This window comes from Phyllobates terribilis, unplaced genomic scaffold, assembly GCF_046119375.1.
Source record: "Phyllobates terribilis strain yellow unplaced genomic scaffold, ASM4611937v1 Scaffold_17__1_contigs__length_24005725, whole genome shotgun sequence".
In the NCBI taxonomy this organism is placed as follows: Eukaryota; Metazoa; Chordata; class Amphibia; order Anura; family Dendrobatidae; genus Phyllobates; species Phyllobates terribilis.
In genome coordinates, this window is record NW_027362777.1 from 15,476,775 (window position 1) to 15,620,953 (window position 144,179).

General features: G+C 46.9%; 1 pseudogene; it reads right to left on the minus strand.

Annotated features, from left to right (window-relative positions):
* Positions 1–20,234: 20,234 nt before the first annotated feature.
* Positions 20,235–75,757, minus strand: LOC141176199 (uncharacterized; annotated as a pseudogene).
* Between the last annotated feature and the right edge of the window lie 68,422 nt (positions 75,758–144,179).

A 144,179-nucleotide genomic window follows, 5' to 3' on the forward strand; every position in this document is an offset into this window, starting at 1 on the left:
GGTGTAGCAGAGACAGCCTGCAGTGTCAGGGAAAGGAAAAAAATGGCTGCTGCGTACTCAGCAGTATCCTTCCGCCAAGTTTATACTGGGTCACTCAGCCCCCACTTACGTCCACCTCTCCGGTCCCGGACTCAGATCTCCCACTCCACGGCCCGCTGAGCTCCCTCCTCTCACCGGTGATCTGGGGTAGAGCTGGACATCAAATTGCTGAGGGAAGGAAGGCTGGATGACGAGCTGCCGCCGCGTCTAGATCCCTCCGCCGAGCCTCCACATGTGCGCCTGGCACCCACCGGGGAGTCTCTGGTCTCGCCCAACTCACCGGTCCTCGTCAGGCTTCAGATGCCCCCTTGCTCCGGGCCCTCTTCTGAATCCCGAGGTGAGTCGATCGGGGAAGTCTGATGAGGACTTGGAAGCAGGCCGGAGCTAGAGGGAGAGGGAGGGAGAAAAAAAGTCCGCAGCTCCTGTCAGCTCTGGATCTCAGGCCTTCCTCAGGGAATAAAAAGATTTCTCCAGCCTCTGGGCAGTTGGATCTTCCGGGGGAGCGATCAATACGATCTGAGGGGCTTGGGTTTGGCAGATGGGGTATTTTTCTGTGGCAATGAGCACCTACACCTAAAGCCTTAGAAGTAAGGCTATTTCCCAGGAGCTTGTGAGACGTGCGTCCTTTCAGCTCAGGGATCAGGCCATGCCCCCCTAAACACCTCATTGAACGTGCTATCAACAACACGAAAAATAGTGACCAAGAAACCATAATTAATAAAAACATGGAGAATAATTAGAGTGCCAATTTTGAATTTCATTTTATCACCACCTTTAATAACCATCATAAAAACAATGGTGAAATCATCCAAAATCACTGGCACATTTTGCTGAACAACCCAATACTGGGAAAATCATTGCTTAGAAATCCAGCATTTCAGAAACTTTTTATCATCCAAAAAATTAAAGAACAGAGTAAAGATCAATTAAAGAACCATGTTGTCCCAACAGAATCACAAATGTAATGTGAGAAATTGTGTTGCCAGACGATTTGCCATGGTCTCTACTCATTTACCCTCAACCCCACAGGAGAAATATTCCCTATTAAAAGCCCCATGTCATGTTCCACTAGTTTATTTATGTAATCATATGCTCATGTCATAAATTATATGTGGGTAGGATGAACCAACCTCTACACAAAAGACTCAACTCAAACCAATCCAATATCCAAAAAGGTTTTCTTAAACATGGGCTATCACGTCACTGCACCTTTCAACATAATAAAGAATTTAAACATTTTCGGATCTTTCCCATAGAGCAAATTCCTCCATATATTCAAAACTGCATTGAACAATTAAATTGGAAAGAAATGTTTTGGATCTACAAACTTAACACCTTCACCCCTAATGGTCTTAATGAAATCACAGATGTGTTCCTTTAATAATTTTTATTCCGACTTAACAGTTAACTAATTCATCGAGATTTTAACATGATTAATAATATTCCAGGATCAACGAATGACAGATTCTCTTTTAATCAATTATCTAATTTTCATAATTCATATATACAAAAAGCTCATATTCGATTGGCTGCATATTCAACACAATGTTTTGGTATAATTGTATATATTTTAAATATAGATTAAAGATTAGCACATAGCCCTTCACTTAGTATAGTTTGTCGCAAACATGTGACCATAATCTATTACTAACATCTCAGCACACATGAAATGCTTTCCAATACACATTGTAAGCGTTTGATCCATTCTCCTTAGTTTAATGCATCTTATTATATGATGCCGCTCACCCATTTTCCCTTCATCTCTTCTTGTTTTCTCACATCCACCATCCTGTTTTACCTGACAACCTTCTTTGTACTGCTGCTTGCCTCTGACCTGGAGCGCTTGTCGACCGGAATCCTCTGGTGCGGCTTGGGAGATCAGCCGACGTTCCTGTGTGTTATACTATTCATCTTATTTAAACCGAAGTGTGTATCAACTTACTTTAGAGTCCACCTTCTCCCCCTCACTCATCTAATCATCAGGCGTATCTGACATTTCCTTTTGTCAGATATGCCATTCAGCTCCCACACTAGAAGCTCTCCTTTGGTAATGATCACAAGCTCTATTTGGAGCACCAGAAAAGCCACACTCGAAAACCACTAAGCACACACTGATTATTTCTCCCCACCTACTGGTTAACTGTAACGGGTCTGGGAGGCGGAACCTCTGAGCTACTATACAAGGGGGCGGTCCTTGTAAGGGAGCGGGTGGCGACCAGGGAAGACGGGCAGGCAGTCACAGCAGGTGACCGGGACAGTCTCTGAATGAACGGGCAGGAGGTCACGGCAAGTGACCGGGGCAGTCTCTGGGTGAACGGGCAGATGGTCACGGCAAATGACCGGGGCAGTCTCTGGGTAAAGGGTTGGTACGACTTGTGGCGGCTGATGGTAGACGTGAGCTCCCAGGTGAGCAGGCGAGAGTCTCTGGATAAACGGGTGGTCACAGCATGTGACGGCGGAGCCTCCAGGAAGACCAACAGACAGGCGGCAGATGAGCGCTCCCAGGTGAGCGGGCAGAAGTCTCTGGACAGGCGGGTGGTCACAGCACGTGACGGCAGAGCCTCCAGGTAGGCTAGCAGGCAGGTAGCAGATGTGCGCTCCCAGGTGAGCGGGCAAGCTGGTCCATAGACAGACTGACAAGAGTTGGAAGGCAGACCGTCGGACCTCAGGCAGTCAGGCAGGTAGTTGATGTGCGCTCCCAGGTGAGCGGGCAAGCTGGTCCTTAGACAGACTGACAGGAGTAGTAAGGCAGACCGTCGGACCTCAGGCTAACAGGCAGGTAGCAGGAAAATCAGGCAGGAAACAGACAGCAAACTGGCAGGACTCTGGCAGGAATCAGGCAGGTAACTGGCAACGGGACCTGAGGGCTGAAGCAGAGTAGAACAGTGCAACAACATTGCTCGGGCACCTCCATTTTGGAGGAGGTGCCTTTTATATGGGAGGTCCTCCGGCAATTGGCCGGGGACTCCTTAGGACGGCGCGCGCGGTCCCTTTAAGAGAGGGGGAGCGCGCGCGCGCCCTAAGCACACTGCCGGGGAAGGAGCGCGTGCCGTAAGCAGCGGGGAGAGCCGCGCTGGAGGACGCCGCGCCAGGAGCAGGGAGGTGAGAGGGACGGCGTCTCTGCCTAGAACGGGGCAGAGACGCCGATGCTACAGTACCCCCCCCCTTTAGGCCCCCTCTTTTTTTGGCCAGAAAGAAATTTCTCAAGGAGAAGCGGGGCGTTGATGTTCTCCCTGGGTTCCCAAGTTCTCTCCTCAGGACCAAACCCCCTCCAATCTACCAGAAAAAAGGTCTTTCCTCTTACCCTCTTGGAGGCCAGAATACTCTCTACCTCAAAGACGTCATCAGCGGAAACCGGAGCAGGAGGGGCACCTGGATTATTGGAAAAAGAGTTAAAGACAACTGGTTTGAGGAGAGACACATGGAAGGAGTTAGGAATCCGTAAGGTGGCCGGGAGTTTCAGTTTGTAGGCCACCGGATTTATTTGCCTGAGGATTTCGAATGGGCCGATGAAGCGAGGACCTAACTTGTAGGAGGGTATCTTGAGCCGCACATGTTTGGAGGAGAGCCAAACCTTGTCTCCCGGACGGAATTGAGGCGGATCCAGACGTCTCTTATCAGCATATCTCTTCATCCGCTCGGAGGACAGAAGAAGTGCGGATCTAGTACTTTCCCAAATGGTAGAAAACTCGCTGACAAGAGACTGCGCGGCAGGGTTGTCCACAGAGGCGGAGACGGGAAACGGAATCCGGGGGTGCTGGCCAAAGACAACAAAGAACGGGGGTTTGGAAGAGGACTCGCTCTCGTGGTTATTGTAAGAGAACTCGGCCCAAGGGAGGAGGTCCACCCAATCAGAATGGTGGGCATTAACAAAGTGCCGGAGATAGCTGGTAAGGATCTGATTGATCCGCTCCACTTGACCATTGGACTGAGGGTTGTAAGCGGAGGAGAAGTCCAGGGTGACGTCCAGCAGTTTACATGTGGCTCTCCAGAAGCGCGAGGTGAACTGAACTCCTCGATCCGACACGATGTGGAGGGGTAGGCCATGAAGACGGAAGATATGGCGGATAAAGTCCTTAGCCAGCTCAGGTGCAGATGGAAGACCAGGCAGGGGAATGAAGTGGGCCATTTTAGAAAAGCGGTCAGCGACCACCCAAATGACAGTACACCCGGCAGAGACAGGAAGATCGGTAATGAAGTCCATAGCGATGTGTTGCCACGGGGCAACAGGTATGGGAAGCGGCAGGAGATGACCAGCTGGTAAGTGTCTGGGAACCTTGTTGCGGCCACAAGATGAACATGCAGAGACGAAGTCTACCACATCCTTACGCAGGGTAGACCACCAGTAATGCCGGGAAATGAGTAAGAAGGTCTTTTTTTGGCCGGCATGGCCAGCAAGTTTAGAAGAATGACCCCAGTGAAGAACCTTCTCACGGTCAGGAGGCGCCACGAACGTCTTGCCGGGTGGAAGACGAGTCAAATCCAGGGGGGCCACATTCATCACCTTGGAGGGGTCGATAATGTGCATAGGCTCCTCCTCTTGGTCGGAGGACAGGAAGGATCGGGACAAGGCATCAGCTTTGACATTCTTGTCCGCCGGGCGGAAATGAAGGATGAAATCGAAGCGGGCAAAAAACAAAGACCACCGGGCCTGACGTGGATTAAGTCTCTGGGCATTTTGGAGATATGCCAGGTTTTTGTGATCCGTGTAGATGATCACCGGGTATAGAGCCCCTTCAAGCAGGTAACACCACTCCTCCAGCGCCAATTTAACGGCTAATAGTTCTCGGTCTCCAATGGAGTAATTGCGCTCAGAGGAGGAGAAGATTTTAGAGAAGAAGCCGCAGGTTACCATTCTCCCGGAAGAAGACTTTTGGGTGAGCACCGCTCCGGCTCCAGAGGAGGAAGCATCAACTTCCAGGTAGAACTGTTTGTTGCAGTCCGGACGGTGCAGCACAGGGGCAGAGGAGAAGGCTTGCTTCAGGGAAAGGAAGGCTTCCTCAGCTTCGGGTGGCCATACCTTGGGATTTGCTCCCTTACGGGTGAGCGCAGATATGGGCGCAGTCCGAGACGAGAAGTGAGGAATGAAGAGACTATAGTAATTAGCGAAGCCCAGGAATCGCTGTATCGCCTTCAAGCCCTCCGGCCGGGGCCACTTTAGGACAGCAGAGAGCTTCTCGGGATCCATTCGCAAACCCGTCTGGGAGATAACGTAGCCCAGAAATGGAAGAGAGGTCTGCTCAAAAAGGCACTTCTCGTATTTAGCATAGAGGTGGTTCTGCCTGAGCCTCAGCAGGACCTGACGAACATCCCTCCGGTGTGAGGGAAGATCCGGAGAGAAGACCAAGATATCGTCCAGGTATACCACCACGCAGGAGTAAAGAAGGTCACGGAAGATGTCGTTGACCAGTTCTTGGAAGACGGCGGGAGCATTGCAGAGACCGAAGGGCATCACACGGTACTCATAGTGTCCGTCACGGGTATTAAATGCCGTTTTCCACTCGTCTCCCTGACGGATACGGACCAGGTTATACGCTCCACGTAGATCCAGCTTGGAAAAGATCCTGGCGCCTTTAAGGCGATCAAATAACTTGGAGATGAGCGGAAGGGGGTATTTATTTTTAACCGTGATCTGATTGAGTCCTCTATAGTCAATACAGGGGCGTAGCGAGCCATCTTTTTTTTTGACAAAGAAGAATCCTGCTCCAGCCGGAGAAGTAGACTTCCGGATGAATCCCCTGGCCAGATTCTCCTCTATGTACTCAGACATGGCCCGGGTTTCGGCCGCAGACAACGGATAAATACGCCCACGGGGTGGAGTGGCGCCAGGAACCAGGTCAATCGGGCAATCATATGGCCTATGAGGTGGCAATGTCTCTGCTTCCTTCTTACCAAAGACGTCAGCATAGGTCCAGTAAGGAGCCGGAAGACCGGGTAAGTTAGCTGGGGTAGGTGGAGGACGAACCGGACGAACCGGAACCAGGCAGGTCTTATGGCAGTCCGGCCCCCACCGGAGTACTTCACCGGAATGCCAGTTCAACACGGGTTCGTGTGTTTGGAGCCAAGGTAGACCTAACAATAGGGAGTGGGAGAGTCCGGGCAACACATGGAAGGAGATTACCTCAGAGTGCAGCATTCCCACCTGCAGGGTTATGGGTTCCGTGGCGAGCAGGATGGTCACCGGAAGGAGTCTTCCATCCACTGAGGCGACCGACAAGGGTTCAGCCAGAGACTTGGTGGGAATACGGTATTTCTCAACCAGGGACTGGGAGATGAGGTTTCCAGCGGATCCAGAATCCATGTGGGCGAGTTCAAAGTGACGGGTCTCTCCCCAGGAGATAGATACAGACAAAGTCAGGGTTGGAGAGGATTTATTTTTGTCTAGGGCGACCTCTCCGAGCGGTCCTAGACACTGGAGTTTCCCGGCCTCTCCGGGCAGGAACGAATCAAGTGCTCCTTACTGCCACAATAGAAGCAGCTCCCCTCGGCTCGGCGAGACTCCTGGCGAGATTTGACCATCTTGGTCTGGTCGACCTGCATGGGCTCGGGTGAGTATGCCCGGGGAGTGACAGAAGAGGAGACTGGTCTCTGGAAAGTAGGAGCTAGGCGGGGAAACCTTCTCTCTCGGGTGGTCTCTTTGGTGCGTTCTTGAAACCGGATGTCAATCCGGGTAGCCAACGACACCAGGTCATCCAGGGTGGTAGGAATATCCCGACCGGCGAGTTCATCTTTAATCCGACCGGAAAGGCCCTCCCAGAAGACGGACACCAGGGCCTCATTATCCCAGGCAAGCTCAGAAGCGAGGGTGCGGAACCGTATGGCATATTGGCCCACGGTGAGACTCCCTTGACGGAGACGTAGCAAAGAGGAGGCAGATGAGGTTTTTCGTCCCGGTTCATCGAAGACTCTCCGGAAAGCAATGAGGAAAGACGACAGGTCGGACACCAGGGGATCCCCTCTCTCCCACAGGGGGTTAAGCCATGCCAGTGCCTCCCCAGTGAGATGGGACATGATGAATGCCACTTTGGCCCGGTCGGAGATAAACTGGTGAGTCAAGAGTTCGAAGTGCAGGGTGCACTGGTTTATGAACCCCCTAGCTTGAGCGGGGTCCCCTCCGAAGCGAGGAGGTGCAGACAGCCGGGGTCCGAGACAGGATGCCATGATATTGGTGGGCAACGGTGCTGCCGGGGTGCGAGTCGTGACACTAGCGGTGGTTGCTGGTGGAGCAGACAGTGTGTCCAGGCGGGAGTTGACATTCCGCAGGTGGTTCAGGATGGACTCCTGCTGGGATCTCTGACGGGAGAGTTCATGGTATAGGTCAGAGAGCGAGGGAGCTTGGGTGCCACCGGGTTCCATGGCCCGAGCAAACTGTAACGGGTCTGGGAGGCGGAACCTCTGAGCTACTATACAAGGGGGCGGTCCTTGTAAGGGAGCGGGTGGCGACCAAGGAAGACAGGCAGGCAGGCAGGCAGTCACAGCAGGTGACCGGGACAGTCTCTGAATGAACGGGCAGGAGGTCACGGCAAGTGACCGGGGCAGTCTCTGGGTGAACGGGCAGATGGTCACGGCAAATGACCGGGGCAGTCTCTGGGTAAAGGGTTGGTACGACCTGTGGCGGCTGATGGTAGACGTGAGCTCCCAGGTGAGCAGGCGAGAGTCTCTGGATAAACGGGTGGTCACAGCATGTGACGGCGGAGCCTCCAGGAAGACCAACAGACAGGCGGCAGATGAGCGCTCCCAGGTGAGCGGGCAGAAGTCTCTGGACAGGCGGGTGGTCACAGCACGTGACGGCAGAGCCTCCAGGTAGGCTAGCAGACAGGCAGCAGATGAGCGCTCCCAGGTGAGCGGGCAGGAGTCACTGGACAGGCAGGTGGTCACAGCACGTGACGGCAGAGCCTCCAGGTAGGCTAGCAGGCAGGTAGCAGATGTGCGCTCCCAGGTGAGCGGGCAAGCTGGTCCATAGACAGACTGACAAGAGTTGGAAGGCAGACCGTCGGACCTCAGGCAGTCAGGCAGGTAGTTGATGTGCGCTCCCAGGTGAGCGGGCAAGCTGGTCCTTAGACAGACTGACAGGAGTAGTAAGGCAGACCGTCGGACCTCAGGCTAGCAGGCAGGTAGCAGGAAAATCAGGCAGGAAACAGACAGCAAACTGGCAGGACTCTGGCAGGAATCAGGCAGGTAACTGGCAACGGGACCTGAGGGCTGAAGCAGAGTAGAACAGTGCAACAACATTGCTCGGGCACCTCCATTTTGGAGGAGGTGCCTTTTATATGGGAGGTCCTCCGGCAATTGGCCGGGGACTCCTTAGGACGGCGCGCGCGGTCCCTTTAAGAGAGGGGGAGCGCGCGCGCGCGCGCCCTAAGCATACTGCCGGGGAAGGAGCGCGTGCCGGAAGCAGCGGGGAGAGCAGCGCTGGAGGACGCCGCGCCAGGAGCGGGGAGGTGAGAGGGACGGCGTCTCTGCCTAGAACGGCCGATGCTACATTAACATTATATTCTCTTTTTTAAGAATTATTTTTCTAATGTCATATAGAATAATTGTGCCAGATATTGTTAGAGACTAAGTACAAACCATTGGGATATCATTCCCCTTTTTCCCCCTTTCATAATGAACCAATTTTGCAGCTCTATGCTGATCATTGAAACTCTTGGGTGGCCTTCAGCACTGTTAAACCACATTCATACTCCAATAAATCAATTGAGCACCAGTTCCCACCCCATTTATGAATACACTCATAACAATTTTTTTTTTTTTACACTAATGGTATGAAATAAATTTTTTAGTTGTTTTTATTAATACACGATATTATGTTTTAATGCAATTAATATATTCAATATTTTTCTGTCTTTAATACTTCAACCAACCTCTTTTTCATGGACTTACATATGAAATTGACACATCATGTGTCCCTGTTTGGTGTTTTTTTTTCTCCAAAAAGACCGCATATAAAACTGCTCAAGTTACACATGGTACCTATTAAGTTATGTCCTGAGGAAGTTGTGTTTGACTTTGAAAAGCGTTGACTTTTAACTAGTGATGAGCGAACGCGTTCGCCACTACTCGGTACTCACCCGAGCATCATGGTGCTCGACAAGCTCGGCTCAGGCGGGAACTCGAGGCCTCTCCCTGCATGTTTGGCGCTCTTTAGAGAGCCAATGAACATGCAGGGATTGCCTGCCATGCACTGTAATGCCGTAGCCATGTTGGTTGTGGGCATTACAGTGATTGGCTGGCCGCACAGCGTCATCAGGTGTATATCAGACCTGGCGCCGCCATCATAGTCACTCCGGATCAGACAGTGTAGGGAGCTGCTACTGTGTCAGGGAGAGATTTGCTTGTGTATTAGGTAGTGTAGGGATAAACAACGTACATTACACATATCCATCTCAACAAACAGTCCTCCTGAGGACTAATCCATCTGCAGAGATATCAGGCAGGCAGTGTATATAGGCAGGCAGGCAGTGTATATAGCAGACTGCAGTGCATATAGCACAAGAGGCTCCATTCCAATTCTGCCTTCTGCTGCTGTTAGATTTTTCTATACAGAGGCCCAGGTCTCAGGGGCCAGGAATAATTTTTTTTGCATCCTAATCCTCATTATTTGCTTAAAAACCAATCCAGAGAACATGTTTTTTCTGCGCCATTTGCTTGTTGGCACTGCAGAATACAGCCAGGTCCTTTCCAAATTACAGCGCTAAAAATCCATCTATTTAAAACTGTGTTTTCTCCGTCACACGGATCACATATACGTTGTCAGAAAATACTGCCATTTCTGGCCTCCATTAAAAAAAAATTTCAGTGTGTCAGTGAAGCAATTGACACCAGATTTCTGTTTAAAATAGTTACCGTATTTTTCAGACTATAAGACGCACCGGACCATAAGACGCACCTAGGTTTTAGAGGAGGAAAAAAAAAAAATGTAAGCAAAAATGTGGTCATGATGCACTTTTAAGGGGGAGGGGGTCTTCTGCTGACACTGGTATAGGGGTAATGTCCCTAAATTCTGACAATATCCCCCATCCTGGTATATATGCCCCCCCCTTCCTTTAATACGTGGTCCCCATCCCCATCCTGGTATGCCTGGCACCCCTCCATCCTGGTATGCATTGCACCCCTTATCCCCAATCCTGGTATGCATGGCACCCCTCATCCCCAATCCTGGTATGCATGGCTCCCTCATCCTTATCCTGGTATGCATGGCACCCCTCATCCCAAATCCTGGTATGCATGGCACAGTAATCCCCATCCTGGTATGCATGGCACCCCTCATCCCTGTCCTGGTATGCATGGCACCCCTCATCCCCAATCCTGGTATGCATGGCACCCCTCATCCCTATCCTGGTATGCATGGCACCCCTCATCCCTGTCCTGGTATGCATGGCACCCCTCATCCCTGTCCTGGTATGCATGGCACCCCTCATCCCTGTCCTGGTATGCATGGTCCCCTCATCTTTATCATGTTATGCATGGCACCCCTCATCCCTGTCCTGATATGCATGGTACCCCTCATCCCTATCCTGGTATACATGGCACCCTCATCCCTGTCCTGGTGTGCATGGCCCCTCAGCTTTATCCTAGTATGCATGGTCCCCCTAATCCCCATGAAGCTGCACATAAAAAAACACTCATACTTACCTTTCCTCTCTCCTCCAGCACTGCGTCCTGTCTGCCTGCACTGATCTCTCCATGTGAGTAGCGCATGATGTCACTGCCATGGGCGGCTCACAAGGAGAGATCAGCTGCCGAAAGTCAGTGCTCCCCACACCGGGACTGTGTGCGCGGGGAGCAGTGACTTCATGCTGCTTAATAGCCGGCACACAGCGGAGTGCAGCGCGGCTCCTGCTGCCGGGCGAACGCGTGTGCCCGCTTATTAAAGGGCATGAATATTCACCCCTCTCCACTCCCATGGGCGTGGAGAGAGGTTGAATATTCATGCCCTTTAACAGCGGGCACAGGCGATTCCGGCAGCAGCAGGAGCCGCAGCGCGGCTACACTGTGTGCCGCTATTAAAGAGCATGAATATTCACTGCTCCCCACGCCCATTGGGTGAATATTCATTTTCTTAAGCAGCGGGGACAGTGTAGGCTGCAGCGGGTAGCTGCTGCCTCCTGTGCCCCGCTCCTCCACCGATACCGCTCACCCCACACCCCGTATATATATACACCACCCCAAGATTCGGACTATAAGACGCACCCCCCATTTTCCTCCAAAATTTTGGAGAAAAAGTGCGTCTTATAGTCCGAAAAATACGGTACCTACAGGCCAGGTATTTAAATCTGTGTTTTCTCCGTCACACGGCTCACATATACCTTGTCAGAAAATACTGCCATTTCTGGCCTCCATTAAAAATTTCCTTTAGTGTGTCATTGAAGCAATTCACCGCAGTTTGCTGTTCAAACTACTTACCTACAGGCCAGGTATTTAAAACTCTGTTTTCTCTATCACACGGATCACATTTAAGTTTGCTCCAAACTCAGTCATATGTAGTGAGCGTGGAAGATACTGTCCTCCATTTAAAATGGGCAAGGCACGTGGCAAGGGACGGGGAACTGGACGTGATGGTAATGGTGCATGCAGAGGCAGAGGACAAGGCCGTGGGCAAGCCGAAATTGTGCCACAACAAACACCCACATCTTCTCGTCTGACCTTCCTGTCCCAATTTCTAGGGGACCGCAGCACACCACTATTGAACCCAGAGACTATTGAACCCAGAGCAGTGTCAAAAGGTTGTTGGTTGGATAGCGGATAATGCTTCCAGTCAATTAGCCACCACCACCACCCTGTCTTCCACACGGTCAAGTCTCAGTAGCCGTGAGCCTGGACGGCATATTCCTCACCCTGATCCTCCTTCCTCCCACCATGCCGAGTACCCAGAGACAACTGATCCCACACTTGGACACTCTGAAGAGCTGTTCACTTTTCCATTTATAGATTTGGGCCTCTCGCCCGATCCACTTGAAGCGGGGCAAGAAGAGATCGCGTGTAGCGATGCCCAAATATTTGAGCAGCCACGGTCACACGAAGGCGACAGTGGGAAACTGTCACAAGAGGTGGACAATGATGAGACACAATTGCCAGAAAGTCAGGAGGACCAGGGTGCGGAAGTGAAAGACGAGGTGGTGGATGATATAGTAACTGACCCAACTTGGCAGGAGGACATGCAGAGCGAGAATAGCAGCACACAGGGGGAGGGAGGCAGAGCACCCCAACAGGCAGGAAGAAGTAGTGTGGTGGCCGCAGACAGAAGGCAGGCAACCGTTCCCCGTAACACCAAAACGAAGGAAGTTGTCAGTACAGCTGTTAGGTCTTCCCGAGTCTGGTTGTTTTTTAAAGACTCTGCCGATAACCCCAAAAAGGCCATTTGCACCACCTCCCAAGCCAGCATCAGCATGGGTGGCAAAACGACCAGCCTGACCTCCACCAGCATGATCAGGCACATGGCAGCAAAGCACCCAACTTTGTGGGCCGAACCCCAGGGTCCAGGAACAGTGTCTGCGGGTGGCACCATTGCTTCTTCCGCTGTTGTGCATGCAAGCCAATCCCCTGTCCGTGGTGCATGCGAAGACGCCTCCTGCCCTGCACCTGTCGTTGCACACTCTCAAGTAGAAGCATCAGGAAACATGTCCATGTCCTTGTCCCAGCGCAGAGTTCAGTTGTCCATACCCCAGTCCTTGGAACGCAAGAGCAAATATGCAGCCAATGCCCCACAGGCCACACTACTAAATTCTCACATTTCACGACTGCTTGCGCTCGAAATGTTGCCTTTTAGGCTGGTGGACACGGAAGCATTCCGCAACCTGATGGCGGCGGCCGTCCCTCGGTACTCGGTCCCCAGCTGCCACCATTTCTCCCGGTGTGCGGTCCCCACATTACACAAGCACGTGTTCCAAAATATTAGCCGTGCTCTCAACAATGCAGTTACCGGTAAAGTCCACCTAACCACGGACACATGGACAAGTGCTTGTGGGCAGGGATGGCATATCTCGCTGACGGCACACTGGGTTAACATAGTGGAAGCCGGGACCCAGTCAGACCTTGTGACGGAACACGTCCTCCCGACGCCAAGGATTGCGGGCCCTAGGTCAATCAGGGTTTCCCCCATGGTCTACAGCTCCTGCACCTCATCCTCCTCCTCCTCTTCAGCCTCCATCTCCGAAATTACCACATCAGTCACAAGCTGGAAACACTGCAGCACTGCCTCGGCCAAGCGGCAACAGGCTGTGCTGAAGATAATATGCTTAGGTGAAAAACCACACAATGCTGAATAGTTGTGGAGAGCTCTGAAAGAGCAGGCAGATCTGGGGCTCACACCGCTGAACCTACAGCCAGGCATGGTCGTTTGTGACAATGGCCGGAACCTGGTGGCGGCTCTGAGGGGAGGCGAGCTCACACACGTACCATGCCTGGCCCATGTGCTTAACCTCGTGGTTCAGCGGTTTCTCAAATCCTACCCGGAGCTGCCGGATCTGCTTGTTAAAGTACGCCGCCTGTGTGCCTATTTTAGAAAGTCAGCTACAGCTTCCGCCGCCCTTGCAGTGTTTCAGCAGCGCTTGCAGCTTCCGGCTCACAGACTGGTGTGTGATGTCCCCACGCGTAGGAACTCTACACTGCAGATGTTGGGAAGGATTTGTGAACAGAAGAGGGCAGTTGTTGAGTACCAGCATCAACAAGGCCATCGGTATTCAGTTCAGACTCTACACATAAGACCTCAGGAGTGGATATGGATGTCATACATATGTACCATCCTCCAAAACTTTGAGGACTCCACCAAGATGGTGAGCGGCGATGACGCCATAATTAGCATCACCATCCCGCTTCTCTGTCTTCTGAAATGCTCTCTGCTCACAATCAAAGAGGATGCATTGCAGGCGGAGCACGATGAGATGGAGCAAGGAACCATACAGGTTGATTACACACAGCCAAGCCTCATCTCATCCCAACGTGGATTGGGTGACAATGAGGAACAGGAGGAGGAGGAGGAAGGACAGGAGCTAGTTTCATGCACTATAGACGCTACTACTTGCACAGCTGTCATACCGTCTGTTCAGCGTGGATGGCCAGAGGACAGAGAGGAGGAGGAGGAGGAGAGCATGGTCAGTCATCCTCTTGGTGAGGACACGGAAGTCTTGCCTGTTAGTAGTCTGGCACATATGGCTGAGTTTATGTTACGCTGCCTTTCCCATGACCCTCACGTTCTCAAAATTTTGGGTGACAGTCATTACTGGTTGGTGACACTTATAGACCCACGCTACAAGGAGAACTTTCTCCTCTCTTATTCCTGAGGCGGACAGGTGTACAAAAATGGGGCACTAACAGAAGGCCCTTGTTGCGGAACTATTAAAAAAATGCCCATCTGAAAACGCTGGCGGCAGAGGGCACACTTAGTTGGACAACCAAGGAGTACAGGCGAGAGAGACACAACTTCAATCCAGCAGAGGCAGGGGAACACTGTCAAAGTTCTGGGCGAGTTTTCTCAGACCCTCCCATTGGACAGCCCCTGAGGCACGGGGTACTCTCACAAGGAGTACAAAGTTTGGGAAGATGGTGAGGGAGTACCTTGCCGACCGTACCAACGTCCTCCGTTATTCCGCTGTGCCTTATAATTATTGGGTATCCAAGCTGGATACGTGGAATGAACTGGCTCTCTAAGCGTAGGAGGTCCTGGCCTGCCCTGCCGCCAGCAATTTATCAGAGCGGGTTTTTAGTGCTGCTGGTGGAATTATAACTGATAAGCGCATCCGCCTGTCAACTGAAAATGCTGACAGGCTGACTCTTATAAAAATGAACAAGGGCTGCATTGGGCCAGACTTCTCAACACCACCGAATGATAGCAGCGTAACATAAACTCAAATCCAGTGTCTTTTCTTGGGAGGTGTATTCCCATGCACCTTTTCACACCCACTCATGGGTATACGCTTCCTGATTTTGGCTATTTACTCTTGTCCTCCTCCTTCTCCTCATCCTCCACCACCATATCACCAGGGTGACCGTGGTCTGTGATGCAACACCCACATAATTTTTTTAAAGGGTGTTTATGATGCCCGTAAATTTTTTTTATATACAGTATGTTCATGTATACCCCCCCCAGGGGTAAATGTTTGTCAGCCCATACACTTAGTGCATGGGCATTACAAGTATAGGAGGCCCGCTCCTTTCTAATGGGAACATTTTTTTATGAGGCCCTCCTCCATGTCTCTTCCAAGGGGCATTGAAGTGCCTCAAAATTTTTGGCAGCCCTTGCATTCACTGCATAGGCCAACACTATAGGAGGCTCTCTCCTTTCTAATGGGAATTAGTCATTACTGTGGCCCTGCTATATGTGTCTTTAAATTCTTAGTGGGGTTTTTCCTGAAATTGGTCAGCCGTTGGACTCACTGCATACCCTATAACTGTATAGCAGACTCTCTCCTTTCTAATGGGAAAATGTCGTACCTTGTTACTGTGGCCCTGCTCTGTGTGTCTTTAAATTCTTAGTGGGGTTTTTCCTAAAATTGGTCAGCCGTTGGACTCACTGCATACCCTATAACTGTATAGCAGACCCTCTCCTTTGTAATGGGAACATGTCGTACCTTGTTACTGTGGCCTTCCTCCATGTGTCTTTAAATTCTTAGTGGGGTTTTTCCTAAAATTGGTCAGCCGTTGGACTCACTGCATACCCTATAACTGTATAGCAGACTCTCTCCTTTCTAATGGGAACATGTCGTACTTGTTACTGTGGCCCTGCTCCTTGTGTCTTTAAATTCTTAGTGGGGTTTTTCCTAAAATTGGTCAGCCGTTGGACTCACTGCATACCCTATAACTGTATAGCAGACTATCTCCTTTCTAATGGGAATTTGTCATCACTGTGGCCCTGCTCCATGTGTCTTTAAATTCTTAGTGGTGTTTTTACTAAAATTGGTCAGACGTTGGACTCACTGCATACCGTATTACTGTATAGCAGACTATCTCCTTTCTAATGGGAATTTGTCATCACTGTGGTCCTGCTCCATGTGTCTTTAAATTCTTAGTGAGGTTTTTCCCAAATTTTGGCAGCCCTTGCAGTCACAGCATGGGCATTACCACTATAGGAGACCCGCTCCTTTATAATGAGAACATTTTTTTTACTGAGACCCTCCTCTATGTCTCTTCAAAGGGGTATTGGGTTGCGTCCAAATTTTTAGCAGCCCTTGCAGTCACTGGATACGCAATAGCAGTATATTAGACCCACTTGTTAATAATGGGAACAACAAAGCATAGCCGGCTGATGTCTCTCTAACAATAGCTAGGGCCGACTGCTGGCCTTTTAAGAATAGTAAGGGCCGTCTGATGTCCCTATAAAAATAGGCTTTATGACTTTCAGAGTCCCTCTATCATAAATAAAACAGGATGTGTCTGATGATGTGTCACACACCACATTGCCAGATAAGGTTGTAAAATGTTAAAATGACATTTCCCGGTGAATGAATTGTCTTAAAAAAAAACGTAAAAAAAACAAAACAATAGGATCTTTCTTTAGTATAAAAAACAGCGTCACCAATTTAACAACAATGTAATCACATTGTTCAGCTCATGCACCTCTTCCTCCATCTCCGAAATGACCACATCCGTCACAAGCTGACAGCACTGCCTTGGCCAAGCGGCAACAAGCTGTGCTGAAGCTAACATGCATAATTGAGAAACTGCCCAGCGCTGCAGAGTTGTTGAAAGCTGTAACACAGCAGCCTGATCTGTGGCTATCACCGCTGAACATACAGCCAGGCATGGTCGTGTGTGACAATGGGCGGAACCTGGTGACGGAGAAATGACAGCCGGGGTAGATACGGTTTCCCTCTATGCTAGTCCTTTCACCGAGCTAAAGAATATGGCTGTGGTGAAATACAACTCCCACTGAGAAGCTGTTTTAGATTGAAAAACATTGTGCCCACCAGAGGATTTGATTCTGAGGGCTAACCTTTCTCCCCCGCTCAAGAGCCCCATAGCAGCTGCAAAGTTAGCGCTATCATGAACTCTCCTGAGGTAGAAGCCAAAGCATACCAGAGGATTCTCTGGTGGGACCGTCCAACCCAGCCAAGAAGCAGTCCTGGCTTAGAAAAGTGTGTGGAAAGGTTCCTGGACACTCTATGGCTGCTTTTTTACTGAGGAGAAAACACACACAAACACGAGGAGAGCATACAAAGTCCTTGCAGATGTTGTCCTTGCTGGGATTTGAACCCATGATCCCAGTGCTGCAAGTCTTCACTGCTAACCACTGATCCAATGTGCTGCCATTCACCCTCTAATATCTAACAGGCTGGAGAAACTTGAACCTACTGCCACTCTATCTTCAGCTCCTTTGTGAGAAAATGTATTTGGGCAGCCACTCAGTCTACCAAATAAAATTCCTGAAAAGGAAATTGGAGATGGCTTCGCTACTGGTACTGGGGGCAGTGCTAATACCACAGTGTCGTACCATAGTTTGCTGGAAATATTCCAGGCTGGTAGGAGGCAAGCAAATTACCACAGAAAAGTACCAGCAGTAATGTTCAGGGACCAGCGCTTGTAGAAGTCGAAGACAACACCGGGAGAAATAGTGACGGCTGGGGACCGAGTATGGACACGAGGCATGTGGTTGTGAAAAGCTTCCGCCTAAAAGGCCACATTTCAAGTGAAAGCAGCTTTACAGGACTTCCTGTGAGAAATGACACGCAGGGTAGATAGGGTTTCCCTCTATGCCAGTCCTTTCACCAAGCTAAATACAACTGTCAGCAAAAAAAGTTGTGGACTGGCTCCGTACCGTCCCTGGCCACATTCACCTGTCCACTTGTTTGTGGTTAGGCGGTCCTTCCTATAAGTGCACTGGGGAGGGCACGGGTAATGTTGTGGGACCCGTGCTAGTGGAAGGCGGAGGCAATACCGGGAAATATAGGGCGGCTGGGGACAGAGTATGGACACCCGGCTGTCGCCAGCATGAGGTTATGAAAAGCTTCCGCCTCCACGAGCCTAAAAGGCCACATTTCAAGTGCCAGCAGCTGTCAAAAATTTGGCAGTATAGTATTGCAGCCTGTGGGTGGGTGGCTGCCTGCATACTTGCACTTGCATTCCAAGGAATGGGGTAGGGACAACTGAACGCTGCAGTGGGACAAGGACGTGGACGGTGATTGTTGCAAGTCCGCAATGACAGGTTCGCATGCGCCAAGGATCACTTATTATGGACACACTTTTAGGCAGTGACCTGGGAGTCAGAGATGCTTCCAGAGATGCTTCCCCATGGTGTTCCCATGTCTTTTCAGCACTGTATGCATGTGTGTGATGATGTGTCACACACCACATGGCCACATAAGGTTGCAAAATGTTAAAATGAAATTTCCTGGTGAATGCATTTGTCTTGGTTGAAAGCAAAAAAGCATCAAAAACGCTACGTGTGAGCATAGCCCAAGGTGTGGAGGAGTATTTTTGTTTTTGGTTATTTATTTTGCCTTCTATACAAGTCATTACCCTGGAAAGGATGTTCCTTAACATATTTCCCAGGAAAATCCATTTTGGTTTTGTTTTTGTATGTTTTATGGTGAGTCCGTAAAAGTGCCTTAATACTCTGACAACGATGTTGACAGCAGTGATCTGGGAGTCAGAAATGCTTCCAGGGGTCTTCCCCATGCTGTCCCCATGTCATTTGAGCACTGTTCCCATCGATTTGGGCAATTTTTAGGCCCTCTGCAGACCGCCGGGGGTAGCAGCCTGAAAAATGCTCGAGTTTCCCATAGACTTACATTGGGCTCATTGCTCGGGAAGAGCACCCGAGTATTCCAATTTGCTCGACCCGAGCAACGAGTACCCGAGCATTTTAGTGCTCGCTCATCACTACCCAACACCCCTGCTTTCCTCACAACGGCCTCTCTTACGTTGAAAAAAATGTATGTGACAGATAATGTCCCTTGGACGCTCAGGATCTGGGCCATGATTGCCTAATGTACGGTGCGCCCTGTCAGTCTTCAGCTCCTTATCAATAGGGTCACCAAGGATATTATTGAATAATGTCTATAGTGTTGGCATAATCACTTGTGCATTGATGCTTTCAGGTATACACCTTATCCGGATATTATTGTGATTTTCTTGGTCATCAACCATATTAATCAGATCGTTTATTTGCTGGCTGTGAAGATCGAGTGTTTGTTTCTGAGCATTTTGATGGCCCACAACTTGCACGACATCATCCTCTAATCTCTGTACCTTGTCAGTAAGCTGTGACAGGCTAGAAGTGAGGGGACGTATTTCAGTTTTTTATGTGGTCTCCAGCGTTTGTATATATTGCTCTATCTATTGTTTAGTAGGGATAGACGCACAATATGAAATAAAAAATCAATTATAGCGTTCTCCATATCAGAATCCCCTGTGGCTCAGGGTGGGGAGTAAATTTCCCTGTGAAGCAAGCACTGCTCAGTATGTGGGCTTTGGTGAGAGTACAGGGAGATTTGTGGAGCTGTTTTCCTGTGAGGCCTACATTAAGAGAGAAGTTGGTGCAGGACTTACAGGCCTGAGCTGTCTGGCATCATGAGGGTTAAGACTGCTTCCTTTTCTAAGCTGAGATGAGGCAGTAATAGCTCCAGAGCAGAATGATAAGACTTTCAATAAGAAACACTGCATACGAGACATGCTGACGGAGGTGGAGGACCTCAGACTAACCTCGGATCTCTTCCTCCTTTCCCATATCGTAAGTCATGTTTGAGGCTGTAAATTGCTTATAATTCCCCCAGGAACACAGTCTGAAGAGAGTGCTCTCAGTGTGTGCATTCTCTCAGTGCTATGTCCATGCCATGGCCTTCCTGTTGATGTTCAATACGTCCAACGGCGGCGTTGATTGGGAGCAGGATTGTGTGATGTAACAACCTTATGTGAGCCCCGGGAACGCGAGTTGTGACACCAATGGAACGGCACCAGAACGGGAGGTGCGTATGAGTGTTTTTATTTTAACAATGCCAAACATGAGGAATGAGAAGGAGTTGTCCTAGTAGTGGAAAACCCCTTAATGAAGATACAATTTTCAGTTAAAAATGAAAAAGGCTTCTCCCCTGTGTGACTTCTCTGAAGTTTATTAAGAGTTGATTTCCATGTAAAACATTTCCCACATTAAGAACATGAAAATGGCTTCTCGTCTGTGTGAGCACTTTGGTGACTAAGAAGTGATGATTTCTTCACAAAACATTTCCCACATTCTGAACAGAAAAAAGACTTCTCCCCTGTGTGAGTTCTCTGGTGCTTAATAAAATCTGAATTATCGTTAAAACATTTCCCACATTCTTAACAGGAAAAAGGCTTCTCCCCTGTGTGAGTTCTCTGGTGCTTAATCAAAGCTGATTTCTGGCTAAAACTTTTCCCACATTCTGAACAGGAAAAAGGCTTCTCCCCTGTGTGAGTTCTCTGGTGCTTAATCAAAGCTGATTTCTGGCTAAAACTTTTCCCACATTCTGAACAGGAAAAAAGTTTCTCCCCTGTGTGAGTTCTCTGGTGCTTATCCAAATCTGATTTCTGGCTAAAACATTTTCCACATTCTGAACAGGAAAAAGGCTTCTTCCCTGTGTGAGTTATATAATGTCTGATAAAACTTGACTTCAATGTGAAATATTTTCCACAATCTGAACAAGAAAATGGCTTCTCTCCTGTGTGAATTGTCTGATGGTTATCAAGATGCACTTTCTGTTTAAAACATTTCCCACATTCTGAACAGGAAAAAGGCTTCTCCTCTGTGTGAGTTCGGTGATGTCTGATTAAACTTGAATTATTTGTAAAACATTTTCCACATTCTGAACAAGTAAATGGCTTCTCCTCTGTGTGACTTCTCTGGTGATTAACAAGATTTGATTTCTGGTTAAAACATTTCCCACACTTAAAACAAAAAAATCTATTCTCTGCTGTGTGAATTCTTTGATGTTTAAGAAAAGACTTTTCAAGGAAAAAACTATTTCCACATTCTGAACATGAAAATGGCTTCTTAGCTTTAGGAGCAGCTGGCTTTTTAATGCTTATTTTGTGACTTTGATTTTCCTTAGTAGTCGGTAATGAATCAGAAGACAGGACCTGTTTCATAGGATCAGATGACAGATCTTTGCTGTGAAGGGATGATGGTATATCTGGAGTAATGGCATTCACTTCAATTGTATCCTGTGGGATCTCAAGATCAACAGATTTAAAAATTTAAGATGTCAGCTGTCCCTCTGATCTCCTGGTACAGTCATCTGCCAAGAATAAAACCAATTATTATTTATGAATAAAATATCCTTAAAATTTATATTGTTGAATATTTCTACTTAAACTCTCCGTAAAAATTTACTTTATGTAAAAGTATCATTATTTACCAAGAAAACATATCACAGAAAAAATCAGCCTTAGGGTATGTGCACACGATGCAGAAATGCTCAGGATTTTTTCCTGAGCATTTCTGCATCTCCCTGGCAGGAAAAAACGCATGCGGATTGTACATGCGGTTTCCTGCCAGGGACATGCGGAAATGAAGCGGTCTTCACTTTCATTTCCGCATGCGGGTTGACAAGCGCTTCCCAAGCGATTTTAGCATCACTTGGAAAGTGCTTGTCAACTTCACACTATATAAATCCATGCAGCCGGCATGGATTTATATAGTGTGTGAATGTCAAAAAATAAAAAATAAATATATACTTTACCCTCTGATGGCCCCCGGTGTGCTGCTTCGCTCGGTCCCGGCTACCGGCAGTGAAGACTGAAGGACCTGCCGACGTCAGCGTCACGTGACCCGTCACATGACTCTGACGTCAGCGAAGGTCCTTCTTCATTCAACCGCGAAGTGCGGGGAACCAAGCAGGAGTGCTGCGCGGGCCGTCAGAAGGTAAGTATATATATATTTTTTATTTTATTCTTTTTTTTTTAATGGTACCTGAGTCTGGATGAGAGTCCTCTCATCCACACCCGGGTACCATCCGCACATTAGACCGCATGAAAAGCACATCAACATATACAGTGATGCGGATTCCATGCGGTCTAATGCAAGTCAATGGCGCCAAAAAAGCAGCTTTTCCGCAAAATTAATTGACATGCTGCGGATTTTTGAGCGCAGCGTTTATGCTGCGGAAAAATCCTCATCATGGGCACAGCACATGCGGATTTCAATTGGGGAACATTGCTGCCCTTCTACTATGCGTTTTTCATGCGTTTCCGCGGCGTTTACGCAACTGCAAAAACGCCGCGGAAACGTATGAAAAACGCATCTTGTGAACTCAGCATCACTTAGCATCACTTGGAAAGTGCTTGTGACAACTAGGTCACACTATATAAATCCATGCAAACTGCATGGATTTATATAGTGTGACCCGAGAGAGTGGTTAAAAATAAAAAAATAAATATATACTTACCCTCCGATGGCCCGCGCTGGCTTGCTTTGCTCGGTGCCGGCAGCGATGGATTGAAAGACCTGCCGACGTCAGCGTCGCGTGACCCGTCACATAACTCTGACGTCAGAGCAGGTCCTTCAATCCACTGCAAAGTGCCGGGAAGCAAGTAGGAGCGCAGCGCGGGCCGCCAGAAGGTAAATATACATTTATTTTTTATTTTACTCTTTTTTTACAGATTTTTTAATGGTACCTGGGTGTGGATGAGACTCTCCTCTCCTCTACACCCGGGTACCATCCGCACATTAGAACGCGCCAATTACGCAAGTACAGATGCAGTCTTGCGGAATTGGCGCGTTCTAATGCAAGTAAATGGCGGCGAAAACGCAGCATTTCCGCAAAATAATTGGTAGTGCTGCGTTTTTTTCCGCAATGATAATCCGCAACGGAAATTTCCGTAGCATGTGTACAGCACATGTGGATTATCATTGGGGAACATTGCTGCCCTTCTACCATGCGTTTTTAATGCGTTTCCGCAGCTGCAAAAACGCTGCAGAAACGCATTAAAAATGCATCGTGGGCACACAGCCTTACTAACACCAAATCAGATAACAAATGCATTAGCATTTTAGTGTTGGTTGGGTGTGCTGGGGTGTCTGTCCATGTGGGGTGCACTTATATAGTGCTGGGCAGCTCTCCTGATCTAATAGTATGAGCATCATCAATAGGCTACGCCAGACACTGTGCATCACACCTACCTGTGTGACTGGCGTCCTAAACAAGCTTCATCTGTGTGCATCTTTAATACTAGGCAACCACACCCTCCATGAATTGGTAGGTTTGTGAGTGGTTGCTCCACCAGTATTTTGCACCAGCGCTGCCCCCCCCCCCTTTATCATGGGGGTCTGCGGCATCCTGTAGCATTTGTTATATGATTTGGTGTTAGTAAGGCTGTATCTTTTTCTGTGATTTTTTTTTTGTCCTATGTTAGCCGTCATTATTCACCAAGACAATAACAGTTCACAGTCTAATAGAAAACCTCATAGGATGAACCAGTGGATCGTAGTGTTCAACTGTTTGTTACTTCTGTCTCCTAAATATGGAATAAAAAGCCACCAAACAATGTTATGTAGGTGAAAATAATATCAATAAAACTTCTACTAATCTCACAAAAAACAAGTCCCCACTCAGGTCCATCATCTGTCAATGGAAAACCAGAGGCTTCCACATTATTAGTGGCTCAAAGGCTCTTGAAAAGCAACATGGCTTCCATAAACCAATCCAGCAATATCCACTCTCCCAAAGTCAGATCTCCCCCTCGCTTCTGAGCCTTGCAGTGCGCCCAAACCACACTCAGCATCCATGTATTTGACATTACTATAGTGAGAAGAACCCACTTAATTGATGGTGTGTGTCTCCTGGAGCACAATCTGGGCACTATGTGTTGGGTAATGAAATTATATATTTGCAATTTTCACTCTCCAACATCCACTGCGTGCTAATTTCCGGAAAGTGCTGTGGAGTCAAAATAGTCCCTACTCCTATAGATTATTTCACTGAGGGTTATAATTTCCAAAATGGAGTCACTTTATGGGGTTTTCTACTGCTCTGGTTTTCTGCAATTTGGTCACATTAGGGCTTCTGCAAATGGTGTGTCCCATCTCCTCTGGGATCTGCTCCTGTGACGTCTGCTTCTCTTGCCAGGAGCCGCCTTATTCATCCTGCAGGCGGCGCTGGTGATGGAGGAGACATAGGAGCCAGAAGCTCTGGGCGGCACAGGCTCTGTCCAGCCACTAAGATTAGGTTGCCTGGGACCTGTAGTACCATCCAGTCTGGCAGTATGGGGGTGTGTGCTGGCCAGCTGGAGTAATCTGCTCCCTACTTCAGCCATTTGGAAAGCACCACACCCTACTAAAGCTGGAAGCATATTGCCGGAAGCTGCCAGATACAGCCTTGTTCTCCTCTGGGTCAGTCCTCTGTGCTCAGCTCCCGGCTTGTGTATTTGTTTCCTGTTGTGACCTCGGCCCGTTTACTGACTACTCTTGTGTCTTCTGATTTTGTATTTTCTCTGCCCTCCTGGTTCTGACCCGGCTACCTGACTATTCTTCTTCCCATCTCACTCCACAGAACACCAGGTAACACCATGTTCCAAGCTTAGGGGGTCTCTGTCTATGTCCAGATCCATGTAGAGGGGTTAAAGAATGATGAGCCAAGAAATCCTTGGGATCTGGAAAATGGAGTACCGTATATTCCGGCGTATAAGACGACCCCCCTACTTTCCTGTTAAAATATAGAGTTTAGGATATATTCACCGTATAAGACTACCCCTTTTCCAACGCATATCAAACACCGGTAAAAATTAAAAAAAAACAGATTTGAATTTAACATGGTCCTTTTTTTAATTTAAATTCTTATGACATGCAGGTATATAGCAGGAAAACTGTCACTCATAAACATATTAAAATAGGGGGGACCCCACGTCATTTTTTGGGGGGATCCCCCATTCTAATAGCTAGTAAAGGCTAGGTATTCAGCTGGGGGCTGATATTAGTAGCCTGGGAAGCTCCGTGGGTATTACCCCCTTCCCAGACTTCAAACATCTGCCCCAGCCGTCTGCTTAACCTCCGCTAGAGACTATAATGATGGTGGATCCCACGCCAATTTTCTTTTTAAAAAATCCTTTATTTTAACACTAAATGACAATTGAGGGGTTAATAAAGATGCAGTCCCTAAATTATTATTAATTTTGTAATTAATTTTTCCCAAAAATGTTGACGTGGGCTTCGCCATATTTTTGTGTCCAGCCAGGTACAGCAGGCAGGAACGGGCTGCCCCCAACCACCAGCTGCCTATTTGTACCTGGCCGGACACAACAATATAGGGAAGCCCTTTTTTTTTTAATTATTTCATGAAATAATTAAAAAAAAAAAGACGTGGGGCTTCGCCCTATTTTTGTGTCCAGCCAGGTACAACTAAGCAGCTGGGGGCTGGAATCTGCAGCGCAGGGAGGCCCAAGCTTTCTGGCCCCCCCCCCCGCTGCAAATTGCAGTCCGCAGCCACCCCGGAAAATGGCGCGTTCATAGAAGCGCCATCTTCTGGCGCTGTACCCAACTCATCCAGGGCCCTGGTGCGGTGGCTCACTGGGTAATAAAGGGGTTAAGGCCAGCTTGGCATTATCAGCTGGCCCTAAGCCCGAAATTCATGGGGTCACGCCAATATTAGACATGACCGCCATGAATTTCTAGTAAAGTAATTAAAAAAAACACAAACACCCAGAATAAAGTCCTTTAATTGAAATAAAGACACAATTTTTTAATGTTCTAAATTAAACCATACTTACCATCACGCCCATTCCAGCTGAAGCCAACGATCTCCTGCAATAAAAGTAAAATAATAAAGCAACCTCATCCTTACTTCTCCATGGTTCCCAGGACCGGTCCAGCTCTGCTACATTCACATGACAGGCTGCACCGCAGCAAAACGCTGCCGTTCAGCTTGCCATGCGGCAGACACTGAGAAGCGCAGGCATGCTTGTGCTCCTCAGTGACTGACTGTGACGGCATCCAGATGAGCCGAGATCATGTCCAATGAACTCGGCTCACCTCATGCACGTCACTGACAGCGTGGGAAAATTCTCCTGCTCCCCGCATGCGCAGTAGAAGTTTCCCACGCTGTCAGTGACGGACGTCCAGGAGGTGAGCTGAGTTCATTGTCGGCTCATCTGGATGCCGTCACAGCCAGACACTGCAGAGCGCAAGCATGCCTGCGCTTCTCAGTGTCTGCGGGATGACAGGCTGGATGGCGGCGTTCTGCTGCGGTCCAGCCTGTCATGTGAATGTAGCAGAGCTGGATCGGTCCTGGGAACCATGGAGAGGTAAGGATGAGGTTGCTTTATTATTTTACTTTTATTGCAGGAGATCGTTTGCTTCAGCTGGAATGGGCGTGATGGTAAGTATGGTTTAATTTAGAACAATAAAGAATTGTGTGTTTATTTCAATTAAAGGACTTTATTCTGGGTGTTTGTGTTTTTTTTAACTTTGACTATGGGGTTAGTAATGGGGGTGTCTTATAGACGCCTCTCCATTACTAACCTGGGCTTGATGTCAGCTGGCATTATAAGCTGACATCAACCCCAGCCCTATTACCCCCTGCCACCGCACCAGGGCAGCGTGGAAGAGCGAGGCTAAGTGCCAGAATTGGCGCATCCTATGGATGCGCCATTTCTGGGGCGGCTGACGGCTGGTGTTTCTAGCCTGGGAGGGGGCCAATATTCATGGCTCCCTTCCTGGGCTATTAATATCAGCCCCCAGCTGTCTGCCTAGCCTTTGCTAGCTATTAAATTAGGGGGGACCCCACGTCATTTTTTTTGGGGGGTCCCCCATTTTAATAGCTAGTAAAGGCTAAGTATTCAGCTGGGGGCTGATATTAGTAGCCTGGGAAGCTCCGTGGGTATTACCCCCTTCCCAGGCTTCAAACATCTGCCCCAGCTGTCTGCTTAACCTCCGCTAGAGACTAAAATTAAGGGGAACCCCACGCCAATTTTTTTTTAAATAAATCCGTTATTTTAACACTAGATGACAAGTACAGTAACCAGCACTGTCACTGTACTTCTTATATATGTGACTGACATGTTTCTATTTATCTAATCTATGTGTGATGCTCTATCTTTCTGTTATAAATTGTCGGGTACAGATGGTGAATTGCCGGCCGGCTTTTTTAAAGAGACGGTGCATGAAAACACTAATATTTGTTTTAATAAATCGTTTACACTAAATAACAAGTACAGTAAGCAATACTGTCACTGTACTTCATATATATGTGACTGACATGTTTCTATCTATCTAATCTATGTGTGATGCTCTATTCTTTCTATTCTAAATTGTCGGGTGCCGGCTTATGCCGCTGCTGAATTGCCGGCTTTTCATATATTGTCACAGAAGCGATGCGAACTTCCCTGCTCCGGACACAGCGCACCGCTTCTGTGACAAGTGAAAACTGTCGGCACAGAAGTCCTGCGCTGTGTCCGGAGCTGGGAATACGCAGCGATGTGTCAGTTTCAGCACAGAAGCGCTGACTGTCTGGACCTACCGCCGCCGTATTTTAACTCCCTCCACCTTATATTAACTCCGACATGGCAGGGATACGGCCACGGCAGCTTATTAACACCCCCAGAGTATCCCCGCATGTCAATTTATGAAAGTTCAAAAGCATTACCGGCGTATAAGACGACCCCAGACTAGACAGAAGATTTTTCAGTCTTCAAAAGTCGTCTTATACGCCGGAATATACGGTAGATAGCTACTAGTGTTGAGCCACCCCCGTAGTGTTCGAGTTCGGTTCGTCGAACACCCGTGTGTTCGCCGAACTGTTCGTCGAACTGTTCGTCGAACACCTTCGAACACCGTTAAAACCAATGGCAGGCAAACAAAAACACATAGAAACACATAGAAAACACCTTCAAAGGTGTCCAAAAGCTGACAAACTGCTCAGAAGACACAACTAACACATGGAAAAGTGACAAGTACATATAGTCATGCGAAAAGAAAAGAGGTGGAGGAGTAAAAGGAGGGGGAGACACAGATATAGGCATGTCATGCCCTTCTAAAATCCAAAAAGTGAGAAGCCGACACGTTCAGTCCGCTCCTGCCCGTGCCACCTCCGTGTCGCCGGGTTTGTGCCAGAGCCGCGGTGAACCCTGACGGCCAGCCCCCCTCTCCCAATACTGGTGCCTGTCCGCTGGTGGGTCGAGCGAGCCCCCCTGTGGTGGAGGCAGCTCTAAGCTTTTTAATTTAAATTGTCTCTCTAATTTGAATAAATACACTTTAAATCCATTTACAAGGATCTATTGGAGGGCAAGTCTCATGCCAGCAGCCGTGTAATTCCAGCTCCAGTAGCGTCCACTAAAGCTGCTGCAGTTAAAAAGCTTTTATAAGGATCGAGCTCGACTGTCCACCGCAAGGCATCCTACTGCCAGTCCGAGCCCCTATGCCTTGGGGTGCCTCCTGATGCTCTTCACTGAGTATCCCGTGGTCCCGAAGCATTTCCTTTGAAAAAATGAAGTGTCCAAACTACAGGTGGTGTAGCTTGCTTAACAGCCTGGATAATCTGCTGACTAGCAGACCCTGCTACTAGGCACAAAGTATTTCCTGGGCTAGATGCAGTTAAAAATTTGTAATTAGATACTCTCGTTGGATGCTGAGAAAGCATTCCATAGAGTCTCCTGGCACGCCATATATGATTCTCTTAAAAAGCTTGGGGTAGGGGTCTAGGGGACCCTTTTATAGCCAAAATCACGGCCCTGTATCGCAATACGTCACCTAGGCTGAAGATAAATGGAACTGTAGCACCCTGAGGGCTCGGTTGCTACAGAGGTATTGCACCTCACCCAGAGGTGTGATATCTCACTCTCAGGTAAGGATGTAGTGTGGATCAGGACCCGACACCTGCATGCATTACACCACATTGCCGTGGGGCAGGGCGACCAATATGCCCCTGAGATGGGCACGACAGTCCCTGTCCCTGGCTGGAGTGGGGGGAGGGAACACCGAGGAAGGGGAACCCTGTAGTGCAGGAGCAGGGAGGAAGCAGTTCCTGGGTGCATTGAGAAGGGAGTATAAAAGGTGGGCACCATCTTAGTTCAGTGCAGAGAAGTCTGAGCAGAAGTGGCAGGGAGCAGGGGCTCTGCATGAGCTCTGCTCCGGAGGCGGGCCTAGTAACAGAGGCCCAGGCCTGGAAGAGGGAGAAGGAAGGAAGAGGAGCGGAGAAGGCTCCAGGAACGAGGAACGAAGGGATCTCAGGGGTGCGGACGGGCGAGTCGCCACCGCACGCCCGAATCCACCTGCGTGGAGGGGTCAGGCCAAAGGGGAAGACCGGTCCCTGAAACTAGTGGAGGCAGGAAACGACCCTCAGCTAGAAACAGGAGGCTGTGACATTTTATGTGGCGCAGCCCCTCGCTACACCCGCTAGGAAGGCACCACATAGGGTCAGGGAAACTGGCGCCAAGTTTACCAAGAGGAGGCCCGAGGCAGCCGGACAGAAGGGTTGGTAAGAAAGGCCAGACAAAGGACACACAAAGGGGGTCCTGTGAAGCACTCCAAAGTTATCTGGGAGTTGTCTGAGCCCCTCACCTGGTGAGCACAGTACGACGTGGGCAGCCGTTACCTGCAGACGTGGTCTGGATAATAAGAACTGTGAGTAAAGGCCCTGGACTGCATCACTGACTCCGTGTCATTACTGCTGCTGCCCTGCATCATCAACCCCATCCTCCGCATACACTGCCCTGAGGCTATACTCCTCCCGTGGGGAGTTATGCTGCGCTCTGCTGCACCCACAACACCAGCCTCAGCGGTCTGCCCTGGAGCGGCGGTTCACTCTGACCGCAATCCACGGGTGGCGTAGTCGGACATTTAAACATCAAAACCACATAAATAGTTCCGCCACTGGTTTGACCGCCCTGAGCCACGGAACCGGGTTGCCGCCACGGAGACTACAACCACCAGCATCCACCAAAAAGGGTCCGGCTCCGGGTGTCCCAAGGCCCAGGGGGCGCGTCAGAACATTTTCATCACCTTTCACAATCACCAATGGGACAAGGCAGGGATGTTCTCTGTCCCCTCTCTTATACATCCTAGTGACGGAGCACCTGCTCTCATCAATTCGCCATAACCCCAATATTAGGTGGATTGAGGTGGGAGGCACCGAGTACAAGTGCTCTCTATTTGCTGATGATGTCCTAGTATATATCACTCAATCACATATATCCATCCATGCTGTTATGGCTGAAATAGATCACTTTGTTACATGGTCAAATTTTAAAATCAATGCAGCGAAGTCTGAGGCCCTCGATGTCTCCCTCCCCAAATCCATATAGGATTCCATCCAGTCCAACTTTCCCTTTGCCTGGCCCTCACAGGGTATCAAATACTTAGGAATTCCTATTCATAGAGACCTCTCCCATCTATGTTATCTTAATTTTGGGCCCTTTATTGAACAACTCCATACAGACCACGGTTGGCAAGTTAGAACTGTAAGATTCACTACGTGAACCACTGGTGTTTTGTGGAAAAGCACATGTACACTGTGTTCCAAATTATTATGCAAAAAGTGTTTAGGAGTGATAAGGGAAGAATTTGTTTGTTTGTCAGTTAAACTCATTGATGGTGATGTGTGTCAGGGCTCTTTATATCACTGTAAGCAATTGCAGACACCTGTGCTAATTAGTTTGGCAGGTGTGTCCAATGAAAGGCAAGACTACTTAAGAAGGCTCTCTCACATTATTAAGCAGCCTACATTTTCTGCCAAAATGGGAAAGAAAAAGGATGTGTCGGCTGCTGAGAAGCAACAAATTGTGGAGTGTTTAGGTCAAGGCATGACTACAATCAACATTGTGCGATGATCAGGATGAAGTGTCTTGGCAATCAAGAAGTATGTAGCTGATTCACAGTACACACGTGTGCGTGCTGATAAGGGCAAATTGAGGACTCTTTCCTACAGGCAATTACGTCAGGCTGAAAGAGCAGCGGCAAAAAAGCCTTGTCATAGCAGCAGACAAGTTTTTGAAGCTGCTTGTGCCTCCAACGTCCCCCGAACAACAAGATGCAGGGTCCTTCAGAGGTTTGCAGCTGTGCATACGCCATCCTGTCGACCTCCTCTATCCACTTCACACAAGCAGAAACGGCTCCAGTGGGCCAAACATTACATGAAGACTGATTTCAAAACTGTTTTGTTCACGGATGAGTGCCGTGCAGCGCTCGATGGTCCAGATGGATGGAGTGGAGGATGGCTGGTTGATGGACACCCCACGCAAACACGGCTACAGCGCCAACAAGGAGGAGGTGGAGTAATGTTTTGGGCTGGAATCATGGGGAGAGAGATTGTCGGCCCCTTTAGGATCCCTGAAGGCGCTAAAGATGAACTCCATAATGTATGTGGATTTTCTCAAACAGCACTTCCTGCCATGGTTCAAGAAGAAGAACCGTGTATTTCACAGCAAGATCATTTTTCTGCATGATAATGCACCATCTCATGCTGCACATAAAACATCTGCATCTCTGGCTGATATGGGCATAAAAGGGGACAAACTTATGGTGTGACCCCCATGCTCCCCTGACCTCTACCCCATTCAGAACCTTTGGAGCATCATTAAAAGGAGTGTCTATGATGGCGGGAGGCAGTTCACATCTAAGCAACAGCTCTGGGAGGGTATTCTGTCCTCATGCAAAACAATTGAAGCAGAAACCATCCAAAACCTGACAAATTCAATGGACGAGAGAGTTCAGAAGCTCCTTTCGAACAAGGGGTCCTATGTGAAAATGTAACATCACCTAGAATAAAGTTTTGAGTTGAAAACTGTTTGATTTCAGTTTCTAACAACCTGCTAATGCTTATAATTTCAAAAATGACCATTTTTTTGGTCTTTATTAAAATGAAAAGGTTGATCGAAAAGTTTGGGGGATCTAAGAGTGTGGCAACCCAGTAGTCATGATTACTTCGAATTCTGACAATATGAGGGTCATGCTGCAGGTAGTGCAGCAAGAAGGCACTTATGTGTCTTGCGCATCTCGGAGCCCCAAAATTATTTTCCGGGCTAGATGCAGCTAAAAATTATTATTAATTTTAAATCTGGTGAAGCTTTAGTATAGATGGCCTAATAGGATCAGTGCTGCACACTGCTACAAAGCCCAAATTATTTTCCAGTCAAGATACAGATAAACATGATTAGTAATTTTAAATCTGGTGGAGCTTATTATAGATGGCCTAATAGAATCAGTGCTGCACACTGCTACAAAGCCCAAATTATTTTCCAGCCAAGATACAGATAAACATGATTAGTAATTTGAAAGCTTAAAACGGTTGGTAGGGTGATTTTAACCAATCATCAAGCTTTTACTCTCCCCAGGATGACACAGGGGTAGAAAAGTCGTTTCGGATCCATGATTTGTTCATCTTTATGAACGTGAGTCTGTCTACATTATCAGTGGAGAGCCGCGTGCGCTTATCTGTCAGCACACCACCAGCAGCGCTGAACACACGTTCAGACAGAACGCTGGCTGCGGGGCATGACAAGATCTCCGAGGCGTAAGTGGCTAGCTCCGGCCATTTATCCAGATTGGAAGCCCAAAAAGAGCAAGGGTCCAGTGACACAGTCATGGCTTCAATGTTTACTTGGAGATACTCCTGTACCATCGTCTCTAGGCGTTGACTATGTGTCAGACTTCTTGTCTCCTGTGGCCTTGCAAAGGATGGGCTAAAAAAGTGGTGAAATTATTCCGCAAAATTGATGTTACCAGCAGATACTGTGGTTCTGTTACGGTTTGAGTGCTGAACACTTGACGGTCCCACGGTTGGCAAGTTGGAACTGTGAGATTCACTACGTGCACCACTGGTATTTTGTGGAAAAGCACATGTAAGATTCTGCAACGGTCTCTGCTGATACTCCTGCATGCGTGCATCCCTTTCTATGGCAGGAATAATTTCTGCAAATTTACTTTTGTACCGGGGATCTAACAGTGTGGCAACCCAGTAGTCAGGATTATTTCTAATTCTCACAATTCGAGGGTCATGTTGCAGGTAGTGCAGCAAGAAGGCACTCATGTGTGTTGCGCATCCAGGAGCACCAAGTCCCTGTTGTGTTGGTGGCGAGGTAACAATCATGCTTCCTTCCTCTGTCCTCTCCCCCCAACCTCGCACAACAGAAATGTGATCAAGGTCTCCCTCATCTGATGAGTCTTCCATCAGTTCGTCCTCCACTTCTTCCTGGGCTCCTGCACCTTCCTCACTAGTTTGGCTGCTACCATGCGCCCTGGTAAAACCATCTCCCCCACCCTCACATGCCTGCCGCCTTGGTGCTGCCGACCGTCTGGACCTTGCAGATGTTAGCCCTTCCGCATACAACTCCTCCTCCTCTACTTCCTCCACCTCCTCTTGTGCCACCACCTGACTCCGAATTCTGTTTAACATGTGCTCCAGCATGTAAATCACCGGAATAGTCATACTGATAATGGCATCGTCAGCACTAAACATCTTCGTCGCCATTTCAAAACTGTGCAGAAGGGTGCATAGGTCTCTGATCTGAGACCACTCCTCCAGCGTGATTTGCCCCACCTCTGGATCTCGTTGGCCCAGGCTATACGTCAGAACGTATTGCACCAGGGCTTGTCGGTGCTGCCACAGTCGCTGCAACATGTGCAGAGTTGAATTCCACCGGGTAGGCACATCGCATTTTAGCCGGTGAAGTGGCAGGCCCAATGACTTCTGTAGAGATGTAAGTCGCTGAGCTGCGGGATGCGAACGGCGGAAGGGAGCACACAGCGACCGTGCCCTCTGCAGAAGGCCATCTAGTCTGGGATAGTGGGCTAAAAATTGCTGGACAACCAGGTTCAACACGTGAGCCATACAAGGCACGTGTGTGACATTGCCCCGGCGAAGGGCCGCACCCAGGTTTGCAGCATTGTCGCACACGGCCTTCCCTGGTTTCAGGTCCAGTGGAGACAGCCATTCATGAAATTGGTTCTCCAGAGCTGACCACAACTCCTCAGCTGTGTGACTCACATTTCCCAGACATTTCAATGTAAAAACCGCCTGATGACGTTGAGCCCTACTGCCAGCATAGTAAGGAGGTGTGCAGGATCCCTTCTGCGCAGTTAGAAAGCTTGTGGCATGACCAGACAGGCTTTGGGTGCAGGTGGAAGACCGAGAGGAGGTTGAGGAGGCAGAAGCAGTGGAGGAACTTTGAGATAAAGAGGATTGACGCACAACTCGTGGGGGCGGCAAGACTTGGACAGCAGCCCCTTGTCCTGCTGTCACCATAGTTACCCAGTGCCCAGTCAGCGACATGTAACGCCCCTGTCCATGCCTACTCGTCCAAGTGTCTGTGGTGAAATGCACCCTGTCACACACAGAGTTTCTCAAAGAAGCGGTGATGTTGTGTGCGACATGCTGGTGGAGCGCAGGCACACCTTTCTTTGAGAAGTAGTGCCGACTGGGCATCTGGTACTGGGGCACTGCGACGGACATAAGGTCTCGAAAATCCTCTGTGTCCACCAGGCGGAAAGGCAGCATTTCTGTAGCCAAGAGCTTGCAGATGGTGAAATTCAACCTCTTAGCTTTCTCATGGCTAGGAGGAAATGGTCTTTTACTTGTCCACATCTGAGGGACCGAGGGCTGGCTATTGTGCTTAGACGGGGTTGATAAGGGTGTCCCCGGCAAACTGCCGGTCTGTGAGGAAGATGCAGGCGGACATGTTAGGTTGCCTTGATCCAAAGGTGGTGCTATCGATGTCGGACAGCGCTCAACACCAGCTGGTGTTACCACCTCCAAAGAAAATGATGACCTGCCAATCACGCTGGCTGTTGCGGGTAAAGAGGTGGCAGGTCTGCGCCCCAAAACAGGTGTGACTGCTGTCCCCCCAGTCACAGAGGATGAAGAGGCCGCGGATGCACAAGATATGGCAGACGGTGGTTGGCCCGGCCGGCTAGGCCGCATTGTAGCACACTGAGCTTCCCACTGCAACTTATGCTTCATGTCCATGTGCCAGTTCATACATGAAGTACTCAAACTATGTATTTTTTGGCCTCTACTTAGCTTTTGCTGACAAATGTTACAGATAACACGAGTTGGGTCATCTTTATCGATCTGAAAAAATGCCCAGGCTATGCAAGGCTTAGCACCCATGCGACCTGAAGAGCCACCACGACTTGTGGTGAGAGGCAGAGTTGTGTTTGAGGATGCAGTTGTTGACGTGCTTCCAGTACTACGTCTCTGTCCAGGAAGGCGCAACCTGACCTCGTCGTCACTAGCATCTTCCTCCACCTCCTCTGCTGACCTCATCTCTTGGCTGACTGTGGGTTGACAGTAAGTGGGATCTCCAACCTCATCATCATCACCCTGTGCGTTATCACACCTGTCGTCCTCAGAGCCAACCTGTTCCTGCCCTGACAAAAAACTAAAGTTGTCGCTCCAATCAGGTATTTGAGTCTTATCATCGTCTTCCTCATTGTCTCCACCAACAGGAGTTACAGTTTGGGAATGAGGGTCTACATTATGGTCAGAACCTTCTGCGTCTGGTCCTGGATCTGACTCATAAAGATTCTGGGCATCAGTGCAGATCATTTCCTCGTCTGGATTCACAGAAGCGCTGGAGTCGACCTCTGATTCCCAGGCTATAGTATGAGTAAACAGCTCTGCAGACTCAACCATCTGTTCTACCTCATACTCAGACGGGCAGCTGGAGATTTGGGAGCTGTGAGGAAGCAAGTGCGATTGGGGTGACACCTTTGAGGACTGGAGTATTTGTGATGTTGAAGTTGATGTGGAGGAGAGCCCACTTAAAGGAGCACTTGATATCCGTTGAAGCACCTGCTGTTTTTGTGCCTCATCTGGAATTTGTAGCGATTGGCGTGGCCGTAAGAAAGGGATCTTATCACATTGTCCGCTAAAAGAAGTAGACATTTTAGTGTGGCTGGAAGATGGTCTTTCTTCTGCAGATGTTACTGTTGCTTTAACACCTACCCCACGGACACAACCTTTTTTCCCCTTCCCAACACGCCTATTCCCCTTTCCACCAGCAGCAGGCCTTTTTCCACTCATTTTGGTGGTTAACTAATTAACAACTCTGGAGTTGTTTGCACAAAAAAACAATGGATGGGAACCGAGCAGAGCTGAGTGGCCAAACTGTGGTATTAGGCCAAAACTATTGGCTGGGTTAGATGCAGAAAAAAATTATATTCAATTTGCAACCTGATGGAGGTCAGTATAGATGGACTAATAGAGAAAGTCCCACACACTGCTAGAAGGCCAAATATTTTTTCAGAGCTAGATGCAGATAAAAATTATTTTTAATTTGCAACCTGATGGAGGTCAGTATAGATGGACTAATAGAGAAAGTCCCACACACTGCTAGAAGGCCAAATATTTTTTCAGAGCTAGATGCAGATAAAAATTATTTTTAATTTGCAACCTGATGGAGGTCAGTATAGATGGACTAATAGAGAAAGTCCCACACACTGCTAGAAGGCCAAATATTTTTTCAGAGGTAGATGCAGAAAAAAATATATTCAGTTTGCAACCTGATGGAGGTCAGTATAGATGGACTAATACAACAAGTCCCACACACAGCTAGAAGCCCAATATTTTTTCAGAGGTAGATGCAGAAAAAAATATATTCAGTTTGCAACCTGATGGAGGTCTGTATAGATGGATTAATAGAACAAGTCCCACACACAGCTAGAAGCCCCATAATTTTTCAGAGGTAGATGCAGAAAAAAATATATTCAGTTTGCAACCTGATGGAGGTCAGTATAGATGGACTAATACAACAAGTCCCACACACAGCTAGAAGCCCAATATTTTTTCAGAGGTAGATGCAGAAAAAAATATATTCAGTTTGCAACCTGATGGAGGTCTGTATAGATGGATTAATAGAACAAGTCCCACACACAGCTAGAAGCCCAATATCTTTTCAGAGGTAGATGCAGAAAAAAATATATTCAGTTTGCAACCTGATGGAGGTCTGTATAGATGGATTAATAGAACAAGTCCCACACACAGCTAGAAGCCCAATATTTTTTCAGAGGTAGATGCAGAAAAAAATATATTCAGTTTGCAACCTGATGGAGGTCTGTATAGATGGATTAATAGAACAAGTCCCACACACAGCTAGAAGCCCAATATTTTTTCAGAGGTAGATGCAGAAAAAAATATATTCAGTTTGCAACCTGATGGAGGTCAGTATAGATGGACTAATACAACAAGTCCCACACACAGCTAGAAGCCCAATATTTTTTCAGAGGTAGATGCAGAAAAAAATATATTCAGTTTGCAACCTGATGGAGGTCTGTATAGATGGACTAATACAACAAGTCCCACACACAGCTAGAAGCCCAATATTTTTTCAGAGGTAGATGCAGAAAAAAATATATTCAGTTTGCAACCTGATGGAGGTCAGTATAGATGGACTAATACAACAAGTCCCACACACAGCTAGAAGCCCAATATTTTTTCAGAGGTAGATGCAGAAAAAAATATATTCAGTTTGCAACCTGATGGAGGTCAGTATAGATGGATTAATACAACAAGTCCCACACACAGCTAGAAGCCCAATATTTTTTCAGAGGTAGATGCAGAAAAAAATATATGCAGTTTGCAACCTGATGGAGGTCAGTATAGATGGACTAATACAACAAGTCCCACACACAGCTAGAAGCCCAATATTTTTTCAGAGCTAGATGCAGAAAAAAATTATATTCAATTTGCAACCTGATGGAGGTCAGTATAGATGGACTAATAGAATGATGCTATGCCCAAAAGATTTTACTTCACTAGGTGCAGTAAAAAAATTGGTATTCTATACACAGGTGGTATATCTTGCAACACAGATAGGCTACTCCACTGACTAACACACTCTGCAATAGGCCAAAAAGGATTAGCTTTGCTAGATTCAGCCAAATGCTGTGAAAAAAACTTGCACAGCACTGGCACAGACCTGCCTGGCAAAAACTGATAGGAACTGATGTAACCTAGTCCTGAAAAGGACTCCAATTACAATTAGTCTTTACTCCCACAATCTATCTATTTAAGAGCACAGACCTGCCTGATAAAAGTCGTAGGAAATGCTGTAACCTAGTCCTTAAAAGGACTGCAATCACAACTATTCCCTACTCCCAAGCTATCTGTAGATTTGTGCGAAAATTGGCTTGAAATTAACAAGGTATAGCGCACACAGCAACAGCGGTGCCGTCTAACACGCAGCTGCAGCAGTGAGAAAATGGTGGCGACGGGGAAAATGGCTTGGTCTTATAGGGCAAGGACATGTGACATACACTGCCAATGACACATGCCCTTGCTTGTGTGAAAAAAAGCACTTCGCTCCGTGTGTGCACTGCTGATAGGCTGACAGACTGCACCTCCCCACTGTAAATTCGGGAAAGAGAAAAAAAAAATGGAGATCTTCATTGTTCCTGCAGAGATCCATCCCCTGCCCCTCCCCCCACCCCGCTGTACACTCAAACTGCGTATTAACTAGAGATGAGCGTTGTTCTACTCGAACTGTTCGCCAATCTCAAATTCGAGCTGTTTTGGGCGGTGTTCGAGCCGTTCGGCGAACACGAACAATTTGAGAAAAATTCGGCTGTTCGAGGTTATGTTCGATAACTGTTCGTGCACCAAAATCATAACTGGATTTTTTCTCAGTAATGATGAAAATTAATGTTAATACGCAGTTTGAGTTTTTTCAGAGGTACAAAAGTAAATTTGCCGAAATTATTCCTGCCATAGAAAGGGATGCACGCATGCAGGAGTATCAGCAGAGACTGTTGCAGAATCTTACATGTGCTTTTCCACAAAACACCAGTGGTGCACGTAGTGAATCTCACAGTTCCAACTTGCCAACCGTGGGACCGTCAAGTGTTCAGCACTCAAACCGTAACAGAACCACAGTATCTGCTGGTAACATCAATTTTGCGGAATCATTTCACCACTTTTTTAGCCCATCCTTTGCAAGGCCACAGGAGACAAGAAGTCTGACACATAGTCAACGCCTAGAGACGATGGTACAGGAGTATCTCCAAGTAAACATTGAAGCCACGACTGTGTCACTGGAGCCTTGCTCTTTTTGGGCTTCCAATCTGGATAAATGGCCGGAGCTAGCCACTTACGCCTTGGAGATCTTATCATGCCCCGCAGCCAGCGTTCTGTCTGAACGTGTGTTCAGCGATGCTGGTGGTGTGCTGTCAGATAAGCGCACGCGGCTCTCCACTGATAATGTAGACAGACTCACGTTCATAAAGATGAACAAATCATGGATCCGAAACGACTTTTCTACCCCTGTGTCATCCTGGGGAGAGTAAAAGCTTGATGATTGGTTAAAATCACCCTACCAACCGTTTTAAGCTTTCAAATTACTAATCATGTTTATCTGTATCTTGACTGGAAAATAATTTGGGCTTTGTAGCAGTGTGCAGCACTGATCCTATTAGGCCATCTATAATAAGCTCCACCAGATTTAAAATTAAAAATAATTTTTAGCTGCATCTAGCCCGGAAAATAATTTTGGGGCTCCGAGATGCGCAAGACACATAAGTGCCTACTTGCTGCACTACCTGCAGCATGACCCTCATATTGTCAGAATTCGAAGTAATCATGACTACTGGGTTGCCACACTCTTAGATCCCCCAAACTTTTCGATCAACCTTTTCATTTTAATAAAGACCAAAAAAATGGTCATTTTTGAAATTATAAGCATTAGCAGGTTGTTAGAAACTGAAATCAAACAGTTTTCAACTCAAAACTTTATTCTAGGTGATGTTACATTTTCACATAGGACCCCTTGTTCGAAAGGAGCTTCTGAACTCTCTCGTCCATTGAATTTGTCAGGTTTTGGATGGTTTCTGCTTCAATTGTTTTGCATGAGGACAGAATACCCTCCCAGAGCTGTTGCTTAGATGTGAACTGCCTCCCGCCATCATAAACACTCCTTTTAATGATGCTCCAAAGGTTCTGAATGGGGTAGAGGTCAGGGGAGCATGGGGGTCACACCATAAGTTTGTCCCCTTTTATGCCCATATCAGCCAGAGATGCAGATGTTTTATGTGCAGCATGAGATGGTGCATTATCATGCAGAAAAATGATCTTGCTGTGAAATACACGGTTCTTCTTCTTGAACCATGGCAGGAAGTGCTGTTTGAGAAAATCCACATACATTATGGAGTTCATCTTTAGCGCCTTCAGGGATCCTAAAGGGGCCGACAATCTCTCTCCCCATGATTCCAGCCCAAAACATTACTCCACCTCCTCCTTGTTGGCGCTGTAGCCGTGTTTGCGTGGGGTGTCCATCAACCAGCCATCCTCCACTCCATCCATCTGGACCATCGAGCGCTGCACGGCACTCATCCATGAACAAAACAGTTTTGAAATCAGTCTTCATGTAATGTTTGGCCCACTGGAGCCGTTTCTGCTTGTGTGAAGTGGATAGAGGAGGTCGACAGGATGGCGTATGCACAGCTGCAAACCTCTGAAGGACCCTGCATCTTGTTGTTCGGGGGACGTTGGAGGCACAAGCAGCTTCAAAAACTTGTCTGCTGCTATGACAAGGCTTTTTTGCCGCTGCTCTTTCAACCTGACGTAATTGCCTGTAGGAAAGAGTCCTCAATTTGCCCTTATCAGCACGCACACGTGTGTACTGTGAATCAGCTACATACTTCTTGATTGCCAAGACACTTCATCCTGATCATCGCACAATGTTGATTGTAGTCATACCTTGACCTAAACACTCCACAATTTGTTGCTTCTCAGCAGCCGACACATCCTTTTTCTTTCCCATTTTGGCAGAAAATGTAGGCTGCTTAATAATGTGAGAGAGCCTTCTTAAGTAGTCTTGCCTTTCATTGGACACACCTGCCAAACTAATTAGCACAGGTGTCTGCAATTGCTTACAGTGATATAAAGAGCCCTGACACACATCACCATCAATGAGTTTAACTGACAAACAAACAAATTCTTCCCTTATCACTCCTAAACACTTTTTGCATAATAATTTGGAACGCAGTGTACATGTGCTTTTCCACAAAACACCAGTGGTTCACGTAGTGAATCTTACAGTTCTAACTTGCCAACCGTGGTCTATATGGAGTTGTTCAATAAAGGGCCCAAAATTAAGATAACATAGATGGGAGAGGTCTCTATGAATAGGAATTCCTAAGTATTTGATACCCTGTGAGGGCCAGGCAAAGGGAAAGTTGGACTGGATGGAATCGAGACATCGAGGGCCTCAGATTACGCTGCATTGATTTTAAAATTTTACCATGTAACAAAGTGATCTATTTCAGCCATAACAGCAGGGATGGATATATGTGACTGAGTGATATATACTAGGACATCATCAGCAAATAGAGAGCACTTGTACTCGGTGCCTCCCACCTCAATCCACCTAATATTGGGGTTATGGCGAATTGATGAGAGCAGGTGCTCCGTCACTAGGATGTATAAGAGAGGGGACAGAGGACATCCCTGCCTTGTCCCATTGGTGATTGTGAAAGGTGATGAAAATGTTCTGACGCGCCCCCTGGGCCTTGGGACACCCGGAGCCGGACCCTTTTTGGTGGATGCTGGTGGTTGTAGTCTTCGTGGCGGCGACCCGGTTCCGTGGCTCAGGGCGGTCAAACCAGTGGCGGAACTATTTATGTGGTTTTGATGTTTAAATGTCCGACTACGCCACCCGTGGATTGCGGTCAGAGTGAACCGCCGCTACAGGGCAGACCGCTGAGGCTGGTGTTGTGGGTGCAGCAGAGCGTAGCATAACTCCCCACGGGAGGAGTATAGCCTCAGGGCAGTGTATGCGGAGGATGGGGGTGATGGTGCAGGGCAGCAGCAGTAACGACACGGAGTCAGTGATGCAGTCCAGGGCCTTTACTCACAGTTCTTATTATCCAGACCACGTCTGCAGGTAACGGCTGCCCACGTCGTACTGTGCTCACCAGGTGAGGGGCTCAGACAACTCCCAAATAACTTTGGAGCACTTCACAGGACCCCCTTTGTGTGTCCTTTGTCTGGCCTTTCTTACCAACCCTTCTGTCCGGCTGCCTCGGGCCTCCTCTTGGTAAACTTGGCGCCAGTTTCCCTGACCCTATGTGGTGCCTTCCTAGCGGGTATAGCGAGGGGCTGCGCCACATAAAATGTCAAAGCCTCCGGTTTCTAGCTGAGGGTCGTTTCCTGCCTCCACTAGTTCGGGGACCGGTCTCCCCCTTTGGCCTGACCCCTCCACGCAGGTGGATTCGGGCGTGCGGTGGCGACTCGCCCGTCCGCACCCCTGGGATCCCTTCATTCCTCGTTCCTGGAGCCTTCTCCGCTCCTCTTCCTTCCTTCTCCCTCTTCCAGGCCTGGGCCTCTGTTACTAGGCCCGCCTCCGGAGCAGAGCTCATGCAGAGCCCCTGCTACCTGCCACTTCTGCTCAGACTTCTCTGCACTGAACTAAGATGGTGACCACCTTTTATACTCCCTTCTCAATGCACCCAGGAACTGCTTCCTCCCTGCTCCTGCACTACAGGGTTCCCCTTCCTCAGTGTTCCCTCCCCCCACTCCAGCCAGGGACAGGGACTGTCGTGCCCATCTCAGGGGCATATTGGTCGCCCTGCCCCACGGCAATGTGGTGTAATGCATGCAGGTGTCGGGTCCTGATCCACACTACATCCTTACCTGAGAGTGAGATATCACACCTCTGGGTGAGGTGCAATACGTCTGTAGCAACCGAGCCCTCAGGGTGCTACAGTTCCATTTATCTTCAGCCTAGGTGACGTATTGCGATACAGGGCCGTGATTTTGGCTATAAAAGGGTCCCCTAGACCCCTACCCCAAGCTTTTTAAGAGAATCATATATGGCGTGCCAGGAGACTCTATGGAATGCTTTCTCAGCATCCAATGAGAGTATCTAATTACAAATTTTTAACTGCATCTAGCCCAGGAAATACTTTGTGCCTAGTAGCAGTGTCTGCTAGTCAGCGGATTATCCCGGCTGTTAAGCAAGCTACACCACCTGTAGTTTAGACACTTCATTTTTTCAAAGGAAATGCTTCGGGACCATGGGATACTTAGTGAAGAGCATCAGGAGGCACCCCAAGGCATAGGGGCTGGGACTGGCAGTAGGATGCCTTGCGGTGGACAGCCGAGCTCGATCCTTATAAAAGCTTTTTAACTGCAGCAGCTTTAGTGGACGCTACTGGAGCTGGAATTACCGCGGCTGCTGGCATGAGACTTGCCCTCCAATAGATCCTTGTAAATGGATTTAAAGTGTATTCATTCAAATTAGAGAGACAATTTAAATTAAAAAGCTTAGAGCTGCCTCCACCACAGGGGGGCTCGCTCGACCCACCAGCGGACAGGCACCAGTATTGGGAGAGGGGGGCTGGCCGTCAGGGTTCACCGCGGCTCTGGCACAAACCCGGCGACACGGAGGTGGCACGGGCAGGAGCGGACTGGCCGTGTCGGCTTCTCACTTTTTGGATTTTAGAAGGGCATGACATGCCTATATCTGTGTCTCCCCCTCCTTTTACTCCTCCACCTCTTTTATTTTCGCATGACTATATGTACTTGTCACTTTTCCATGTGTTAGTTATGTCTTCTGAGCAGTTTGTCAGCTTTTGGACACCTTTGAAGGTGTTTTCTATGTGTTTCTATGTGTTTTTGTTTGCCTGCCATTGGTTTTAACGGTGTTCGAAGGTGTTCGACGAACAGTTCGACGAACAGTTCGGCGAACACACGGGTGTTCGACGAACCGAACCGAACTCGAACACTACGGGGGTGGCTCAACACTAGTATTAACATTAATTTTCATCATTACTGAGAAAAAATCCAGTTATGATTTTGGTGCACGAACAGTTATCGAACATAACCTCGAACAGCCGAATTTTTCTCAAATTGTTCGTGTTCGCCGAACGGCTCGAACACCGCCCAAAGCAGCTCGAATTTGAGATTGGCGAACAGTTCGAGTAGAACAACGCTCATCTCTAATAGCTACCACGAACAGGCTTGGCACTATCTTTTGAGCTGCCAGGTGACCACGAAGAGCGCCCCCAATGCATTGTGTCTGCAAACTATTCTAGCAAGATCTGCATTCAAATATCTAAATGTCGCTCCTTCCCTTCTTAACCTGCCATGTGCCCAGACAGTAGTGTACAACCGTATATAGGGTATTGTCGGATTCAAGAGAAGTTGGAAAATAATTTGTAAGGTCCATTTGTTTCCTATTATCCTTTGTGAAGAATTCCAAAGTTATCGCCACATAAAGTGACACACGTCAGATTTGAAAAATGGGGTCTGGTTTAGGAACAGAAAACTGGCTGCAGGAAGTGGTTAAATTAGAGTATTTTGGGCACTAACTACTATAGTCAAAAACTGTGAGTATAGACAATAACTCATCTACTGAAATGACCAAAGTCGACTGTCTTCATCAGCAAAAAATGAGTAACTAGTGAAGAAAGTTATGCTCTAGCAGCAAAATGCTGATCACACCATTGTGATACGGCTGGACTACCCCACCGATAAAGCAGCCACAGCCGGTGATTGAAAAGAATCTGTGACTTCACTGCATTTAGTGGTTACTACTCACCTGGGTAGTCATATGTAGGAATCTCCTCTTTACACCGCTCATCACCCCTCACATATGTCTCTGTAGTATTAATATGGGTCAGATCTTCACCCTGAAACAAATATTGTACAAGTCACAGACAGATGGAGAAGTCCCATCTATGATCAGCTCTAATCCTGCCATCTCCACCGTTCTCATTACACAAGTATAAAACATATAATACTGGTGGATAAAACAAGACTGAGCACAAGACCTTCACAGACATCTACACATCATAGGGGAGATCTCATGACACCTTCTCTCCATCTACCTGATGATCCTGAGGAACATTGGGATCTTCTTGTTTACAGTCCTGTGGAAAAAGAGGACGGGGACATCTCTCTGGTGTTGTCCTCTTACTGGATAGATCTGGAGGAAACACATACAAGGACTGAATTCATTCTTGACATACAGATAATTATAGGCCGTGTGTATTTAGTCCTGTCTATTATCTGGTGATGTGAGGGGCTGGGGAACCTCCATCATGACGTCCCTGTACAGATCTTTGTGTCCTTCTAAATACTCCCACTCCTCCATGGAGAAATAGACAGTGACATCCTGACACCTTATAGGAACCTGACACATACAATGATATCGTCATCCCCCCGATCCTTTCATAGCGTTACTGTATAATGTTCAAGAATTCCCAGCAGTGTCACCTCTCCAGTCAGCAGCTCAATCATTTTGAAGATGAGTTCTAGGATCTTCTGGTCATTGATGTCCTCATGTATCAGGGGGTGAGGTGGAAGCTCCATGATTGGGCTCAGGGGTCTTCCCCATCCCTCAGACACAGGGTCCTGACAGCACTCTCTAGAGGTCTTCTTCACTACTGTGTAATCCTGGTTATGGAGAGACACATTAATACATCTCACTACAGACATTTCCACTGTCCTCACCTCTCCAGTTCTGTTCATCTGTTATTCCCATAGATATGAACGATGTAATGAGACGTCATCAGAATCTCTCACCTCTCCAGTAAGCCGGAAGAGTATTTCAAGGGTGAGGTGTAATATCCTCTCCGCCATCTTGTCTCTGTCCATATCCATCTTTGATGGGTAAATTTGGGTAAAAATGGGTAAACTTAGAGAATTCGATATTGTAGAGACCTGAATGAGAAGATGAGTCGATGTAACATCATAAAAATCCGGTGTAATAATACAATTACTGGAGATAATTAGGGAAACATATGAGGAGATATATTATTTTACAGTATTTAGTTTTCTACTTTACATCTAGTAATAAAACATATATTTTAGGCCACACACAACAAGCAGTTTCTTCCTTGGAGTCTGTAGCTTAAGACTCTTCTCATAGAGTGCACAGGAGAGTTAATCCGGATTTAGGCTTAAATTTCACTACCGACATATTCACCAAAGTCCTCTTGATGCTAGAAGAAAGATGCAAGTGTATCAGTAGTAAAACTCTAATAGAATTTGGTTTTCCAGCACTATTTCGACCATCCTTTGATGTTATGGACAAAGATATTCTGCGAAACAAAAGTTATGATTTGGAAAGGTTGAAAGAATTTGTCACATTAAATAAGCCTCTTTTGGTTGATAACCAAAGATCGGCGTATTTGGCAATAACGGATCAGATTTTACGTGGAAATGGGAGACTGTTTTTCCTTGATGGACCAGGAGGTATCGGTAAAATATTCTTAATTAATTTGCTGCTCACAGAAATTTGTTCAAATAACATTGCTGTGGCCGATGCCTCGTCTGGGATTGCGACCACTCGTCTAGATGGAGGACGCACGGCTCATTCAGCACTAGGATTGCCCTTGAATCTAGCGCTCTTGGAAACTCTTGTCTGTAATAACACTAAGGGCTCAGGGAAAGCTAAAGAATTACAGACTTGCAAATTAATTGTTTGGGAGGAATGTACCATGGCGCACAAGAAAGCTGTTGAGGCCCTCGATCGCACCTTGAAAGATCTGCAGGGATCCAATCTCTTAATGGGGGAAATTGTACTTTTTACAGGTGACTTCTGCCAAACGTTACCTTTTCTTAAGGGAGCAACGCCAGCAGACGAGCTGAATGCCTGTTTAATATCTTCTCATCTATGGAGACATATGCAAAACCTACAAGAAACAAAGTGATCATAAACCCTGCTGTAACTAAATAAGTAAAAAAGCTAAAGTGCATTTAAATAACATAGAGTTCTTAGTGAACACAGTTTTTGATCAAAAAAGCATAACAGCCATCCCACCATGGCAAGGTGACCCTTTTCAGGATGGAGACATATTAAGAAGCTACTCCGACTACTAATATACGGGTTCTCTTGATGGGAAATTCTACTGTGGACAAATTTACACCCCACCTACTATGCCTCAGAAACGACAGGTTCCCTACAGATTCCACTACCGGCTTAATCTCCTTCCCGGAAAACTTTTACAAAATGGCGTCCTCAGTACTGGAGGTTATTAACCAAGTTTTCTCCGATATTTGTAACAATTTTAACAACCATCAGTCGCTTTGTGAATGCGCAATTCACCAGCCCAGGGGAATGGGGATAACTCGGTACCCGGGCCTTTAGCCTGGCCTTTAGGGATGTCGCGGTGGTTGGCTCCCGGGCCCGTACCCTGGGGTCACTCCTTAAAAAGGGGTTGATTTTATAAAAGAATGAGTTCGTGACGCCACCTGTGGCTTCTGGTGAAGATCACCAGCGCTGCACAGTCCACTGAGGCTGATGATAAGGCAGCTTGATGGTATAGCTCCCCACAGGTGGAGCTGGGCCTCAGGGCAGTATAGGAACGGGGATGCAGGACAAAGAGACTCTGCCGGGCCAGAACAAGAACAGGGACGGACATGATAGTCACTTTAGTACCTTTTACTGGTGGAATTTCAGGCACTCACCGGAGCACTGTAGGGTGAAGGGTGTATGTCCAGATCCTCCCCAATGAGCAGGTTTTGGGCCTCCTGGTTCTGGCTTCTGCGTAGTAAGTTTCTGACCTGCCTGGAGCTAGGCCTAACTTTGTCTCTGTCCTGCGCTGGCTGACCTTGTGGTAGGGCCTTCTCTTGGAGTGCATGCTCCCAACTTACGGGGCCTATGTGTCTCCTGGCTCTTGTACGTATCAGCACTTTAGCGATCCTGGGACTTGTAGTCCTCCAGGGATTCTGGTTTATCTTACTGGGTCGTGGAGATCCCGGCAAGCTTCGGACCCGGTGTCCGGTAACTACTTCTTCTTTGGGGTGAGCTAGTTAAGCTCCTCTGCCCCCTATGAACTAACTCTCTACTCTTCGCCTTCGGCCTACTCGGACCCTCAATAGGCTACTCACACTAACGGCAGCGTGCCACGTTTCACCGATCTTATGGCGCCGGCACACCTAAAGCTCACTATTCTGAGCTACGACTCAACCGGGCTCAACTCTGTATTCAGACTTGCACAAACTGAACTCTCCAGAGGAATTGCTGAGTCACTGAGCTCCACTGCAGACTGACCTGTTTCTGTGTCTCGATCTGCAGGAACTCATCAACAGACTGAGCTGCCTGGCTCCACCTTCCCTTATATATCTCCCTAACGGGCTCCCTCTGGTGGTCTGAGGTGGAAGGTGGAGATGGGTGAATGGTTATGGGGGCCTCTTGTGGAGGAATCCTTCAATACACCCTTCTAGGATCTGTGATACCAAGCACAGCTGGGCTTCACATTCCCCCCTAGTTAAACTCAGCACTCCCGGACTGAAGTACATTTTATAAAACAGTAACAATAGGAACATAAGCAATACTAGAACATTCTTCCCTTTATGGGAGGCACGAATCTTAAACGTTACATAACCAAAATAAATACAGAGTGTCCTCAGAATCCAAGGCTCCTGTGGTGAGGTTCCCATACAGGATGTCCATCCCACAAGGTAGAGTACTTTGGTAGTTTTTGAGGGACCTGTCCTAAACCCTCTACGTAGGCCCTGGGATGGCTGCAGGGCATGAAGATCCTGAATTGGACCTCCAAACGATCCACTCCAGACAGGTTTTCCTTCTGAGGTCACCTAATGGGCACTCCAGGGAGCGCAATTATATACAATAAGAGTTTTTATGGGCTGCACACAGTCCTCAGCCACGCAGATCATTATGCAAATAAAGAATTAATGAGAAAAAAGCACAAATTGATAAGCATGCATGAAATTATACAACTATGCAATACATCACAATTTAATACTCAATACCCCAGGGGTAACTATCTACACTCTCTGAAATTTTGCTACTTTACTCAGTGTACCTAGCAGGAGGTTTACCTCTTGTGCTGCGCACTGATCTGCGTAGTGCAGTAGGTGGTGGGGTGTCAGTGTCTATATCCTCAGTTACTCTACCAGTTCTATGCGTGACCATGTTGTAAAACTGTCTTAACCTCTCTACCTTAACTGCCTTAATCAAGTCTACCATTGGCTGGGCCCTCTTGCTCCGCTCCTGCCGGGGATCCTTCATCCGGGGATACTTCTTGAGCTGGCTCTTCTACAGCACTTACAGGTTCAACTTGCTGTGGAGGGTTTTCTGGCTGTTCATAGAATTCATAGAATTGGAGTACTGGAATAATTACTGCACCTCCTATTTGAGGCCAATCAGCAGGGAAGTCTCCTAGGTCAGTGTGGATCACTGTTTCTTTAGGTTCTTCCTTGGTTGTGAGAGGCACTTCATCTTGGGGTTTCAGTACGTCTGGACACAACTTTAAGTGGTCCCTGGACACTGTAGCAGTTGTTTTTCCTCCATCACGACTGATTATGCATGTCTTTTAGCTGTCAAATCTTGACGGTAGCACAGTGTAAGGGTCGTTTTCCCACTGGTCATCAAGTTTGTGGTTGCGTCTTTTCCTTTTTAGTACTGTTTCACCAGGTGTGCAAGGTTCTGCTGGTGCGTCTTTGTTGTAGTGCATTTCCTGCTTTTCTCTCACCCGAGTAAGACTGTCCTTGACACAAGCTTGTACCCTTCTGTACTGCTTTTGTCTGGTGGTGTCCCAGTCCTCAGTGGTCATATCAGCTTCAGGTTCAACAACACCAAGCTCCAAATCCATGAGCAGCTTTCCTGGCCTTGCCCACATGAGATATGCCGGAGTGCAGTTGGTGGAACTGACTGGTATATGATTAAACAGATCCACTAAATCAGGTAGTAGGTCTGGCCACTGGTTTCTCTCCTCAAGTGGTATGGTCTTTAGCAGGTCGATGATGATGTTGTTCATCTTTTCGCAGAAACCGTTGGTTTGTGGGTGGTAAGGTGTAGTTCTTATCTTTTTACACCCGTACAGATGGCAGAACTCTTTGAACAATTCAGCCTCAAAGGCCGGGCCTTGGTCAGTCAATACTTGCTCAGGATATCCATGGGGTCTGCAGAAGTACACTTGGAACGTCTTTGCTGCTGTCTCTGCTGTCAGGTCTTTGACAGGGGCGACCACCAGGAAACGTGAGTAATGATCCACCATAGTCAAAGCATAGGAGTACCCTGACCTGCTGGGGGAGAGCTTGAGATGGTCAAGGGCCACGATCTCCAGAGGTCGAGTCGTCTTAATCGGTTGCAGGGGTGCTTTCTGGCTGCTGAAGTCTTTTCTTCTTAGGCTACAGGGTCCACAGTCCCGGCACCACCTTTCAATGGAGCTGCGCATTCCTACCCAGTAAAATCGACATTTCAGCAGGGTCTCTAGCTTTTTCCAGCCAAAGTGCCCCGCCTGATCATGGTAGGCCTCTAATACCATCTGGATGTCTGTCTTCGGGACCACTATCTGCCATACCATCTCATGGGTTCTTGGATTAACGTACCTCCGGCACAGCTTCTCACGGTAGATAAACAGCCGGCTTCTCTCGTTCCACAGCTGCTTTGCTTGCAGAGACGCATCTTTCTCCAGGGAGGCACCTTCTTGGGTTATCAGCTGTTTAATGTGGCTGACAACTGGGTCGCTGTCCTGGGTCTCTTTCCAGCTGTGATGAGGCAGGGGGTTTAACGTCTTTTCACGCGGCTTCCTGGAGGCTCGTTGCTCATGGATCATCCCATTCTGGTGAAAGGCAGGTAGCTCTATCTCTTCCAGGTCATCCACTTCTTCTGTGTCTGACTGGTGAGGCATCCTAGACAGGGCATCGGCGTTGGCGTTCTTGCGGTCTGCCCGGTATTTAATTGTAAATTGGTAGTTTGACAGCCGAGCCATCCATCGTTGTTCCAGAGCCCCCAACTTAGCTGTTTCAAGATGGGTCAAGGGGTTGTTATCAGTAAAGGCAGTGAACTTGCTGGAAGCCAGATAGTGCTTGAATCTTTCAGTGATGGCCCAAACCAAGGCCAGGAACTCCAACTTGAAGCTGCTATAGTTCTCTGGGTTCCTCTCAGTCGGACGGAGCTTCCTGCTTGCATATGTGATGACTTTCTCTTGGCCATTCTGTTTCTGATTTAGCACAGCTCCCAGACCTTTGTTGCTGGCATCTGTATACAGCAGGAACGGTTGACTGTAGTCAGGGTAGGCTAGGATCTTATCACCTGTCAGGATCTCCTTCATTTCTTGAAATTACTCCGCTTGCTCCTTACCCCAGTGGAATGGGGGATTTTTGCCTTTAGGGGACTGCCCTACCAGGAGGTCTTGCAGAGGAGCTGCTTTCTTTTTGTAGTCCCTTACGAACCTCCGGTAGTATCCGACTAGTCCCAAGAACTGACGCACCTCCTTGAGGTTCTTTGGCTCCGGCCACTTCTGGATGGCTGTGACTTTCTCCGGGTCTGGTGCTACCCCTTCTGGACTGACAATGTGCCCCAGGTACTGTACCTTCCTCTTGAGCAGATGGCACTTTGAGGGCTTCAAATTCATCCTGTACCGGGACAGTGACCCAAATACCTCTGCCAGGTGTTTCAAGTGGTCCTCGTACGTTCTGGAGTACACAATTACGTCCTCCAGGTAAAGTAACACAGTCTCGAAATTGCGGTGTCCCAGGCAGCACTCCATCAATCTCTGGAACGTTCCGGGGGCATTGCAGAGTCCAAATGGCATACTGTTGAACTCGCAGATTCCCTTCGGGGTGGTGAAGGCCGTCTTCTCCCGATCCTCCTCAGCCACAGTGACTTGGCAGTACCCACTAGTGAGGTCAAGGGTAGAAAAGTAATTTGCAGACTTCAAGGCAGCTAGGGACTCCTCTATGCGTGGCAAAGGGTATGCATCTTTATGTGTAATGCGATTTACTTGACGGTAATCTACACACATTTTCGTGCTCCCGTCCTTTTTCCTAACCAGCACTAGGGGAGCCGCCCAGGAACTACAACTATCCCTAATTACTCCCGCCTTCCTCATGTCATGCAGCATTTCTTTTGCCTTCTGGTAGTGAGCTGGGGGTATAGGCCTATAGCGCTCTTTGATTGGGGAATGGTTGCCTGTGGGGATATGATGTTGAACCCCCTTAATCCTCCCGAAGTCTAGTGGATGTTTACTGAACACCTGCGAGTATTCTTGAACCACCCGGTGTACACCCTGTTTTTGATGGGCAGGAGTGGTGTCTGTCCCAATGTGGAGCTGTTGACACAAATCCTCCACCTGGGTTGCAGGGTCATTATCCTCTACTTCATCTGGTGAGGTTAAGGACTCCGCCTCATGGATGCAGTTATTATTGACAGCATGTAATTTGGCAACAGTGGCATAACGTGGCAGTTTGACCTCATCTTCCCCTAGGTTAAGAAGACGGACAGGCACCCTCCCATTACATACATCTACCACTCCCCTGGCAGTTAAGAGCGTGGGTCTATGCTCAGAGCAAAGGGGTTCTACTACCGCCTGGTAGCTCTGTCCTCTAAGACCTATGGCAGCTCTACACCAGATGAGCATCTCACTCATTGGGGGAACGACAATGGGCATTGGGTCTGTTACCCTCACGTTACCAATTTCACCATCTGTTAACTTTACTTGCTCTTGATACGTCAGGACGTGGATCTCTCTTTGCAGTGCCCTCCTCTGTCTCGGTCTGGCAGTGTCAGCGATCTGTTGGAGCAAGAACACAACCTCTCCCAAACAGTTACCAACAACATTAGTGCCTAGTACCATATATGGGTTGCTGTCATCAGGGTTAGTCTCCACTACAATAAGTCCCTGGTCCTTCAGCTCCACTCTCCCCACCTTTACAGTCACATTCTTAACCCCGAGTAGGTTAAGGGGGAGTCCATTTGAAGCATATACTGACAAATTTGGAGCTGGCGGACGTAGATCATCCATGGACTAGAACCTCTTGTAGAGGACTTCAGGCATGATGGTTACCTGAGATCCTGTGTGCAGCAGGGCATGCATCGGGATCCCGTCCAACACAATGGACAGGAAAGGTCTTCCTCCGACGAACCCGTTATACCAGTCTGATGGGCCTGGTGAGTCTACTCCTCGGTGGCGGCCCTCGGACCCAGGGTTTTCCCATTTAAAGGACAATTCTGAGCGATGTGTCCGGTCTTACGGCATCGGTAGCAGATTGGTTCCCTCGGCGGGCGGCGCTGGTCACTGGTCCTTGGCGAGGGTGGTGTTGGCCTCCTCCTTCTCCGCATCCAGGGGACATCCTCAGGGCTGTCGGCTAGTAGGTGTCACGCTGTCTCAGCGTACAGGGGGGTCAGGGACCAGATCTGACCCTAGACGGGGGCCCTGACTAATCCCTCAACCTGTAGGTACTGTTAATGGTACAGAGGTCCAGGCCGCCAGCGTAACCCTAAACTCCTGAATATCCCTGAACCTAAGTAATCTAGTCCTGAGAAGGACCCCAATCACAACAATGGGGAACAGGATAGAAAATGCCCAAAACACAGTACTAGACAAACGAGACAGTACAAGGGGAAAACCAAAAACCACCTTGCATACAAAAACTAACACCACAATTACAGAGGGAACAACAACAGGTTAGGAGATAAATGATAAAGGGAGGAAGGGAACAAACCACACCGCATGCTCCTCGCTCCGAACTCCACCAAACAACGATCCACTCTGAAGGTCTGCAAGAAATGCTTTCACCGACAACTTCCCTATCAGACCAGCAGGTATTTGAAGGAATCCCAATACTGCAGCATTAACTGCAGCTGGGCGAGGCTGAGCCTCGTCAAGCACAGAGAGAGAGAATTAACTCCCTCACAACCAAAAAACACAAAGCACCAAAAACTCAGCTGCGAGAAGTCAGGCTGTGTAGTCTCGACGATCTTCGTGGCGACACACCCATGACAGCAGGATCTTCCCTCCTTCCTCGGGCTCCGTCCGCAGCTGCAGAGCACTCAGCACAGTGGTCAGGGTTTTGCTCAACTGACTGTCCAGTTCTTTAGGGGACGTTGCAGGGACTTTAGCTTCAGCAGTCACTGGGGAAAAGGTGGGTGTTGCAAGCACTGGAGTAGCCCCACCCTGGTAACGTTGGATGGCATTTGTTTCCAGGGGCTGCAGTCCCTTTATAGCCATGTCCTTTAGATTGTCAAAGGTGGCATCTGGATGATCCAGGGACCACCAACGCACAGTCCTGCTTTCATCTGGAGACTTCAGTCCCCGGACAAACTGTTCCTTCAGCATTCTGTTCTCATTCTCAATGCTGGTTGGACTAACCTGGTTCAGAGCCCGCAGGGCCCCCTGAAGACGCCAGGCGTAGTCCCGAACATTGTCCTCTGGTTGTTGGGAACAGCTGTAGAACCTCATCCGGAGGTCCGCCTCAGTAAGGTCCTCAAATACAGTCTGTAGTTTTTGGAATATGGCGAACACTGTCTCCCGGTCTGTGGCTGACCATGTTTCCACTTCCCGTTCCGCAGCACCGGTCAGTTGTCCTAATACAACGGCAGCTCTTTGTTTGCCGGTCATAGAGTACATGTCCAAAATACCACATATCTTCCGTTTGAATCCAGACAGGGTATCTGGTTTGCCGTTGTACTGTGGGAGCCACTTTGCTCCAGGAATGTACGGTAAAGTCATAGGAATTACAGGTGTTACAGGCGCTGCTGGTGGAGCGGCGGATTCGGCCTGCCCATTATCGGGCGCGGGCTGAACTTCAGGGACGTTGACCGGTAGGTCGGCGTTCTGCTGTTCGACGGACATCTTAGCACCCCCTAGTTAACCGTGGCCTACCTTCTGGTTTTTCTTCCGGTAGGCCGCAGCTTCGCAGGTGACGGTTGCCTTCAGGACCTTGCGTCGCTTGCGTCCTACGTCATTCAGCGACGCTCCGTACAGGACCTGGCGCTTCCTGATTTGACGTCGAGGCGTGGGGCGTGTCCGGGACTTCGCGCTCTTTTGCAGGTACGCCCCTTACTTTCCCGCGGTTACGCCCTTCTTCTCGCTCAACGGCCCAACAATGGCGGCTATCTTCACCACAACTTTACGTACACCGTTCAAAAATAAAGGCGCACAGTACCCGGTGGCAATGGGCAAAACACGGCGTCGTTGCAGCGGGCACGCAATCCTGTTCGTGACGCCATGAGGAGATGACAAGCCCAGGGGAATGGGGATAACTCGGTACCCGGGCCTTTAGCCTGGCCTTTAGGGATGTCGCGGTGGTCGGTTCCCGGGCCCGTACCCTGGGGTCACTCCTTAAAAAGGGGTTGATTTTATAAAAGAATGAGTTCGTGACGCCACCTGTGGCTTCTGGTGAAGATCACCAGCGCTGCGCAGTCCACTGAGGCTGATGATAAGGCAGCTTGATGGTATAGCTCCCCACAGGTGGAGCTGGGCCTCAGGGCAGTATAAGAACGGGGATGCAGGACAAAGTCTCCGCCGGGCCAAAGCAAGAACAGGGACGGACATGATAGTCACTTCAGTACCTTTTACTGGTGGAATTTCAGGCACTCCCCGGAGCACTGAAGGGTGAAGGGTGTATGTCCGGATCCTCCCCAATGAGCAGGTTTTGGGCCTCCTGGTTCTGGCTTCTGCGTAGTAAGTTTCTGACCTGCCTGGAGCTAGGCCTAACTTTGTCTCTGTCCTGCACTGGCTGACCTTGTGGTAGGGCCTTCTCTTGGAGTGCACGCTCCCGACTTACGGGGCCTATGTGTCTCCTGGCTCTTGTATGTATCAGCACTTTAGCGATCCTGGGACTTGTAGTCCTCCAGGGATTCCGGTTTATCTTACTGGGTCGTGGAGATCCCGGTAAGCTTCGGACCCGGTGTCCGGTAACTACTGCTTCTTCGGGGTGAACTAGTTAAGCTCCTCTGCCCCCTATGAACTAACTTTCTACTCTTCGCCTTCGGCCTACTCGGACCCTCAATAGGCTACTCACACTAACGGCAGCATGCCGCGTTTCACCGATCTTATGGCGCCGGCACACCTAAAGCTCACTATTCTGAGCTACGACTCAACCGGGCTCAACTCTGTATTCAGGCTTGCACTAACTGAACTCTCCAGAGGAATTGCTGAGTCACTGAGCTCCACTGCAGACTGACCTGTTTCTGTGTCTCGATCTGCAGGAACTCATCAACAGACTGAGCTGCCTGTCTCCACCTTCGCTTATATATCTCCCTAACGGGCTCCCTCTGGTGGTCTGAGGTGGAAGGTGGAGATGTGTGAATGGTTATGGGGGCCTCTTGTGGAGGAATCCTTCAATACACCCTTCTAGGATCTGTGATACCGAGCACAGCTGGGCTTCACACAATCCTAGGCCGTAAACGGAGGGGAGCCGCGTGTGTATGAGGCGTACCGAGCGGAGTCGCCTGTGTACGAGGCGTACCGAGCGGAGCAGCGTGTGTACGAGGCGTACCGAGCGGAGCCGCGTTTCACTTCAGGAAAGCCGTGGACACTCCAGGAAAGCCGTGGACACTCCAGGAAAGCCGTGGACCCTTCAGGAAAGCTGTGGACTGCTCTTGTAAGGGCAGGAGTCATGGGGCATGTAGGGTTACGGTACTGACCTATATGGCAGAATAGAGCTAATTGCTCCGGTCTCTACCCTTCCCAGTCCTGAGGAGGATTCTGTCCTTTGTTTGCCTTGGATGAGGAGGAACTTCCTATTCACTCAGTGGATCTTCCATCCTGATTTGTTGACTGTAAAAAAATACTTCTTTCTGTATTTTTTCCTATCGAGGACTTCTTATCAGATGTGATTAATCAAAGACTATATTCTTATGAAAAAAATGTATAGATTTATTCTTGGATTGTCCATTAAAAAGAATGATTGCAGTAATTATATATAATAGTAAATGGTTACAGAGTGATTGTCCATTTGTCCATAATTAGCTTAATAGTTGAGATTCACCCATCTTCCCCTGGGATCCTGGATGGTAGATTGCGTCTGTGTCCAGCACGTGTGTCAGTATGACACCATGTGTCCGTTGGACCTACATCAGCAGCTGTTTCACACACAGATCCTCGTTCAGTGTCCTGTGGAATGGCCAGCGCCCCCCTGTCTCTAACATGGGCTTTTATAGGCCCCCCCATAACACCTGTTCTTCTGTATATGGCACTGAACTAAAAATACACAAATATCACGTCATCTAGAAACCCTAGCATGATGGCTGATTCAATCTTATGCAATGTATGATACAGATTTCAGAATAAAATGAATATCCGTAATTAGAATTTAACATTGACATTTCCTCCTATACTTCATATGCATTATATGTGACCACTGTCATTTTCAGGCATTTGTATGACGTTTTTCTTCCAGGTCTATCTCCATTTACAGATATATTGTCCACCACTATAGCGCTCTGTTCATTTAAATCTATATTTATGAGAAACAGAGGTGTTCTTATTTTTATACTACTGTAGTAGTTTTTATACACTTTAATCAAAAGTTATGTTTTATTATTGTTCTCACCTTGCTGCTATATACCTCAAGCAAGTTATTGGTAGATTTGGAAAGAACAAAGGATGTGGGTGTGGGGCACGTAAGGCCATTGATGTAGGCAAGTCCTTCTATAACAAAGCCACGGAAGAAAAATATGTCATCAGATCATTCATAAATTGCAGAAGTAAAGGGGTCATCTATAAAGCCACATGCGTCTGTGATTTGGAATATGAAAGACTTTTTTTATAGAAGGACTTGCTCGTGTGCATGCTGTTATTTTGAGTCATGCGTTCCGGCAGTATGCAGATCGTTGACGCACCGGAAGTGACGCGTCGTGATGTCACACTGCAGAATAATGCGTTCCAATAAGAGGAAATGACGTTGTGGTGTTCAGAAATGAAGGGTTTTGCTTGGTACTTTTGAATTATTTAAGGGGGACCGGGCAACAGGCCGCTATTACACAGGAGGAGACTTGAAGACCTACACAATGGAATGGTTTAATTCCCTGGTGAATCCCTCACAGGGAAGAAAAGTTTCATGAAAATAAGGACACCCTTACCTGGTTCCTTAACAGGATGATGGTTAGACATTTGTCTTTGCTCCCATTCATGTGGATCTGAAAAGGATCTGATGCCTGAGAATTAACTACTAGAACTGGGGGAGACCGTTCCTTTTTTCTCACGTATATGATGGCATGTGGGACACGTTGTTTGGATCGGTATATCTACCCATTGTGTTCAGAGGCATTGCTTGAGATTTGTTAATGTATATGTAATACCTCTCTGTGCTGTGACATTCACACCTGCCCACCTGTGGTTTATATCTATATATATCTATATATATATCTTGTTTGTGTCTCTATTTTAATTCTGATATTTTAATGAATTAAATTAAATGCTATCTTCTAATTTATGTCCTTTGTATAAACCTATATTATATTCATCTGGGAAAGTACCTTTTCTGTTTTCTACCTTTACAAACTGATTACGCTATTGCCTGATCACAGATATAAGTGACCTGCTTTATCTCCCTCTTCACAATATTGCATCTTGTGAAACCGCTTCTTCCTTCCTGCAGCAGCAATGTTCCCTGATTCCTCATGTCCTGAGCGGCTTTCAGCCTGTTTTGCGCAGCCGGCGTTGGATCTGTAATCATCTCACTCTCCGCATCTCCCAATTCCTGAAACACCAATGGATCCTGCTGCTTAGTCCGGGATTCAGCTGCTGAGATTTCTGTTATATATATTCCTCTAAGGTCGGCCTTCATGGCTTCCCATACATAGAAAATAGAAGTTGTATTTTTATTAATCACAAGATTCTCCTTTAGTTTCCCATCAATTTTCCCCTTAAGGTCTATAACTTGCAACCAAAAGGGGTTCATTTCCCTGTGGGTCTGTACTGCATTGGGAGATTAAGCTTAGGGAGACACAGAGGAGAATGATGGGATAGCGTTCTGGGCAGGAGCTGATGTCAGATATAAGACCCGGCATCCATTCATTTCCAAGAGACAAATCATTTCTCCACAAAGAGGAGAATGTGGACGAGAAGCAGGAGTATTGGTATACATTAGGAGGACGGGCTCTCCAAAGAGCAATTACAGCTGTCTCCTTAAGTAAGTGACCAAAAGGGGTACAATTGCCTTTTGCCCTCTTAGCTTCATGTCTCCCTCTATCCCAGAGAGAGTCCGGTATATTATTAATGTCCCCTATTATAATATAGGGGGTGTGCGAGAAACCATCAATAATAGAGAGAATTTTGTGTATGATTCTACTGGAATATGGTGGTGGTATGTAGATAGAGATTAGTAATAGAGACTTAGTAATAACTTACAGAACAAACATCCGTACTGACCCTCTGTATCTATTTATCACTATAAGACGCTCACATTGTGCACTAGGGTGTACTAATATACTGACTCCCCGAGAGTATGGAGAGCGCGTGGAGTGATAGTCGCCTGTAACCACTTCTCGTTTAGTAGGTGAAGTTTTTGAAGAGGTAAGATGTGCTTCTTGCAGGAAAATCAGAGCAAGTTTTTCCATCTGAAGATACTGAAAGATCACCTGTCTTTTAAAACTAGAAGAAAGACCCCTTACATTCCCGCTATTGCCACGGACCCCGCCATATATAATCAAATAGATAAACGGAGGCTCAGTCACTGTTGAATGTATGGGAGAATCCCACCTACAACTTAAGTCTCCTTGGAGGATGATTCAACCCCACTTAGACATAAAACAGCGATATAATCATAATAGAACCTGAGGAAAACAACATTTGTAAAGAACTGTCCAACAAGCAGGGACACACTTCTTCCCATATACTCGAGGATCACTGTGTTTCTGAAGAATTGGGGTTTGTACCACAGGATCTTCAACTTGTAACATCCCGAATTTGATCCCGGTGTATTTGCCTCTCATTCAGCCAGTGAAGGACTTCTTTTGAATCTTGAATAAAGCGCACAGAACCTCCGGCTACCACCCTTAATTTGGCAGGGAATATCATTGACTATAGAACGTGCAGATCTCTCAGATGTTTTTTGATATCAAGTAATCTGGCTCTTTGTTTCTGTACTTCTATAGAGTAATCTGGAAAGATTGAGATTTTGGATCCATTAATTATTAGATCTGGGTGATCCCTTGCCTGCCGCAGGATAATATCTCTGTTCTGATAGTGTAATGTTTTAGCCAGCACAGGTCTTTGTGGCAGCCCAGGAGGAAGAGGACAGGTTGGCGCCCTATGAGCTCATTCTACAGCCTATAGGGGGGTTAAGGTTTCAGGCCCAATTTTTAATTTCCTCCAGTTTTCAAAGAATTCAATAGGAGAGGAGCCTTCTATTTTTTTTCAGGCACATCAATAAGTGGTATATTATTGCATCTTGATCTATTTTCAAGGTCATCTGTTTCTGCCAGCCATGCTGATATTTGCTGTTCTACAAGCCTGTTCTCCTTGCTCATATCGGCTATCTGATCCTCAGTGGCGCTGACTCTGTCTTCCACTGCCCCTGCTGTTTTGTATTCTCTGCAGTTTGCGACGTATATCTGCTATCTCATCGTTAAGACCACCAAACTGTACATTCAAAACATAGAGGATTTACATGTATGTCATCTTTGTGAAGATTAGGCTGTGGGGCAGTGAGTACTGTGCCACATGCAGTTTCGCTGACTTTTCACCCCTTCAGTAATGCAGCTGCTTCTCCCATCTCCTCTTCACCCCACTCCTCTGCTCCAGAGCCCATGCACAGGTGCGATGTAGCTGCTATAAGAAGGTCACCGTCACCTGCTGAGACCTGTGTTTCTGTGCAGGCAAATCACTCCAGCCTGACCAGCACTATCCTCCTCCATGTCTCCCCTGCTCAATCTGTCCCCTGCGTGACAACCGTGGTGTCATCTTGGAGCTGAGAGCCGCTTCTCCTGCAGTCTTTCTGTGGCTTTCCCTGGTCATTTTTTTCTCCTGGAGCAAAGTACCTCCACACTCAGCAAGATATGACACAGTTCTCTATATTTTCCATCTCTTGGGAGGGCACTATATGGAGATTGCTTATTATATATAAATACGAAAAAAAACTACAAAAAACTAAGTCTCTTTATTACTCACAGGATACTAAGGCTGGAACGCTATTAGCCAATAGAGTAAAAACCCAAGCGATTAAAGCTAAAATTCCCTTTCTCAAGAAAAGCCTGAATCAATCATAACTGTTCATAACTCCATTCCCATAGGTGGAGAAGAGTGAATATTCATTCTCTTTAGTAGCAGGCACACGTGTTCAACGAGCAGCAGCAGCCAGCTACAGCTACTGCCTGTGCCCCGCTCCTCCGCCGCCGTCCCCCCCTCCACAGTCAAAATGTATTATCCGAGCTATAAGATACACCCCCCACTTTCCTCCAAAACTTTGGAGGAAAAAAGTGTGTCTTGTAGTCCAAAAAATATGGTACCTTTTAGGTACAGTGCAAAGGTCAGAAGGGAAGAAGCACCATATTGAAGTTCAGATTTTGTTGTACTGGTTTGAGGGTACCATGTCACTTTGGCAGAGCCGCTGAAGTGCCAGAACAGCAGACCCATCCCCATAAGAGACCCCATTTTACAAACTAAACTTATTAATGAATTCCTCTAGGGGTGCAATGATCAAATTGACACCACAGGTGGGTCACAGAATTTATACCATTGGGCAGTGAAAAAAAAAAAATTAAATTTTTACCACCAAAATTTAGTGTTAGCTCCAGATTTTACATTTTCACAAGGGGAAATGACAAAAATGGCACCAAAATTTGTCCCACAATTTCTGGTGAATGTAAAAATACCCCATATGTGGCTGTACAGTACTGCTTAGCCATACCGAGACTTGGGAGAGGCGGACCGCTATTTTTCTACTGGAACGCAGATTTTCCTAGAATAGTTTGTGGACTCCATATACAGAGCCCCTTACTGCTAGAAAAGCAGAATCCCCCCTCAAATGACCCTATTTTGGAAATGATACCCCTTTTGGGAATTTATCTACAGGTGTAGTGACGATTTTGACTCAATGGGTGTTTTCCAGAAACAGGCAGCAGTGGATATTGCTGAGTGAAAACTGCAAACTGCCATTGTATTCCCCAGCACGTTGTAGTGCCCAGTACTTTGTATTGCCCATACATTGTGCCCAGCTCGTGCTGCTGGAGACATGCACCCTTAAATTAAGCGGGTTGTCATCACTACAGAAATGACAAACATATGGGAGCTAAATGTGATTTAGGCACACTGGGGCTCAGAAGGGAGGTGGGTACTTGGATTTGAGAGCGCAGAATTTGCTGAACTTCTTTTGCGGGGAGTGAGGAGCCATAGTCCTCTTCCAGAGCCTTTGTACTACCAATAACGTGGAAGCCACCTATATTTCCATTGACAGATGACGGACCTGAGTGGGCACTTGCTTTTTTGTGGATTGATTTGAAGCTTTTTTTGGGAACATTTTACATAACATTTGGGATCACATTTATCCTGCGCTCTACACTGAGCACTTATATCGGGGTTTCCATGTAAATCTCCAAGAGGTGTGATTCAAATGAAACCCAGAGGGACCCATTTACTAAAAGGAGGCAACAGAGTTACTCTGGCCTCTGCTCAGTGGTGTCCTTCTTTTCAGAAGTGCATAAAACTGTGGCAGACTTCGCTTTTATGCACACCTAAAAAGACGGACACCGCCGGATCACAGGCCAGACGGTGTCCTCAATGCCTCCATCTGCCTCATTGTAGGGAATCTTCTGCCAGGGGTTCTGTTTGAATCACGTATTTCAGAGATTTACACAGAAACCCCGGGTGTAAGCCCTTAGCGCTGAGTGCAGGATAGATGTGTGTGGAGCCTTACTAAGATCTTTGGGAGGCAAAATGAACAAATCAGCAGCAGCAGTGTGCTGTCACACACTAAAAGACGCTTTTTATTGTAAAAATTACGTTTTGCATTGCCATATTTTGAGAACTATAATTTTTCCATATTTCTGCCGACAGAGTAATGTAAGGGCTTGTTTTTTGCAGGACAAGTTGACATTTTTATTGTACCATTTTCGTACACATGACATTTTTTGATCGCTTACTATTCTGACTTTTGGGAGGCAGAATGAACAAAAAACAGCAATTAAGTAGTTGTTTTTTTTATGCCGTTCAGGTCGTGGTAAAATTAATACGGCAGCTTTGTTCTTCGAGTCGGTACGATTACAGTGATACAACATTTATATCTTTTTTTTATGTTTTGACTCTTTTACACAATACAAACTATTTTATAGATAAAATATATTTTTGCATCACTTTATTCTGAGAGCTGTAACTGTTTTATTTTTAGGCTAAGGGAGCTATATCACGACTTATTTTGCCGGACAAGATGATGTTTTCAGCGATACCATTTTTCTTTACATTCGTCTTTTTGATGGCGTTTTACTCCACTTTTTCTTGATCGCAGCATTTAGGGGTTAAAGTACTGGGAGTGGTGTGGGCACTGCTCCTGTCACTGAGTGCCAGGTGTCAGCTGTCAGAATTAGTTGACACCCAGAGGCAATCATGCGTGCACAGTACCTACCGACCTGAACGTATGGATACATCCAAGGTCGTAAAGGGTTAAGAACCATCTGAGATAGACTTAGACACTAACAAAAAAAGAAGAATATCAGTTACACTAACTAAAACCACAGATAGACTAAACAAAAAAAGGAAAAACAACCTTAAAGACAAGGAAGACAAATAAGAGGTCAATTATGTGACCTACTCAATCTGAGAGGCAGAAAACAGGATCTCAGTGGAGAGTATTTTGTCAATGCCGAGGTAGGCCAAATACATGCCTAGGTCACCTCAGCCGTCTTTTCCTTTTTTCTGGAAGGGACAGTTTGCCAGTCATTCTCCCTGCAACGTGGGTTCAAATTTTGCTCTTGAGGATGATCTGGGATGTTGAGGTCCCTTCGTCTCAGTAAGTCTCTACCCTCTTCGTATGTTGTGATGGAGTGCCAGGCATTGCTGTGGTTAATGGGGAGATATAAGGGGAAGCCCCATCTGTAAATGATCAAGTTCTCCCTGAGACTAGAGGTAATGGGGACAGATTCCTGCAAAAGCGAAGGCTAGTAGAGGACACATCAGAGAAAATCTTCATTTGGTTGAAGGTTTTGGGGAGTTACACTTTCTTTCTTGAGCAGAAGAGCAGGTACTCTTTAACATGAAAGAAGTGGATTCTGGTTAGGACATCACGTGGAGCAGTCTCTGGAAGGTGTTTAGGGCACGGGACCCTAAGGCTTTGTCAATAATCATATCATGGCTGGAGCAGTCTGGTTATCATACCTGGGTAATGGAACAGTGCTGGAGCTATATTAATAGGACAGGTACTGAGGTAGTTGCTAAATATGGGCACGGGCTGCCAGTGCACTGCAGTCAAGGGGCAATCTTCTTCAGCTTCCAAGTCATGCCCCCCTCACTGTCAAATTTTAATTCAGAAGGTCAAAATCATTAAGAAATGGCTCATTTCATAACTAAACCTGACAACTTTTGAAAATATGTAAAACAATGTTACATGATCTGAAAGATCCTTGAGCTAGTCGAGTGGAAGGTCCTTCAGCTGCTCACTCAGGACATGCAACCTCTGATGGTCCCGGTTCCTTCCTTTCCTGCACTGCACCAATCAGTTACATAAGTGTTGGGGCTAGAGGAGAGAGAGCAGTTCTCTCAGTGATCAGAAAGGACAATGTCTCAGCATTCTCCACTATCACAGGAAGCTGCCTCCAGTCTATAACACCCAATCACTTATTAGCAAGATTTGTTTCTTGCTAAAAGTGTATTTTATAGGCCAAAAACTACGGTAAGTTCTAAGGTAATTTCCCTTTCTCATTTAATTATAAGATTGTGCAAAAACATATAACAATTTGTCAATAACATACATAGTTTCTTCCCATTTGAGTTAATTTTTGATGGTCAACAAAATCCGATTTTCCAGTAATTAATTTTTCACACTCTAGGTATGATAATGACTTATTTCTCTGTGGGATTTTTGATGTTTAAAAGGTTTGAACAACCCCTTCTCATTCCTCTTGTTTGGTCCCATAAAAATAAAAACACTTATACAAATCTCCCATGTCAGTGCTGACAGCGGTGTCGGTACTTGCGTTCTCAGTGCCCATGTGAGGTTGTTACGTCATGTAAGCCCTGCGCCCAATCAGCGCTGGCGTCACTGTCCCCACTTTCAGACAAATCAAACCTCATGACGAAGTCAGATAGCAGCCGTAGCTCTGGCTTCATGTTGATGTTTAATACGTCCGAAGGTGGTGACAGTGAAGCCGGCACTGATTCGTGTGAGTCCCAGGAACGTGAGTCCCGACACTGCTGGAACAGCGACAGCACGGGATCTGAGTATTAGTGTTTTTATTTAATCAAGGCAAACATGAGGAATGACAAGGGGTTGTTGTCGTAGTGGATAACCCCTTTAAGAAGATACAATTTTCAGTTAAAACATTCCAACATTCTGAACATTAAAAAATATTCTCCCCTGTGTGACTTCTCTGAAGTTTATTAAGAATTGTTTTCCCAAGTAAAAAATTTCTCAAATTAAGAAAATAAAAATGGTTTTTACCCTGTGTGACTTCTCTGGTGACTAAGAAGAGATTTATTCACAAAACATTTTACACATTCTGAACAGGAGAAAGGCTTTTACCCTGTGTGAGTTCTCTGGTGCCTAACAAAATTTGATTTCTGTGTAAAACATTTCCCACATTTTGAACATGAAAAACATTTCTCCCCTGTGTGAATTCTCTGATGTTTGATAAGACTTGATTTATCTGCAAAATATTTCCCACATTCTGAGCATGAAAAAGGCTTCTCCCCTGTGTGAGTTCTCTGATGTTGAATAAGACATGATTTCTCTGTAAAACATTTCCCACATTCTGAACATGAAAAACGCTTCTCCCCTGTGTGAGTTCTCTGATGTCTGGTAAGACTTGGCTTCTCTGTAAAACATTTCCCACATTCTGAACATAAAAAAGGCTTCTCCCCTGTGTGAGTTCTCTGATGTTTGATAAGACTTGATTTATCTACAAAACATTTCCCACATTCTGAACATGAAAAACGCTTCTCCCCTGTGTGAATTTTCTGATGGCCAAGAAGATGCGCTTTCCGGTTAAAACATTTCCCACATTCGGAACATGAAAACGGCTTCTCCCCTGTGTGACTTCTCTTGTGAGTAACAAGATATGATTTCCAAAAAAAACATTTCCCACATTCTGAACATGAAAATGGCTTTTCCCCTTTGTGAGTTCTCTGGTGACTAACAAGGTCTGATTTCTCTTTAAAACATTTCTCACACTTGGAACAAGAAAATATATTCTCCGCTGTGTGAAAATGTTGATGTTTTAGAAAAGACTTTTGGAGGGGAAAACTATTTCCATATTTTGAACATGAAAATGGCTCATTTGCTTTAGGAGCAATTTGTTTTTTATTGCTTATTTTGTGACTTCGGTTTTCCTTAGTAGTCGGTAATGAATCAGAAGACAGGACCTGTTTCAAAAGATCAGATGACAGATCTTTGCTATGAAGGGATGATGGTATATCTAGAGTAATGGCATTCACTTCAATTGTATCTTGTGGGATCTCAAGATCATCCGATTTGAAAATTGAAGATGTCAGCGGTCTCTCTGAACTCCAGGTACAGTCATCTGCCAAGAATAAAACCAATTATTATTTTTGAATAAAAAAGGCTTGAATTTTATATTTTTGAACATTTCTACTTAAATTATCCATATCCTGTGCTGGGCTGATTGCAAGCACTACAAGTCAAAAAACAACCAGCGAGGCTGCCGAGCATGAAGAGGCTGGATTGAGCGTCCCAGAGGCTGCAGTTAAGTACAAAGGCGGCAGTAAAGTACATAGTTAAACGCAATAATATAGTTTAACACCAGAGCATAGTTTGGTGTTTTCCTTACTAACCTTCTATTTGTTTTTCTGCTTTTACTTGTATTGTTTATCCCCATATAGTATGTGCTCCATGGGCAATGCTACCAGGTGTGTGTCTTGTGAGATGTATGCATGCTTTGAACAGCTGTTTGAGGGTGAAAATGTCTGCGCTCGATGTCAACGAGTTACATGTTTGGAAGCCCAGATACCGGATCTAAATGTGCAGCTAGCGACACTCAGGAGCATTGCAAACCTGGACAGGAGTTTAGAGTTCACTGAGCTTGTACTGATTGGGGCCAGTGATATGGAGGAGGGTGGAGGTGGGGAAGATCAGGATAGAGAAGTACGTAGCTGGGTAAATGTTACAAGAAGGAGTAGAGGGAAAAGTGCCAGGGAGCCCAGTCCTGATCTGGCACAACCTAGTAAATATGCCTGTTTGGCTGATATTAGGATTGCTATCCCAGGACTGGGATCACTGCAGCAGGACGCTCCTAGCAACCAGGAAGACGTCTGTCGTACAGTGCTGGCCAAAAGTATTGGCACACCTGCAATTCTGTCAGATAATACTCAGTTTCTTCCTGAAAATGATTGCAATCACAAATTCTTTGGTATTATTCTCTTCATTTAATTTGCTTGCAAGGAAAAAACACAAAAGAGAATGAAACAAAAATCAAATCATTGATAATTTCACACAAAATCCCAAAAAAGGGCCGGACAAAAGTATTGGCACCCTCAGCCTAATACTTGGTTGCACAACCTTTAGCCAAAATAACTGCGAACAACCGCTTCCGGTAACCATCAATGAGTTTCTTACAATGCTCTGCTGGAATTGTAGACCATTCTTCTTTGGCAAACTGCTCCAGGTCCCTGATATTTGAAGGGTGCCTTCTCCAAATTGCCATTCTGAGATCTCTCCACAGGTGTTCTATGGGATTTAGGTCTGGACTCATTGCTGGCCACCTTAGAAGTCTCCAGTGCTTTCTCTAAAACCATTTTATAGTGCTTTTGGAAGTGTGTTTTGGGTCATTGTCCTGCTGGAAGACCCATGACCTCTGAGGGAGATCCAGCTTTCTCACACTGGGCCCTACATTATGCTGCAAAATTTGTTGGTAGTCTTCAGACTTCATAATGCCATGCACACGGTCAAGCAGTCCAGTGCCAGAGGCAGCAAAGCAACCCCAAAACATCAGGAAACCTCCGCCATGTTTGACTGTAGGGACCGTGTTCTTTTCTTTGAATGCCTCTTTTTTTTTCCTGTACACTCTATGTTCATGCTTTTTCCCAAAAAGCTCTACTTTTGTCTCATCTGACCAGAGAACATTCTTCCAAAACGTTTTAGGCTTTCTCAGGTAAGTTTTGGCAAACTCCAGCCTGGATTTTTTATGTCTCGGGGTAAGAAGTGGGGTCTTCCTGGGTATCCTACCATACAGTCCCTTTTCATTCAGACGTCGACGGATAGTACGGGCTGACACTGTTTTACCCTCGGACTGCAGGGCAGCTTGAACTTGTTTGGATGTTAGTCGAGGTTCTTTATCCACCATCTGCACAATCTTGCATTGAAATCTCTCGTCAATTTTTCTTTTCCGTCCACATCTAGGGAGGTTAGCCACAGTGCCATGGGCTTTAAACTTCTTGATGACACTGCGCATGGAAGACACAGGAACATTCAGGTCTTTGGAGATGGACTTGTAGCCTTGAGATTGCTCATGCTTCCTCACAATTTGGTTTCTCAAGTCCTCAGACAGTTCTTTGGTCTTCTTTCTTTTCTCCATGCTCAATGTGGTACACACAAGGACACAGGACAGAGGTTGAGTCAATTTTAATCCATGTTAACTGGCTGCAAGTGTGATTTAGTTATTGCCAACACCTGTTAGGTGCCACAGGTAAGTTACAGGTGCTGTTAATTACACGAATTAGAGGAGCATCACATGATTTTTCAAAGGGTGCCAATACTTTTGTCCACCACCTTTTTTAGGTTTGGTGTGGAATTATATCCAATTTGGCTTTAGGACAATTCTTTTTGTGTTTTTTTCATTGAAGACAAATTAAATGAAGAGAATAATACCAAAGAATTTGTGATTGCAATCATTTTCAGGAAGAAACTGAGTATTATCTGACAGAATTGCAGGGGTGCCAATACTTTTGGCCAGCACTGTAGGAAGGAGGGTAATAGGAATGCAGCAAAGACCAGACAGATGTTGGTGGTAGGAGACTCTATAATTAGGCGGACAGACGGAGTCATCTGCCGCCGAGACCGTGAATGCCGAACAGTGTGTTGTCTGCTGGTTGCTCGGGTTCAACATATTGCGGATCGGATACACAGATTGCTGGGTGGGTTTGGGCAAAACCCAGCAGTCATGGTACATATCGGTACTAATGACAAAGTTAGAGGGAGGTGGAAGGTCCTTTAAAATTATTACAGGGAACTAGGAGAGAAGCTGAAGGCCAGGACCTCCAAGGTGGTGTTTTCAGAAATACTGTCGGTGTCACGAGCGTCACTAGACAGACATCGGGAGCTTAGGGAGATAAATAAGTGGCTTAGACATTGGTGCAGGAAGGAAGGGATTGGTTTCATGGAGACCTGGGCCGACCTTCTCACCAGTCCGGTGAGAGGGGGCAGGTGGATGCTGGTTGACTTCAGTAATAATGTCTTTTACAATTAGATTTTTGCCCTAGTTTTTACTCAATATTTATTCCTGTACAAAGGACCTTTTTGAATGAATTAAATTTAATGTAATTGACTCCTGGATGAAATGTAATCATGTTATTTTGAAAAAGAGGTGATGTTTTGATTAAAAATGACTATGAATTATATATAATCATATGAAATAATCATGTTCAAAAGGGGATACTTAAAGGGACTATGAACTATATGTAATCATCAGACTAATCATTTGTTACTAAATATTTTAGTGACATATCTGCACATCCTGTATATGTTAATTCTGATAGATATATATCACTTGCACTTTATATTTATATAATTATATACATATTCCCTTTATTATATCCCATTATGGCTAATAAGTAATACATCATACATACTCCCCTGTATGCGTTACCCCCTGATCCCCTCATTTGAGCTTCATTTTTATCTTATTTGTATTGTTGTATGTTTTTTGTCTATGTCTGTGCCCTTTTGTGTTTTTATTACATTAATTGCTATCAAATAAAAAATATTTTTATATGACTTTTTTGTCCAGTGAATATCGTTTTGTTGGTTTATTGATCTTGTGTTTAGATATTGTGAATTTATTTTCTTGGTAACTCTGAGAAACTCCTTCTGTTTTGTAGGATTTATTCTACTGTAGGGAAGGGCCGCATCTCAATGGGGTGGGAGCAGCTATGCTGGGGGAAAAAATGGTCAGACGGATGGAGGAGCTTTTAAACTAGGATCTGGGGGGAGGGAGGGTATGCGTGCTTATAAGGGGATAGATAGACTAGACCAGGGATCTCAAACTCAGCTGGGCATATGGGCCGCACATGGAAAAACATTTAATTTGGGGGGCTGCATTATTTGCATGACAAAGTGACATTTTTAGTGATATCATTTTATTTTATATACACCTTTTGAACTGGTCCTCATCTTGCAGACATGGTCTCCCATCCAGGTTCCCCATATTGCAGACATGGTCTCCCATCCAGGTTCCCCATATTGCAGACATGGTCTCCCATCCAGGTCCTTCATATTGCAGACATGGTCTCCCATCCAGGTCCTTCATATTGCAGACATGGTCTCCCATCCAGGTCCCCCATATTGCAGACATGGTCTCCCATCCAGGTCCCCCATATTGCAGACATAGTCTCCCATCCAGGTCCCCCGTATTGCAGACATGGTCTCCCATCCAGGTCCCCCATATTGCAGACGTGGTCTCCCATCCAGGTCCCCCATATTGCAGACGTGGTCTCCCATCCAGGTTCCCCATATTGCAGACGTGGTCTCCCATCCAGGTCCCCCATATTGCAGACGTGGTCTCCCATCCAGGTCCCCCATATTGCAGACATGGTCCTCATATTGCAGACATGGTCTCCCATCCAAGTCCCCCATATTGCAGACATGGTCCCCCATCCAGGTCCCCCATATTGCAGACATGGTCCCCCATATTGCAGACATGGTTCCCATATTGCAGACATGGTCTCCCATCCAGGTCCCCCATATTGCAGACATGGTCCCCCATATTGCAGACATGGTCCTCCATCCTGGTTCTTATCTTGCAGACATGTACCCCATCCAGGTCCCCCCCATACTGCGCACAGGGTCCATCCGTCCCCCATACTGCGCTAAGGGTCCCCATCCCCCCATACTGCGCTAAGGTTCCCGTCCCCCCATACTGCGCTCAGGGTCCCCGTCCCCCCATACTGCGCTCAGGGTCCCCGTCCCCCCATACTGCGCTCAAGGTCCCAGTCCCCCCATACTGCGCTCAGGGTCCCAGTCCCCCCATACTGCGCACAGGGTCCCGTCCCCCCATACTGCGCACAGGGTCCCCGCCCCCCCAGCCGTGATCGTTACGGGGTCTATGTGCCTGCAGCCCGCAAGAAGCAGCCGGAGGGGCAACATGCGGCCCGTGTGTTTGAGACCCCGGGACTAGACAGAGAGAGTGGGACAGCAGGGGCAATAGAGCATCTAGGGTGGGGCTAGGATATGCAAGGCATGTAGGGAGCTGAGTAGGAGTAGCAAATGTGCTAATTGTATTAAATGTCTGCTGGCAAATGCAAGAAGTCTCGCAAACAAAATGGCTGACCTGGAGACTCTTATGTCGGTCATGGAATATGATGTGGTGGGCATTACGGAAACTTGGCTGGATGAAAGCCATGACTGGGTGACAAACATGGAGGGATACATTACATTTAGAAAGGACAGGAAAGACAAAAAAGGTGGAGGGGTGTGTATTTTCGTAAGATCCAACTTAAAACGTGTTCAATGATAACATGGATGGAAGCTGCGACAATGTAGAGTCAATTTGGGTAAATGTACATGGGGATGGCAATAATGGAAAGCTGCTAAGTGGAGTTTGTTACAAGCCTCCTAATATAGCTGAACTGGTAGAGGACAAAATGATGGAACAAATTAAAAATGCAGCAAATAATAATAGGGTCCTTAATATGGGGGATTTTAACTATCCAGACATTCAATGGGACACAGAATCTTCCAGATGTGTTAAAAGCTGAAAATTCTTATCCACAGTCCAGGACAATTACCTCTCTCAGCTAGTAGATGAACCAACCAGGGGAGGTAATCTGCTGGATCTGGTGCTGTCATATAGACCAGATACCATTTCAGATCTACAGGTCCGGGAGCATTTGGGATAAGTTTCAATGTAATATTCAATAAAACATTTCTAAAAGGAAATGCAAAAACCTGAAACTTTAGGAAAGCTGATTTCAACAAATTAAGGGAAGAGCTTAATTGTGTAGACTGGGACCATATCATGGTAACTGGGGATAGATACCGAACGTAAATGGGGCATGTTTAAGGAAATACTTTGGACTTTGCAAAGGCATTCAATACTGTATCACATAACAGCCTTATACTGAAGCTACAGAAGAAAGGACTTAGATGGGTAAGGAATTGGCTAAATGATAGGAAACAAAGGGTCGTCATAAATGGCACATTCTCTAAATGGGATATAGTCAGCAGTGGGGTGCCGCAGGGATCTGTGCTAGGACCAATTCTCTTTAACCTCTTTATTAATGACCTGGGGGATGGGATTGTGAGTAAAACATCAGTTTTTGCTGACGATATCAAACTATGTAGGATATTGAAATCTGATCTTGACATTACGATATTGCAGAATGATCTGGATAAGATGACTGAATGGACAAACACTTGGCAAATGAGGTTTAATGTAGATAAATGTAGTGTAATGCACACAGGATGGAGTAATCCTATGGCTACATATACATTAAATGGGAGTATACTCGGGACTACAGAACAGGAGAAGGATTTGGGTATTCTGGTTACAAGTACTCAATGTCAAGCAGCTGCCGCAAAAGCAAACAACATTTTAGGGTGTATAAAAAGAGAAATAAAATCCTGCGATCCCAACATATTGTTACCCCTTTATAAATCACTGGTGAGGCCACATCTGGAATATGGAATCCAGTTTTGGGCTTCACATTTTAAAAGGGATATTCAGAAGTTAGAGTCAGTTCAAAGGTGGTAACTAGATTATTACAAGGGATGGAGGCCTCTCATATGATGAGAGGTTGGAAAAGTTGAGCTTGTTTAGCTTAGAAAAACGACGGATCTCATTGACATGTATAAATATATGTGTGGTCAGTACAAAGATCTAGCACATGACTTATTCCTTCCAAAGACTAAGGACCAGGGGGCAATCATTACTGGTGGAAGAAAGGCGATTCCGGCACCTAAACAGAAAAGGGTTCTTTACAGTCAGAGCAGTCAGACTGAGGAATGCCCTACTACAGGAGGTAGTAATGGCCGACACTATAACAGCTTTCAAAAAAGGGCTGGATGATTTCCTTGATACACATAACATTGTGGGCTAGAGTTAAATTAGACAAAATGTTACACCTATAAAAGTACATTTGATGCAGGGTTCTTGTACTGATCGCCTTTCTCGGCGTCAAGAAGAAGGAATTTTTCCCCATGATGCAAATTGGCTGAATGTATCCTGGGTTTTTTGCCTTCTTCTGGATCAAAAGATTTAGGTACAGGGATTTTAGTAATACCATAACAGTAATACAAAAAATAAAACTAATTAAAAATTATTTATGGTTATTTGTAATTGTAATAGTGCAGTAATAATAAAAATGGTAATTCATTTGTGAAGCCTAGTTCCAGTAAGTTAGTATAGTGTTGGTATGGGGAGTACAATTGGGGGAGAAAGGTTGAACTTGATGGATCTAGGTCTTTATTCAACCTACGTTACTACGTTACTATGTTACACTATCTGACTTCCAAACAAGAACCCATCTATCTAGCCAATATCTCTCAGTACACGGGCGCACACTCAGCAGCGTCTGTGTCCTTCAGTAACATGGATAAAATGGCGCTGAGGGAACTTGGCCGGTTTTTATATCGAGAGGAAATGTGATTTCAGCAGCGAATTGCAGAAGCCCTTGTATCTGGACACTGTGGATGCTTCCTGCGCTCTGACTGGCTAGCCGCGCATTCCTGACTTAAAGTTACCGGCTACAGGAAAAAATAAATAAATAAAAAAATTACAAGCGCACTACTGATCTGACCTGATTTGAGCTATCACCAGCCCCCCCCACTCATCTGCCACGTCCCCCCGCTCATCATAAACAAGCACTATGCTAGCTAAACTGATCAAAACGCTGTAGTTGCCCCGCAATCACGTTCCCGCATTTATTCCCTGATTTTGCCGATTATTTCCAAATTTAAGAAATTTTGCTTGCACTTCCGATCATGAATCCGAATGTGCCACATTCGTGTCGAATTGAGGCTGTGTGCCCACAATGCGTTTTTCAAGCGTTTTCGCTGCGGAATTTCTGCTGCGGAAACGCTTGAAAAACGCTTGGTAATACGTGCCCCATGGTCCCCAATGACAATCCGCATGTTCTGTGCCCATGCTGCGGAATTTTCCGCAGCGGATTTTATGCGCGGAAAAATCCGCAGCATGCCCATTATTTTTGCGTTTACGCATGCGGAATTGCCTACTCAATGCATTAGAAAAACGCATGGCAATTCCGCATGTCAAAAACACTTCAAAACCGCGTGTTAAATTCCCCACACGTTTTTTCTGACAAGGAGATGCAGAAATTAAGCAGAAATTTTCCGCTTCATTTCTGCATCGTGGGCATATAGCCTTAAGTCGTAAGATCTGATTTCGAATAAATTCGCTATTCACTACTTACCATGCTGCTAGCCTATTGTCCTGTAGCTGATCCCAGCCTTGTGCAGGTCTACAATTTTGTCCCTGGTGTCCTTAGACATCTCTTTGGTCTTGGCCATGGGGGAGAGATTGGAGTGTGATTGATTGAGTGTGTGGACAGGTGTCTTTTATACAGGTAATGAGTTCAAACAGGTGCATTTAATACAGGTAATGAGTGCAGAGTAGGAGGGCTTCTTAAAGAAAAACTAACAGGTCTGTGAGAGAACAGAATTCTTGCTGGTTGGTAGGTGATCAAATATTTATTTAATGCAATAAAATACAATTTAATTATTTAAAAATCATACAATGTGATTTTCTGGATTTTTTTTAAGATTCTGTCTCTCACAGGTGAAGTGTACCTACGATAAACTTGCAAAATCAGCAGTGTATCAAATACTTATTTTCCCCACAGTAGCAGCAGCTATGGACGTCCATCACGATAGCTTCATCCTCATCGCTAATGCTATAATATGAGAAGTTCAGCTAACAGGCTCTAATGATTGGCATTATCTAGGAGACTGTCTATTGTACTATATGATTGCTGAAAAGATTAGGGATAAAGCAAGAGAATCTCTCAATATCCTATAACTGCTGCTATAAGCACAAGATAAGAGAAACTGCCAATGTGTCGGCTTCATGAATTTTAAAGCTTACCACGGTGAATTTATTCACAGTTCTCCTGAATAAATTGTTCTGTTAGATAGAAACGGTAGGAAGATCTATTATCCTGATTAAACAAACATAATTGATATATATTGCAATAATCTTGAGTGACAAACTCTTTACTACTAATATCCTAGCTGACTTTCAGTTCTGGGACCATTGAGTCAATAATTTTTACATTTTGCTACTATATTTCTAGTTTTAATCGTGAAAAAATAAAAGTTAATTTTTACCATTTACTCCAATTGGATTAGCCTGTGAAATTTGGAAATATAAGTTTTGGAGATATATAATAATTTGTCAGAGCAGTGAATGGATTTACAGATCTGGGCAGTTAAAGGTCAGCATCTCCTAATCCCAGGGGGGAGGTGGATCCTCCAGGTTGTAAGTTCTATAGAAAAGGGCTTTCATAATTCACAAAGTCATTTGAACAGTTTTTGGTGGAAGAGAATGTTGTACTTTAATGGAAAAATGGTGATCACACGACCTATAAAGCAGCCACAGCCGGTGACTGAGAAGAATCTGTGACTTTTCTACCTTTAGTGGTTACTACTCACCTGGGTGGTCATATGTAGGAATCCCCTCTTTACACCGCTCATCACCCCTTACATATGTCTCTGTAGTATTAATATGGGTCAGATCTTCACCCTGAAACAAATATTGTAAAAGTCACAAACAGATAAGAAGTCCCATCTATGATCAGCTCTAATCCTGCCATCTCCTCCGATCTCATTACACAAGTATAAAACATATAATACTGGTGGATAAAACAAGACTGAGCACAAGACCTTCCAAGCCGTCTACACATCATAGGGGGAGATCTCATGACACCTTCTCTCCATCTACCTGATGATCCTGAGGAACATTGGGATCTTCTTGTTTACAGTCATGTGGAAGAAAAGGACGGGGACATCTCTCTGGTGTTGTCCTCTTACTGGATCGATCTGGAGGAAACACATACAAGGACTGAATTCATTCTTTACATACAGATAATTATAGTCCGTGTGTATTTAGTCCTGTCTATTACCTGGTGATGTGAGGGGCTAGGGAACCTCCATCATGACGTCCTTGTACAGATCTTTGTGTCCTTCTAAATACTCCCACTCCTCCATGGAGAAATAGACGGCGACATCCTGACACCTTATAGGAACCTGACACATATAATGATACCGTCATCCCCCCGATCCCTCCATAGCACTACTGTATAATGTCCCAGCATTCCCAGCAGTGTCACCTCTCCAGTCAGCAGCTCAATCATCTTGTAGGTGAGCTCTAGGATCTTCTGGTCATTGATGTCCTCATGTATCAGGGGGTGAGGTGGAGGCCCAGTGATTGGGCTCAGGGGTCTTCCCCATCCCTCAGACACAGGTGCCTGACAGCGCTCACTATAGGTCTTCTTCACTACTGTATAATCCTGGTAATGGAGAGACACATTAATAAATCTCACTCCAGACATTTCCAGAGTCCTCACCTCTCCAGTTCTGTCCATCTGTTATTCCCATAGATAAGAATGATGTAATGTGACGTCATCAGAATCTCTCACCTCTCCAGTAAGCCGGAAGAGGATCTCTAGAGTGAGGTGTAATATCCTCTCCGCCATCTTGTCTCTGTCCATAACCATCCTTGATGGGTAAATCAGGAAAATTCTCTTATATAGAAGATATTCACTGAGAGGGTCCGATATTGTAGAGACCTGAATGAGAAGAAGATGAGACGATGTAACATTATAAAAATCCTGCGTGATAATACAATTACTGGAGATAATAAGGGAAACATATGAGGAGGTATATTATTTTACAGTATCTAGTTTTCTTCTTTACATCTAGTAATAAAACCTATATATTTTAGACATCAGACCACAAGCAGTTTCTTCCTTGGAGTCTGTAGCTGAATATGTTTCTCATAGACTCATCTTCCATAACGCTAATTCGCGTCTCATTTAAATCTTTATGACAACCCAAAACATCCAAATAACCCTGATCAAAAGTTCACATACCCTGGTGATTTTGGCCTGATAACATGCACAGAATTTGACACAAATGGGTTTGAATGGCAACTAAAGGTAACATCCTCACCTGTAACCTGTGTGCTTGTAATCAGTGTGTGTGCATAAAAGCTGAGTGAGTTTCTGGGATCCAGACAGACTCTTGCATCTTTCATCCAGCCACTGACGTTTCTGGATTGTGAGTGAAAAGAATTGTCAACGGATCTACGAGAAAAGGTAGTTGAACTATATAACACAAGAAAGGGATACAAAAAAAAATAGCCAAGGAATTGATAATGCCAGTCAGCAGCATTCAAACTATGAATAACAAATGGAAAATAAGGGGCTCTGTAAAAACCAAACCATGGTCAGGCAGACCAACAAAAATTTCAGCCACAACTGCCAGGAAAATTGTTTGGGATTCAAAGAAAAACCCACAAATAACATCAGCTGTAATTCATGACTCTATGAAAACTAGCGGGGTGGCTGTTTCAAGATGCACAATAAGGAGGCAATTAAAGAAAAATGGGTGCATGGTCGCCAGAAGAAAGCCATTACTGCGCAAATGCCACAAAGCATCTCGCCTACAATACGCCAAACAGCACAGAGACAAGTCTCAAAACTTCTGGAACAAGGTAATTTGGAGTGATGAGACCAAAATTGAACTTTTTGGCCACAACCATAAACATTACATTTAGATAGAGGTCAACAAGGCCTATGATGAAAGGAACACCATTCCTACTGTAAAGCACGGAGGTGGATTGCTTATGTTTTGGGATTGTGCGAGCTACAAAGGCACAGGAAACTTGGTAAAAGTTGAAGGAAAGATGAATGCAGCACGTTATCAGCAAATACTGGAGGCAAATTTGCACTCATCAGCCCGGAAGCTGCGCATGGGACGTACTTGGACGTTCCAACATGACAAGTGATTTTGATGAGTGATTCTGACAAGTGATTTTAACGAGTGATTCTGACAAGTGATTTTGACGAGTGATTCTGACAAGTGATTTTGACGAGTGATTCTGACGAGTGATTCTGACAAGTGATTTTGACAAGTGATTTTGACGAGTGATTCTGACAAGTGATTTTGACGAGTGATTCTGACAAGTGATTTTGACAAATGATTCTGACAAATGATTTTGACGAGTGATTCTGACAAGTGATTTTGATGAGTGATTCTGACAAGTGATTTTGATGAGTGATTCTGACAAGTGATTTTGATGAGTGATTCTGACAAGTGATTTTGACGAGTGATTCTGACAAGTGATTTTGACGAGTGATTCTGACAAGTGACTTTGACAACTGTAATAATAATAATAAAAAAAAATTAACTGTTCGCTGTTGGGACTTAACCCCAAAATTCTGTGTCCCAAAGCCAGTGCACTAACCACTGAACTATAAACTCAGCTGTAAAAATATAGGAGTTCTATTTGGTTACATTATTTTCAGTGCACACTTGTCTAAAACTCATTGGGACTTATGCACAGACTGAAAGCAAGCCAAATTCAAATGATATTTAATTTTGATGTGTGAGTCTGATGTGTGACTTACTTCAAACTTCAGAATCATAATGACTTTTAGTCATCCTGAGTATTTTCATGGTTGATCTCATAAGACAAGAAAAGGTATCAGTTAGTATCACTTGACTGGATAGCACAATAGTAAGGCACCAGTCTCTAAAGCTGCAGTGTTAGATTTCAAATCCTGATAGGAATAAGATTTTTTTTTTATTATTATTACTATGGCTATTTCGCACACAAACTACAGGGGTGTTTTACTTTTAATATCTGACACTCAGATTGTCATCCTGATGTGTTAACAGTTTCAGACACGCTGTCTATTTGCATGGTAAATTACATAGCCAAAGTAAATTGGGAGTTTGTAGCCAGTTCTTTGGTGGAAGGAAATAAAAATTTACAATAAAGACATTTTATCACTAGACCCCTTTAAGAAATTATGCAAATATAAAGCCACTTGGAAATATATATGCTGTAAATTAGTGCCTCCCAATTTAGTTTGGCTATGTAATTTACCATGCAAATAGACAGTGTATAATAGATCTCTCTGTCTGTAATGACTCTATATAATAGATCCCTCTGTGTGTAATGACTCTATATAATAGATCCCTCTGTGTGTAATGACTCTATATAATAGATCCCTCTGTGTGTAATGACTCTATATAATAGATCCCTCTGTGTGTAATGACTCTATATAATAGATCCCTGTGTAATGACTCTATATAATAGATCCCTCTGTGTGTAAAGACTCTATATAATAGATCCCTCTGTGTGTAATGACTCTATATAATAGATCCCTCTGTGTGTAATGACTCTATATAATAGATCCCTCTGTGTGTAATGACTCTATATAATAGATCCCTCTGTGTGTAATGACTCTATATAATAGACCCCTCGGTGTGTAATGACTCTATATAATAGATCTCTCTGTGTGTAATGACTCTATATAATAGATCTCTCTGTGTGTAATGACTCTATATAATAGATCCCTCTGTGTGTAATGAGGCTCTATAATAGATCCCTCTGTGTGTAATGACTCTATATAATAGATCCCTCTGTGTGTAATGACTCTATATAATAGATCCCTGTGTGTAATGACTTTATATAATAGATCCCTCTGTGTGTAATGACTCTATATAATAGATCCCTCTGTGTGTAATGACTATCTAATAGATCCCTCTGTGTGTAATGACTCTATATAATAGATCCCTCTGTGTGTAATGACTCTATCTAATAGATCCCTCTGTGTGTAATGACTCTATATAATAGATCTCTGTCTGTAATGCCTCTATATAATAGATCCCTCTGTGTGTAATGACTCTATATAATAGATCCCTCTGTGTGTAATGACTCTATATAATAGATCCCTCTGTGTGTAATGACTCTATATAATAGATCCCTCTGTGTGTAATGACTCTATATAATAGATCCCTCTGTGTGTAATGACTCTATATAATAGACCCCTCGGTGTGTAATGACTCTATATAATAGATCTCTCTGTGTGTAATGACTCTATATAATAGATCCCTCTGTGTGTAATGACTCTATATAATAGATCACTCTGTGTGTAATGACTCTAAATAATAAATCCCTCTGTGTGTAATGACTCTATATAATAGATCCCTCTGTGTGTAATGAGGCTCTATAATAGATCTCTCTGTGTGTAATGACTCTATATAATAGATCCCTCTGTGTGTAATGACTCTATATAATAGATCCCTGTGTGTAATGACTTTATATAATAGATCCCTCTGTGTGTAATGACTCTATATAATAGATCCCTCTGTGTGTAATGACTCTATATAATAGATCCCTCTGTGTGTAATGACTCTATATAATAGATCTCTCTGTCTGGAATGCCTCTATATAATAGACCCCTCGGTGTGTAATGACTCTATATAATAGATCTCTCTGTGTGTAATGACTCTATATAATAGATCCCTCTGTGTGTAATGACTCTATATAATAGATCACTCTGTGTGTAATGACTCTATATAATAAATCACTCTGTGTGTAATGACTCTATATAATAGATCCCTCTGTGTGTAATGAGGCTCTATAATAGATCCCTCTGTGTGTAATGACTCTATATAATAGATCCCTCTGTGTGTAATGACTCTATATAATAGATCCCTGTGTGTAATGACTTTATATAATAGATCCCTCTGTGTGTAATGACTCTATATAATAGATCCCTCAGTGTGTAATGACTCTATATAATAGATCCCTCTGTGTGTAATGACTCTATATAATAGATCCCTCTGTGTGTAATGACTCTATATAATAGATCCCTCTGTGTGTAATGACTCTATATAATAGATCCCTCTGTGTGTAATGACTCTATATAATAGATCCCTCTGTGTGTAATGACTCTATATAATAGATCCCTCTGTGTTAATTACTCTATATAATAGATCCCTCTGTGTGTAATGACTCTATATAATAGATCCCTCTGTGTGTAATGACTCTATATAATAGATCCCTCTGTGTTAATTACTCTATATAATAGATCCCTGTGTGTAAAGACTCTATATAATAGATCCCTCTGTGTGTAATGAGGCTCTATAATAGATCCCTCTGTGTGTAATGACTCTATATAATAGATCCCTCTGTGTGTAATGACTCTATATAATAGATCCCTGTGTGTAATGACTTTATATAATAGATCCCTCTGTGTGTAATGACTCTATATAATAGATCCCTCTGTGTGTAATGACTCTATATAATAGATCCCTCTGTGTGTAATGACTTTATATAATAGATCCCTCTGTGTGTAATGACTCTATATAATAGATCCCTCTGTGTGTAATGACTCTATATAATAGATCTCTCTGTCTGGAATGCCTCTATATAATAGATCCCTCTGTGTGTAATGACTCTATATAATAGATCCCTGTGTGTAATGACTCTATATAATAGACCCCTCGGTGTGTAATGACTCTATATAATAGATCTCTCTGTGTGTAATGACTCTATATAATAGATCCCTCTGTGTGTAATGACTCTATATAATAGATCACTCTGTGTGTAATGACTCTATATAATAAATCCCTCTGTGTGTAATGACTCTATATAATAGATCCCTCTGTGTGTAATGAGGCTCTATAATAGATCCCTCTGTGTGTAATGACTCTATATAATAGATCCCTCTGTGTGTAATGACTCTATATAATAGATCCCTGTGTGTAATGACTTTATATAATAGATCCCTCTGTGTGTAATGACTATATAATAGATCCCTCAGTGTGTAATGACTCTATATAATAGATCCCTCTGTGTGTAATGACTCTATATAATAGATCACTCTGTGTGTAATGACTCTATATAATAGATCCCTCTGTGTGTAATGACTCTATATAATAGATCCCTCTGTGTGTAATGACTCTATATAATAGATCCCTCTGTGTGTAAAGACTCTATATAATAGATCCCTCTGATAGATCCCTGTGTGTAATGATTCTATATAATAGATCCCTCTGTGTGTAATGACTCTATATAATAGATCGCTCTGTGTGTAATGACTCTATATAATAGATCCCTGTGTGTAATGACTCTATATAATAGATCCCTCTGTGTGTAATGACTCTATATAATAGATCGCTTTGTGTGTAATGACTCTATATAATAGATCCCTCTGTGTGTAATGACTCTATATAATAGATCCCTCTGTGTGTAATGACTCTATATAATAGATCACTCTGTGTGTAATGACTCTATATAATAGATCCCTCTGTGTGTAATGACTCTATATAATAGATCCCTCTGTGTGTAATGACTCTATATAATAGACCCCTCTGTGTGTAATGACTCTATATAATAGACCCCTCTGTGTGTAATGACTCTATATAATAGATCTCTCTGTGTGTAATGACTCTATATAATAGATTCCTCTGTATGTAATGACTATATAATAGATCCCTCTGCGTGTAATGACTCTATATAATAGATCCCTCTGTGTGTAATGACTGTATATAATAGATCCCTGTGTGTAATGACTCTATATAATAGATCCCTCTGTGTGTAATGACTCTATATAATAGATCACTCTGTATGTAATGACTCTATATAATAGATCCCTCTGCGTGTAATGACTCTATATAATAGATCCCTCTGTGTAATGACTGTATATAATAGATCCCTCTGTGTGTAATGACTCTATATAATAGATCCCTCTGTGTAATGACTCTATATAATAGATCACTCTGTGTGTAATGACTCTATATAATAGATCCCTCTGTGTGTAATGACTCTATATAATAGATCCCTCTGTGTGTAATGACTCTATATAATAGATCCCTCTGTGTGTAATGACTCTATATAATAGATCACTCTGTATGTAATGACTCTATATAATAGATCCCTCTGTGTAATGACTCTATATAATAGATCCCTATGTGTGTAATGACTCTATATAATAGATCCCTCTGTGTGTAATGACTCTATATAATAGATCCCTCTGTGTAATGACTCTATATAATAGATCACTCTGTGTGTAATGACTCTATATAATAGATCCCTCTGTGTGTAATGACTCTATATAATATAGGAGTTTCACTTTTTGTATTGAAGAACTGAAATAAACTAACTTTTTGATGATATTCTAATTTAGTGAGAAACGCTTGTAGCACTGGTGTGTGCATATGAATAAAGGAAACGGCTGTATACATGTGTATATAAGACTGGTAACATATATATAATGGTGATTGTGTCCTTCTGTCCGAAGCCTGCACTATTTGTTTCCAGAGTCAGCGCATGTGCATGCCGCATTACGGCGCCGCTTTATTGAAGATATTGAGTGTGCGAATTCGCAGACACAGTGTCTTCAATACAATGACACCGGAGGGTATTACAGAGCACAAACTTGCCGGGTCCATGTGCCACAATACACGCTGCCGGCCAATCAAGGGCCAGCAGTGACGGTGGCGTGCATGTGACTGGGCGCATCGCAGTGATGTCGTTCACCCCCGTTGCTTGGACACTGAAGTCAGCTACAGTCTTCAGAAGACGACGATGCCCTGCAGGGGAGCGGGGGAGAGGCGAGTAGGATGCGGAGATTGTTCAGGTTGGGAATAGATGGGGACGGTGGTGAGGAGTCAGATGTGTCTGTGCTGTAATCTCCGCAGACGAGTCCTGGCTGGAGAAGTCACAATGTCTTTCTGAGAAAGATGGAAAAGTGAACGACTCCATCAGAAAGAACATCAGCTGTGATTATCTGCAACTGTGCTGTATAGTCTATAAGTCCTGCAGGACCGGTATCTACCACTAGATGTCACCGTATGGCGGGAATAGTGTGGGACTTTGTGGAGATTTTTCTTTCAGTTACAGCGCGGTCATCTCCAGTAATAGGCTGCACCAGCATAGTGTGATCAGGGGTTACCAGTAAGGGACCACTCAGATACTGCGCCCCCCGGAGCTGAACACCTAGCTACACCTGTGCAAGTGTTCACACCACACAGAGCCCCCAAAAGAGTCTCCGTGCTGAAGGGGTTAATGCCCCCTGCGCCCAGTAATGGGGTCTCCACATACCTCCACCTGCAGAGCCGCCACCACATATATAGCTGCTCTGTGCGCACAGGAGCTGTGATGAGGTCACAGGAGGGGCGGAGTCAGGGGTCACATGATCAGGGGCCTCAGTGGGTGCAGGACTCTGCTGTGCTGGTTGTCATGGTGCTGGATGAGCTGAAGTTTATGTGTGGGGTCAGGAGGGGTTTACAGTGTGGATGTAGCAGAGCCGCGTGTGTACGAGGTGTACGGAGCAGAGCCGCGTGTGTACGAGGTGTACGGAGCAGAGCCGCGCGTGTACGAGGTGTACGGAGCAGAGCCTTGTGTGTACGAGGTGTACGGAGCAGAGCCGCGTGTGTACGAGGTGTACGGAGCAGAGCCGCGTGTGTACGAGGTGTACGGAGCAGAGCCGCGCGTGTACGAGGTGTACGGAGCGGAGCCGCGCGTGTACGAGGTGTACGGAGCAGAGCCGTGTGTGTACGAGGTGTACGGAGCAGAGCCGCGTGTGTACGAGGTGTACGGAGCAGAGCCGCGTGTGTACGAGGTGTACGGAGCAGAGCCTTGTGTGTACGAGGTGTACGGAGCAGAGCCGCGTGTGTACGAGGTGTACGGAGCAGAGCCGCGTGTGTACGAGGTGTACGGAGCAGAGCCGCGTGTGTACGAGGTGTACGGAGCGGAGCCGCGCGTGTACGAGGTGTACGGAGCAGAGCCGTGTGTGTACGTGGTGTACGGAGCAGAGCCTTGTGTGTACGAGGTGTACGGAGCAGAGCCGTGTGTGTAAGAGGTGTACGGAGCAGAGCCGTGTGTACGAGGTGTACGGAGCAGAGCCGTGTGTGTAAGAGGTGTACGGAGCAGAGCCGTGTGTACGAGGTGTACGGAGCGGAGCCGCGTGTGTACGAGGCGTACGGAGCAGAGCCGTGTGTGTACGAGGTGTACGGAGCGGAGCCGCGTGTGTACGAGGTGTACGGAGCAGAGCCGCGTGTACGAGGTGTACGGAGCAGAGCCGTGTGTGTACGAGGTGTACGGAGCAGAGCCGTGTGTACGAGGTGTACGGAGCAGAGCCGTGTGTACGAGGTGTACGGAGCAGAGCCGCGTGTACGAGGTGTACGGAGCGGAGCCGCGTGTGTACGAGGTGTACGGAGCAGAGCCGCGTGTGTACGAGGTGTACGGAGCAGAGCCGCGTGTGTACGAGGTGTACGGAGCAGAGCCGCGTGTGTACGAGGTGTACGGAGCAGAGCCGCGTGTGTACGAGGTGTACGGAGCAGAGCCGCGTGTGTACGAGGTGTACGGAGCAGAGCCGCGTGTGTACGAGGTGTACGGAGCAGAGCCGCGTGTGTACGAGGTGTACGGAGCAGAGCCGCGTGTGTACGAGGTGTACGGAGCAGAGCCGCGTGTGTACGAGGTGTACGGAGCAGAGCCGCGTGTGTACGAGGTGTACGGAGCAGAGCCGCGTGTGTACGAGGTGTACGGAGCAGAGCCGCGTGTGTACGAGGTGTACGGAGCAGAGCCGCGTGTGTACGAGGTGTACGGAGCAGAGCCGCGTGTGTACGAGGTGTACGGAGCAGAGCCGTGTGTACGAGGTGTACGGAGCGGAGCCTGGTGTGTACGAGGCGTGCGGAGCGGAGCCGCGTGTGTACGAGGCGTACGGAGCGGAGCCGCGTGTGTACGAGGCGTACGGAGCAGAGCCGTGTGTACGAGGTGTACGGAGCGGAGCCGCGTGTGTACGAGGTGTACGGAGCAGAGCCGTGTGTACGGAGCGGAGCCGCGCGTGTACGAGGTGTACGGAGCAGAGCGGCGTGTGTACGAGGTGTACGGAGCAGAGCCGTGTGTACGAGGTGTACGGAGCGGAGCCTGGTGTGTACGAGGCGTGCGGAGCGGAGCCGCGTGTGTACGAGGCGTACGGAGCGGAGCCGCGTGTGTACGAGGCGTACGGAGCAGAGCCGTGTGTACGAGGTGTACGGAGCGGAGCCGCGTGTGTACGAGGTGTACGGAGCAGAGCCGTGTGTACGGAGCGGAGCCGCGCGTGTACGAGGTGTACGGAGCAGAGCGGTGTGTGTACGAGGGGTACGGAGCGGAGCCGCGCGTGTACGAGGTGTACGGAGCGGAGCCGCGCGTGTACGAGGTGTACGGAGCGGAGCCGCGCGTGTACGAGGTGTACGGAGCGGAGCCGCGCGTGTACGAGGTGTACGGAGCGGAGCCGCGCGTGTACGAGGTGTACGGAGCGGAGCCGCGCGTGTACGAGGCGTACGGAGCGGAGCCGCGCGTGTACGAGGCGTACGGAGCGGAGCCGCGCGTGTACGAGGCGTACGGAGCGGAGCCGCGCGTGTACGAGGCGTGTGGAGCGGAGCCTGGTGTGTACGAGGCGTGCGGAGCGGAGCAGCGCGTGTACGAGGCGTGCGGAGCGGAGCCGGGCGTGTACGAGGCGTGCGGAGCGGAGCAGCGCGTGTACGCGGCGTACGGAGCGGAGCCGGGCGTGTACGCAGCGTACGGAGCGGAGCCGTGTGTGTACGAGGTGTACGGAGCGGAGCCGGGTGTGTATGAGGCGTGCGGAGCAGATGCTGCCCCTCTCCAGGAGCGATCACAGCAGCACGACCTGAGACGTTCTTGTTCTACACAGACTGTCCTGACAGAACACGGCTCGTCAGGACGTAGCCCCGACCTCCAGCGACAGCCGGACAGTCCCATTGGATCGGGGACGGTTGGGAGGTTTCTGTATATAAGTTGTGTGTGATAATTGTAGATTTACTAATGTCTTAGCATAAAAGGATGTACCTGAGTGTTTGTGCCGGGGTCCACATGCATGGAGGGGTTGAGGCTTTGCTGGCTGTATTATGCAGACGGCATCTGCCTGTAACAGTAGTAACCAGAAACTACTAGAAACTCTGCACCAAAATGAAGCAAATCCTTATTCTGGGGACTTCGCCTTGTACGTAACACCCCCGGATCCGGTACAAGCCGGGCAGATGTTCTCATTCATGTCATTTTCTGCTGAAGGTTTTGCGGTTTTCTGGAAACTATAAGAAAGAAAAAGCGTAAAACAATATTTGTTTCTGCTGCATTGACATAAGTACAATCTTTCATTACATATAAATCTATTACACGTCGGGTCAATGCTGTAACGAAAACAAAAATAATAACCTTACTTTGATTTTTTCCCCCATTTTTCAATACTTTATGTGCTAAATTGAATGTTGTCATTCCAAAGAACAACTAGTCCCACAAAACACAAGCCCTCCGTCTATGTGAATGAAAAAACAAAGTTAGATTTTTTGGGAAAAAGGGAGGAAAAAAACAAAAAATTGCTCTTGTCAGAATAATGTAATTGCTATATATATATATATATATTTAAAATTGAATAATTTTACCCCAAAATTGTGATCTCTGATAATATTATCATTCTTCATGCGAGATTAATCATTAGTCTGTAGATAAATCCAAACATCTGGAAGATGTAGAACAATATATCTGTGATTCTCTTCTGCCAGGATAAGCGCCTCCTTTCTGTCCTTTCTGTGATGGAGAAAACGCTTGAAAGATTCAGAAAGTCCGATGAGTTTTTGGAGCTTATTGTAAAGGGTCTTAATGACGACCTGGGAAAGAAACCACCAGAAACAAAGGATCCAACCAGGTAAGTTCTAATGATCCCATCTGATAAAATGATCGGCTTTATTTCCATGGGATCGTTCTGTAGCAGAGATGGGACCTGCAGCATTTTGATCCTGAACTTCACTATGTATAGATGTAGCAAAGCTTAATGTGACAATTCACACAGCGCATTGATAAATTGTCTCAGAAGGTTAGCTCTCATAATAGAATTAACATCACTTATAGTGGAACTAAACTTACAATTTATTTTCAGAATTGTGAAAATTATGGCACTTTGCAAAGCACTTCATTAGTTTCTTTGGCGTCATATCCGTAAAATGATCATATTAAAGTGGTCTCCAGACCCTGCTTTTCCCCAGTGCAGGAGCGTTGCTGGGGTCCTAAGAGATCAGGGACCCCAGCCCCAAAGTACATGTTTCCCCATATAACCTCCCTGCCACTTAAAAGAGGATTTATACATATATAATTACAGTATACCACTGTTACTAATCTAAAATACACTATACAAAGACCAATATTCCCAAAATTACTACTATACAAGGCCAAAATGATCCTGCTACACAATGTCCTCTACCATCACCACCACACAGCGAGTCCATATATGAAAGAAAACCCCGCAGGGTAAAAGACCATCAAAGGAGTCCAGGGAGTATAAAATCTATCATATTTATTCAGCAATAGAAGAATAGGATGATGGGGGAAGGGACACAACACATATGTGATTGTTAGACATGTAAGCCAAAAAAAAGCAAGGCACGCAAGGAAGGGGTCATTCCAGGTATAATGGCTGTCTATAGTATCATCATGAGTATACTAAAATATCCCAAAATAGACACCGCATATATTCCACTGGGGGCAACAGTCATCATATGCAGGTGCATCTCACTAAATTACAATATCATCAAAAAGTTAATTTATTTCAGTTCTTCAATACAAAAAGTGAAACTCATATATTATATAGAGTCATTACAGACAGAGTGATATATTTCTAGTGTTTATTTCTGTTAATGTAGAGGATTATGGCTTACAGCCAATGAAAACACTAAAGTTATTATCTCAGTAAATTAGAATAATGAACAAAAAACACCTGCAACGGCTTCCTAAGTGTTTAAAAATGTCACATAGTCTGTTTCAGTAGGCTCCACAATCATGGGGAAGACTGCTGACTTGACAAATGCCAAGAAGGCAGTCATTGACACCATCCATAAGGTCCCAGAGTTCCAATTTTCCTTTGGAAATCAAGGTCCCAGAGTCTGGAGGAAGAGTGGAGAGGCCACAATCCAAGCTGCTGGAGGTCTAGTGTGAAGTTTCCACAATTAGTGATGGCTTGGAGAGCCATGTCATCTGCTGGTGGAGGTCCACTGTGTTTTATCAACACCTAAGTCAGCGCAGCCGTCTACCAGGAAATTTTACAGCACTTCATGCTTCCCTCTGCCGAGAAGCTTTTTGGAGATGGAAATTTCATTCTCCAGCAGGACTTGGCACCTGTCCACACTGCCAAAAGTACCAATACCTGGTTTACACACAACTGTATCACTGTGCTTAATTGGTCAGCAAACTCAAATGACCTTAACCCCATAGAGAATCTATTATAGAGAATCTATGGGGTATTGTCAAGATGAAGATAAGAGACACCAAACCCAACAAAGCAGACCAGCTGAAGGCTGCTATCAAAGCCACCTGGGCTTCCATAACACCTCAGCAGTGCCACAGGCTGATCGCCTCCATGCCACGCCGCATTGATGCAGTAATTGATGCAAAAGGAGCCCTGACCAAGTATTGAGTGCATTTACTAAACATACATTTCAGTAGGCCAACATTTCGGATTTTAAAAACATTTTTCAGGCTGATGTTATAAAGTATTCTAATTTACTGAGATAATGACTTTTGTGATTTCATTGGCTGTAAGCCATAATCAGTGACGTACCGCCAATGGTGGCAGGCCACACCACTGCTATGGGGCCCGTGAGCCTCGGGGGAGCGAGGAGGATAGGTGAGTATTGGGGGGGGGGGTGGCAGGCTGCGGCGGCGGAGGAGCGGGTACACGCAGTAGCGGCTGCTGTAGCTACCACGTGTGCCCGCTGCTAAAGGGACATGAATATTCCCTCTTCTCCACTTCCATGGGCGTGGAGAAGAGGGAATATTCATTCTCTTTAGTAGCGGGCACAGAGGAGCGCTGAGCCGTGGCTCCTGCTTACAGTGCCCGCTACTAAAGAGAATGCATATTCACGCTTGTCAACGCTCATAGTCCCAGTGTGGAGAGGAGTGAATATGCCGGCAGCAGCAGCAGCTCACCTCGACAACTGAGAGCGCGCGCTGCTCAGATACCAACATGAGCTGCTGGCAGACAGAAGACAGCAGCTCTGGAGCAGAGGTGAGGAAGGAAGGTGAGTATAAGTGTTTATTTTTTGTGTGTGCAGTGATGGAGCCACACATACCAGGATTGGGGGATGAGAAGGCCATACATACCAGGATTGGGGGATGAGAAGGCCACACATACCATTCCTGACCCCATTTCTGGCGATTGGATATTTCCCTGGATCTCGTGTATCCTGCTGCATATCGCTGTATATAACATAGGCTTACGTCATGTGAACAATGGCCAAATAGCTGATGGCTGAGAACTCATCCTATATGATAAAATCTGCGATGGAGGTCCCTAATACGGCTTCCAATGAAGATGTGAAATCATCCAAATGTGTATAAGAACTAGCGAGTGATAAAGGAGACAATGGCTGGTAGGTAATAAGTCATTACCTGTCTGCCAATATCTTCTTCTGGAAGACTTCAAGATATCATGTATTACATATTACATATTATTTTGAAAGCGAACCATGTAATACCACATGTGTCCTGGAGAGGCCACTACGTCCAGCAAAACACAGCTGATTGCTGAGGGGGTTCACTGCCAGACCCCCGACTATCAACTGATCGCCTGCAAGTCCTCATTTGGGGACAGGAGTTGTTCACACTTGGCATATTTTGTGATTCATGAGGGGAGGACAGTAGCCGGATATAGACTTTTTCTATAAAGTCAGATTAAAGGGGTTTTCAGGAATGTTTTTATGTAATATATAGGAGGTTCCCAGTGGTAGAGAAAACACACAGAGCTTTACTTTCTCCTGCTGCTCCAGCTCTGGATCTTCAGCGCTTCCTGTGCTCTATTGTGACTGGCTGCAGGGGTGATGGCTCAACTTCAGCATACATCATTGCTGCAGCCAATCACTGAGCTTAGAAGCTCTGTCAGCGTGGGCCACTGAGCCAAGTGATTGACTGCAGAGCTGCAGTCATGATGTCACCCTTGAAGCCAATGACTAAAGATCAGCGGCAGCGGTGAAGTGCTGGAGCTGGAGCAGGAGGTAGTAAAGCTTCATCTCTTCTACTTAAGTGACGATTTATAGGATTTATATTTAAGTGATGAAAAAAAAATTCTGAAATTTGTAAAAAAAAATAATAAAAATAATTTGCTTGTGTTGCCACTTTCCGAGATCCGAAAGCCGCGGCGTTTTCATTTTTCGGGAATGGGGCTGCGTGAGGGCTAGTTTTTTGCACCACAAAGTGATGGTTATATTGATATCATTTTGGGGTATATACAATGTTTTGATTGTCTGTTATTTTATATTTTTTTCTTGTTGCAACGACTGAAAATCTGTAATTCTGGCATTTTATGTAATGTTCTAGTTACGCCGTATACTAAATGGATTAATTTATTTTAGATTTTGATGGATCTGACTTTTACAAACGCAGCGATACCAAATATGTGTATTTTTTAAATGTTTTATATTTCTTAATTTTTAATGGGGGGAAAACTGGGATGATTTGAACTTTTATGCTTTTTTCATTTTTTTTTACTTTTCACTGTATTTGTTCGTCTCTTTAGGGGGCTTGAACCTGCAATCATCTGATTGCTTGTGCTATATACAGCATTGCTATATATAGCAGAAATCACGGTCTGCTATGAACACTAGCAACAGGCTGGCTGTCACAGGAATACAGTGATGACAGACAGTGTGCAGTGATGGGGCCACACATACCAGGATTGGGGGGGTGAGGAGGCCCCACATACCAGGATTGGGGGATGAGGAGGCCACACATACCAAGATTGGGGGATGAGGAGGCCACAGATACCAAGATTGGTGGATGAGGAGGCCATACATACCAGGATTGGGGGGATGAGGGGGCCACACATACCAGGGGATTGGGGAATGAGAAGGCCACACATACCAGGATTGGGGGATGAGGAGGCCACACATACCAGGATTGGGGGATGAGGAGGCCATACATACCAGGATTGGGGGATGAGGAGGCCACACATACCAAGATTGGGGGATGAGGAGGCCACAGATACCAAGATTTGTGGATGAGGAGGCCATACATACCAGGATTGGGGGATGAGGGGGCCATGCATACCAGGATTGGGGGATGAGGGGTGCCATATGTACCAGGACTGGGGGATGAGGGGTGCCATACATACCAGGATGGTGAAATTTTCCAGTAGCTGCTGCATTTCCTACCCTAGGCTTATACTCAACTCAATACGTTTTCCCAGTTTTTTTGTGGTAAAATTAGGGGCCTCGGCTTATACTCGGGTCGTCTTATTTAAAACATACGGTATTTTAAAATCAGTGAGTACGTGGTGCCCATAATACTGCAGGACTGTGTGGTGCATTATACTATATGGGGGCTGCATTTTACCCTTTGGGGTGTGAAATATACTGTATGGAGGACTATGGGGAGTGCATTATATTCTATCGAGGACCCTGGGAAGTTCATTATACTATATGGAGGATTGTGGGGGGTGCATTATACTATATGGAGGATTTTGGAGGGTGCATTATACTATATGGAGGATTATGGGTGGCATATTATACTATATGGAAGTCTATGTGGGGCCATTATGATATTTTGAGGGCTATGTGGGGGGCCGTTATACTGTATGAAAGCAATTATACGGTGTGAAGGTTTGTGTGGGGTCTATTATACTGTTTGGAGGGCTGTGTGGGGCCATTATACTGTTTGGAGGGCTAGTGTGGGCCATTATACTGTATGTAGGCCCATTATACTGTATGGAGGGCTGTGTGGGAGTCACAGTTGGGGGAATCATACTGTGTTAGGGTCACCATACTTTGCCTTGGGAGTTGAAGTGGGGTACAATAAGGTCATTATACTGTTCATGTAGAGGCTAATGTGAAGGAATGCACCATGGGGGTATCATACTGTGTTTGGGGGCACTTTTATTGGCATCATACTTCATGGGGGCAATGAAAGAGGAATCTAGGACTTCAGTAGGAGGAAAATTAGAAAAGCGAAGTAAAGGCTGGAAAGTTGTGAGATCGGCTCTTCTGTGACACAGACAAATATTCATTTATTTTTTTGGTGGGGGGGTCCAATTAGAGCTTCTGCTATGGGGCCTCATGATTTCTATGTGCGCCCCTGGCCATAATCATCAACATTAACAGAAATAAACACGTGAAATAGATCACTTTGATTGTAATGACTCTATATAATATATGAGTTTCATTTTCAGCATTGAAGAACTAAAATAAATAAACTTTTTGATGATATTCTAATTTAGTGAGATGCACCTGTATATATAAGGGGTGTGGGTGTCATCATGCTATAAGGGGCTATGGGAGTCATCATGCTATATATAAGGGGCAGTGGGGCCATCATATTATATAAAATGGGGAGTGGGTGCCAGAATACAGTTTATAAGGGGCTGTGGGGACATCATACAGTATAAAGGGAGCTGTAGGGGCCATAATATAGTGTACAAGTGGGTGTGGGGGCCATCATACAGTATATATTGGGCTGCGGGGGCCATCATACAGTACTGTATATATGGGGCTGTGAGGGCCATTATACAGGATATAGGTTATTGTAGGGACCATCATGCCAGTTATAAGGAGTTATAGAGACCTTCATACAGTGCATAGGGAGCTGTGGGGACCATCAGACAATGCATAGGGAGCTGTGTAGACCATCATACAATACATAGGGAGCTGTGTAGACCATCATACAGTGCATAGGGAGCTGTGGGGACCATTATGCAGTGCATAGGGAGCTGTGGGGACCATTATGCAGTGCATAGGGAGATGTGGGGACCATCATACAGGGCATAGGGAGCTGTGGGGACTATCATACAGAGCATAGGGAGCTGTAGGGACCATTATGCAATGCATAGGGAACTATGGGGACCATCATACAGTGCATGGGGGAACTGTGGGGACCATCATACAGTGTCTAGGGATCTGTGGGGACCATCGTGCAGTATCTAAGGAGCTGTGGGGACCATCATACAGTGTGTAGGGAGCTGTGGGGACCATCCTACAGTGTATAGGGAGCTGTGGGGACCATCATACAGAGTGTAGGGAGCTGTGGGGACCATGATATCAGTGCATATGGAGCTGTGGGTACCATCATACAGTGCATAGGGATCTGTGGGGACCATCATACAGTGCATAGGGAGCTGTGGGGACCATCATACAGAGCGTAGGGAGCTGTGGGGACCATGATACAGTGCATATGGAACTGTGGGTACCATCATACAGGGCATAGGAAGCTGTGGGGACCATGATACCAGTGCATACGGAGCTGTGGGGACCATCATACAGGGTATAGGGAGCTATGGGGATCATTATACAGTGCGTAGGGAGCTGTGGGGACCATCATACAGTGTGTAGGGATCTGTGGGGACCATCATACAGTGCATAGGGAGCTGTGGGGACCATCATACAGTGTGTAGTGAGCTGTGGGACTATCATACAATATACCGGGTGCTATGGGGGCACTCAGGACATTATTTCTTTTAAATGGGTGCATCATCAGAAATTTATTCTTTTCCCACCCCGAAATCATCGTCCATAGACTTGAAGAAGAACTTTGTAGTTGGGTGTAGTTTGATTGTGTCTTTAAGGGGGCATTATTACTTAAAGGGGATACTCAACGGTATTTGTTGCTTGGAGGGAACACTTCAGATATTGAAACTTTCATAAGAGCATATCTGGCATTATTACTTGCTAGGTAGCACAGTGGGGTCTTTACTACTTTCTATGGGACTCTATTATTTTTATAGGTCCCTTCTATCTGGCACACAGTCTTTGTAGCATTAATTGGTGGAGGGTAATCATAGTAATGACATAATTTTTGAAGTATTGAGGTTCCTATTCCACGTCGGAAGAGCAGGCAGCATGGGGAGGTTGTGCAGGGTGGGAATAGATGGGGACGGTGCTGGAAATGTGAGAAGTCAGATGGTCTTTGTACAGTGTGTTTTTTATGTAGATGCAATGGTTATATCATAATACTATGTACTCACTGTGTAGTGTTGATGGTAGAGGGCATTGTGTAGCGGGATTATTATTTCCTTGTATAGAAGTAATTTTGGGAATATTGGTCTTTCAGTTGTGTATTTTAGGTTAGCAACAATGGTGTACTGTAATTATATATGTATAGGTCCTCTTTTAAGTGGCGGGGAGGTTGTATGGGGAAACACCTACTTTGGGGCTTTGGCCCCTGATCTTTTAGGACCCTAGCAACGTCCCGACATACAAGGGATATCGGGGGGCACAAAGTGTTCTGGAGGTTTCCTTTACAGTATGAAGCATTTTCCACACAGTATCCTTCCTCTGTAATATACTCCAGGACTGGTGAGGCGCACTGTCGCTCCCTATTTCACCATAACTCGGCCTCAGCACTGCAGTGCTGATCAGCAGGTCTGCTTACTTGTTCTTCGGTTTCGCGCACTATGTCTTCCACTACTGGCGCCCTTGAACCCTTGCACTGGTGACTCCCACTAGTACATCATATTCAGTGCTGCTTTGGGGTCCGTAACTCGGCGTCCAATCCAAGGACCCTTCTCTGTAAGGCCACTCTGTCTCATCTGTCCAAAAAAGTCGGGCGCACTTCATGGCCGCCTCATATAGAATGAATGGAGCAGCATTTTAGCATGCGGACCACCGTTCCAATCTAAAGGGGATGACGGTTCCTGTAGATTGGAGCTTGTTTTCATTGGACAACCCCTTTAATCTTTCACACACTGTTTCTGCATTTCAGTCTATTTTTTGGTAAATATTCGATGACCTGGTGTAATTTGTGATGTGTTGTTCTTCACCTGAGGTTGTATTGACCTCATTTTATAACTTCTAAGGACCAGACTTTTTTTTAATGTATCCTGAATAGAACACAATAGAATTGTATGGAAAACATTATTGTGTTCTTCACAATTCAAGGCGACGTGTCCTTATGAGATCTTTTTCTTGAAGGTATATGGCCCTCAGGTTCTTTATCACCATGCAATCTGAAGAGCCAACTTAGACTAAGAGTGGCCACCACTGGGCATACACCATGGTGCAGCAAGGGCTAGCAATCTGTCCCTCCAATTGTGTGGGTACTTATTGCTTAGGGAATGTCAGTCCAATTCTTCTTTTTAAGAGGGTTCACTGTCTGGGCATCTCTGAGCCCGAAGAATATTAACCAGGTGTTACTGTATTACTGCTGTTCCAAGTGGCAAGCACATGGTTCTCTTAGAGACAGGACCCTTGTTTAAACCCAAGTAGACTTGAATTGGAAAGGCCACTGGTCTGGACCAGGACTCTGGTTGTGTCCGGTGATGGCGGCATGCACGGTTTCTATGTACGTGTCTGTGTGTAGTCAGAAAAGCATTTCAGTAGTGGCCTAATAACTGCAAGGACCGACGGAGGTGTTGGACAAAGGTAACGAGTGGCTGCAGAACGGTTGGTAAATGTGGCCACTTCATGCGAATATTGGCCACTGATGACTGAGGCCTCCCTCCTGGTTTGGTCCTGGAGACCCCCGGCCACTTGTTGAACATCTTTCCTGTTTTTTCCTGTTACACAAGACCCTGTGTCTCCTGTATTCTGCAGCTGCGTCCCGTTCTTCAGTCTTCTCTCTGTAGCATGGTGTGTATGACGTCCTGGATACAATGTTACTGCTCCATCACAGACTGAACCCCAGAACAATTGTCATGGAATTTGGTACCAGAGTTCTCTCTGTGTATGGAGCCCCCATATTTTGTGATTACTCTTATCATTCTCACTGTGTAAGGTGAAAACCAAGAAAAAAACACACAAAACAATATATATATATATAAAATAAATTTTTTTATTGAAATAGCAATAAGCAACATTGTAATGAAAATATTACTGGTCCTTTAAGAAATTAAACTATGGTCACAGTCACTCTCAGATTGGCCCCGGTGGAGACCACAAAACGAGCTGCGGTCATTGGGGACCACCTGAGAGTCATTGGGACCCAAAGATCCAGAAGAAGGCAAAGAAACCCCCCCAAAAGAATTCTGATTCAGGGGGGAAAAAAATTCCTTCCTGACCCCATTTCTGGCGATCGGATGTTTCCCTGGATCTCGTGTATCCTGCTGCATATTGCTGTATATAACATAGGCTTACGTCATGTGAACAATGGCCAAATAGCTGTTGGCTGAGAACTCGTCCTGTATGATAAAATCTGCGATGGAGGTTCCTAATACGGCTTCCAACGAAGATGTGACATCATCCAAATGTGTATAAGAACTAGCGAGTGATAAAGGAGACAATGGCTGGTAGGTAATAAGTCATTACCTGTCTGCCAATATCTTCTTCTGGAAGACTTCAAGATATCATGTATTACATATTACATATTATTGTGAAAGAGCACCATGTAATACCACATGTGTCCTGGAGAGGCCACTACGTCCAGCAAAACACAGCTGATTGCTGAGGGGGTTCACTGCCAGACCCCCGACTATCAACTGATCGCCTGCAAGTCCTCATTTGGGGGCAGGAGTTGTTCACACTTGGCATATTTTGTGATTCATGAGGGGAGGACAGTAGCCGGATATAGACTTTTTCTATAAAGTCAGATTAAAGGGGTTTTCAGGAATGTTTTTATGTAATATATAGGAGGGTCCCAGTGGTAGAGAAAACACACAGAGCTTTACTTTCTCCTGCTGCTCCAGCTCTGGATCTTCAGCGCTTCCTGTGGTCTATTGTGACAGGCTGCAGGGGTGATGGCTCAACTTCAGCACACATCATTGCTGCAGCCAATCACTGAGCTTAGAAGCTCTGTCAGCATGGTCCACTGAGCCAAGTGATCGGCTGCAGAGCTGCAGTCATGATGTCACCCTTGAAGCCAGTGACTAAAGATCAGCGGCAGCGGTGAAGTGCTGGAACTGGAGCAGGAGGTAGTAAAGCTTCATCTCTTCTACGTAAGTGACGATTTATAGGATTTATATTTAAGTGATGAAAAATAATTTGCTTGTGTCGCCACTTTCCGAGATCTGAAAGCCGCGGCGTTTTCATGTTTCGGGAATGGGGCTGCGTGAGGGATAGTTTTTTGCACCACAGACTGATGGTTATATTGATATCATTTTGGGGTATATACAATGTTTTGATTGTCTGTTATTATATATTTTTTTCTTGTTGCAATGACTGAAAATCTGTAATTCTGGCATTTTATGTAATGTTCTAGTTACGCCGTTTACTAAATGGATTAATTTATTTTATATTTTGATGGATCTGACTTTTACAAACGCAGCGATACCAAATATGTGTATTGTTTAAATGTTTTATATTTCTTAATTTTTAATGGGGGGAAAACTGGGATGATTTGAACTTTTATACTTTTTTAATTTTTTTTACTTTTCACTGTATTTGTTCATCTCTTTAGGGGGCTTGAACCTGCAATCATCTGATTGCTTGTGCTATATACAGCATTGCTATATATAGCAGAAATCACGGTCTCCTATGAACACTAGCAACAGGCTGGCTGTCACAGGAATCCAGTGATGACAGACACAGGGATCTTCAGTGATCAAGTCACGGGTGCGCCAATGAAGAGATGGAATGGTGCACCCCCTGCTGGCGCACATTAAATGCCGCTGTCACACACTGATAGCAAGATTTAATAGGCTAACTGTCGTGGGCAGAGCTCCGCTCAACCTGCGACTGTTAGAGGCATATGATTGCTGAATAACACAGCCATCATCTGCCGAGAAAGATGCAGACTCGGCGTGTGAGCCTGCAAGAAATGCGGGGAGCAGAATTATGACGGATATAGTCCTTCATAAGTTAAGATGCATTTCTTAGTTAAAGAGTGACCGTCATTAACTGTATTTTCTAGACTATATGACGCACTTTTTAACAACAAAAAATCTTGCTCAGTATTGTGTGCGTCCTATAGACCAGAAGCAGCGTCCTATCAAGTATGCTTATCATGTGTCTGGCACCTGCCGGAGCAGATTTCAGCTGATCGTGGGGGTGCCAGGTGTCAGACCCCCCGATCTCATACTGATGAGCTATCTTACAGATAGGTCATCAATTCTTAAGTCCCAAATAACCCTTTAAGGGGACTGGGAATGAAATCACCACCAAGGCACCAACAGAATAATAAATATGTCCTTGTATAAACTGTTGGTTCATTATAAGCTCATTGTCTACACAATGCAGAAATGAATGATTTATACAGGGGCATCTTTATAAACTCATTACACAGTGGTATTTCACAATGGTGGTGGTTTAGGGGCCTGAAATGAAGTGATGGGTTACCTTTAATACATACATGAACATTCACACACATACACACTCACTTCAACACACACATACATACACACACAAACACACAGACACAAATACACACTCACCTCTATGCACATAAAATAAACACACGTGCACACACCCCTTCAGTGCTGCAGTGCTCAGTACACAAACACACAGACCGTTAGTCCAGGGACACACAAACCATCACACAGCCACCCCTTTATTGAAGGGGTCACAGATACACACCCCTTCAGTGCTGGGGTCACAGACACACATCCCTTTGGTACTGAGGTCACACAAACAGACACCAACACACACCTTCAGTGCTGGAGCCACACACACAGCCCTTCAGTGCTGCATTTCAGGGGACATGTACACATGTGCCAAACACACGTGCACACACACCTTCAGTGCTGCAGTGTTGAAGACAGAAACACACTCCCCATTAGAGCAGGGACACACAAACCATCACACAGCCACCCCTTTATTGATGGGGCCATAGAGACACACCCCTTCATTGCTGGGTTCACAGACACACATCCCTTTGGTGCTGAGGTCACACAAACAGACACAGGCACACACCTTCAGTGCTGGGGCCACAGACACAGCCCTTCAGTGCTGCATTTCAGGGGACATGTACACGTGTGCCAAACACACGTGCGTACACCCCTTCAGTGCTGCAGTGTTGAGGAAACAAGCACACACCCCATTAGTGCAGGGACACGCAAACCATCACACAGCCTCCCGGTTATTGATGGGGCCATAGAGACACACATCTTTATTGCTGGGGTCACAGACACACATCCCTTTGGTGCTGAGGTCACACAAACAGACACATGCACACACCTTCAGTGCTGGGGCCACACACACAGCCCTTCAGTGCTGCATTTCAGGGGACATGTACACGTGTGCCAAACACACGTGCACACACCCCTTCAGTGCTGCAGTGTTGAGGAAACAAGCACACACCCCATTAGTGCAGGGACACGCAAACCATCACACAGCCTCCCGGTTATTGATGGGGCCATAGAGACACACATCTTTATTGCTGGGGTCACAGACACACATCCCTTTGGTGCTGAGGTCACACAAACAGACACAGACACACACTTTCAGTGCTGGGGCCACACACACAGCCCTTCAGTGCTACATTTCTGGAGACATGTACATGTGTGCCAAACACACGTGCACACTCCCCTTCAGTGCTGCAGTGTTGAGGACACAAACACACACCCCATTAGTGCAGGGACACACAAACCATCACACAGCCACCCCTTTATTAATGGGGCCATAGAGACACAGCCCTTCATTGCTGGGGTCACAGACACACATCCCTTTGATGCTGAGGTCACACAAACAGACACAGACACACACCTTCAGTGCTGGGGCCACACACACAGCCCTTCAGTGCTGCATTTCAGGGAACATGTACACGTGTGCCAAACACACGTGCACACACCCCTTCAGTGTTGCAGTGTTGAGGAAACAAGCACACACCCCATTAGTGCAGGGACACGCAAACCATCACACAGCCACCCCTTTATTGATGGGGCCATAGAGACACACATCTTTATTGCTGGGGTCACAGACACACATCCTTTGGTGCTGAGGTCACATAAACAGACACACACTTTCAGTGCTGGGGCCACACACACAGCCCTTAAGTGCTGCATTTCTGGAGACATGTACATGTGTGCCAAACACACGTGCACACTCCCCTTCAGTGCTGCAGTGTTGAGGACACAAACACACACCCCATTAGTGCAGGGACACACAAACCATCACACAGCCACCCCTTTATTGATGGGGCCATAGAGACACAACCCCTTCATTGCTGGGGTCACAGACACACATCCCTTTGGTGCTGAGGTCACACAAACAGACACACACCTTCAGTGCTGGGGCCACCAACACAGTCCTTCAGTGCTGCATTTCAGGGGACATGTACACGTGTGCCAAACACACGTGCACACACCCCTTTAGTGCTGCGGTGTTGAGGAAACAAGCACACACCTCATTAGTGCAGGGACACGCAAACCATCACACAGCCTCCCCGTTATTGGTGGGGCCATAGAGACACACATCTTTATTGCTGGGGTAACAGACACGCATCCCTTTGGTGCTGAGGTCACACAAACAGACACAGACACACACCTTCAGTGCTGGGGCCACATACACAGCCCTTCAGTGCTGCATTTCAGGGGACATTTACACGTGTGCCAAACACACGTGCACACACCCCTTCAGTGCTGCAGTGTTGAGGACACAAACACACACCCCATTAGTGCAGGGACACACAAACCATCACATATCCACCCCTTTATTGATGGGGTCACAGAGACACCCCTTCATTTCTGGGGTCACAGACACACATCCTTTTGGTGCTGAGGTCACACAAACAGACACAGACATACACCTTCCGTGCTGGGGCCACACACACAGCCCTTCAGTGCTGCATTTCTGGAGACATGTACATGTGTGCCAAACACGCGTGCACACAACCCTTCAGTGCTGCAGTGTTGAGGACACAATGCACACCCCATTAGTGCAGGGTCACACAAACCATCACACAGCCACCCCTTTATTAATGGGGCCATAGAGACACAGCCCTTCATTGCTGGGGTCACAGACACACATCCCTTTGGTGCTGAGGTCACACAAACAGACACAGACACACACCTTCAGTGCTGGGGCCACACACACAGCCCTTCAGTGCTGCATTTCAGGGAACATGTACACGTGTGCCAAACACACGTGCACACACCCCTTCAGTGTTGCAGTGATGAGTAAACAAGCACACACCCCATTAGTGCAGGGACACATAAACCATCACACAGCCACCCCGTTATTGATGGGGCCATAAAGACACACATCTTTATTGCTGGGGTCACAGACACACATCCCTTTGCTGCTGATGTCACACAAACAGACACAGACTTTCAGTGCTGGGGCCACACACACAGCCCTTAAGTGCTGCATTTCTGGAGACATGTACATGTGTGCCAAACACACGTGCACATATCCCTTCAGTGCTGCAGTGTTGAGGACACAAACACACACCCCATTAGTGCAGGGACACACAAACCATCACACAGCCTCCCCTTTATTGATGGGGCCATAGAGACACAACCCCTTCATTGCTGGGGTCGCAGACACACATCCCTTTGGTGCTGAGGTCACACAAACAGACACACACCTTCAGTGCTGGGGCCACCCACACAGTCCTTCAGTGCTGCATTTCAGGGGACATGTACACGTGTGCCAAACACACGTGCACACACCCCTTTAGTGCTGCGGTGTTGAGGAAACAAGCACACACCTCATTAGTGCAGGGACATGCAAACCATCACACAGCCTCCCCGTTATTGATGGGGCCATAGAGACACACATCTTTATTGCTGGGGTCACAGACACACATCCCTTTGGTGCTGAGGTCACACAAACAGACACAGACACACACCTTCAGTGCTGGGGCCACATGCACAGCCCTTCAGTGCTGCATTTCAGGGAACATGTACACGTGTGCCAAACACACGTGCACACACCCCTTCAGTGCTGCAGTGTTGAGGACACAAACACACACCCCATTAGTGCAGGGACACACAAACCATCACATATCCACCCCTTTATTGATGGGGTCACAGAGACACCCCTTCATTTCTGGGGTCACAGACACACATCCTTTTGGTGCTGAGGTCACACAAACAGACACAGACACACACCTTCCGTGCTGGGGCCACACACACAGCCCTTCAGTGCTGCATTTCTGGAGACATGTACATGTGTGCCAAACACACGTGCACACAACCCTTCAGTGCTGCAGTGTTGAGGACACAATACACACCCCATTAGTGCAGGGGCACACAAACCATCACACAGCCACCCCTTTATTAATGGGGCCATAGAGACACAGCCCTTCATTGCTGGGGTCACAGACACACATCCCTTTGGTGCTGAGGTCACACAAACAGACACAGACACACACCTTCAGTGCTGGGGCCACACACACAGCCCTTCAGTGCTGCATTTCAGGGAACATGTACACGTGTGCCAAACACACGTGCACACACCCCTTCATTGTTGCAGTGATGAGGAAACAAGCACACACCCCATTAGTGCAGGGACACATAAACCATCACACAGCCACCCCGTTATTGATGGGGCCATAAAGACACACATCTTTATTGCTGGGGTCACAGACACACATCCCTTTGGTGCTGATGTCACACAAACAGACACAGACACAGACTTTCAGTGCTGGGGCCACACACACAGCCCTTAAGTGCTGCATTTCTGGAGACATGTACATGTGTGCCAAACACACGTGCACATACCCCTTCAGTGCTGCAGTGTTGAGGACACAAACACACACCCCATTAGTGCAGGGACACACAAACCATCACACAGCCACCCCTTTATTGATGGGGCCATAGAGACACAACCCCTTCATTGCTGGGGTCGCAGACACACATCCCTTTGGTGCTGAGGTCACACAAACAGACACACACCTTCAGTGCTGGGGCCACCCACACAGTCCTTCAGTGCTGCATTTCAGGGGACATGTACACGTGTGCCAAACACACGTGCACACACCCCTTTAGTGCTGCGGTGTTGAGGAAACAAGCACACACCTCAATAGTGCAGGGACATGCAAACCATCACACAGCCTCCCCGTTATTGATGGGGCCATAGAGACACACATCTTTATTGCTGGGGTCACAGACACACATCCCTTTGGTGCTGAGGTCACACAAACAGACACAGACACACACCTTCAGTGCTGGGGCCACATACACAGACCTTCAGTGCTGCATTTCAGGGGAAATGTACACGTGTGCCAAACACACGTGCACACACCCCTTCAGTGCTGCAGTGTTGAGGACACAAGCACACACCCCATTAGTGCAGGGACACACAAACCATCACACATCCACCCCTTTATTGATGGGGTCACAGAGACACCCCTTCATTTCTGGGGTCACAGACACACATCCCTTTGGTGCTGAGGTCACACAAACAGACACAGACACACACCTTCAGTGCTGGGGCCACACACACAGCCCTTCAGTGCTAGATTTCTGGAGACATGTACATGTGTGCCAAACACACGTGCACACTCCCCTTCAGTGCTGCAGAGTTGAGGACACAAACACACACCCCATTAGTGCAGGGACACACAAACCATCACACAGCCACCCCTTTATTAATGGGGCCATAGAGACACAGCCCTTCATTGCTGGGGTCACAGACACACATCCCTTTCGTGCTGAGGTCACACAAACAGACACAGACACACACCTTCAGTGCTGGGGCCACACACACAGCCCTTCAGTGCTGCATTTCTGGAGACATGTACATGTGTGCCAAACACACGTGCACACACCCCTTCAGTGCTGCAGTGTTGAGGACACAAACACACACCCCATTAGTGCAGGGACACACAAACCATCACACAGCCACCCCTTTATTGATGGGGCCATAGAGACACAACCCCTTCATTGCTGGGGTCACAGACACACATCCCTTTGGTGCTGAGGTCACACAAACAGACACACACCTTCAGTGCTGGGGCCACCCACACAGTCCTTCAGTGCTGCATTTCAGGGGACATGTACACGTGTGCCAAACACACGTGCACACACCCCTTTAGTGCTGCGGTGTTGAGGAAACAAGCACACACCTCATTAGTGCAGGGACACGCAAACCATCACACAGCCTCCCCGTTATTGATGGGGCCATAGAGACACAGCCCTTCATTGCTGGGGTCACAGACACACATCCCTTTGGTGCTGAGGTCACACAGACACACACCTTCAGTGCTGGGGCCACACACACAGCCCTTCAGTGCTGAATTTCAGGGAACATGTACACGTGTGCCAAACACACGTGCACACACCCCTTTAGTGCTGCGGTGTTGAGGAAACAAGCACACACCTCCTTAGTGCAGGGACACGCAAACCATCACACAGCCTCCCCTTTATTGATGGGGCTATAGAGACACACATCTTTATTGCTGGGGTCACAGACACACATCCCTTTGGTGCTGAGGTCACACAAACAGACACAGACACACACCTTCAGTGCTGGGGCCACATGCACAGCCCTTCAGTGCTGCATTTCAGGGAACATGTACACGTGTGCCAAACACACGTGCACACACCCCTTCAGTGCTGCAGTGTTGAGGACACAAACACACACCCCATTAGTGCAGGGACACACAAACCATCACACATCCACCCCTTTTTTGATGGGGTCACAGAGACACCCCTTCATTTCTGGGGTCACAGACACACATCCCTTTGGTGCTGAGGTCACACAAACTGACACAAACACACACCTTCAGTGCTGGGGCCACACACACAGCCCTTCAGTGCTACATTTCTGGAGACATATACATGTGTGCCAAACACACGTGCACACTCCCCTTCAGTGCTGCAGTGTTGAGGACACAAACACACACCCCATTAGTGCAGGGACACACAAACCATCACACAGCCGCCCCTTTATTAATGGGGCCATAGAGACACAGCCCTTCATTGCTGGGGTCACAGACACACATCCCTTTGGTGCTGAGGTCACACAAACAGACACAGACACACACCTTCAGTGCTGGGGCCACACACACAGCCCTTCAGTGCTGCATTTCAGGGAACATGTACACGTGTGCCAAACACACGTGCACACACCCCTTCAGTGTTGCAGTGATGAGGAAACAAGCACACACCCCATTAGTGCAGGGACACACAAACCATCGCACAGCCACCCCTTTATTGATGGGGCCATAGAGACACACATCTTTATTGCTGGGGTCACAGACACACATCCCTTTGGTGCTGAGGTCACACAAACAGACACACACCTTCAGTGCTGGGGCCACCCACACAGTCCTTCAGTGCTGCATTTCAGGGGATATGTACACGTGTGCCAAACACACGTGCACACACCCCTTTAGTGCTGCGGTGTTGAGGAAACAAGCACACACCTATTAGTGCAGGGACACGCAAACCATCACACAGCCTCCCCGTTATTGATGGGGCTATAGAGACACACATCTTTATTGCTGGGGTCACAGACACACATCCCTTTGGTGCTGAGGTCACACAAACAGACACAGACACACACCTTCAGTGCTGGGGCCACATGCACAGCCCTTCAGTGCTGCATTTCAGGGAACATGTACACGTGTGCCAAACACACGTGCACACACCCCTTCAGTGCTGCAGTGTTGAGGACACAAACACACACCCCATTAGTGCAGGGACACACAAACCATCACACAGCCACCCCTTTATTAATGGGGCCATAGAGACACAGCCCTTCTTTGCTGGGGTCACAGACACACATCCCTTTGGTGCTGAGGTCACACAAACAGACAGAGACACACACCTTCAGTGCTGGGGCCACACACACAGCCCTTCAGTGCTGCATTTCAGGGGACATGTACACGTGTGCCAAACACACGTGCACACACCCCTTTAGTGCTGCGGTGTTGAGTAAACAAGCACACACCCCATTAGTGCAGGGACACACAAACCATCACACAGCCTCCCCGTTATTGATGGGGCCATAGAGACACACATCTTTATTGCTGGGGTCACAGACACACATCCCTTTGGTGCTGAGGTCACACAAACAGACACAGACACACACTTTCCGTGCTGGGGCCACACACACAGCCCTTAAGTGCTGCATTTCTGGAGACATGTACATGTGTGCCAAACACACGTGCACACACCCCTTCAGTGCTGCAGTGCTGAGGACACAAACACACACCCCATTAGTGCAGGGACACACAAACCATCACACAGCCACCCCTTTATTGATGGGGCCATAGAGACACAACCCCTCCATTGCTGGGGTCACAGACACACATCCCTTTGGTGCGGAGGTCACACAAACAGACACACACCTTCAGTGCTGGGGCCACCCACACAGTCCTTCAGTGCTGCATTTCAGGGGATATGTACACGTGTGCCAAACACACGTGCACACACCCCTTTAGTGCTGCGGTGTTGAGGACACAAACACACACCCCATTAGTGCAGGGACACACAAACCATCAAACATGCACCCCTTTATTGATGGGGTCACAGAGACACCCCTTCATTTCTGGGGTCACAGACACACATCCCTTTGGTGTTGAGGTCACACAAACAGACACAGACACACACCTTCAGTGCTGGGGCCACACACACAGCCCTTCAGTGCTGCATTTCAGGTAACATGTACACGTGTGCCAAACACACGTGCACAAACCCCTTGTTGCAGTGATGAGGAAACAAGCACACACCCCATTAGTGCAGGGACACACAAACCATCACACAGCCACCCCGTTATTGATGGGGCCATAGAGACACACATCTTTATTGCTGGGGTCACAGACACACATCCCTTTGGTGCTGAGGTCACACAAACAGACACACACCTTCAGTGCTGGGACCACACACACAGTCCTTCAGTGCTGCATTTCAGGGGATATGTACACGTGTGCCAAACACACGTGCACACACCCCTTTAGTGCTGCGGTGTTGAGGACACAAACACGCACCCCATTAGTGCACGGACACACAAACCATCACACATGCACCCCTTTATTGATGGGGTCACAGAGACACCCCTTCATTTCTGGGGTCACAGACACACATCCCTTTGGTGCTGAGATCACACAAACAGACACAGACACACACCTTCAGTGCTGGGGCCACACACACAGCCCTTCAGTGCTACATTTCTGGAGACATGTACATGTGTGCCAAACACACGTGCACACTCCCCTTCAGTGCTGCAGTGTTGAGGACACAAACACACACCCCATTAGTGCAGGGACACACAAACCATCACACAGCCACCCCTTTATTAATGGGGCCATAGAGACACAGCCCTTCATTGCTGGGGTCACAGACACACATCCCTTTGGTGCTGAGGTCACACAAACAGAAACAGACACACACCTTCAGTGCTGGAGCCACACACACAGCCCTTCAGTGCTGCATTTCAGGGGAGATGTACACGTGTGCCAAACACACGTGCACACACCCCTTCAGTGTTGCAGTGTTGAGGAAACAACCACACACCCCATTAGTGCAGGGACACGCAAACCATCACACAGCCTCCCCGTTATTGATGGGGCCATAGAGACGCACATCTTTATTGCTGGGGTCACAGACACACATCCCTTTAGTGCTGAGGTCAAACAAACAGACACAGACACACACCTTCAGTGCTGGGCCACACACACAGCCCTTCAGTGCTGCATTTCAGGGGACATGTACACATGTGCCAAACACACGTGCACACACCCCTTCAGTGCTGCAGTGTTGAGGACACAAACAAACACCCCATTAGTGCAGGGACACACAAACCATCACACAGCCACCCCTTTATTGATGGGGCCATAGAGACACAACCCCTTCATTGCCGGGGTCACAGACACACATCCCTTTGGTGCTGAGGTCACACAAACAGACACAGACACACACCTTCAGTGCTGGGGCCACACACACAGCCCTTCAGTGCTAGATTTCTGGAGACATGTACATGTGTGCCAAACACACGTGCACACTCCCCTTCAGTGCTGCAGAGTTGAGGACACAAACACACACCCCATTAGTGCAGGGACACACAAACCATCACACAGCCACCCCTTTATTAATGGGGCCATAGAGACACAGCCCTTCATTGCTGGGGTCACAGACACACATCCCTTTGGTGCTGAGGTCACACAAACAGACACAGACACACACCTTCAGTGCTGGGGCCACACACACAGCCCTTCAGTGCTGCATTTCTGGAGACATGTACATGTGTGCCAAACACACGTGCACACACCCCTTCAGTGCTGCAGTGTTGAGGACACAAACACACACCCCATTAGTGCAGGGACACACAAACCATCACACAGCCACCCCTTTATTGATGGGGCCATAGAGACACAACCCCTTCATTGCTGGGGTCACAGACACACATCCCTTTGGTGCTGAGGTCACACAAACAGACACACACCTTCAGTGCTGGGGCCACCCACACAGTCCTTCAGTGCTGCATTTCAGGGGACATGTACACGTGTGCCAAACACACGTGCACACACCCCTTTAGTGCTGCGGTGTTGAGGAAACAAGCACACACCTCATTAGTGCAGGGACACGCAAACCATCACACAGCCTCCCCGTTATTGATGGGGCCATAGAGACACAGCCCTTCATTGCTGGGGTCACAGACACACATCCCTTTGGTGCTGAGGTCACACAGACACACACCTTCAGTGCTGGGGCCTCACACACAGCCCTTCAGTGCTGAATTTCAGGGAACATGTACACGTGTGCCAAACACACGTGCACACACCCCTTTAGTGCTGCGGTGTTGAGGAAACAAGCACACACCTCCTTAGTGCAGGGACACGCAAACCATCACACAGCCTCCCCTTTATTGATGGGGCTATAGAGACACACATCTTTATTGCTGGGGTCACAGACACACATCCCTTTGGTGCTGAGGTCACATAAACAGACACAGACACACACCTTCAGTGCTGGGGCCACATGCACAGCCCTTCAGTGCTGCATTTCAGGGAACATGTACACGTGTGCCAAACACACGTGCACACACCCCTTCAGTGCTGCAGTGTTGAGGACACAAACACACACCCCATTAGTGCAGGGACACACAAACCATCACACATCCACCCCTTTATTGATGGGGTCACAGAGACACCCCTTCATTTCTGGGGTCACAGACACACATCCCTTTGGTGCTGAGGTCACACAAACAGACACAAACACACACCTTCAGTGCTGGGGCCACACACACAGCCCTTCAGTGCTACATTTCTGGAGACATATACATGTGTGCCAAACACACGTGCACACTCCCCTTCAGTGCTGCAGTGTTGAGGACACAAACACACACCCCATTAGTGCAGGGACACACAAACCATCACACAGCCACCCCTTTATTAATGGGGCCATAGAGACACAGCCCTTCATTGCTGGGGTCACAGACACACATCCCTTTGGTGCTGAGGTCACACAAACAGACACAGACACACACCTTCAGTGCTGGGGCCACACACACAGCCCTTCAGTGCTGCATTTCAGGGAACATGTACACGTGTGCCAAACACACGTGCACACACCCCTTCAGTGTTGCAGTGATGAGGAAACAAGCACACACCCCATTAGTGCAGGGACACACAAACCATCGCACAGCCACCCCTTTATTGATGGGGCCATAGAGACACACATCTTTATTGCTGGGGTCACAGACACACATCCCTTTGGTGCTGAGGTCACACAAACAGACACACACCTTCAGTGCTGGGGCCACCCACACAGTCCTTCAGTGCTGCATTTCAGGGGATATGTACACGTGTGCCAAACACACGTGCACACACCCCTTTAGTGCTGCGGTGTTGAGGAAACAAGCACACACCTATTAGTGCAGGGACACGCAAACCATCACACAGCCTCCCCGTTATTGATGGGGCTATAGAGACACACATCTTTATTGCTGGGGTCACAGACACACATCCCTTTGGTGCTGAGGTCACACAAACAGACACAGACACACACCTTCAGTGCTGGGGCCACATGCACAGCCCTTCAGTGCTGCATTTCAGGGAACATGTACACGTGTGCCAAACACACGTGCACACACCCCTTCAGTGCTGCAGTGTTGAGGACACAAACACACACCCCATTAGTGCAGGGACACACAAACCATCACACAGCCACCCCTTTATTAATGGGGCCATAGAGACACAGCCCTTCTTTGCTGGGGTCACAGACACACATCCCTTTGGTGCTGAGGTCACACAAACAGACAGAGACACACACCTTCAGTGCTGGGGCCACACACACAGCCCTTCAGTGCTGCATTTCAGGGGACATGTACACGTGTGCCAAACACACGTGCACACACCCCTTTAGTGCTGCGGTGTTGAGTAAACAAGCACACACCCCATTAGTGCAGGGACACACAAACCATCACACAGCCACCCCGTTATTGATGGGGCCATAGAGACACACATCTTTTTTGCTGGGGTCACAGACACACATCCCTTTGGTGCTGAGGTCACACAAACAGACACAGACACACACTTTCCGTGCTGGGGCCACACACACAGCCCTTAAGTGCTGCATTTCTGGAGACATGTACATGTGTGCCAAACATACGTGCACACACCCCTTCAGTGCTGCAGTGCTGAGGACACAAACACACACCCCATTAGTGCAGGGACACACAAACCATCACACAGCCACCCCTTTATTGATGGGGCCATAGAGACACAACCCCTCCATTGCTGGGGTCACAGACACACATCCCTTTGGTGCGGAGGTCACACAAACAGACACACACCTTCAGTGCTGGGGCCACCCACACAGTCCTTCAGTGCTGCATTTCAGGGGATATGTACACGTGTGCCAAACACACGTGCACACACCCCTTTAGTGCTGCGGTGTTGAGGACACAAACACACACCCCATTAGTGCAGGGACACACAAACCATCAAACATGCACCCCTTTATTGATGGGGTCACAGAGACACCCCTTCATTTCTGGGGTCACAGACACACATTCCTTTGGTGTTGAGGTCACACAAACAGACACAGACACACACCTTCAGTGCTGGGGCCACACACACAGCCCTTCAGTGCTGCATTTCAGGTAACATGTACACGTGTGCCAAACACACGTGCACACACCCCTTGTTGCAGTGATGAGGAAACAAGCACACACCCCATTAGTGCAGGGACACACAAACCATCACACAGCCACCCCGTTATTGATGGGGCCATAGAGACACACATCTTTATTGCTGGGGTCACAGACACACATCCCTTTGGTGCTGAGGTCACACAAACAGACACACACCTTCAGTGCTGGGACCACACACACAGTCCTTCAGTGCTGCATTTCAGGGGATATGTACACGTGTGCCAAACACACGTGCACACACCCCTTTAGTGCTGCGGTGTTGAGGACACAAACACGCACCCCATTAGTGCACGGACACACAAACCATCACACATGCACCCCTTTATTGATGGGGTCACAGAGACACCCCTTCATTTCTGGGGTCACAGACACACATCCCTTTGGTGCTGAGATCACACAAACAGACACAGACACACACCTTCAGTGCTGGGGCCACACACACAGCCCTTCAGTGCTACATTTCTGGAGACATGTACATGTGTGCCAAACACACGTGCACACTCCCCTTCAGTGCTGCAGTGTTGAGGACACAAACACACACCCCATTAGTGCAGGGACACACAAACCATCACACAGCCACCCCTTTATTAATGGGGCCATAGAGACACAGCCCTTCATTGCTGGGGTCACAGACACACATCCCTTTGGTGCTGAGGTCACACAAACAGAAACAGACACACACCTTCAGTGCTGGAGCCACACACACAGCCCTTCAGTGCTGCATTTCAGGGGAGATGTACACGTGTGCCAAACACACGTGCACACACCCCTTCAGTGTTGCAGTGTTGAGGAAACAACCACACACCCCATTAGTGCAGGGACACGCAAACCATCACACAGCCTCCCCGTTATTGATGGGGCCATAGAGACGCACATCTTTATTGCTGGGGTCACAGACACACATCCCTTTAGTGCTGAGGTCAAACAAACAGACACAGACACACACCTTCAGTGCTGGGCCACACACACAGCCCTTCAGTGCTGCATTTCAGGGGACATGTACACATGTGCCAAACACACGTGCACACACCCCTTCAGTGCTGCAGTGTTGAGGACACAAACAAACACCCCATTAGTGCAGGGACACACAAACCATCACACAGCCACCCCTTTATTGATGGGGCCATAGAGACACAACCCCTTCATTGCCGGGGTCACAGACACACATCCCTTTGGTGCTGAGGTCACACAGACAGACACAAACCTTCAGTGCTGGGGCCACCCACACAGCCCTTCAGTGCTGCATTTCAGGGGAAATATACACGTGTGCCAAACACACGTGCACACACCCCTTCAGTGTTGCAGTGTTGAGGAAACAAGCACACACGCCATTAGTGCAGGGACACGCAAACCATCACACAGCCTCCCCGTTATTGATGGGGCCATAGAGACACACATCTTTATTGCTGGGGTCACAGACACACATCTCTTTGGTGCTGAGGTCACACAAACAGACACAGACACACACCTTCATTGCTGGGGCCACATACACAGCCCTTCAGTTCTGCATTTCAGGGGAAATGTACACGTGTGCCAAACACACGTGCACACACCCCTTCAGTGCTGCAGTGTTGAGGACACAAACACACACCCCATTAGTGCAGGGACACACAAACCATCACACAGCCACCCCTTTATTGATGGGGCCATAGAGACACAACCCCTTCATTGCTGGGGTCACAGACACACATCCCTTTGGTGCTGAGGTCACACAAACAGAAACACACCTTCAGTGCTGGGGCCACCCACACAGCCCTTCAGTGCTGCATTCCAGGGGAAATATACACGTGTGCCAAACACACGTGCACACACCCCTTCAGTGCTGCAGTGTTGAGGAAACAAGCACACACCCCATTAGTGCAGGGACACGCAAACCATCACACAGCCTCCCCGTTATTGATGGGGCCATAGAGACACACATCTTTATTGCTGGAGTCACAGACACACATCGCTTTGGTGCTGAGGTCACACAAACAGACACAGACACACACCTTCAGTGCTGAAGCCACACACACAGCCCTTCAGTGCTGCATTTCAGGGGAGATGTACACGTGTGCCAAACACACGTGCACACACCCCTTCAGTGTTGCAGTGTTGAGGACACAAACACACACCCCATTAGTGCAGGGACACACAAACCATCACATATGCACCCCTTTATTGATGCGATCACAGAGACACCCCTTCATTTCTGGGGTCACAGACACACATCCCTTTGGTGCTGAGGTCACACAAAGAGACACAGACACACACCTTCAGTGCTGGGGCCACACAAACAGCCCTTCAGTGCTACATTTCTGGAGACATGTACATGTGTGCCAAACACACGTGCACACTCCCCTTCAGTGCTGCAGTGTTGAGGACACAAACACACACCCCATTAGTGCAGGGACACACAAACCATCACACAGCCACCCCTTTATTAATGGGGCCATAGAGACACAGCCCTTCATTGCTGGGGTCACAGACACACATCCCTTTGGTGCTGAGGTCACACAAACAGACACAGACACACACCTTCAGTGCTGGAGCCACACACACAGCCCTTCAGTGCTGCATTTCAGGGGAGATGTACACGTGTGCCAAACACACTTGCACACACCCCTTCAGTGTTGCAGTGTTGAGGACACAAGCACACACCCCATTAGTGCAGGGACACACAAACCATCACACATGCACCCCTTTATTGATGGGGTCACAGAGACACCCCTTCATTTCTGGGGTCACAGACACACATCCCTTTGGTGCTGAGGTCACACAAACAGACACAGACACACACCTTCAGTGCTGGGGCCACACACACAGCCCTTCAGTGCTACATTTCTGGAGACATGTATATGTGTGCCAAACACACGTGCACACTCCCCTTCAGTGCTGCAGTGTTGAGGACACAAACACACACCCCATTAGTGCAGGGACACACAAACCATCACACAGCCACCCCTTTATTAATGGGGCCATAGAGACACAGCCCTTCATTGCTGCGGTCACAGACACACATCCCTTTGGTGCTGAGGTCACACAAACAGACACAGACACACACCTTCAGTGCTGGAGCCACACACACAGCCCTTCAGTGCTGCATTTCAGGGGAGATGTACACGTGTGCCAAACACACGTGCACACACCCCTTCAGTGTTGCAGTGTTGAGGAAACAAGCACACACCCCATTAGTGCAGGGACACGCAAACCATCACACAGCCTCCCCGTTATTGATGGGGCCCTAGAGACGCACATCTTTATTGCTGGGGTCACAGACACACATCCCTTTAGTGCTGAGGTCAAACAAACAGACACAGACACACACCTTCAGTGCTGGGCCACACACACAACCCTTCAGTGCTGCATTTCAGGGGACATGTACACATGTGCCAAACACACGTGCACACACCCGTTCAGTGCTGCAGTGTTGAGGACACAAACACACACCCCATTAGTGCAGGGACACACAAACCATCACACAGCCACCCCTTTATTAATGGGGCCATAGAGACACAACCCCTTCATTGCTGGGGTCACGGACACACATCCCTTTGGTGCTGAGGTCACACAAACAGACACACACCTTCAGTGCTGGGGCCACCCACACAGCCCTTCAGTGCTGCATTTCAGGGGAAATATACACGTGTGCCAAACACACGTGCACACACCCCTTCAGTGCTGCAGTGTTGAGGAAACAAGCACACACCCCATTAGTGCAGGGACACGCAAACCATCACACAGCCTCCCCGTTATTGATGGGGCCATAGAGACACACATCTTTATTGCTGGGGTCACAGACACACATCCCTTTGGTGCTGAGGTCACACAAACAGACACAGTCACACACCTTCAGTGCTGGGGCCACACACACATCCCTTCAGTGCTGCATTTCAGGGACATGTACACATGTGCCAAACACACGTGCACACACCCCTTTAGTGCTGCGGTGTTGAGAAAACAAGCACACACCCCATTAGTGCAGGGACACACAAACCATCACACATGCACCCCTTTATTGATGGGGTCACAGAGACACCCCTTCATTTCTGGGGTCACAGACACACATCCCTTTGGTGCTGAGGTCACACAAACAGACACAGACACTCACCTTCAGTGCTGGGGCCACACACACAGCCCTTCAGTGCTACATTTCTGGAGACATGTACATGTGTGCCAAACACACGTGCACACTCCCCTTCAGTGCTGCAGTGTTGAGGACACAAACACACACCCCATTAGTGCAGGGACACACAAACCATCACACAGCCACCCCTTTATTGATGGGGCCATAGAGACACAGCCCTTCATTGCTGGGGTCACAGACACACATCCCTTTGGTGCTGAGGTCACACAAACAGACACAGACACACACCTTCAGTGCTGGAGCCACACACACAGCCCTTCAGTGCTGCATTTCAGGGGAGATGTACACGTGTGCCAAACACACGTGCACACACCCCTTCAGTGCTGCAGTGTTGAGGAAACAAGCACACACCCCATTAGTGCAGGGACACACAAACCATCACACAGCCACCCCTTTATTGGTGGGGTCATAGGCACACATCCCTTTATTGGTGGGGTCAGAGACACACATCCCTTTATTGGTGGGATCACAGACACACATGCCTTTATTGGTGGGGTCACAGACACACATCCTTTTAGTGCTGGGGTCACAGACACACTTCCCTTTAGATCTGGGGTCACACAAACCTTCAATGCTGTGCCTACACACACACTCACATGCACGCACACCTACCTTCTTGCTGAATCCCAAAAAGTCTACTCACTTGATAATTGCCAGACGTATGATAGTTACTCCACAGATCTCAGAACAGCCTCGAGGAAGGTCAGGAAGAAAGAAAACAATGCAGCTAATAATCATCTGGAAATATCATGGGGATGAGGACACAGTCCATACAGCACACACTGCAGATCTCTTCCTGATCCTACTCTGCTGTTTGTGCTGTGACACAATGCTGTGCAGCCAGTCCTCCTCCCTTTCCGATGTGACCCGATCCCCAGCGTTCAGTGATGAGCTACTTACCTGGACTGGTCCTCTTCAAGCTGTGACACAAGATGGCTCAGGAATAGAACTTTGTACATTCTGTAGCAGTTATGATGTCATGTGAGGTCTATGATGTCATGTTCTCGGTGCTGTCATGTGCTTTGTGATGTCATCATAACGGACACTGCTGTTTTATGTATCAAGTTTACACTTCAGGAAATAAATTACTAAACAAAAAAGTCACAGACTGCAAATATCCCACAGCCCCATGTTATAATTCATGACAGCTATTTAAATGAACCTTTATTTTAATCCATATAACCTACTGCTATATGAAAAACACTCGAGACCTGAACTGGAATTTTAATTGTCGTGCATGCAGCATGTAAGAGCATGTTCACACATGGCCACTAACCAGAAAAAAACTAAGACAGAAATACAATACACAAACACCCTGCAATAAATAAATAAATCGCAATAGTGCATGAAAATAATAAAGCGTACTTAGTTAACATAATTTTGATTGAAATAATGCGAAAGCCATCCCGTGTCGTCACGGCGACCCTTATGGGACAGTCCTAACTCTAATATTTAAAACTTTACCGATGGCTTTCACATTATTTTGATCACAATTCTGTTAACTAAGTCCCCTTTGTTATTTTCATGCACTATTGCGGTTTATTTTACTGCAGGGGATTTGTGTATTGTGTTTCTGTCTTTGTCTTCTACTGCTATGTGAGTTACAGGAAAACACTGGACTAAAATCACTGACTGTGGTGGAATCCCCAATAAAATGTACATTTTATTTCCTTAAATAACATTTTCCTATACACACCTTACCTAATAACCGTGACATTTTGTGGAGCGTGCCAAATACTACTCTCCATTTAAAGTCTGCCAGCTGTGTTTTCTTGAACCTATTCACACTTGGTCGCAGACCAATACCACACTACAAGGCCAGTGCCTAAAAACGTGGTCATCAGACGTGATCCCATATTACTGCCGTAAACATCCTGAAATTTTTGGGAACTGTCAAATATTATACTCCATTTAACCCCTTTAAAGCATGGGGCGTAATAGTACGCACTAGGCTATCACCCCCGGTTCAGTGAGGGCTCCGGCGCTGAGCCCCCACTGAACCGGGCACATGTCGGCTGATTTATACAGCTGACATGTGCCCCCAACAGCCGCGGGTGGAATCGCAATCCACCCGCGGCTGTTAACATGTTAAATGCCGCTGTCAATCTCTGACAGCGGCATTTAACAGCGCTGCGCCGGAAGCGCATCACTTACCCCGCCCATCGGTGACCCCGTCACGTAATCGCGGGTCACTGATGGGTGGGCATGACAACTCTGGGTCTGCAGCAGACCCCAGTGATTGTCATGTACTGACGCTATGAGCGCCACCTAGTGGTCGGCGCTCATAGCACAGGAGCATTTCTGCTACATAGAGCTGATCTGCTCATCACCTCTATGTAGCAGAGGTGATTGGACAGTTGCTACTTCTAGTCTCCTAATGAGACTATAGAAGCAAGCAAAAAGTGTAAAAAAAAAATGTTTTTGAAAATATTAAAAAAAAATAAAAAATATATAAAAGTTTAAATCACCCCCCTTTCGTCCCATTCAAAATAAAATTCTAAAAATACCACCCACATACACATATTTGGTATCGCCGTGTTCAGAATCGCCCGATCTATCAATATAAAAAAAGAATTAATCCGATCGGTAAACGGCGTAACGAGAAAAAAATTCTAAACGCCAGAATTATGTTTTTTGGTCGCCGCAACATTGCAATAAAATGCAATAACGGGTGATCAAAACATCGGATCTACCCCAAAATGGTATCAATAAAAACTTCAGCTCGGTGTGCAAAAAATAAACCCGGTCCCAGATCCCGAAAAATGGAGACGCTACGGGTCTTGTAAAATTGCGCCATTTTATTTTTTTAATTATGGCACTTTGCAAAGCACTTCATTAGTTTCTTTGGCGTCATATCCATAAAATGATGATATTAAAGTGGCCTCCAGACCCTGCTTTTCCCCAGTGCAGGAGCGTTGCTGGGGTCCTAAGAGATCAGGGACCCCAGCCCCAAAGTACATGTTTCCCCATATAACCTCCCTGCCACTTAAAAGAGGATTTATACATATATAATTACAGTATACCACTGTTACTAATCTAAAATACACTATACAAAGACCAATATTACCAAAATTACTACTGTACAAGGCCAAAATGATCCTGCTACACAATGTCCTCTACCATCACCACCACACAGTGACTCCATATATGAAAGAAAACCCCGCAGGGTAAAAGACCATCAAAGGAGTCCAGGGAGAATAAAATCTATCATATTTATTAAGCAATAGAAGAATAGGATGATGGGGGAAGGAACACAACACATATGTGATTGTTAGACATGTAAGCAAAAAAAAGCAAGGCACGCAAGGAAGGGGCCATTCCAGGTATAATGGCTGTCTATAGTATCATCATGGGTATACTAAAATATCCCAAAATAGACACCGCACATATTCCACTGGGGGCAACAGTCATCATATGCAGGTGCATCTCACTAAATTAGAATATCATCAAAAAGTTAATTTATTTGAGTTCTTCAATACAAAAAGTGAAACTCCTATATTATATAGAGTCATTACAGGCAGAGAGATCTATTTCAAGTGTTTATTTCTTTTAATGTTGACGATTATGGCTTACAGCCAATGAAAACACTAAAGTCATTATCTCAGTAAATTAGAATAATTAACATAAAACACCTGCAACGGCTTCCTAAGTGTTTAAAAATGTCCCATAGTCTGTTTCAGTAGGCTCCACAATCATGGGGAAAACTGCTGACTTGACAAATGCCAAGAAGGCAGTCATTGACACCATCCACAAGGTCCCAGAGTTCCAATTTTCCTTTGGAAATCAAGGTCCCAGAGTCTGGAGGAAGAGTGGAGAGGCCACAATCCAAGCTGCTTGAGGTCTAAGGTGAAGTTTCCACAATCACTGATGGTTTGGGGGGCCATGTCATCTGCTGGTGTAGGTCCACTGTGTTTTATCAACACCAAAGTCAGCGCAGCTGTCTACCAGGAAATTTTACAGCACTTCATGCTTCCCTCTGCTGACAAGCTTTTTGTAGATGGAAATTTCATTCTCCAGCAGGACTTGGCCCCTGTCCACACTGCCAAAAGTACCAATACCTGGTTTACACAACAGTATCACTGTGCTTGATTGGTCAGCAAACTCACATGACCTTAACCCCATAGAGAATCTATTATAGAGAATCTATGGGGTATTGTCAAGAGGAAGATAAGAGACACCAAACCAACAAAGCAGACGAGCTGAAGGCTGCTATCAAAGCCACCTGGGCTTCCATAATACCTCAGCGGTGCCACAGGCTGATCTACTCCATGCCACGCCGCATTGATGCAGTAATTGATGCAAAAGGAGCCTGACCAAGTATTGAGTGCATTTACTGAACACACATTTCAGTAGCCCAACATTTCGGATTTTAAAAACATTTTTCAAGCTGATGTTATAAAGTATTTTAATTTACTGAGATAATGACTTTTGTGATTTCATTGGCTATAAGCCATAATGAGTGGCGTACCGCCAATGATGGCAGGCCACACCACTGCTATGGGGCCCGTGAGCCTCGGGGGAGCGAGGAGGATAGGTGAGTATTGGGGGGTGGGAGGTTCCGGCGGCGGAGGAGCAGGCACACTCAGTAGCGGCTGCTGTAGCTACCACGTGTGCCCGCTGCTAAAGGGACATGAATATTACCTCTTCTCCACTTCCATGGGCGTGGAGAAGAGGGAATATTCATTCTCTTTAGTAGCGGGCACGGAGGAGCGCTGAGCCGTTCACCTGTTGGCATATACACTCCTCTCCACGCCGGGACTATGAGCATTGACAAGCGTGAATATGCATTCTCTTTAGTAGCAGGCACTGTAAGCAGGAGCCACGGCTCAGCGCTCCTCCGTGCCCGCTACTAAAGAGAATGAATATTCCCTCTTCTCCACGCCCATGGAAGTGGAGAAGAGGTAATATTCATGTCCCTTTAGCAGCGGGCACACGTGGTAGCTACAGCAGCCGCTACTGAGTGTGCCCGCTCCTCCGCCGCCGCAACCTCCCACCCCCCAATACTCACCTATCCTCCTCGCTCCCCCGAGGCTCACGTGCTACATAGCAGTGGTGTGGCCTGAGGGTGTTCACTGCCAGATCCCTGACTATCAACTGATCGCCTGCAAGTCCTCATTTGGGGACAGAAGTTGTTCACACTTGGCATATTTTGTGATTCATGAGGGGAGGACAGTAGCCGGATATAGACTTTTTCTATAAAGTCAGATTAAAGGGGTTTTCAGGAATGAGGGGTGCCATATGTACCAGGATTGGGGGATGAGGGGTGCCATACACACCAGGATTGGTGATGAGGGAGCCATACATACCAGGATTGGGGGATGAGGGGGCCACACATAACAGGATTGGGGGATGAGGGGTACCATATGTACCAGGATTGAGGGATGAGGGGTGCCATACATACCAGGATTAGTGATGATGGAGCCATACATACCAGGATGGTGACATTTTACAGTAGCTGCTGCATTTCCTACCCTAGGCTTATACTCAACTCAATACGTTTTCCCAGTTTTTTTGTGGTAAAATTAGGGGCCTCAGCTTATACTCGGGTCGTCTTATTTAAAACATGGTATTTTAAAATCAGTGAGTATGTGGTGCCCATAATACTGCAGGACTGTGTGGTGCATTATACTATATGAGGGCTGCATTTTACCCTTTGGGGTGTGAAATATACTGTATGGAGGACTATGGGGAGTGCATTATACTATATGGAGGATTATGGGGGGTGCATTATACTATATGGAGGATTTTGGAGGGTGCATTATACTATATGGAGGATTATGGGTGGCATATTGTACTATATGGAAGTCTATGTGGGGTCATTATGATATTTTGAGGGCTATGTGGGGGGCCGTTATACTGTATGAAAGCAATTATACGGTGTGAAGGTTTGTGTGGGGTCCATCATACTGTTTGGAGGGCTAGTGTGGGCCATTATACTGTATGTAGGCCCATTATACTGTATGGAGGGCTGTGTGGGGCCATTATACTGTTTGGAGGGCTAGTGTGGGCCATTATACTGTATGTAGGCCCATTATACTGTATGGAGGGCTGTGTGGGAGTCACAGTTGGGGGAATCATACAGTGTTAGGGTCACCATACTTTGCCTTGGGAGTTGAAGTGGGGTACAATAAGGTCATTATACTGTTCATGTAGAGGCTAATGTGGAGGAATGCACCATGGGGTATCATACTGTGTTTGGGGGGCACTTTTATTGGCATCATACTTCATGGGGGCAATGAAAGAGGGATCTAGGACTTCAGTAGGAGGAACATTAGAAAAGCGAAGTAAAGGCTGGAAAGTTGTGAGATCGGCTCTTCTGTGACACAGACAAATATTCATTTATTTTTTTGGTGGGGGGGTCCAATTAGAGCTTCTGCTATGGGGCCTCATGATTTCTATGTGCGCCCCTGGCCATAATCATCAACATTAACAGAAATAAACACTTGAAATAGATCACTTTGATTGTAATGACTTTATAGAATATATGAGTTTCATTTTCACCATTGAAGAACTAAAATAAATAAACTTTTTAATGATATTCTAATTTAGTGAGATGCACCTGTATATATAAGGGGTGTGAGTGTCATCATACTATAAGGGGCTATGAGAGTCATCATGCTATATATAAGGGGCAGTGGGGCCATCATATTATATAAAATGGGGAGTGGGTGCCAGAATACAGTTTATAAGGGGCCGTGGGGCCATCATACAGTATAAAGGGAGCTGTAAGGGCCATAATATAGTGTACAAGTGGGTATGGGGGCCATCATACAGTATATATTGGGCTGCGGGGGCCATCATACAGTACTGTATATATGGGGCTGTGAGGGCCATTATACAGGATATAGGTAGTTGTAGGGACAATCATGCCAGTTATAAGGAGTTATAGAGACCATCATACAGTGCATAGGGAGCTGTGGGGACCATCAGACAATGCATAGGGAGCTGTGGAGACCATCATACAGTGCATAGGGAGCTTTGGGGACCATTATGCAGTGCATAGGGAGATGTGGGGACCTTTATACAGGGCAAAGGGAGCTGTGGGGACCATTATGCAGTGCATAGGGAGCTGTGGGGACCATTATGCAGTGCATAGGGAGCTGTGGGGACCATTATGCAGTGCATAGGGAGCTGTGGGGACCATTATGCAGTGCGTAGGCAGCTGTGGGGACCATTATGCAGTGCATATGGAGCTGTGGGGACCATTATGCAGTGCATAGGGAGTTGTGGGGACCATCATACAGAGCGTAGGGAGCTGTGGGGAGTATCATACAGTACTTAAGGAGCCGTGGGGACCATCATACAGTGTATAAGGAGCCGTGGGGACCATCATACAGTGTATAAGGAGCCGTGGGGACCATCATACAGTGTATAAGGAGCCGTGAGGACCATCATACAGTGCATAAGGAGCTGCAGGGACCATCATACAATGCGTAGAGAGCTGTGGGGACCATCAGAAAATGCATAGGGAGCTGTGGAAACCATCATACAGTGCCTGAGGAGCTGTGGGGACCATCATACAGTGCATAGGGAGATGTGGGGACCATCATACCGAGCGTAGGGAGCTGCGGGGACCATCATACAGTACATAAGGAGCCATGGGGACCATCATACAGTGTATAAGGAGCCATGGGGACCATCATTCAGTGCATGAGGAGCTGCGGGGACCATCATACAGTGCGTAGAGAGCTATGAGGACAATCATACAATGCATAGGGAGCTGTGGAGACCATCATACAATGCATAGGGAGCTGTGAAGACCATCATACAGTGCATAGGGCACTGTGGGGACCATCATACAGAGCATAGGGAGCTGTGGGGACCATCATACAGAGCATAGGGAGCTGTGGGGACCATCATACAGTGTCTAGGGAGCTGTGGGGACACTCATACAGTATCTAAGGAGCTGTGGGGACCATCATACAGTGTGTAGGGAGCTGTGGGGACCATCATACAGTGTATAGGGTAGTATGAGGACCATCATACAGTATCTAAGGAGCAAGGAGCTGTGGGGACCTTCATACAGTGCATAGTGAGCTGTGGGGACCATCATACAGAGCGTAGATAGCTGTGGGGACCATCATACAGTGCATAGGGAGCTGTGGAGACCATCATACAATGCATAGGGAGCTGTGAAGACCATCATACAGTGTATAAGGAGCCATGGGGACCATCATTCAGTGCATGAGGAGCTGCGGGGACCATCATACAGTGCGTAGAGAGCTATGAGGACAATCATACAATGCATAGGGAGCTGTGGAGACCATCATACAATGCATAGGGAGCTGTGAAGACCATCATACAGTGCATAGGGCACTGTGGGGACCATCATACAGAGCATAGGGAGCTGTGGGGACCATCATACAGAGCATAGGGAGCTGTGGGGACCATCATACAGTGTATAGGGAAGTATGAGGACCATCATACAGTATCTAAGGAGCAAGGAGCTGTGGGGACCATCATACAGTGCATAGTGAGCTGTGGGGACCATCATACAGAGCGTAGATAGCTGTGGGGACCATCATACAGTGCATAGGGAGCTGTGGGTTCCATAATACAGAGCTTAGATAGCTGTGGGGACCATCATACAGTGCATAGGGAGCTGTGGGTTCCATCATACAGAGCATAGGGAGCTGTGGGGACCCTCATACAGAGCATAGAGAGCTGTGGGGACCATTATGCAATGCATAGGGAGCTGTGGGGACCATCATACAGTGCATGGGGGAGCTGTGGGGATCATCATACAGTGTCTAGGGAGCTGTGGGGACCATCGTACAGTGTCTAAGGAGCTGTGGGGACCATCATACAGTGTCTAGGGAGCTGTGGGGACCATCATACAGTGTATAGGGAGCTGTGGGGACCATCATACAGAGCGTAGGGAGCTGTGGGGACCATGATACCAGTGCATATGGAGCTGTGGGTACCATCATACAGTGCATAGGGAGCTGTGGGGACCATCATACAGTGCATAGGGAGCTGTGGGGACCATGATACAGTGCATATGGAACTGTGGGTACCATCATACAGGGCATAGGGAGCTGTGGGGACCATTATGCAGTGCATACGGAGCTGTGGGGACCATCATACAGGGTATAGGGAGCTGTGGGGACCATGATACAGTGCATCAGTGCATATGGAACTGTGGGTACCATCATACAGGGCATAGGGAGCTGTGGGGACCATTATGCAGTGCATACGGAGCTGTGGGGACCATTATGCAGTGCATACGGAGCTGTGGGGACCATCATACAGTGCGTAGGGAGCTGTGGGGACCATCATACAGTGCATAGGGAGCTGTGGGGACCATCATACAGTGTGTAGTGAGCTGTTGGACTATTATACAATATACAGGGTGCTATGGGGGCACTAAGGACATTATTTATTTTAAATGGGTGCATCATCAGAAATTTCTTCTTTCACCTCCCAGAAATCATCGTCCATAGACTTGAAGAAGAACTTTGTAGTTGGGTGTAGTTTGATTGTGGATTTAAGGGGGCATTATTACTTAAAGGGGATTCTCAACGGTATTTGTTGCTTGGAGGGAACACTTCAGATATTGAAACTTTCATAAGAGCATATCTGGCATTATTACTTGCTAGGCAGCACAGTGGGGTCTTTACTACTTTCTATGGGACACTATTATTTTTATAGGTCCCCTCTATCTGGCACACAGTCTTTGTAGCATTAATTGGTGGAGGGTAATCATAGTAATGACATAATTTTTGAAGTATTGAGGTTCCTATTCCACGTCGGAAGAGCAGGCAGCATGGGGAGGTTGTGCAGGGTGGGAATAGAAATGTGAGAAGTCAGATGGTCTTTGTACAGGGTGTTATTTATGTAGAGGCAATGGTCATATCATAATACTATGTACTCACTGTGTAGTGTTGATGGTAGAGGGCATTGTGTAGCGGGATTATTATTGCATTGTGTAGAAGTAATTTTGGGAATATTGGTCTTTCAGTTGTGTATTTTAAGTTAGCAACAATGGTGTACTGTAATTATATATCTATAGGTCCTCTTTTAAGTGGCGGGGAGGTTGTATGGGGAAACACCTACTTTGGGGCTTTGGCCCCTGATCTTTTAGGACCCTAGCAACGTCCCGGCATACAAGGGATATCGGGGGGCACAAAGTGTTCTGGAGGTTTCCTTTACAGTATGAAGCATTTTCCACACAGTATCCTTCCTGTGTAATATACTCCAGGACTGGTGAGGCGCACTGTCGCTCCCTATTTCACCATAACTCGGCCTCAGCACTGCAGTGCTGATCAGCCGGTCTGCTTACTTGTTCTTCGGTTTCGCGCACTATGTCTTCCACTACTGGCGCCCATGAACCCTTGCACTCGTGACTTCCACTAGTACATGGGTCTCAAACTCGATAGAGTAAATGGGCCGCACTTAAAAAAAATTGTAAGCTGGCGGGCCGCATTCCTTTCAAATTTAATACAGTACAAAATTATTGTTAAACAATTATCTATTTGAACTACTATAACAATTCTCCATTACGTTACTATAATTCTGCTAGGTTTAAACTTAACGGAAATTTGCCGGCTTACTCCACATGCTTATTTTAACAATCCAGTTTTCCACTTCAAGTGTCGCAGAATTCAATCTGGCTGTTCAGTTGGCAGCATTTGCCAGATACGAGAATGTCAAGATTGGGCTTGAAATCATGAGTGTCGGCCAATCGCAATGTTGCACGAAGATGTTCATCTGTAAGTCTTGACCATAATGCTGATTTGTTAAGCTTCATTGAAGAGAAAAACTGTTCTTATACAGTACAGACCAAAAGTTTGAACACACCTTCTCATTTAAAGATTTTTCTATATTTTCATAACTATGAAAATTGTACATTCACACTGAAGGCATCTAAACTATGAATTAACACATGTGGAATTATATACTTAACAAAAAAGTGTGAAACAACTGAAAATATGTCTTATATTCTAGGTTCTTCTAAGTAGCCACCTTTTGCTTTGATGACTGCTTTGCACACTCTTGGCATTCTCTTGATGAGCTTCAAGAGGTAGTCACCGGAAATGGTTTTCACTTCACAGGTGTGCCCTGTCAGGTTTAATAAGTGGGATTTCTTGCCTTATAAATGGGGTTGGGACCATCAGTTGTGTTGTGCAGAAGTCTGGTGGATACACAGCTGATAGTCCTACTGAATAAACTGTTAGAATTTGTATTATGGCAAGAAAAAAGCAGCTAAGTAAAGAAAAACGAGTGGCCATCATTACTTTAAGAAATGAAGATCAGACAGTCCGAAAAATTGGGAAAACTTTGAAAGTGTCCCCGAGTGCAGTTGCTAAAACCATCAAGCGCTACAAAGAAACTGGCTCACATGAGGACCGCCCCAGGAAAGGAAGACCAAGAGTTACCTCTGCTTCTGAGGATAAGTTTATCCGAGTCACCAGCCTCAGAAATCGCAGGTTAACAGCAGCTCAGATTAGAGACCAGGTCAATGCCACACAGAGTTCTAGCAGCAGACACATCTCTACAACAACTGTTAAGAGCAGACTTTGTGCAGCAGGCCTTCATGGTAAAATAGCTTCTAGGAACCCACTGCTAAGGACAGGCAACAAGCAGAAGAGACTTGTTTGGGCTAAAGTACACAAGGAATGGACATTAGACCAGTAGAAATCTGTGCTTTGGTCTGATAAGTCCAAATTTGAGATCTTTGGTTCCAACCACCGTGTCTTTGTGCGACTCAGAAAAGGTGAACGGATGGACTCTACATGCTTGGTTCCCACCGTGAAGCATGGAGGAGGAGGTGTGATGGTGTGGGGGTGCTTTGCTAGTGAGACTGTTGGGGATTTATTCAAAATTGAAGGCATACTGAACCAGCATGGCTACGACAGCATCTTGCAGCGGCATGCTATTCCATGCAGTTTGCGTTTAGTTGGACCATCATTTATTTTTCAACAGGACAATGACCCCAAACACACCTCCAGGCTGTGTAAGGGCTATTTGACCAAGAAGGAGAGTGATGGGGTGCTACGTCAGATCACCTGGCCTCCACAGTCACCAGACCTGAACCCAATTGAGATGGTTTGGGGTGAGCTGGACCACAGAGTGAAGGCAAAAGGGCCAACAAGTGCTAAGCATCTCTGGGAACTCCTTCAAGATTGTTGGAAGACCATTTCCGGTGACTACCTCTTGAAGCTCATCAAGAGAATGCCAAGAGTGTGCAAAGCAGTCATCAAAGCAAAAGGTGGCTACTTTGAAGAACCTAGAATATAAGACATATTTTCAGTTGTTTCACACTTTTTTGTTAAGTATATAATTCCACATGTGTTAATTCATAGTTTTGATGCCTTCAGAGTGAATGTACAATTTTCAAAGTCATGAAAATACAGAAAAATCTTTAAATGAGAAGGTGTGTCCAAACTTTTCGTCTGTACTGTACGTATGTACTTCTGAACATGGCCATGATCCTGGCAGCGGCTTTAAGAAGATTTGGAAATTTTTCTCGTGCGACAAACCAATAGAGATCTGGAACAGCAATGTCCATATACTTCTGTTTAAGAACAGCGTCGCATTGCAAGTCCACAATCTCCATCTGCAGATCTTCTGAAACACAAGCAATGTCTACCGCAAACGGAGTGGCAAAGAGTGTAAATTCAGCTTCAAGATCCTGAAACCCATGAAAACGTCTATCAAACTCTTGTAGTAACTGAGAAATTATATTGGAAGAGTAGTTCAAGCGTTCGGGTTCCGCTCGTACCAGCGACTGCACAGCTGAGAAATGAGCCAAATTGCCAGACTGCAGCTGCTGGGCCACATAGACAGCTACATCTGATTGCTTTTATACCAGCAATCATCATTGTAATCATCTGCTTTGGGCCCTGGAGCTTCAGGTTGAGTGCGTTGAGGTGTTCTGTGACATCTGTTAGAAACACTAAGTCAAATAGAAAAGCTGGGAAGGAAAGTTGGAAAGCGTCTTTATCTTTCAGCGCCATAAAAATCTATCTCCTGTCTCAAAGCAAAAAATCTTTCCAACCCTCTTCACCGACTCAACCATCTGACCTCGGTATGCTACAGCAAGTCTCCATATTCACTGTCCATATCAGACAGGAATGAAGTGAACGGCCTATGGTTAAGACCTCTTGCCCGTATAAAGTTACCAGTCTTAAGCACAAAGTCCATAACTTCTTTCATTTGTACACTTTTTCCACACAGCGCCCCCTGATGCAGAATGCAGTGTATAGCACTGAAAGGACCTGACAATGAACGCTGGCCTCGTTTTGCTTTCAATAATCCCACAACACCAATGTTTTCAGGACACATTGCTGGTGCCCCATCCGCTACCACAGACACCAGTTTATCCCATGGCGGTCCTGCTGGGTTAATACAACCTTCAAGCTCTTTAAAAATGTCCCGACCGGTCGTTGTGCCTTTCATTGGTAATAAATCCAATAATTCCTCGGTTATGTTTAGGTTTTCATCAACCCCACGAATGAACACAGCACAGTATGGAGTATCTGTTACCCTCAGTAAATGGTCGTGAATGATTTGCTCTCATGTTACTGAGTAACTCGCTTTTCCAGAAGCTTCACTTGACCCGTTAATACTTGGGAAGAAGTTTCGCTCTTTTTGAAGAGACGCTTTCATCTGCTGAAGCTTTTCCTCTCTGTTTGTCAGACATTGCTCCATACTGTCCTCCATGCTGCGTCATGTAATGACGACGCACATTGTAGTCCTTAAGCTGCGACAAATGAAGACAAATCAGACTCCGGGCTCTCTCCGACCTCTGTGACAAAATATAAGTTTTCCCACTTTTCCTGAAATATTCGTTTTTCATCAGCAATCTTGCGCTTTTTTGATGACGATGCCATTTATGATGTTAAACAGGTGCTCTGTGTATTGAAAAATATGTCTGTTAGCAACTCCGTCCTGCTCCCATAGAAATGCATCATAGTCTGCGGGCGTATGCAGAGTACGGACTATAATGGTGCTGGCCGAGTGAACATGCGCTCTGTCGTGCATCGCCTACTTGAGGCAGACACTCGGACATAGTAGACTTCGTCCAGTAGGTGTATACTCCCGAAAATGATGCAGGACAGAGCACACGTTGACTCTGTCAGCACCATTATATATTCTATGATCCTCGTTGGCACATATGTCCAAATCCCATTTTATATTGGTTCGGACATAAGCCCCGACGGGACCAACACACATGGGCAAGAACACAATGTGAAAGGGGCGTCAGCAATATATGAGGCTGCTGTGTTCTGCCCATACATTGCTTAGTTCACTGCCAGAGCAGTTTTCAACTGATAAAGGGGTGTGCCGGGCGCCCGCACCCCACTGATTTCATATCACTGATTTATTCAATGAAGTGGCCATTTAATCATTAAAGGGGTTGTCAGACAATTTTATTTTGATGGCCTATCATTAGAACAGGTGATCGATATCTGATCGGTGGGATGCAACATCCAGCTCCCCCCACTGATCAGCAGTTCCCGGTGCCTGTGGTATGTGCTCACTTGCGGAGCTGAACTTCACAGCTCCATCAACTGCATAGTGGGCACGGCTGGGCACTTCATATCCACTCTTATTGAGGCGTAGATTTGCATTACCCAGTTGCAGCCATTATAAAGGATAGGCCATCAATATAAAAGCAATGGACAATCCCTTTAAGTCCTGCAGAATCTCTTTATGTAGCTTCTCACCATAGCAATGCCATACATGTCAATATTAAAGAGAACCTGTAATGTCAGAAAACGCTATTTACCTGGAGATATAGAGTCAATCTGCAGGTAAATATCTTCACAATGCTACATGGCCGTCTTACTGTAAGTGCAGCTACCAGGAAAGAATTAACTTATTTCCTCCCGGGAGCTATGGGCTTTCAGTCATAGAAGTTACATTCATCGCTCACAGCACTGCTCACTATACTGTAAGCACGCCCCAGAACTTTTGATTTTCTCCGCACAGATGCGCTGCACACTGAGCTGGCAACCCAAGTGCTGGAGCGTGCTTACAGCAACTACTCATAGTGTAGTAAACAGGCTTAAGGAACTCCTTGCATGACTGAAAGCCGATGGCTCTTGAAAGAAATATAGTTCAGTTTCCCAGTAGCTGAACTTTTAGTAAAGCTGCCAGGAAACGTCGTAACACTATTTACCTGCAGATTATTCCTGTATCTGACATTTTCAGCTATACCATTTTTGGTATATGGCTTTTTGATAATTTTTTATTCTACTTTCTGTCAGTATGATGGAAAAGCTACATTTTTGGTGCATTTATTATTTTTTATTCATCATAAGGCTATGATCACACATTACGTTTTTGCAGTGTTTTTTTCTGCAACCAAAATTTGCTCTTGCTTATAAGTGCTCTTTCACATGTCAGTATCTCCAATGCTGGAGACATTGATACAGGTAGACCCATTCAAATGAATTGGTCTGTGCACATCTCAGTGTGTTTCCACAGACCGTGTGTCCATGTGCTCCACATACTGACATGTCTGTTTTTTTGCAGATGCACGGTCCGCAAAATGTACCACACGGATGACATCCATGTGTCATCCGTGTGACACGGACCGGTGCCTGGGAATCAGCGCTACAGTTAACGCTGTTCCCAAGCGCTGGGTGCTGAATGCTGCCCTCATCATGGTTCCCTGCCGGCGCTGCGATCAGCACCAGCAGGGACAATGATGACGGTAGTAGTGTCTGATCTCTCAGTTTCCAACTATAAAAATAATAAAATCCATATACTCACCTCTCCTAGGTGTCCCCCGCTGTAATCCTCCGACCAATGCTGCCAAGGAGCAGGGGAGAATGAGCGGCTCCGGAGCTGCGCTCAGTGAGTAACAGGACACGGCTTCTGAGCTCAGCTCTGGAGCCACTCATTCTCCCCGACTCCTCGGTATCAAAGGATTACAGCGGGGGACACCTAGGAGAGGTGAGTATATGGATTTTATTGTTTTATTCTTAGTTTTACACAGGGACACAGTGGGAGCAGACACTACCACTACCCTCATCCTTGTCCCTGCTGGTGCTGATTGCAGCGCAGGCAAGGAATCATGATGAGGGCTAGCTGTACGCTGATTCCCTGGTGCCGGTATGTGTGATCCTGATGCAGCACATGGGCCGCACACGGATGCAACATGTAAAACGGATATCTCCGGTAACGGAAATATATGTGAAACCGGCCTAAAAAACAGGTTTTGTGGCGTTTTTTGGTGGAGATTATAGGAATCTACAGTACTTTTAATAAAGTCAGTTTTATTCACCAAAAAACTGCAAAATCAGTGTTTTCCCACTTTCTTATTGCTATGGGTGACAAACGCTGCAAAAATGCTTTTGTTCAATGTCCCCGTTGGGGCATACGTTCGAACCCTACAAGAAAACGGTATACGGATATTTGTGCCTACAGGGCCATAGACTGTAATGATGCCGGCAGAGCAAACGTGCGCTCTGCCTGATTTTCTGGAGTGCACGCCTACAGGAGGCGGACACTCAGACATAATAGACTGCATCTGAATGTGCGCTTCCAGTATGTGTACACTTCCGAAAATGATGCCAGCAGAATGCACGTTCGCTCTGTCGGCACCATTACAGTATATGGCCCCATAGGCACATATGTCTGAATCCCGTTTTGTGGGGGGGTCCGGACGTATGCTCCGATGGGGACATTGAGTATAATGTGAAAGCACAGTAAGCCAGGGATATGGTACAGATTTATACCACAAATGTGTACTTTTTTTTTTTTTCACTTTCAAGTTTAGTAGCAAAATACTTTTATTTCATATTTTATTTAGATTCTTTTTATGTAGCTTTTAACTATTACTTTATAGTAACTGATCTAATATCCTGCAATACTTCTGTACTGCAGAATATTAGGTCTGTCTGTCTGTCTTATATTGACAGTTCACATGTAGGACCCTGCATTTTCCAGGCCCCAAAGATGGCTAACCTAAAGCCATTACTTGGCCTCAGGTTACCATAGGCTTAAGAGTAAGCCCCTCCCCTGAAATAGCCATCTACACTGTGTTCCAAATTATTATGCAAATAATATTTTCTCTGATTTTCCCAAATTACCTATATGAATTGCAGTCATTGTAATTTTCCAGTCAAATAACTATTAGAGTACAATTGAAAGGTTTTTGTACAAACTGCCTATGATAACAGTATATTTAAAAAAAAACAAAAAAAACCTCAAACTGCACTCAAAATGCATGTTCCAAATTATTATGCACAGCCGAGTTTTCAACCTTTTCATTTTAATAAAGAATAAAAAATGGTCATTTTTTAAATTATAAGCATTACAGGTTATTACAAACTGAAATCAAACAGTTTTCAACTCAAAACTTTATTCTAGGTGATGTTACATTTGCACATAGGACCCCTTGTTCGAAAGGAGCTTCTGAACTCTCTCGTCCATTGAATTTGTCAGGTTTTGGATGGTTTCTGCTTTAATTGTTTTGCATGAGGACAGAATACCCTCCCAGAGCTGTTGCTTAGATGTGAACTGCCTCCCGCCATCATAGACACTCCTTCTGATGATGCTCCAGAGGTTCTCAATGGGGTTGCGGTCAGGGGAGCATGGGTGCCACACCATAAGTTTGTCCCCTTTTATGCCCATAGCAGCCAGAGATGCAGATGTGTTATGTGCAGCATGAGACAGGGCATTATCATGCATGAAAATGATCTTGCTGCGGAATGCACGGTTCTTCTTCTTGAACCATGGAAGGAAGTGCTGTTTGAGAAACTCCACATACATTATGGAGTTCATCTTTACCCCTTCAGGGATCCTAAAGGGGCCGACAATCTCTCTCCCCATGATTCCAGCCCAAAACATTACTCCACCTCCTCCTTGTTAGCGCCGTAGCCGTGTTTACATGGGGTGTCCACAGCCATCCTCCACTCCATCCATCTGGACCATTGAGATCATTTCATGCATGATAATGCATTAAATGAATCAGAAATACACTCTATACATTGTTAATGTGGTAAATGAATATTCTAGCTGCAAACGTCTTGTTTTTATTACAATATCTACATAGGTGTATAGTGGCCCATTTCCAACAACGACCACTCCAGTGTTTTAATGGTACATTGTGTTTGCTAACTGTGTAAGAAGGCTTATGGATGTTTAGAAAACCCTAGAAAACCCTTGCACAAGTATGTTAGCCCAGCTGAAAACAGTTTGGCTGATTTGAGAAGCTATAAAATTGACCTTCCTTTGAGCTAGTTGAGAATCTGGAGCATTACATTTGTTTGTTCTATGAAACTGTCAAAATGGCCAGAAACTCGACAGTCTATTCTTGTTCTTACAAATAAAGGCTATTCCATGCGAGAAGTTGCCAAGAAACTGAAGATTTCCTACAACAGTGTGTACTACTCCCTTCAGAGGAGAGCACAAACAGGCTCTAACCAGAGTAGAAAGAGAAGTGGGAAGCCCCTCTGTACAACTGAGCAACAAGACAAGTACATTAGAGTCTCTAGTTTGAGAAATCGACGCCTCACAGCTCCTCAACTGGCAGCTTCATTAAATAGTACACACAAAATGCCAGTGTCAACGTCTACAGTGAAGAGGTGACTCCGGGATGCTGGCCTTCAGGGCAAAGTGGCAAAGAAAAAGCCATATCTGACACTGGCTAATGAAAGGAAAAGATTACTATGGGCAAAAGAACACAGACATTGGACAGAGGAAGATTGGAAAAAAGTTTTACGGGCAGAAGAATCAAAGTTTGAGGTGTTTGGATCACACAGAAGAACATTTGTGAGATGTAGAACAACTGAAAAGATGCTGGAAGAGTGCCTAAAGTCATCTGTCGAGCATGGTGGAGGTAATATGATGGTCTGAGGTTGCTTTGTGTAACATACCTGGCGGTGTCCTTGCATGGTGGTCCATCTCCCACTGTGCAAGAGGGCGCACTTGATCTCCTGTCCAGAATGTCTCTCTGGCTTCCCTCCATGCTGTCTGTTTGTGTCTGTTTCTGCTGCTTAAGGGCGGCGCCCGATCACTTCCTGCCTTTTGTACCTGCTGTGGGTCACACCCCTTGTGCGTCCTCAGCCTATTGCTGTCTGTCACTTGGTATATAGCTCAGCAGCTCCCTTCTATCCCTGCCTGAGCATAGTGTTTCCTTCAGTGTGTGCTTGCACTCTGAAGGTGCCAGGTCCCGTCTCTTGTCTCCTGCTTTTTGTATCAGTTCCCGTGTCTGAACTGAGTCCTGTATGTCTCCTGCTTTGCGGTATCAGCTCCCGTGTCTGAACTGAGTCCTTTCTGTGTTATCTTGTCTGACCTGTCTGAACTCGCTCCTAGCCTGTTCCTCTCGCCTTCTAGTGGCCGATTTCCTAGACCCGCTCCTGTGTCTGGTCTGTCCTGTCTGAACACGCTCCTTGCCTGTTCGTTCCGCCTTTTAGTGGCCGATTTCCTAGACCCGCTCCTGTGTCTGGTCTGTCCTGTCTGAACACGCTCCTTGCCTGTTCGTTCCGCCTTCTAGTGGCCGATTTCCTAGACCCGCTCCTGCGTCTGGTCTGTCCTGTCTGAACACGCTCCTTGCCTGTTCGTTCCGCCTCTCTGGGGGCCGTATTCCCAAACCCGCTCCTGTATCCCTCTGCAGTGTCGGTCTCCTCCGTACACTCAGTTCCAGTCTGAACTCTCTCCTGTCCTTTACCTGTTTTGCCTCTATGTCCGTTCCCTTCCTTTTTCTGCAGAGTCTGAACTCGTACCTAACTCCTGCTTGTTGTCTCTGCAAGTACTGTGTGAGTATCTGGCTCTGTCTTTCCCTTCCTGTCTGTTCCGTGTGTACAGAGCCCTGTCCTCCCTTCTCAGCCTTGTCTGCACTCTAGCTGTGCTTGCCTGTAACCCTCTGCCTGTATTGTTCCTGAGTCCCGGTGTGTACGGGGTCCTATCCCGCCTGTGTTCCTACCTGCTAGTGCCTCCCTGTCTGCACTCTAGCTGTGCTTGCCTTTACCCCCCTGCCTGCATACCCGCCTGCCTGCATACCAGTCGTGCCTGCCTATACCCTCCAGTCTGTGTGCCAGCCTACCAGCCTGTTCCTGTATTCCCCTGTGTGGGTCAACAGCCGTGTCCGGGGTCTGTCCTGGAGTAGCACCTGGTCCCTCTGCTCGGTTCCTCCTTGGTGCACTGGCGTCGTATGCCGTCGTGCGACCCTGGTCGGATCGGGTGAATACTTAGTCACGCCCCTCCAGGCATTCACTCTCCGGCACGGTCCAGTGGAATCACTACCAATCACACGCACACGCCGCTTAGCCCGGGCGTGTGCATAACAGCATGCTCAGGCCATGGTTCCCGTTGAGCCCCACGGCCTTCGCTCTCTGAGAAGTTTTCCAGCGAATACATGCATTAAAATAAATAAATAAATTTTTTTTTCCTTAGCTGAGTTCCAGGCGAATTACGCACCGTCCAGATGGATCTATCAGCTCTCGTTCCTGCGGATCCGCCACGTTACTATGGGGATCCAAGACAGTGTCGTGCATTTGTGGAGCAATGCATGCTACACTTTAAGGCCTACCCTCTCTATTTTCCTTCCGATTGGGCTAAAGTGGCCTTTATGATTGACTACCTAGCGGGTGATGCCTTGAAATGGGTCACCCCCCTATGGGAAGCATGGGATCCTGTCATCCTTGACCTGCAGGCCTTCCTGGTGGCCTTTCGTATGGTCTTCGAGGACCCTAACTCTGAAGCCCCTGCTGAAGCTTCACTTCCCAATATCCCGGAGCAGCCCCGACGGGTAATGTGTGTGGGTAGCGCAATAGTCCTCCAGCCCAATGAGACTACTGCCCACCCAGAATCCTCACAGGGTGACTACGCTTTCCGGAATACTTCTCTCAACCTCAAGAGGCAGTCCAGACGTGCTAGACTTAGAGGCAAGCCGTCACGCCAGGGTCTGTCCTCCCTGAGACCTCCTGACCCCAACCTTGAAGTCCCTACTGAAGCTTCATCTCCCTGTATCCCGGAGAAACCCCAATGGGTAATGTGCGTGGGTAGTGCACCAGTTCTCCTGGCTGAAGAGACTTCTGCCCATCCAGACTCCACACAGGAGAACTTCCTGCACCCGGCATCAGATGCTTCTCTCTCTTTAACCGGTGTGCATGTCCAAGGATGCTCCAAAGCTGTGGTTACCTCAGAGTCTGTGCACCTCTACTACCTGGCGGAGGATCCCCTGTTGCCTCCTGAACCCTCCGGGATACCACTCGATGACAAATGGAGAGAGACTTCTCTACACCCGGTACACAATACTTTGTCCGCTTCGTCCTGTGAGCCTGACAATGGGTACCCCAAAGTGGTAGTTACCTCCGAGTCTCTACACCCCTCCGACCAGGCGGAGGATCTCCAGTTGTCTCCTGAACCCTTCGGGGTGCTACCTGGTAGCGAAAGGACAGAGACTCTCCTATACTCTGTACCTGATACCTCGCTCGCTTCGTCCAGTGAGTCCAACCTAGTGTACTCCGAAGCAGAGGTTACTCCTGAGTCTCTACACCCCTCCGACCAGGCGGAGGACCTCCAGTTGTGTTCAGAATCCTTCGGGGTGCCACCTGGTGGTGAATGGACAGAGACTTTCCTATACTCTGTACCTGATACCTCGCTCGCTTCGTCCAGTGAGTCCAACCTAGTGTACTCCGAAGCAGAGGTTACTCCTGAGTCTCTACACCCCTCCGACCAGGCGGAGGACCTCCAGTTGTGTTCAGAATCCTTCGGGGTGCCACCTGGTGGTGAATGGACAGAGACTTTCCTATATCCTGTACCTGATACCTCGCTCGCTTCGTCCAGTGAGTCCGACCTAGTGTACTCCGAAGCAGAGGTTACTCCCGAGTCTCTACACCCCTCCGACCAGGCGGAGGACCTCCAGTTGTGTTCAGAACCCTTCGGGGTGCCACCTGGTGGTGAATGGACAGAGACTTTCCTATACTCGGTACCCGATACCTCGCCTGCTTCCTCCAGTGAGTCTGACCTAGTGTACTCTGAAGCAGTTGTTTTCTCTGAGCCTCTGCACTCTTCTGACCCGGCGGAGGACCTCCAGTTGTTTCCTGAATCCTCCGGGATACCACCAGATAACAAAGAGACAGTGACTTTTCCTCATTATGTACCTGATAACCCGTCTATTTTTTCCTGTGAGCTTGACAAGATGTACCTCGAAGCAGAGATTACCCTCAAGTCTCTGTCCCCCTCCAACCCAGTGAACGACTGGTCCTCGAATTCCCTGCGGAAGATTCTGGCAGGCCTGAAGAAGAGGGGGCGTAAGGGGGGAGGTACTGTAACATACCTGGCGGCGTCCTTGCATGGTGGTCCATCTCCCACTGTGCAAGAGGGCGCACTTGATCTCCTGTCCAGAATGTCTCTCTGGCTTCCCTCCATGCTGTCTGTTTGTGTCTGTTTCTGCTGCTTAAGGGCGGCGCCCGATCACTTCCTGCCTTTTGTACCTGCTGTGGGTCACACCCCTTGTGCGTCCTCAGCCTATTGCTGTCTGTCACTTGGTATATAGCTCAGCAGCTCCCTTCTATCCCTGCCTGAGCATAGTGTTTCCTTCAGTGTGTGCTTGCACTCTGAAGGTGCCAGGTCCCGTCTCTTGTCTCCTGCTTTTTGTATCAGTTCCCGTGTCTGAACTGAGTCCTGTATGTCTCCTGCTTTGCAGTATCAGCTCCCGTGTCTGAACTGAGTCCTTTCTGTGTTATCTTGTCTGACCTGTCTGAACTCGCTCCTAGCCTGTTCCTCTCGCCTTCTAGTGGCCGATTTCCTAGACCCGCTCCTGTGTCTGGTCTGTCCTGTCTGAACACGCTCCTTGCCTGTTCGTTCCGCCTTTTAGTGGCCGATTTCCTAGACCCGCTCCTGTGTCTGGTCTGTCCTGTCTGAACACGCTCCTTGCCTGTTCGTTCCGCCTTCTAGTGGCCGATTTCCTAGACCCGCTCCTGCGTCTGGTCTGTCCTGTCTGAACACGCTCCTTGCCTGTTCGTTCCGCCTCTCTGGGGGCCGTATTCCCAGACCCGCTCCTGTATCCCTCTGCAGTGTCGGTCTCCTCCGTACACTCAGTTCCAGTCTGAACTCTCTCCTGTCCTTTACCTGTTTTGCCTCTATGTCCGTTCCCTTCCTTTTTCTGCAGAGTCTGAACTCGTACCTAACTCCTGCTTGTTGTCTCTGCAAGTACTGTGTGAGTATCTGGCTCTGTCTTTCCCTTCCTGTCTGTTCCGTGTGTACAGAGCCCTGTCCTCCCTTCTCAGCCTTGTCTGCACTCTAGCTGTGCTTGCCTGTAACCCTCTGCCTGTATTGTTCCTGAGTCCCGGTGTGTACGGGGTCCTATCCCGCCTGTGTTCCTACCTGCTAGTGCCTCCCTGTCTGCACTCTAGCTGTGCTTGCCTTTACCCCCCTGCCTGCATACCCGCCTGCCTGCATACCAGTCGTGCCTGCCTATACCCTCCAGTCTGTGTGCCAGCCTACCAGCCTGTTCCTGTATTCCCCTGTGTGGGTCAACAGCCGTGTCCGGGGTCTGTCCTGGAGTAGCACCTGGTCCCTCTGCTCGGTTCCTCCTTGGTGCACTGGCGTCGTATGCCGTCGTGCGACCCTGGTCGGATCGGGTGAATACTTAGTCACGCCCCTCCAGGCATTCACTCTCCGGCACGGTCCAGTGGAATCACTACCAATCACACGCACACGCCGCTTAGCCCGGGCGTGTGCATAACACTTTGGTGCTGTGAGAGATTTGTACAAGGTAAATAGGCTATCACTCCATTTTGCAACGCCATGCCATACCCTGTGGACAGCGCTTGATTGGAGCCAATTTCATCCTACAACAGGACAATGACCCAAAGCACACCTCCAAATTATACATGGACTATTTAGGGAAGAAGCAGGCAGCTGGTATTCTATCTGTAATGGAGTGGCCAGCGCAGTCACCAGATCTCAACCCCATTGAGCTGTTGTGGGAGCAGCTTGACCGTATGGTACGCAAAAAGTGTCCATCAAGCCAATCCAACTTGTGGGAGGGGCTTCAGGAAGCATGGGGGGAAATTTCTCAAGATTGTCTCAGCAAATTAACAGCTAGAATGACAAAGGTCTGCAATGCTGGAATTGCTGCAAAGGGAGGATTCTGTGACGAAAGCAAAGTTTGAAGGAGAAAATTATTCTTTCAAATAAAAATCATTATTTCTAACCTTCTCAATGTCTGGACTATATTTTCTAATCATTTTTCAACTCATTTGGTAAATAAAAGTATGAGTTTTCATGGAAAACACAAAATTGACTGGGTGACCCCAAACTTTTGAACGGTAGTGTACATCTATAGATATAGACATAAAGTTCAAAGGAAAACACAGTTTGAGGTATAAATTTCCACAATAAAACAAGTGTTGTGTGCATAAAGTCTTATTGTGAAGGATGTGTCCTTGTTAATCTCTGAATCTCTGAGACTATTGGAGCAGAATCATAGAATCATAGAATGGTAGAGTTGGAAGGGACCTCCTGGGTCATCTGGTCCAACCCCCTGCTCAAAGCAGGATTCACTAGATCATCTCAGACAGATGTCTGTCCAGCCTCTGTTTGAAGACGTCCATTGAAGGGGAACTCACCACCTCTCGTGGCAGCCTGTTCCACTCATTAATCACCCTAACTGTCAAAAAGTTTTTTCTAATATCTAATCTGTGTCTCCTCCCATTTAGTTTCATCCCATTGCTTCTAGTCTTTCCTTGTGCAAATGAGAATAAAGATGATCCTTCTACAATGTGACAGCCCTTGACATATTTGTAGACAGCTATTAAGTCTCCTCTCAGTCTTCTTTTTTGCAAGCTAAACATTCCCAAATCCTGAAACCGTTCCTCATAGGACATGGTTTGCAGACCGGTCACCATTCTGGTCGCTCTTCTCTGAACTTGCTCCAGTTTGTCTATGTCTTTTTTAAAATGTGGTGCCCAAAACTGTACACAGTATTCCAGATGAGGTCTGACCAAAGAGGGGTAAAGACCGATAATGACTTCACGTGATCTAGACTGTATGCTTCTGTTAATACATCCCAGAATTGTATTTGCCTTTTTTGCTGCTGCATCACACTGTTGACTCATGTTCAGTCTATGATCTATTAGTATACCTAAGTCTTTTTCACATGTACTGTTGCTTAGCTCTATTCCTCCCATTCTGTATATGCTTTTTTCATTTTTATTGCCCAGATGTAGTACTTTGCATTTTTCCCTGTTAAAAACCATTCTGTTGGTTGCTGCCCACTGCTCCAGTTTATTTAGGTCTTTTTGAATCCTCTCTCTCTCTTCTCTAGTATTAGCTATCCCTCCTAGCTTTGTGTCATCAGCAAATTTAATCAGTTTACCCTCAATTCCTTCATCTAAATCATTGATAAAGATGTTGAACAATACAGGTCCCAGGACGGAGCCCTGTGGTACCCCACTTGAGAACAGAAGCTTCAGGCCGGAGTCACACTACACGGAGACAAAATTGTCCCAATCCTCACTGATGAGAGTCGCACGAGTGTTCTTCGTATGGTAATCCATGTGTAATGCGATTGCAATGCAATAATGTGATAGATTGTCACCCATCATCAGTATGCAACGCTTTTTTTTCTCTGCAACTAATTCTCCAATCATTTACAGGACCATTTACAGTGTTCTGTGCTACAGAATGATGATAATGTGTCCATAAAAATCGGATGCCACATGGATGGTCTGTGTGGTGTCCAATTGTTTCTCGCACCCATAGGCTTGTATTCATAGGCGGATTATAATGAGGGCAATCCGGGCGACCGCCCGGGGCCCCGAGCCTCCAGAGGGCCCGCGGCTCCGGGCGGGGTGTCTATGTCCGGATTGCCCTCATTATATGTGCGGGCCACCGCCGCGGCACATACCGGCAGCAGTGGCGGGAGGGGGGGTCCGGGCCAGACCACTCCCCCAGCAGCGGCGCACGGCCGCTACTTCTTCATCGGCCGGGCCAGCACTGCAGCAGTTAACTTCCTTGTGCTGGCCCGGCCGCGTCACTGCTAGGAGACACGGCCCTGTGCGCGGCCATGTCTCCTAGCTGTGACGTCACACGGTGCGCGCCCGGCCTGCACTGCTACTTACCACCGGAGAGGAGCAGGAGCCAGGAGGACTGGAGCCAGGAGAACTGGATCCGAGCCTGGGGATGGTGTGTGTGTGTGTGTGTGTGTGTGTGTATATATGTATGTGTGTGTGTGTTTATGTATGTATGTAAGTGTGTGTGTTGTAAGGCAGCGCTAGTCATCATACTGGGGTTACTTGCTTCGCTGCGTCAATCAATGCACACGTGCAATGTCTTTACGTATTTTCTCACAATGCTGCAGTTTATTACTTCATAAGCCACAGTTCGCCGGGTCCAACTCCGTGGCACGCCGACACACATTAACACAATGTTCATGAGCCAAGTGGCACACAGGCCCACTTGCTCCAGGTTACAGCTTACAGCAAGGTAAAAATAGCAATGTTCATATCACAATGTCCATATAGCACGGGGTATTACCTTTGCCGGGTTTAGCTGTCTCAGTCCATTACGCTTGCCACCACTGTGGCTTTGTGGCTTCCCAGGTAGGGGTCTCTAGCCGTCGTCCCCTCAAAGGCCACTGACATCCACACAGGATCCAGGCTCTGCCTTTCATGACTCTTACTCAAGCCGGCTCTCCCTCAACGGCCACTGACATCCACACAGGATCCAGGCTCGACCTTCCAGGTGCCAGGCTTCACTCCAAAGCCGCTGCCTTCCAAGGCCACTAGCATCCGCACAGGATCCAGTCTTTGCCTTTCAGGCTGCCAGGCTTCACTCGGCCTCACTAGGCCTCTCACAAACGGTGTCCCACTCACAAGGAGCACAGGCCTCACGCCTTACACCGAACACCTGTCTCAAATTAAGCAGGGTTTATATATGCATCCTGTGCACACACACACTCACTGATAGGACCTTGCTGATGTCACAGTCATGTGATCAGACAGACATTCTGTGCACGCAGGACCTGTGCTATGTCACAGTCATGTGACCAGTCAGTTAAAGGGGAAGGTACATGGTTAGGTAAAACACATCCTGGACCATTTACAGTAATGCTAGCAAGCTGCTGCATTACATATCCCCCCCTCTGTTCAAACTTGTGGGGTTGAACACATAATATACACAATAACATTATAACCCCCAGCTCACATAGAGACCATGTACTTTACAATTGTGCTACTCAGCCCCTGGAACCTTAGTCAATGACATTAGCCCATTCCTTAGGGACCTACCATTTGTCACTGTCACTGACTTCGTCAGGTCACCTTTCCGGGTCGTAACCTTGTCAGGTCTTCCCCGCTCCCAGCGGTCAGTCATAATCTTGTCAGACCTCCCCCGCTCCCAGCAGTCAGTCGTAACCTTGTCAGGTCTTCCCCGCTCCCAGCGGTCAGTCATAATCTTGTCAGACCTCCCCCGTTCCCAGCGGTCAGTCATACAGCGGTGTGACTCACATGCCCTGGTATCTAAGGTCCGGTTCGAGTCCGTAATGTCCCGTCCTCTATTGGGTCGTTTGTATGGGCCTTTCAAACCTGAGTTACTGGAGGTCTCACTACCTCTAAACCCACGCCCACTACTCTCAGGACATCTTGAAAGGTCCCTAACTCCAGCTATAGCTGTTCTGTTATTTAGGGGGCCCTTTCTCTGTCTGGTCTCGTAATTTCTAGACGGCTGCCATCTTCTGTTACTCAGATGATGCTGTCTATCCACTCGCAGTCTAGCGAGATTCAACTGTTCTACCTCTCACAGGTAGGTCACTCGGTACTCCAACAGCATGCGCATATATCCCAGGCTTTCTTCTGTACCTACAGCGGAGAATGATACCATGCCGTCTTCGTCTGGTTTCCAGTCCTGACGATCACGTGGACTGCTTACTTTCACCACACCAGACTTCTTGACCATCATCTGCATGGCTTGACCATTTCTCCCAATGAGCTTCCTCACCAAAACATGCGGCACCCGGACGACCTCTTCACGCATACTGTGAGCTTTCCTCATCAACTCCAGTTGTCTAACGGCTTGTTCCGTCTTCAACCTGAGAAACCGTTTCGTGCGAATACATCGCCAGTGCATGTCACTTAGGATAGCCACCCTCTTCACTGTGACTTCGGTCGTGGACAAGACCACCAGCTGTTTAGCTTCTGAGGTCAAGTACACCTTACAGGCTCCCACGGCCTTCT